The sequence below is a fragment of the Medicago truncatula genome, chromosome 6 (assembly GCF_003473485.1).
Source record: "Medicago truncatula cultivar Jemalong A17 chromosome 6, MtrunA17r5.0-ANR, whole genome shotgun sequence".
NCBI classification, from domain to species: Eukaryota; Viridiplantae; Streptophyta; class Magnoliopsida; order Fabales; family Fabaceae; genus Medicago; species Medicago truncatula.
The window spans coordinates 14,218,040-14,362,218 of NC_053047.1; the positions used below are offsets into that span (position 1 = coordinate 14,218,040).

The window sequence follows — 144,179 nt, forward strand, 5'->3', positions numbered from 1 at the left end:
ATAAAAATAACCAAAAACATACTTCTTCTCCCCCCATTCTTTCACTTAGATTTTTAGGTAATTAATTTTCAAATAAGCAATGAATTTAGCACAAGATAAATTAGGTAAGAGGTTCCTATGGAATACCATAGACGCTTAGGGTGCTAGCACCTTCCCTTCGCGTAACCAACCCCCGAATCCAAAGTCTCGATAAGGGTTTTTTACTCATTTTTTCCCTTCCCACGAATAAAAATCGAGAGTTCAAAGATTAACGATTCAAATCAATTAATGGTTTGATATCCAAAAATCACGAGCACAATTAGAAACATGAAAGGATCCTCAAGCATAAGGTGTGCTCAAGAATCCTCAAAAGTACACAGTACAAAAAATGAGTACACAAAAACAGACTAACCAATGCTTATACAAAGAAAAGGGTTCGAACACCGCATATGAAAATTAGGCTGAATGAAAAAAAATATTAGTGGCCTTCATCACCATAAAGAATGTAATTTGACTTTCTCTACCAACTGATGGATGGTACTCTCCTTGTTTTTGAAGACCCTACTGTTTCTTTCATTTCAAATAACCCACACACAACACATCCAAATAAGATGCATAAAAGATCGACAAGCACGCAATCCACCTGCTGAATGAACAAACTGATAAAAATGAGCTGACACACCAAACGGTTCACCTGTAGATACGCCCAGCCAATATCGAATCTTAAGTACACACAAAGAGTCTAACAACACAATCATCCTGAGAATCTATATTATGATCATTTCTGATGATAAACAAAGAATAACCCTATAAATATCAAATAGGATCACTTTTATAGTCATCAAATAATATTTAGGCTTAAATGCACTTTTCACCCCCTATGATTCAAAAAGTTACGAATTTGGCACCTTATAAAAAAATGGATATTTTGACCCCCTAACTTTTGGCCCTCTTTTGATTAGCTGATTTTGATAGAGATTATGCCAATTTTTCAGTCTCTAATGGTGTAAACTAGCATGCGGATATAAGGATGCTGATAAGTGGAGTCCAAACTGGCATGGTGTCCAAACTGACATGATAAGTGGAGTCCAAACTGATAAGTGGATGATTCTTTAGGGGGGCCAAAGGTTACACCACGTCAGTTTGGACTCCACTTATAAGCATCCTTCTATCCCCATTTCAGTTTACACCATCAGAGACTGAGAAATTGATATAAATAAGCTAATCAAAAGAGGATCAAAAGTTAGGGGGTCAAAATATCCATTTTTTTATAAGGGGGTCAAAATCACAACTTTTTGAAACATAGGAGATGAAAAGTGCATTTAAACTTAATATTTAACTAGTATTATATACTATTTTTGACTAGTAGCACTTGGCTCACCCCTACACATATATTATTTTTCTATGTAACACTAAAAGCTATCGATGTAAAACGAATATTTTTCCCATCTATCATAAGACAAGAAAGCTCATCCTTTCCTTAAGTATCTTCTATTCATCAATGTAAAAATACCTCTTTCCAATCTTGCACAATTTTTTTTAGCTTCGGAGTGCGAAAACATTAGCAAGTTAAATTATGGATAACTCTAACATAAAAAAGGTCAACACAAATAAGTTTGGTAGAATGTTTTTAGAGAATTACATACAATCCCAAACTATTAGATACATAAATTCTTGTTATGATGTCGGAAACCCTAATATGTGTGGGAACCCAATTTGGGCATTAAAAGAACTTACTATATGATTAAATGAATTCAAAATCATCAAATGGAGATATTATGGTTAAGGTAACATACATTTTGAGTAGAAAAAGATCACTACCAAGCTCCTGGTTCAAAATCCTTACTTGTAACAAGATGTCGGCAAGAAAGAAAAGAAAAAATATGGACAAAATCTTGAGAGAGTGGGAACGAATTTGAAAGTGTACCAAATTGAAAAAAAGTAATAAAGTAGTAAATTATCCTCGCCAAAGGGATTGTCATTCAACAAAACGATTAACAAAATTTATTTGATAAGAAAAGCAATTAAAAGAGTTTATGTGTTACATGCTTTGAATTGTCTTGCACAATTCGAGATTATGTTTGATTGATTCAGATGATTAACAACGATCAGAGTTTCATTGAATCTTATATACCTTCTTTCTTGGAATTAATTGGTTTACTATTAGTTAGGACCTAGCCTTCATAAATGAACGTTTTGATATGACCTCGGTTAACATTGGGAAATTTTAGTATGTGCGGGTAGTCAAGGGCTATATATACTTTTGACTTCCCCTAATGATGGATCATAACCATGACAATCTTACGCTTATTTAATTATAGAATTTAATTAGAAATTAACCAGTTTACTAAGTCAGTCTTATACCTTAACATATGGTCTAGGTCAACCACTAGTTGAAAAACATTACAAGTGTTCGGATCATATATACAAATTAAATTAGGAAAAATGAATCATAAACTGAATAGAGACTTTATTATAATTGAATCCAACAAATAAGTAGAGGTTTATAGTAGAACGCTAATGAAGAGATGTTTAGTTACACATGGTAACATACATCATTACAAAATAATAAAAAAAAATCATACCCTAGAGAGAACAAGAGGAAGTGAAAACCCTCTTCCTTGAAGCTCTAATGTTTGACCCTTGCCTTATACCACAAACTTTATGAATGAATAAAAGTGTGTGCAAGGGTCTTTATTTATATTCTTCATTACTTGGTGATTAAGGGATTAGAACTGAGCTTTTTCCTCCGATCCAACTTGGAAAACAAGCTAAAATTGCATAGCCACCACACAAATTTTGCATTTTTTGTCCCTTTTCGAGCGTTTTTTGGTCCTGAAATGCCTTGGAAATTGGGATGAATTTCCCCCAAATTGTATTGTCTTAAAAAAAATTATAAGAAATAAGAACCTTTGATATGAATTCTTAATATCCCTTGTTCATTCATGTGGTGTCTTGGTTTGCCAAATTACAAGAATATTTATCAACAAAAAGACTCAAATCACCTATGGAACTGCATGATTGGGGATGAAAGTGAATTACACTGAATCAAATAAAAACAACACCAAATGTTCCTCAAACGAAGGACAACTCATCTAAATAACCTCTTATTTGTCTTCATATAAAATAAAATAACTTAAAACATGGTGGAAAACATCATATGATACTCCATCATCACAACCTCGAACTTCAACCGTTGCTTCTCCTCCACCAAAAAAAAATAGGAAGAAGTTAAAATTTACAACAATTTCAGAAGCTAAACATACTTTTTGGAGATGGAGCATTGTTGCTCTTCCCAATTTCAGACTGAACTAACTTACAACTTCCATGCAAGTAGGACAAGCTTAGATAAGATACTCATACTTACAACCAATTCAATTCCAAGGAGTTTGCCACATTCCAGTCGTCGTGTGATTGTACCTGGTTTTGAATTTGAAGCAATTATAAACGTTCATTCAAAGTCAATATTACCACACACACATATAGATGTCTTTTCAAAGTTATATCGTGGCTTAACTCAAAGTGAGATATATTTGGTAAAGTAGGCTAACAAACAGTTTGGATTTTGTTACTAAAGATTCCGTAATTGAAATACTTCCTTCTAGCTTAAGATGTTGATAGTTAAAGGACGATGTTTGTTTTTATTTTATTTTGTGAAACATGCATCAGATGTAGGTTGTTATACATACAAGTCAATGTCTTAAATTCATTGAATGGTTTAGGTATCATGGGGTGATTATGACTGAGTACTGAAATCCAAAAGACTCATATTATTCCCCTATTAATGGGGTGTACTTATGAAGCAAGTCAACCCTAACGAGTCACCTACCAATATTGCACAAAAGATAGTGTGCTGTAATGAAATGAAACTAGAAAAGTCTTCTTATTTGACTTATCATTTCTTCTGAGTTTACTTTATTAAATATAAGTTAATGGTACAACATCCATAAGGAGTACAAGTGTAAGAACACTGCATTTGTTATACTTCTCTTCTACTGTTATATCTAAAACTTAGATTGTTTGGTGTTCTTAATGAATGATTGTGAGTTTATTTCCATCCATTTATATTGATATAAAACTTGAAGTCACATGGACCATATCTTACCCCTTCTTTCCTATGTGCTTCTCTTGTATGAATTATCTGATGGCTATCCCAAGGACGGCAATGTGGAGAAGTGGAGAAGTATTCTCATGGTGTTCTTGAATATTTTTTCGATTATACTTGATGTTTAAATTTGATTGTAAGGATTTTATATTTCGACATCAGATCCAAATTTAATAATAAGGTCTTGACTTATTTTGTTTGATTTTGAGAAATAATAGCATATATATTTTACTGTGAATATAATTGTAATCCTCTTTAAGAAGCTAACATTTTAATTTTACATTTAGAACGAAATTTTAAAGTTTCTAAATTAATTTTGGGTATTAATAAGAGGTATATTGATTACCAAAATAGTTTTGTTTTAGTATTTGAGAAGACAAGATGGTAGTTTAGAGACAAAATTATATTCAAGAAAAATCTCAAAGTTCTATTTCAATTTTTTTATGTAAATGAGGAAAATAAAAAGTTGTGGAAAAGGAATCATATTCGAGTTTGTAAGAATCTTGATTTGAGTGTGAGTAAGGTATGATAAAAGCAAGGTAATCAAAACCGGACCGGACATTAAACCGGTGTAGGCATGGGTTTAAGGTTTTGAGGTTCAACCGGGGTTGGACCGGGGGTTCAACCGGATTTAATTAAATAATATTTTTTATTATTTTATTATAGTTTTTTAGTTTTTTTTTTATTACGATGTAGTAAATAATTAAGAAAAACATGTTATAAAATCATTCGCAAAGATCACCTCACGTACACTGGTCAATTTAGTTTTATTTTTCTAGAGACACACATGGTCAACTATAATTCGCATATATTAATTATAATTATTTTTCAAATAAAGTCATTCTTCATGGGCTTTCCTTATAAGCCCAACCCATTAGTAACCCTAAATTGTCACAGTCATATGAAATCCTGATAATCAAATGCAGCCGCCTACTTTGCCTTTTCATCTCTCACTGTCATTGTCCCATGGATCACTATTCTTCTCTCCAATTGTATTTTTTCTTCTCTTAAATCTTCACTTGTGCTTCCATGGAAAATTCAACATAATAAATTTCTTAACTTGCTTGCCCTTCCCTCTCTAATCTTTCTTCTTAACTCTTCGTTTTTACTGATCTTTCTTGTTTTGAGTCTTGTGGCAATTGAAGCAAAATGAGATTAAAAACCTCTGTTATTAATTGTACAAATCTTTAAAAAAATTGTGTGAAAAGGGAACAAATTGATAAGAAATGGAAATTAATCAATAACGAAACGCGTTTCAATTTTTTTTGGAAAAAAATAAAACCTTAACCGGCTAGACCTGTAAAACCGTCTGAATCGGTGGTTCCCCGGTTTTTCCGGCTTTTGACCGGTTTTCCGGTTGTTGACCCGGTTCTTTGAACCAGCGGTTTTGGGAGTCAGTCGGACCGGACATGGGTCCGGTTCTCGGTTCAATCGGTTGAACCGGCCGGTCCGGTCCGTTTTTAACTACCATGGATAAAAGTATTATGTTCTTAAAGAGACTAGGTGTTGAAATTTATGGTTATTCAACAAGTACTTTTGGCAATATTTAGTGATTTTCAATTGCACAAAATTCGTGAGGAAGATGAGTATCTTACTTTCGACATTGATTGAAAAGGTGTATCTGGAATGGTGTCGAGAAATGGTGAATAATACATGGATTTTGTCAGTATGAAAGAGATACCATGATATTTGGATGACCTTAACGATTGAAGTTAAATCAGAAACTTGAAGTGTATGGCATCTACGAATATTATTCATTAGTGAAATAAAATTTAATAGTTTTGTATAGTGATGTAATGTTGTTTGGGATCAGCAAAGTGGATATTTATGTTTGTTCAGACACCAACCCTAAAGAGTTGGTGTCACATTGAATGATTGGTAGCAGCGCATAGATGCTACTAGGGTTTTTATGTGTTTAAATGCATCTTGACGCGTTAATGGTGTGTGTATTAAGATGCAAATGGAAGAAAGCATTTTAGGTTAAGTTCAAGTTTTCTTGAAATGTAACGATTTTTTTTTTTCTAAATATTTAACTCGAAAATTTCCTGTGTTTAAAAGATTTTCTGAAGAAAAAAAATACGTCTTACTCTTTTTCTCCAAATTAGCCATAACAAATCAAGGTTATTACTAACACGAATAGGATTCAATTTCCACAAATTTTTATTTTCCTCCTTTACATGAAAAAATTTGAAATTGAGCTATGAGATTTTTCTTGAAAATAAATATGTCTCTACTACCATCTTGATCTTCTCAAATACTAAAACAAAACTATTTTGATCATCAATTTACCGGATATTAATACCCAAAATTAATTTAGCAACTTTAAAACTTGAAGTTCTAAATGTAAAATAAAAATATTAGCTTCTTAGAGGATTATAATTATACTCATAGTAAAATACATAGGTAATTCTTTCTCAAGATCAAAGAAAATAGGTCAAGACCGAATTATTAAATATGACTATGATGTAGGAATATAAAATCCTAACAATCAAATTTAAACCTAAACTATAAACGAAAAAACATTCAAGAACACCATAACACTCGTGTGAGAATAATACTCCACTTTATTCTGATGAACAAACACCTTGATATTACTCCACAATGTCCTCCTTGGGATCGCCATCATATAATTCATACAAGAGAAAAACATAGGTAAGAAGGGGTGAGATATGGTGCATGTGATTTAAAGTAGTATATCAATATAAATCGATGGACATAAACGCACAATGATACATTAAGAACACAAAACCATCTAAGGTTTGGATATAACAATATAAGGGAAGTATATCAAATGCAGTGTTCTTACACTTATACTCCTTATGCATGTTGTGCCAATAACTTATACTTAATAAAGTAAACTCAGAAGAAATGATAAGTCAAATAATAAGAACACTTCTCTAGTTGAATTTCATTACAACAAACTATCTTTTGTGCAGTATTGGTAGGTGTCTCGCTAGGGTTGTCTAGCTTCATAAGTACACCCCATAAATAGTGGGCTCAACATACACCATGGAACCTAATCAATTCAATGAAATTAAGACATTGACTTGAATGTCTAATAACCTATATGTGATGCATGTCTCACAAAATAAAATAAAAACAAATATCATCCTTTAATTATCAACATCTTAAGCTTGAAGGAAGTATTTCAATTAGGGAATCCTTAGTAACAAAATCCAAACTGTTTGTTAGCCTACTTTACCAAATATATCTCACTTTGAGCTAAGCCACGATATAACCTTGAAAATACCTCTATATGTGTGTGTGGTAATATTGACTTTGAATGAACGTTTATAATTTCTTCAAATTCAACACAAGGTACAATCACATGATGATCGGAATGTGGAAAACGCTTTGACCAATCCATTTGGCTTTAGGAGATATAAATGTGTGCCTTGGAATGTAATGTGGTTGTAAGTACGAGTATCATATCTAAGCTTGACCTACATGCATGGAAGTTGTAAGTTATTTAAGTTTGTAATTGGGAAGAGCAACAATTTGAGAACTATCTCCAAAAAGTATGTTTAGCTTCTGAAATTCTTGTAATTTTTTTTGGTGGAGAGAAACAACATTTTAAGTTCGGGGTTGTGATGATGGATCATCATAAGATGTTTTCAGCTATGTTTTAAGTTATTTTCTTTTCATATGAAGACAAATAAGAAGTCATTAAGAGGAGTTGTCCTTGGTTTGAGGAACATTTGGTGTTGTTTTTATTTGATTCACTATAATTCACTTTCATCCCCAATCATGCAGTTCCATATGTGTTTTAAGTCTTTTTATTGATAAATCTTGTAATTCGGCAAACCTAGAAACCACATGAATGAACAAGAGATATGAAGAACGCATATCAAAGGTTCTTATAAACTTTTGAAGACAATACAATTTAAGGAAATTCATCCCAATTTCCCAGGCATTTCAAGGCCAAAAAACGCTCAAAAAGTAGAACTGTCAAAACGGGACGGGCCGTATAGGCTGACCCGTTTAGCCCGATTAATTATAGGGCTTGGGCCTTAAATATTAAATCCGAATTTTCGTAGGGCTTTTTAGCCCGGCCCTAAAAAGCCCGATACCCGTTAGGGCTAGCCCGGACGGGCCGCAGATAGCCCGTTAGCCCACATAACAAAAAAAACTATAAATTATATATATTTTTCAAATATTTCTTTACTTGGTTGATTATCCAAGTAAAAAGTAAAACTGAAAATTCAATCAATTAAAACAAATATAAATGTAATATAGTATCATATTTACTCGTTTCGTTATTTATAATTTTAAAGATCGAATATATAAATATATATAACCATAACGTATATAATTTATTTAAAATTGTTTTACTCACCGTTTTACTTTACGGCGTTTGTACGAAAATGTTACAATTTATTTTTGTGCTAGATATTATTTTAAAATATTAAAAATATTATTTATAAAAAAATTTATAGGAGTATTTTATAATACTATTTAAAAAAAATATAATTTTTAATACAGGCTGACCCTCTTAGCCCGCGACCCTTGTAGGATAATTTACTATTTTATTACTTTTTTCAATTTGGTACACTTTCCAATTCGTTCTCACTCTCTCAAGATTTTGTCGATATTTTTTCTTTTCTTTCTTGCCGACATCTTGTTACAAGTAACAATTTTGAACCAGGAGCTTGGTAGTGCTCTTTTTCTACTGAAAATGTATGTTACCTTAACCATAATATCTCCATTTGTTGATTTTGAATTCATAATAAACAGATATTTAAACGGATATTTTTTTGTTTATAACCAGGAGTGATCATAATATTGATTTTGAGGATGATTGTGTTGTTAGACTTTTTGTGTGTGTGCTTAAGATTGCAGGAACATGATATTGAAGAAATACTTTTTACCTTAACTAGAGTATGCATTTGCACCAACCATTAATGCACTTAAATGCAACTTCACGAGGACATGAAAATAGTCGATAACACTCGTAGTCATCAGCACATTGTCCTGTAGTGTAAAATAAAATAAATACATATAATTAATTAAAAATGGTAGAATGATTATGTATAAGATAAACAAACGAAAATATATATGAGAATGAGTTTATTATCTCTATGTCCACTATCGTTCCTTTTTTCACCGTCGACTACAACAAGAAAAAGAGAAACAAAAAAGATCACAACATAAACAAACTTGTAATTTTCAGCCATTTTTGTAACCTTTGCGTGTAACAAATATAGAATTAGTTAATCACTTTATATAGTAAAAAAGATCATGGGAAGCTTACGTCAATAAAATATTTAATAATATTGAAGGATAAAATTAGATTAATTATTAAACTTATCTAAAGTGGAATGATGTATAATGTTTGTCTCTTTTGTTCATAGAAGAAACATATCTCACATAAAAATATTACTTGTAATTCGAGATCATTCTTGTTTAATAACCTTTCGTTATTTTTTTTATTTTTTATCTATCCTTTCATGATTGACCAAGAAAAACCATTATTATATTACATTTACACTCGCATATCTTGAACAAACGACGATATCACCATCCTTTCTTCTATCACCAGGAGAATTAACCCTGATATCACCTAACGAAACGACTTTCTTGTCTCTAGATTTCCTAACGGACAGCCTCCCGCTCGTGGACTTCATCATTAGTGGCCTCTCCCCGAATAGCAAAAAAGCTCATATTCAAACTCCGTAGCACTGTTTTTGGGGCCAAGGCCATCCAAATTTAGCGGAATTTGCTAGTTAAAGACACCAATCTATTGCTGAATAATATCAAAAGACTCCGCAAAGAACTACAAAAAAGGCGCATCCATCTCCAATATACAAGCGACAGTTTGCTCGGATATATCCCTCAACTTAACCTTGTGGTTCATCTCATGGGCGGTTCTACCGTATGGCGACCCCGGGCGATCGCTCGGGTTCGATCGATAATTTTTGTACATTAGACTCAACCCAAAAGCACATCAACACATTTACAAAAAGAAAAATTTGGGCAATCTGAAAATTGTCACACGCAAATAGGTCTTGGAATTTTATTTAGCACACTATTGACGGGTTCATGTCTCTTATTTTAACGGGTTAATTGTTCAACTTGACCCTGTAATATACTTTATGTTTGAAAAATAACCTAATAAAATACAAAACATATATTCTAGCATTGTAACTTGAATTTCTTCTTATTTAAATCTGACCACCCTATAATATACGTGTAGTCTAAAAATATGACCTACAAGTTGAATCTTTTTACGTTAAAATATAGCTTTACACAAAATTAAATTTCTTCGACCATGGATAAATTAATTATGAATTTTTATTCCCTCATAATTATGAATTTATTAAACAATTTATAATTAATTTGTATATCGTTTAAAAATTACAAAATTTCATTGTGAAGGTTCTTATCTAGTTCCAGTCATGTCTACAAAATTAGGGAACTAAATTCGATCACTTGTGAGTATACGCTTACGCGGAACAAAATTTCAATTTTGCACGTTTTAGTTGAAAAATCAAAATAAATTTAAACGACTTCGAAATGTTATGAAACTTTACATATCCTTTTTATGTATTTTTATAGATGTCTCTGCAAATAATGAGCTCAAAATTCGATTTATAGATTGAGATTTTCATTGTTTTGTTTTTTGAGCTTTTGACACTTTAAAAATTCATAATTAATTTGTTGTTTGTCGAAAATTTATAATTTTTTTGTTAAAGCCATATTTTAACGTTCTTAACTCGCCTCTAGGAAATCATGAAAAAATTCAATCTCTCGGTTGTTTTTTTGGACTTCGCGTATATTACATGTTATAAATAATAAAAATCTCGAATTACATGGTTAGAATACATGTTATTTAATTACATGGTCAATTTTCAGACTTCACGTATATTACGTGGTCAATTTCAATTAATAACCCTATTTTAAATTGTATTTTTGTTGATAAAATGATAAATCTCTTTTATTTAGATTTTTTTAGAAAGAAAAAAAAAAAATTGATTTATGACAATTTAAGATTAATTCTTTGCCCAGACTTCTTAAATTTCCTGGCTCCGCCACTTGTTCATCTGGTGGGCTTCCAATTAGATAGTACATTTCTCCTCGGATGTCGTAAAAGTAGGTAGGAATGAATGCATCTTCTCAATCAGTTTGCATGATCTAGACTCTTTTTGCAGATCAACTCCGATAATGTGCGCTTGGTTGCCTTTTTCGACTTCTTCCTACGCTCTTTCGATTTATCCCATGAAGTGGAGGTGTTTTTCAATGGCTCTTCTAAGGCATCCTTATCCCTCAGCTCCTTAGCATACCATGGAGTATGAGAAAATGCTTCATAAAGGAAGTGTGGCAGAGAAACTCTCGAGACATTTGAAAGAAAAAGCCTATGGGATTTGATGGACAATTTGGCAAGTGTAACAAATTATACAAGTATTAAAGCATTAAGTAAAAAATCATATCCACATGGATTCTTATTTCTACTAGAAAATTAAACTAAATTTAATTATAAACAATAATTTTAGGGGATTTTAAAAGTTGGGTTGCAGTTGAAAATAAAATAAAGTCTTAAATGCTCTTTTGGTCCCTTAACTATTTAATTGGTATTGCTTTGGTCCCTTAACTAAAAAAAAGATTGTTTGAGGATTTTAAGTTTTTTTTTAGTCTCGTTTTGGTCCCTTCTGTTAGGTTTCCGTTAGGGTTTTAAAAAAAAGTTAACTTCAGGACACGTGTCACCTTGTCATTGGCTCTGAGTTTTTTTTTTTTTTTTTACAAAAAAATTTATTATTTTTTTTAAAATATATTTTATTTTTGTAAAAAAAAAAAAATCTCAGAGCCAATCACAAGGTGACACGTGTCCACACTTAGCGTTTTTTATTAAAACTATCGGAAACCTAACAGAAGGGACCAAAACGAGACTAAAAAAAAACTTAAAATCCTCAAACAATCTTTTTTTAGTTAAGGGACCAAAGCGATACCAATTAAATATTTAAGGGACCAAAAGTGCATTTAAGCCTAAAATAAAATAAAATAAAACTTGATTTAGAATGATGAAAGGCTATTAGGTTTTCCTCAATCCCCTTTATGTACTTATTTGGTAATACTAATTCGTAATTCAATAGAAATTTAAGGTTTATGTTCACAATATTGTTTAACAAAGTAGACCAAGACCTATTGCAATTCGAGATTTTATTCATATAATATAGAAACCTAATGTCCTAGGTGATACTCATATTATCAAAGGCATTATAGAATGTTGAACTAAACCACACTAATTAATTTTCCAATGTCTGGGCCAATTACCTTAGTTAAAAATGTATCTAGTCCAGGTTACAAAACCTAGTGTTAACAATGAGCTATAAGATAGAATCGATTCAAAGTTTATCAAAACTTGAAAAACATTAAGAACAAGATATATATTGAATAAACACACCACACTAGCATAGTGAGATTAGAAGTCACTACTGCTCAGTTCGAATTCAAACCTATTATATTCCAGATGTTGTAGACTATTGGCCAGTACACCAAGCATAGACTTTAGTCAGTACACCAAGCATCTTGATCCACATTTTCCTCAAAGGTTTGTGAAGACTTCCATGGAAAAACAGTACAAGAAGTTCATGGAGATCTTGAAGCAACTCCGCATTAATATTTCTTTGCTAAAAGCTCTCCACTAAATGCCAAATCATAACAAAATTTTTATGAACATTATCACTAAGAGACGAATATTGGGAGACTTTGAGAAAGTAGCAATGACCACTAAAAGATCCAGGTAGCTTCACCATTCCTTATTTTATAGATGAAGTTTATTGTGGGAAGGCGCTTTGTGATTTTGGAGCAAGCATCAATCTAATGCCTAAATAAATTTTCAATCAATTGGGAATTGGTCAAGCCAAGCCTAGTGCTGCGAATCTAAAACTTGTTGATAGGTCTCTTGTTCACCTTGAAAAAAGGATTGATGATGTGCTTATACAAGTGGATAAGTTTGTATTTCATGCAGACTTCATTATACTTGATTTTGAAACTTATGAGAATGTTCCTATCCTTTTGGAGAGACCTTTCTTAGCAACTTGAAGGACTCTTATTGATGTGTATAAGGGAAATCTGATTCTGAGGACAATATGTATGCAGTTATACCAACGGTTGCTTAACTTCCAAGGCACCAGTGCATGATTCTTGAAGGCATTTACCACCAACATAGAGTCTGATTCCAACCAAAGTTGAGTCCAATTATGTTGACTTGCAATCTCTATGGCCCTCATGGTTGCTGATAACTCAACAAAATAAGCATTAGTCTAATGAAAAATTTAAACATGAAACCTTTTAAAAGAAACATTAGTCTACTACCATTCATACCAACATAATATAATGTTGGTCTCATCTCTTTATTTTGAAAGGCTATATAAAAAAAATAGAAAATAATAAAAGATTTAAACATGAAACCTTTTAAAAGAAATATTAGTCTAGTTCCATTTATACCAACATAATATAATGTTGGTCTCATCTCTTTATTATATGAAAGGCTATATAAAAAATAGAAAATAATGAAAGATTTAAACATGAAACCTTTTAAAAGAAATATTAATCTAGTTCCATTCATACCAACATAATATAATGTTGGTCTCATCTCTTTATTATATGAAAGGCTATATAAAAATAGAAAATAACAAAAGGTTGGTAAGCAAGAATGAACTCTAATTATATTTGATATTTGTCCTTAAGATCCATTCTATGAGTTGAAAGGGAATTTAATAATTATTTTAAACGCTTTTTACTAGTAACATAATTGAACTGACATAAACATAGAATAAGGCTTTTTACTATATAAAATCTTCAAACAATGTTATATTACTTATATGCAAAAGTGAAAAAATGGATGAAATTCTTAAGCTTGTATATAGGGTGATATTTTTTGTTTTCTTATATCTTGTTATATCCGATAGTCAAAGTAAGTCATCCTCATATTTTTGTTTTCTTATCTTATCTTATACACAATATTTCATTCACTTTTAATAATATTTGTTTATTTTAATTTTACAATATAGGAACTTGTTCTAATTTCCTTGAGTGTTATAAAATATATGGGATTCCTCTTGATGGGGTTTGGAGGTGCGTCAAAGGTTTTTGTGAATTACTTATAGATTTCAATACATATAAAGTGAGAGAAGTTGCTATTGTGAGAGGTGAGAATATAAATTAGAACATGACATTTAATTGATCGGTTGAGATCTAATTTTCATATAAAAAGTCAATTTCATGCATGTAACTTTTTGTTCAATAGCCATCATCAAACCTCAACACTGATCATGTAAGAATTAGTTGTTGTAGGTTCGACCATCAGCACCTCAAGTGAATAGCCCATATAAAAGATAAAATAATAAAAAAAAATAAAAAATCTTTTGTTCAATTCACAACATCACATATTCTAATTACAGATTGGGTGTAAAATTTCCACCATAATAATCATTTTTTTTGTACAGTTGCTTCCATTTATCTCTCACACATGCCTTTCTCCCTCTGCACCTAATGTTTTCAATCATTCTCCATTTTCAAGTCATAAGTAACATGAATGTATTATGTGACTTTCGATTTAATTGCGACTAGTTAGATTAAAGGAGTATATTATCATTTTCATCAATTTAAAGAAAAAAATTTTATGGATAAATATTATTGGATTTGGATATATATGGGTCTTCATTTTTTCTTTTCGTTGTGGACGAAATAAAAGATAACAAGTTTTTGATTTTAAATGGGTGTTTGGTTCGACAAGGTCGATGGTTGTGAAAATGAGTTCCCAGTGTTCTATGTATGAGTGGTTTTGAGGTTTGTTATTCTATGTATGAGCTTTTTGGCTCCTTCATCATTGAAGGAGAGTAGTAAACTACCATTTACAATCATACAAACCTTTTATCTTTGATGTCCTATGAATGAGAAAAAATTATAACCTAATTTTTTTTCTTAATAATCTCCATAACAAATATGGTGTAACACCTATGATGACACTTCAAAGTTGTAAGGAAAAGTTGTTTAAAGCGGAAAAAAACATTATCGTTTTTTTTTTTTAACAAACTAAAATGAGATATAATATTAACAACAATGATTCACTCCGCACAAGGTGTGTAAGGAGCAAACCACCCAAGAGTATTTACAAGATTCAGGTGGCCAAAACAAGGTAGCACCACCAAAGCAAAACAAATTACAAGTGGACACTCATACAAAGAAGCAGATGTTTCCACCCATACAAGCATCATGGATATTTTCCTGCAAAATAGTGGTGTACAGTAAAACAGAACACTCCCTCTCACTCTCCTCCTACCACGCAAACAAACGACGGCGCCACACCCTCACCCTCTCCCCTCCCCCAACCGCACCTATATCCCTCCTCGCCTCCGCCACCGAACACTCCTTTTTCAAAGCTAGCTCATATAAGCGGGGAAATTTTATTTTCAATGGAATTTCCCCCACCTATATGTCTTGCCAAAATAAAGTATCATTGCCATCTTCCACAACCTGACGAATATTATTATCAAACCGCCGCCCGACACTCTCTCCCAACCCCTGACGAATCCTACACACCGACCGCCACCAAGCCGAGCAATGACTACTACCCTCCTTCAGCCGCCCCCCATCCTCACTGTAATAGGCTTTCAAAACTCAATACCACAACCCCTCCTTCAGAACCCTTTGAATCCTTCCCAAATCCACCAAGAAGATCATCAAACGCACCATTGTTCGATTTCGGCGAGGCAAAAACGTTTTCAAAATTAACTTTCACGGTGCTTTTCAGCTCTGACACAACGTCAAAAACATTGTCGTCGTAAACCGGTGGCGGTGAAGAATTTCCGGCGGATTCAGGAAACATGGTATCCAAATCAAAGGGTGCATCGCGAGGATTGGATTAGGAGTTGGATCCGATGGTGGTGGTGAAGAGATTGTCGAAACTAGAGGAGTCGCGATTGTGACGGTTGATGGAGGATCCGATATGTACGAGCAGATCGGGATTCGAAATCGAAGTTGAGAAAAGTTGAATTTGAATTTGAAGATGAAGATGATGATTTGGGTGGTTGAGACATTGAAGCGGATTTACCTTGAGGTTTGATATCGAAATCGAAAGAAGATAGAAGATTATCGAAATCATTCATGGTGGAGGTTAGGGATTTTGCGATGAAATTGAGGACATTGAAGGGGAAATGAAGAGGGTGAAGGAGAATGGGATCAGGTGGCTTGCTTCAGGTTTTTAATAGGGGATCGACATATCAACTGTTCTGACAGATTTTAGTGTCGTTGCTTCGGGTTGCTGGGAGGGGCTTTATTGTTAGGTTCTGATTTTTTTGGTATTGTTATTGTTTTCTCTGTGTATAGCCGCTGAGCAATTTTAAATCATGCTAAGTTGTAAGCCTATTTGCACATCTTTTGCTGGGCATTTTCTTTATATTTAAGCTGATTTAAAAAAAAAAAAAAAAAAGATTCGGGGAGTTCATCTTCACTTAAGCATGGAGAATTTTGATGATTTAAAAAAAAATTCTGGATTTTTTTATGATGGATGTATGAAAAATGATGATGATGAAGATGAAGATATGAAGAAGAGGACGAGCTTAAAAAAAATTTGGATTTAAAAAAAAATTTATTTTTCTATTATTTTATTTATTATTAACTATTTGACATTTTTTTTAAATCAATAATTACACGTGGCATGCCACATGGGTCAAAATTGGAAAAAAAAAAATGATTATTGCAAACTGGTTAAATTCTTAAGGGACTAAAATTTTCATTTTTTTAGTGGTCGAAATCGCAACATTGATAAACTTTGGTAGTGAAAAGTGTAGTTTAGCCTAACTTAAAAGGACTAAATATATTACAAATCTCAAAGTTAAAGGACCGTGATATAATTTAAGATAATTTTTTTTTTTTTGAAAAAATTAAAGGATTTGTTTCAATTACCTTTGAAAAATGGTGGTTAACTTAACCACTAACAAATGAAAATGAACAATTTATTGATGGAGTCAAAATAGTTCATAAATACCACCTAAAAAGGTGAAAGTTAAGTTCATTTGTTGATGTAAATTATCCACCATTATTTTAAGGTGAGACCTAGGTTGCCTTTGAAAACTCATGGGCAATTTACCCAAACCAATCAAAAGTTTCCATGTGTACTCCATTAAAATAATAACATTTATTATTTTATTTTGCAAAAATATAGCAAGTATTTTATTATTTGCATATTCGCCCCATCTTAAATTAATGATTTTTTACAATTTAAACCTCACAATAATTAAATTTCACCTCTAATCCAATCACTCTCCAAACCTTTTTTTTTTTTTTTTTTTTATCAAATTTGGGTTCATCTTTATGAAACCGCAATTCAGGGAATTTAATGTCAAAGATCATGCATTCGTTCCAATTTAGTTGAACAGCTTGGCAAAAACCATTAAAAATTAAAATTATCACCCCTGGGAATTGAACCTGGGTGCTCTCACCTATTTAAAATGTACTCCATAACCACTTGATCAATACATTTTTATGAAATAATTTGGAATTCAAAATTATGTTATTAGTGAGCAAATTATTTTATTTTTATTTGCAGTGCCTTTATAACCTAGCTTTAGTAAAAAAAAAATCATTTTATATGTGTATAATTATGAAGTAGTAATTTTTTCTTAAGAAAAATGAATTCATTCAATTGATTTTTTATATTTTAAATATCATTCTTTTTTATAAATTCATACTTTTATATAGATTCGATGACCTACAACAATGTTTCATTTGTGATCAACCGAATTATGATTTATTTTAGGTATCATCTTTCATTTGGATCAGATAAATTGTTTAAAGGTAATAATTTTTTTTTGCAAGGTCTTATAAGTTATAACCTAGCTTTAGTAAAAAAATTCATTTTATATGTGTATATTTATGAAATAGTAAATCTTTCTTAAAAAAAATGAATTCATTCAATTGATTTTTTATATTTTAAATATCATTCTTTTATATAAATTTATACTTTTATATATAGATTCGATGAACTACAACATTGTTTCATTTGTGATCAAACGAATTATGATTTATTTTAGGTACTATCTTTCATTTTGATCAGATAAATTGTTTAAAGGTATTAATTTTTATTTTTTTCAGTGTCTTACAAGTTATAAACTAGCTTTAGTAAAAAAAAAAAAATCATTTTTTATGTGTATATTTATGAAATAGTAAATCTTTCTTAAAAAAAAAATGAATTCATTCAATTGATTTTTTATATTTTAAATATCATTCTTTTATATAAATTCATACTTTTAAATAGATTCGATGACTGATGGGATAAAACCGCAAGTGCACAGTTCTATCAGAATTCAGGGCATTACAAAGGCAACATGTGGCATAAAAACATTATTTTATATGTATATACTATACTATATACTATTGATTTTACTGTTCATTTAAAATATTTTATTTACTATTTTATCCTTTATAATATTATATTAAATTTGAATTAGAAAAATGAAATCTCATTAAAATAGGAAATATACCACTAATATATACTCTTTTTTTTTTTTTGACAAAATACTATATATACTGTATATGAAGGGAATAGAGACTTTGGGCTGAATTTTTTATAATTTCAATTATACCTTTAAACAAATTTTCCTATATTAATGTTACATTCTTGGTGGTATTAAAAAAAGATAAGAATTTGTATTATATTTGTTAAACTACTGTGTTGTTGTGGTAAAAGATAAACATGATTATTTTGGGTTTATTACAATTTTAATTTCACAAATATTTGTACTTATAATTTTAATCAAAATAAAAATTTCATACAAAATACCGTTCATAATTTACACATGTCACGTGCTCGTTTTTTCGCTAGTTATATATAGTATCTATATTATATATAAATAAAACTATCTCTTTCAGCACTTTTGGGCAGGATTTTTCTTTCCAAAAATACCCTTAATTTTTAATACAAACACCACATGTAACAAATAAATAAGAATAAATTTAAATATTAAAACAAATGTAACAAACACGATATGTATGTCTGGTTTTTTCCTTTATCATTTAAAAAGTGTAACAAACTATATGAGTATATTTAATACTTGCTTTTTTATTATCCCAATTATACCATTAAAACAAAATCCATAATCATCAATCAACAACAAGAAGATCCAACATTTTAAAAAATAAATAGATAAATTTAAAGGAATTTTTTTTAAGATTCTTATGTTTTTACATAATATTTGGACAAGATTCTAATTCTCATTAATATTTTCTCCCATGTCAAGAATATCTCTTTCCTTCTTCTGATTCATATTCATTCATTCCTTATTATTCCAATTTTTAACCCAATTCATCTTCCTATAGATTTGCATCGTTTTTGCTGAACCAAAAAGTACTGTTAAGCAGAAGAATTCCAGAATCATAGATGTAATCACAATAGTTCTCAATGACAATGCTTAAAAAAAATTGTTTTTTTTTTCCAATCTATCTCTCTCAATCCCGATCTACTCTCTATTCCCTTAAACCCTTTTTTCCTAAACTATTCCTTACCTCTCATGCTCTCTCTTCTCCATCAGATACCATTTCCCCTTCTATCATCTTCATTGCATTCTCCTCCTTCTCTTTCATTTTTGACTTCTCAATAAAAAATCAATCCCAACTTCAATTTTTTATTGTCGAATTCGGATTTGGGGTGCGTGGGTTCGATTGAGAGAGAGAGAGGGATTGAGATGATGGATATATAAACAACGGTGTTGATGGTGGTTTTGAAAAAGAGGTTTTGATGGTGGTTATCTGGATTTTTTTTATGAAGGTGATGAATGAGGGGAAGGAAGAAGATGAAGTATGGGATATAATGCTAGATGTTGTTGGTTCACAGTAAGATACAGTGGACATGCATGATCTAATAATCCTTCTTTATTAAAAAAGATCAAACGGTTTATATTAAAAAAATAATAGGATCTATAGCGGACCAGTGGGTTCACCATAGATATTTGAGGTTAAAGTTAATTAATTTGGCAAACTGTGGGAAAAGTGAAGGACTAAAACGTGAGTTTTATTAATTGTGAGACCAAAATAAAACCAAAGAATTAAATAAACCTTTTTTTTTTTACTAAAGCTAAGTTATAACTTATAAGACATTGCGAAAAAAAATCAATACCTTTAAACAATTTATCTGATCCAAATAAAAGATATTATCTAATATAAATCATAATTTGGTTGATCACAATAAAACATTGTTGTAGTTCATCGAATCTATATAAAAGTATGAATTTATATAAAAGAAAGATATTTAAAATATAAAAAAATCAAATGAATGATATTTTTTTTTTTTTTTAAGAAAGATTTACTATTTCATAATTATACACATAAAATGATTTTTTTTACTAAAGCTAGGTTATAACTTATAAGACTCTGCAAAAAAAAAATTAATACCTTTAAACAATTTATCTTATCCAAATGAAAAATAGTACCTAAAATAAGTCAAAATTCGGTTGATCACAAATGAAACAATATTGTAGTTCATCGAATCTATATAAAAGTATGAATTTATATAAAAGAATGATATTTACAATATAAAAAATCAATTGAATGAATTTATTATTATTTTTTAAGAAAGATTTACTATTTCATAAATATACACATATAAAATGATTATTATTATTTTTACTAAAGCTAGGTTATAATAAGTCACTGCAAAAAAAAAAAATCTCACTAATAACATATTTTTGCATTCCAATTTAATTCATAAAAAATGTATTGGTCAAGTGGTTTGGGAAAACATTTCAAATAAGTGGGTGCATTCAAGTTCAATTCCCACAAGTGATAATTTTAATTTTTAATGATTTTTGCCAAGTCGTTCAACTAAATTGAAATGAATGCATGATTTTCACATTAAATTCTCTGGATTGTGGTTTGATAAACCCAAATTTGATAAAAAAAAAAAAAATGGGGGTGAAAAATCATTAATTTAAGATGGGGTGAAATGCTAAATTTTTGCAAAATAAAATAATAAATGTTATTATTCTAATGGAGTACACATGGAAAATTTTGATTGGTTTGGGTAAATTGCCCATGAGTTTTCAAAGGTAATTTAGAAAAAACCTTATTGTAAAGATAATTAAGTTGTCATCATAATTAAAATTAAGATAATTAAGTTCCTGTGGCCATGGCAAACGTCCAAGTGTCCAAGTATGAGTATGATTAAATCGAAAACGATATACACTGTTCTACTATGATTTATGACCACTCCCTCCCTCAAACCGCAAAACATTTATCACCAAAACAATGTCACAAACTGAACCAATCCGTTTCGGCATTCTCGGTTGCGCCGACATAGCCCGCAAACTCTCACGCGCCATTCTCCTCTCTTCCACCGCCACCATCTCTGCCGTCGGCAGCCGCACTCTCTCCAAAGCAACCACCTTCGCAAAACTCAACAACTTCCCTCCCACCGCCAAAATCTACGGCTCCTATGAAGAAGTTCTTGATGACCCTAATGTTGACGCTGTTTACGTGCCGTTGCCGACTACGTTGCATGTGAAATGGGCGGTGGCTGCTGCGAAGAAGGGGAAGCATGTTTTGTTAGAGAAGCCGGTGGCTGTGAGTGTGAAGGAGTTTGATGAGATTGTGAAGGTGTGTGAGGAGTGTGGGGTGCAGTTTATGGATGGGACTATGTGGATGCATCATCCTAGAACAGAGGTGATGAAGGGGTTTTTGGAGGATGGAGAGAAGTTTGGCAAGGTTAAATCGGTATGTGTTTGTGTTTTGGTTTTGATAATGTTGATGTATGAATTATGAACACTCCTTAGATTAGGCATGTCTCAGTGTCTGACACATGTTGTCTCGAACTCGAACACCACACGACACCGACACACATATAGTTAACATGAATCATGTGATTCTCTCAAATTATTAGAATTGTTGGGTGTTCGTATCCGTGTTTCATAGTGCATGGAATACCGATGCAGACACGAATATACAGATGATGTTTAATAAAGAGGAATGCTAGCCATACTCTTTTTCAAACAAATCCATGTGGATTTCATCCCCTTATGTAGAACCCATATCTAAAATGTGTGGGACCCTCACGAATTTCATGCAATAAGATAGTGAATGTTAGGGAGTTTTGGAAAGAAAATGTTGCTAGCACTCCTCTTTAAGAAAATAGAACCGATTTTGGGTTTCAATTTGTATGTGTTTGTGTTTTGATGACATTGATATATGAATCACTGATGCAGACACTTGACACGAGACTGACATAGTAAGATATTGATGATGATTTAGGAGAATAGAAGTGGTTTAGGGTAATGTTTGTTACCGATTATAAAAAATATATTTTGTCATTTTAGATTAATTTTTAGAGATTTAGGGTTCCTTTGTTACGGATTATAAATAATGTGATTTTGATAATCAATAATTAAGAGATTACATTTTAGAGATTTTTATAAAAGAAGTTGTGTTTGTGTGGAGGATGGGGAGAGGTTTGGGTAGGTTAAATCAGTATGTATTTTGATAATGTTGATGTATGAAATATGAATCACTTATACAGACACCTAACACGATACTGACAGATAGACATGCATGGGCGGATTTAATATGAAACATGGTGTGGCAGTTGCCACACCAGTTTCATGGTTAGCCGAGTGGTTTGAGTCTACTGAATGATGTGCGTGACCTGTGTTCAACTCTTGTTGAGAAGCGCTTTTGAACAATTTATTTTTTATTTTTTTAAGTTATTAGTATTAAAAAGGGTGTTGCAGGGAATCAAACCTGCAACACAATGGTAAAATGCTTCCACCTATACCAATTCACTATATTGTTTAAGGTATCAATTATTTACTTTGTTAATAAATATAGTTGATTTGAATATTTTGCCACACCAATATCAAATGTCTGGATCCGCTCCTGTAGACATGTAGATATTGACGATAATTTAAGAAAATAGAATCGATTCGGGGCTTAAAACGGTGTGTGTTCATGTTTTCTTAACATTGATGTATGAAACTAGAAGTGATTTAGGCTATGTTTTTTTTTTTTTATGGATTTATGAAACATGATTTTGATGTTATGGATTAACTTTTAGAGATTAGAGACTTTGTTACGGATTATAAAAAAGTGATTTTGATACTAAATAAACATATGTAGTCTTTAAAGTATATATAGCATCAAGTACTAATATGACAGATTTGTATAAATTAGGAGAATGTAGGAGAAAGATGATACCTCAGATACTGAAATTTGGATTTCTTCATAAGACTTTGCCTAATTATCTTAAGCTGATAGTCTTTGAAAACTCAAGCATTTCTGAAAACATTCTTCAGCTGAGCATGCTCTTAAGAATGTGAAAACTCAAGCATTTCTGATCTGGTGAGATACAAAGGGACTAAATTGATTTTCTGTTATCAACTTCATTTCGTAAATTTGGAGGATTAAATCGTCCTGCTATAGAATTTAGATAACCAAAATGTTCAGTTACTCTTTTTCAAATTCTGTTTTTGAACAATAGTTACAAGTTTAAGTTGGCTTAGTGTATAGAGAGTGGTTCTGTGCTTAAAGAAAATTATAAAGAGTTAAAAAATTCCTGGTTAATGTCAAATAATGTTTCATTGATAAAATCGAAGTATTGCTCTGTGTTATTCTAGTTGTCTTCTCCTTGATACTTCATTATTGAGTTGAGCTGTTGTTTGTCTGACACTGAAATCCTGCTGCATGCCTGGTCTCGTTTCTGAATCAAATTATGACTTTCTATAAGACATTTAAGAATTAACCTATGAAGCACGGGTTCGGACACGGACATTGAACACGACACGGACACTGACACGTCGACACCGCTAATAATTTGAGAAAATAACGTAATTCAGTGTAATTATATGTGTCGATGTCTGACACGCCTAACCTGAGGAATGTCTATGCTTCATAGTTACTTAACTATAAGCTAGATCCAAAATTAAGAACCAAAACAGAAAGTTATGCCTTTGATGTTAGTCTATCGGGGTCCCTTGCCCTTATGTAAATTTGAAAATTTTAAAGTTGTTGTATATATGTGTGTATATTTCAATCACAAGCTTAGACATCAAGTTTTCAAGCACCAGTTATGATTCTGAATTATGTTCTAATGATTGTTATATCTTTTGCATACATGTTCTGCACTGATATATGGTTTTATTTGACATTGCACAGATTCACACCTGTTTTACATTTGGTGCTGATCCTGACTTTCTTGAGAATGACATCCGCGTGAAGCCGGATCTCGACGCTCTCGGCTCTCTTGGTGACGAAGGATGGTATTGTGTTAGGGCAATTCTGTGGGCTTACAACTACGAATTACCAAAAACGGTATTAGCCACGCGCGAACCAGTGCTTAATAAAGCTGGAGTATTATTATCTTGCGGTGCTTCTTTATACTGGCAAGATGGAAGAGTAGCAACATTCTATTGCTCTTTCTTATCTAACCTAACAATGGATATAACTGCTGTTGGGACAAAAGGAACACTTCATGTTCATGATTTTATCATCCCTTATGAAGAAAAGAAAGCATCATTTTATGCAGCTTCAGAATCAAGCTTTGATGATCTTGTCACTAAATGGGGTTCACAGCCGAGTAAGCACGTAATAGAAAACGATCTACCTCAGGAGGCTCTTATGGTAACTGAATTTTCTCGTTTGGTGGCAGAAATCAAATCAAAAAACGCGAAACCTGAGAAGAAATGGCCAACTATTAGTAGGAAAACACAACTGATATTGGACGCCGTGAAGGCTTCGATTGATAAGGGTTTTGAGCCTGTACAGATTCAGGAATGAAATTGTTTCGAATATATCTTCACCCTGCCTAACTCGGATCTTTGTTCCGTTATTAGTGCGTCGCAATAAGAAAATAATATTTCTGGTGGAAATGAACACTTTGTATGTTCTTCAACTTAAAGGAGGATGGTGATGAATGTAGTGAATAACTATTTCTAAGTTCATTACCAGTTTCAATAAGTGAGTAATTTATTGTGGAAGTTATATTTTGCTATGAAATCAATTGATTAAAGCAATAAAATAATTGGATGAGGTGGCTAGTTTTGATTGGTGTGTGTTAAAAGAGTGTGTTAGGGAGTGTGACCCTAGCATTTCTCTTAACTTAATTACTCCCTCCGTTACTAATTATAAGAAAAATTGACTTTTTAAGTTCATTCAATTAATGATGTATGTGATCCACAATATAAATCACGTACATCAAAAAATTAAGGCAAAATTATATTTTTAGTCCCTTAACTTAATTTCAGGTAACAATTTGGTCATTTATCTTTTTTTCATTTCAATTTGGTCCTTTTTGTCCATTTTTATATACATTTTCAAGCTTCAAATCTAATATTCTTATGCAAACATAGACGAGGATCATATATTTGAAGATTGAAAGACCATAAGAAAATAAAATCATGAATTTTAAGCTTAAAAATTCATATGAAAATTGACAAAAAAGACCAAATTGAAATGAAAAAAAGATAAAAGACCAAACTGTTACCTGAAATTAAGTTAGGGACTAAAAGTGTAATTTTACCTAAAATTAATTGAATGAACTTAAAAAGTCAATTTTATTTATAATTAATAACAGAGGGAGTACATAATAACATTGACAATAAACCCAACAAACATGGTTTAAGTGGACAAACACTTAAAAAACCCATACAATTTTTTATACTCCCTCCGGTCCTATTTATAAGAGAATTTTGGGTCAACAAAAGTTGATGTATCTAGTTAAAAATTCAGTCCAAATACATTCACTTTTGTTGACCTAAATTTCTCTTATAAATAGGACCGAAGGTAGTATTATTTTTCTATGAAAACATTCCTTGAGCTGTGTGCATTTAATTAGGTGTTAGTTATAATTGTAGTCATTAATATAATGATTTGGGAGAGAAGACAATTACTCCCTCCGGTCTCAAATGTAGGGAAAAAAACAAAAAAATTTGTGGTCTCAGATGTAAGAAAAAGTATAGTAAAAGCAACCTAATAAATGCTACTATTCCAATTTTACCCCATCTCTATGAGTTCAAAAGTCACTTTCATTAATTATTACTAAAGCATGACAAGGGCAAAATTGAAAAGTTGTACTTTTTTAACATGACTTCGATGTAATCATTTCATTTTTTTAATTGGTGTTTTTTTTTTTTTTTTTTCCTACATTTGAGACCGGAGGGAGTAGGTGTTAGTTGTAATTGTCATTAATATTAATATGATGATGATATGAGAGGAAACATAAGTAGGTGTTAGTTTTAATTGTCATTAATATGATGATGATTTGAGAGGGAACATAATTAGGTGTTAGTTGTAATTGTCATTAATATGAGGATTTGAGAGGGAAATATGGGACTAGGGTTGCAAAAGTGCTCATCAGATTGCATAGCATTAATATATGATAAATTATAAATAAAACATTAGCAAATTTATGAATTTAAAAATAATATATGAAAGAAAAGAAATAATATATGAAAGACATATTAAATTAATATATTTAAATTATAAATATTTTAAATATCAATTGATATAAATTTATTATGAATTAAGAATACCCTTTGATGTCATTTTATATTTATCAGTTAATTGCACCGTTAATTTTACAAAAACATTTTAAGTATTAGCCATCAGCTATAATTTATTAGCTACCTTGCCCATATCCGCTATTTTTACAAAAAGAGTGTCCGAGTATGAGTTCGAACTTCCTAAAAAAAAAGTATGAATATGAATAGGAAAATGCTGCATCTCGCGAAACAATTTAACGCTACAAAATCACGACACATAAATATGAATGTGGAGCCCCTTTTTTAACTATTGCGGGACCTTTTTTCATCTGCCACCCCATGTTTTCAAGTAAATAACAAATCTCATGGTTGGAAATTATTCACGACAGCTCGTGAATTTTGCTCTCGTGTTTAATAGGTTTTAGTTATAATTTCAAAAAGATAGTTTTTTCAAACAATATAATTAAATATGATAAAAGTTGGTCTTTTTGCTTATAATTTAAGATAAAGAAAATGAATTTTTTTTTCTTATATGAGGGAGGGAGTACAGTGTACTATTATCACCATCATAATGTCACAAACAGAGCCAATTCGTTTCGGCATTCTCGGTTGCGCGGACATAGCCCGCAAACTCTCACGCACCATTCTCCTCTCTTCCACCGCCACAATCTCCGCCGTCGGCAGCCGCACTCTCTCCAAAGCAACCACCTTCGCAAAACTCAACAACTTCCGTCCCACCGCCAAAGTCTACGGCTCTTACGAAGAAGTTCTTGACGACCCTAATGTTGACGCTGTTTACTTGCCGTTACCGACGACGTTACATGTGAAATGGGCGGTGGCTGCTGCGAAGAAGGGGAAGCATGTGTTGCTTGAGAAACCGGTGGCGGTTAGTGTGAAGGAGTTTGATGAGATTGTGAAGGTGTGTGAGGAGTGTGGGGTGCAGTTTATGGATGGGACTATGTGGATGCATCATCCGAGAACGGAGGTGATGAAGGAGTTTTTGGAGGATGGGGAGAAGTTTGGAAAGGTTAAATCGGTATGTGTCTGTGTTTTGTTTTGATAATGTTGATGTATGAATTACTGACATGACACGATAGGGACACTGACACGTAGTTATCGAGGATAATTTTAAGTATACCTATGAAGAACGGATATAGACACCCGTTACTAAACACGACATGGAAACTGACACATCGACACTACTAATAATTTGAGAAAATGTAATTATATGTGTCGATGTCCGACACACCTAACCCGAGGAGTGTTCGTACTTCATAGTTACTTAACTATAAGCTAGATCCAAAATTTAGAACCAAAACAGAAAGTTATGCCATTGATGTTAGTCTGTCATGGTCCCTTGCCCTTATGTAAATTTGAACAATTTTAAAGTTGTTGTATATATGTGTGTATATTTCAATCACAAGTTTAGACATCAAGTTTTCAAGCACCAGTTATGATTCTGAATTATGTTCTAATGATTATGCTGTGTTAGAAATGTTATATCTTTTGCATACATGTTCTGCACTGATAAATGGTTTTATTTGGCATTGAACAGATTCACACCTGTTTTACATTTGGTGCTGATCCTGATTTTCTCGAGAATAACATCCGTGTGAAGCCGGATCTTGATGCTCTTGGCTCACTTGGTGACGAAGGATGGTATTGTGTTAGGGCAATTCTCTGGGCTAATAACTACGAATTACCTAAAACGGCATTAGCCTATCGCGAGCCGGTGCTTAATAAAGCTGGAGTATTATTATCTTGTGGTGCTTCTTTATATTGGGAAGATGGAAGAGTAGCAACATTCTATTGCTCTTTCTTATCTAACTTAACAATGGATATAACTGCTGTTGGGACAAAAGGAACACTTCATGTTCATGATTTTATCATCCCTTATGAAGAAAAGAAAGCATCATTTTATGCAGCTTCAAAATCAAGCTTTGGTGTCACTAGGCAGCCGAGTAAGCATGTAATAGAAAACCATCTCACTCAGGAGGCTCTTATGGTAACTGAATTTTCTCGTTTGGTGGCAGAAATCAAATTAAAAAACGCGAAACCAGAGGAGAAATGGCCGACAATTAGTAGGAAAACACAACTGATATTGGATGCCGTGAAGGCTTCGATTGATAAGGGTTTTGAGCCTGTACAGATTCAGGAATGAAAGTGTTTCGAATATATTATCACCCTGCTGAACTTGGATCTTTGTTTCGTTATTAGTACGTCGCAATAAGAAAAAAATATTTCTGGTATGCACTTTTAAGCAATTTATTGCTGTCATATATGTGGTGGAAATGAACACCTTGTATGTCCTCCAAGTTGAAGGAGGGTGGTGGTGATGAATGTATTGAATAACTATTTCTAAATTCAGTAGCAGTTCCAATAAGTGTTATGTAATTTGTCAATGTGGAAGTTGTATTCTGCTATGAAATCAATAAAAATGGACCAAAGGATTAAAAAAGATTTACCATAATTTGTCACACTTTTTATCATTTGTTCGACTTCAAGTTATATTTTTATTGTCTAATATTTGTTTTAATTTTATTTGTTTCTTTTAGTTTTTAATATGCTATCTAAATATACATGGGTTGGTATGATGATGTTGATTGGGAATATTTGAGTGTGCACCGTTTAAAGTTTGAAGTTTTATTTTCTTTAGTGTTAATTTAGGTTTATTAGTTTAGCTTAAAAAAAAAATATCTCTATCTAAATTTCAATTTTATTCATGATATTTGTTTTAAATTGTAATTTTGAAAAATGACTGGGTTAAGGATAAATTTGTAAATAAATTGTTCAACAAAAATTATTTGTTAAGTATCTTTTAACTATGATTTAGATTAATGGTAGTAAATATGTTGAAAGTTTATCCATAAGGTTTGGTTGTTGTCGGTGATCGAAGTTCGAGTCACACTTTTTAGCCTTTTGTGTGTGACTTTTTAAATGGTTTTTGTCGTCGAAGGTTGCATTTTTTTGTTTCAGGTTGTGTTTTATACTACTGTTGTTTCCTCTTGGGAGAGAAAATTCTTCTTATGATACACGTATAAACACAGTCTTACTTACATGTCATGGTTCCTGCCTCCATTGTGGGGTAGACGTGGCAGTGTCTCTGAATGACACATCACCTCTCTTATGATAAATCACCTTTTTTTTTTTTTCTTGTAGTTACAACAATTTTCTTAAAAAAATAAAATATATAATTTTAGGTAATATAAACTATATAATAATATTATTATAGGCACAGTAATTATTTTTAATATGATATTTTTTTTGTTAAACAATATAATTACTAAGATTTATTTTTTAAAGTAAATAAATAGGACGTTCGGTATTCGAATTCCAACCCTTATCTATTACTATGCATTTTTCTACAAATTGAGATATGCTTACGAAGACTTTAATACTTCATTTAATATAATAATAATCACTTTTTTTTTTTCTTTCCTCAATTGCATGCTTTAATTAATATCAATTTTATCATTCAAAATTTAATATTTTTCATGTATATGTATGGTAAAGGTGAATACATTATATTAGTATAAATACTCCTGTTTGTTTTATCTATAAATATTTTTCTTAATTTGTGTGAATAAAAGATAAGATATTTTGGTGCAGAGGAAGTATTTTATATACCATTTGCACCATAAAGTGTTGACGCATGAATTCATATATAAAAGAAGTTAAAATGAAGGAAATAGAGACCGTAGCAATAGGTTGTGTAATAGGAGTATGTGCTTTGGTATCTGGAGGGTGCAAGTTGGTGAGGTCTATATTATCCAAGTTGAGTGAATTGTGTGGAAACGGTGCTGAAAGGGGTGAACAAAGAGAAGATGAAGATGCAAGTTGAAGATGGTAGCTTATTGGATTAAACTGGGAGAGGCTGAAGGAGACTGAGGATCAAAGTGGACCACACCGAGATGGTCAACGATGACTTTGTCGCGCAGTTTTGGCTGCCGGAGGATGGAAACACCGAGCAGATTCGGAATAGTTTCAAAAATATGTGTGTTGAGGTGGTCAAAACCTACTTCAGGAAGGTATAAATGCAACATAGATGCTTCATATTACTCCTACCATAACAAGGTGAGTATCGGTATATGTATCTGCGATGAAACTTGTAGTTTTGAGCTTGACAAGACTCTTTGGCACTCAAAGATGTGTCTTGTGGAGGTTGAGAAAGCATTTAGACTCTATCATATTATACTTTGGGTGTATGAACTTCAACTAGATAATATGATTTACTCTTAATTCTAATAATTGAACAACTTTCAAGGAGGAAGCAAAAATATATTATTGAATTTTGAAGTATTATGAATGGTTCTAAACAGTTTTATATACTTCATTTTTTAAAACTCATGTTGAGTTTAGCCAAAGATAAACTAATGAAGTTGCTTACGCCTTAGTGAAGGTAGCCTCATATTTAGCTATGTTCTATTAGAGGGTTCAAAATCAAACCAATTCAATCAAAAACCCGCAAGCCGAACCAATTCAAATCGAAACAGCAAAACACCGCATTTAATTTGGATGCATTCAATTCACTATTTTACTCAACCACATTATTTGGTTCGGTTTACAGTTTTTATTTTACCAACCGAACCAAACCGCAAGATAAGAAAAATGCTAATTCAACCTATGTCACATAATCAAGTACTCATAGAAACTTTTAAACAAATGACATTCTTTTTTTAAGTTTCTTCTTTGTTTTTTTATTTCAAATATATATTTATCTACTACTTAAAATTTTACAGAATGATAAAATCTCAGTGTTTTACATTTCTTACGTACTATAATTACTTGTTGACTACGCTTTTAATTTCGTCTATATTGTTTAGTGAAAATACAATTATAATGTTGGATAAATTTAAAATATTGTCGGAAACATTGCTGAAAATATGTTGTGTTATAACCTTTTAACTTGATTTTAGTGTTGGAAATAAAAATTGTATTGTCTCAAAAAACCACATCAACCGATCCAACTGAAACCGCATTGGTTTAGTTTGGTTTGAGTTTTTTTTTAAACGTCAACCAAACCAAATCGAAACACATGCTTTTTTATTTTGCGGTTCGGATAATTTTTAACCTCAAAATCAAACCAAACCGCATCGCAAACACCTCTAAGTTCCATAGTCATGATATATGGTTATGTATTTACGATTTGATATCTAATAAAATGTTATAAACTTATTCCCTACAAACAATTAGAATTGTTTTATATTTTTATATAACGGTAGATAAGTCTAGAATTATTTTTAGGACTTTCTAATTAATACTCATTTCTAATCATTTCACTATTTTTCTTCGATCAAAACATTTCTAGAATTTCACATAAAAATTTCAACTTGAATCTAGATTTCCCTAATTTCAAACTATTAATAATATTGTTTCCCTTTTCTTGAAGCCACACGTTTATGATAGGGGATTAGTCAATGTTAAAGGCGTGGACATATAAATGGTAACAAAAAGTACAACAGTGTCACTCTTTTTTTAACATTTTTTCTAATATTCACTTTTTTATGAGATGAAATTAGTGTATGTTCCACCACTTTAAATGAAACTCATTTTCAATGAGTGACAGTAATTTAAACCATTAATAAAATGTTTAAAAAAGTGTTGAAAAGAGAGCGTTACTGCTAATATTACTCTAAAAAGTATATAGTCAGTGTGAATGATGCTTTTACTTCTCAAACGAAAAAGCATGTACACATGAGAACTTTACACGTGATTTATGGTCTTGTCTTCATCCTAGATTCTTTTTTCTCTCTATTATTCACTTACTAGCCTCATTATCATAACCCGACACAAATAATCAAGGAACAAATGTCGTATTTGTTTCTCTATGAGGTCCACACGCATGTTTATGTTCCGACTTAATTGACATCTCTTTCACATGTTCTTTTGTTTTTCCAATGGTTTTTGGCTACAATATGTTATAAATGCAGCTATTGGCAATGTAAATAAGTACACAAAACCAACAATCAAATACATAACTTGTGATGACCAAAATGTCAATTATGAATCCATTTTCTATTAAATTGATTCAAGCCATATTTCTCATATGTTTGGTGTTGCAAGCTGACCAGCTTGTTTGTTCAAAAGAGTTTGTTAGGTGCATACAAAGTGAGAGGCAGGCGCTTCTACAATTCAAGGCTGGCCTTACTGATGTGTATGACAACATGCTGTCATCTTGGACGACAGAAGATTGCTGCCAATGGAAGGGAATTGGTTGCAGCAACGTAACTGGTCATGTAATTATGCTCGACCTTCATGGTAATTATTATGGTAATTATAATGATGATTATAATTATATTATCAGGGGTGATATCCACAAGTCATTGGTGGAGTTGCAACAATTACAATATTTGAACCTCAGCGGAAATAATTTTAGAAAGAGTATTCTACCAGGTTTCTTTGGATCTTTAAGAAACCTAAGATACCTTGATCTTTCTAATTGTCATTTTGGAGGACAAATTCATATTCAATTTGAGTCTCTTTCGCATTTGAAATACTTGAATCTTTCGTGGAATCATCTAGATGGTTTGATTCCTCATCAACTTGGAGATCTCTCCAACTTGCAATTTCTTGATCTCAGCTACAATTTTTTGGAAGGAAGCATTCCATCTCAACTTGGAAAGCTTGTGAACCTACAAGAGCTTTATCTTGGAAGCGCGTATTATGACATTGCTAATCTGACAATTGACAACATTATTAATCTGACAATTGACAACAGTACAGATCACAGTGGAGGTCAGTGGTTGTCTAATCTTACTTCTTTAACCCATCTTCATCTGATGTCAATATCTAATCTTGATAAATTTAATAGTTGGTTGAAAATGGTTGGTAAGTTACCAAAACTAAGAGAACTAAGTTTAAGAAATTGTGACCTTTCTGATCATTTTATCCATTCATTGAGTCAATCCAAGTTCAACTTTTCCAATTCTCTTTCTATCCTTGATCTCTCTGTGAACAACTTTGTGTCATCCATGATATTCCCGTTGTTGTCAAACATAAGTTCCAATCTTGTTGAGCTTGACCTTTCTTTCAACCACTTGGAGGCTCCTCCATCAATTGACTATGGCATAGTGATGAATTCTCTTGAGAGACTTGGCCTATCAGGTAATAGATTGAAGGGTGGGGTGTTTAAATCCTTCATGAATGTATGCACCTTAAGTTCTTTAGATCTGAGTCGTCAAAACAATTTAACAGAAGACCTTCAAATAATTCTTCAAAATTTGTCTAGTGGTTGTGTTAGAAACTCACTCCAAGTGTTAGATATCAGTTATAATGAAATCGCTGGAACTTTGCCCGACCTTTCTATATTCACATCATTGAAAACATTGGATCTTTCTTCTAATCAACTAAGTGGAAAGATTCCTGAAGGTAGTAGCTTGCCATTTCAGTTGGAATATTTCGACATCAGATCAAACTCTTTAGAAGGGGGCATTCCAAAATCATTTTGGATGAATGCATGTAAGTTGAAATCATTGACCCTGTCCAAAAACAGATTCAGTGGTGAGCTTCAAGTAATAATCGATCACTTACCTAAATGTGCAAGATACTCACTCCGAGAATTAGATCTAAGCTTTAATCAAATCAATGGGACACAACCCGATCTCTCAATATTCTCCCTTTTGGAAATATTTGATATTTCTAAAAATAGGCTAAGCGGGAAGATATATGAAGATATTCGATTTCCAACCAAACTAAGGACACTACGGATGGGTTCGAACTCTATGAATGGTGTGATCTCTGAATTTCATTTTTCTGGTATGTCAATGTTAAAGGATTTAGACTTGTCAGGCAATTCACTAGCATTGAGATTTAACGAAAATTGGGTGCCACCTTTTCAACTGGACACTATAGGATTGGGATCCTGCATACTCGGACCTACATTTCCTAAGTGGATTAAGACTCAAAAGTACTTGCAATTTCTCGATATTTCTAATGCTGAAATTTCAGATAATGTTCCTGAGTGGTTTTGGGATAATCTATCATTGCAAATGTGCAATACAATAAACATTTCAAACAATAATCTTAAAGGATCAATTCCAAATTTAAAAGTAAAAAATCACTGTTCTCTTTTATCTCTTTCATCAAATGATTTTGAAGGGCCCATTCCACCATTTCTACGAGGTTCTGGACTTATTGATCTATCGAAAAATAAATTCTCAGATTCTCGTTCATTCCTATGTGCAAATGTTATAGATGAAATGTTAGCTCAGTTTGATGTTTCAAATAATCAATTATCTGGACGAATTCCAGACTGTTGGAGCAATTTCAAGTCATTAGTTTATGTAGATTTGAGTCACAACAATTTTTCAGGGATGATTCCAACTTCAATGGGATCACTTGTAAAACTGCGAGCATTACTATTGAGGAACAATAGCTTAACAGAGCAGATCCCTTCCTCCTTAATGAACTGCACAAAGTTAGTAATGCTTGATATGAGAGACAACAGACTAGAAGGAGTCATCCCTTATTGGATTGGAAGCGAGTTAAAAGAGCTGCAGGTTTTAAGCTTACATAGGAATCATTTCTTCGGAAGTTTACCAGTAGAACTTTGCTATCTTCGAAATATTCAACTCTTTGATCTCTCATTAAACAATCTTTCTGGACAAGTTCCTAAATGCATTAAAAATTTCACTTCAATGACTCAGAAAGCTTCAACACAAGATTTTACCGATAATACTTTTATTACTACCAGTGACACTTCGCAATTTATCCGTGAATATCAATTGAATGCATTGTTGACATGGAAAGGTGTAGAACAACTGTTCATCAACAATCGATTTGTTCTTCTAAAAAGCATAGATCTATCAAGCAATCACTTTTCGGAAGAGATTCCACCTGAAATAGCAAATTTGATTCAATTGGTCTCACTAAATTTATCAAGAAACAACTTGACAGGGAAAATTCCTTCAAATATCGGAAGGTTAACATCACTTGAATTTCTTGATTTGTCACAAAACAAGTTGTTTGGTTCAATTCCTTCTAGTCTTTCCCAAATAGATCGGCTTGGTGGGTTAGATGTGTCACATAATCAATTATCTGGTGAAATTCCAAAGAGTACACAACTACAAGGTTTCAATGCCTCATTTTACGAAGATAATCTTGATCTTTGTGGCCCACCACTTGTAAAATTGTGTGTTAAAGTGAAACCACTGCATGATCCAAAAGTAGAAGTTCAAGACGATGACGAACGGCTTCTCAATCGTGGGTTTTACATCAGTCTGACATTTGGATTTATTATAGGCTTCTGGGGTGTATTTGGCTCAATCCTAATCAAGCGCTCCTGGAGACATGCTTATTTCAAGTTCTTGAACAATTTAGTGGATGATGTTTACGTGAAGTGCAGATGGTGGCTCAAATATTAAATGGTTTCTCCTCTTTTATGAATGTTTTGTGAATTATTTGCATTGTAACTCTAGTAAGATGATTTCTCCTCTCACTCGACATGTCTCAAAACACTTGATTTGTCTTGATTGTAAAAGATATCCCGTTTTACACGTCCTGATTTTGTAATTTGGACAAATGGTGTATTTTGGGAGATGTTTGGGGGCGAGGAGAAAGTATCCTATCAGATATAGATTGATGGGGTGTATCTCTTATGTAGTAGTCTCTTGTTGAATTGAGTTTGCAACTTGCAAGTTCTTTTCTATTCTGTGTAATTTATTTATGCCATAAACATTGGTGAAGTATTCTACAAGTAGAAAATACATGTGTCATTTTCCTCATGCATTCACCTCACAAAAATACCCTCCTAATAGTTCTCGCAGCAGCGCTGGATATTAACTGTCGGACCAAGTTAGCTGGCAGTTGAAGTAATTACAGCCGGGAGCTCAAATTTACATATATAGTCAGAATCAGAAGTAATGAAGAATATGAAATTGTTTATGACTTAGAACTTGTCTATGTGGGAGAAAATGGTTCAGTTGTTCAGTGGTTTAGATTTACCACAGAAAGCACTTATATCATTTGTGACTTGGATGGTAAGGTATAAACTTTCGACGTACTTCAATGGAGAAACTAAAAAGGAATATGTAATGTGAATCATGTAATATGCATCAATTCTGAGCGCAAGTTCCTTAATTGAGGTTAGTGTAATTAGTTTCCTTTTCCCAACCTTCTCAGAACATATTACTTTGATTTAAGCAAACTTTATGGTAAAATGAGCAAAAAAAACACAGGGAATTCTTATATGTTGATGGCATATTCGGATTTACAACAGTTTCACCGTAGCAGCCAGTCAAAAATACAAGGCAATCGGGTCTGCTGTAGCAACTAAGCACGTTAAACCCATATGACGTCCTCTATTCCCTTTCATGTCATTTTGCTCATAATTTAGCAAAAAATATTAGTAATTTTTTTTTCTCTGTCTTTTATTCTGGTGCATAAGGTAAGTCATTCTGGTGCATATTAAGTATTTTTGCATACCTTTCGTGACATATTGTTTTGATGCATGATTTAAGATAAAAACACGGGAATAGAGACAACATCAATAGGTTGTGTGTGATAAGAATGTGTGCTTTGGTATCTTATTGGATAAGCTGGGAGAGGCTGAAGGAGAATGATGATCAAAATTACAAGCGGCACTGCATCGAGATGGTCTACAATTACTTTGTTGCGCAGTTTTGGCAGTCGGAGGATGGAAACACTCAACAGATTGAGAGTGAATCTTTGTAGCAGAAGCCTTTATGAACAACAAAATATTGAAACTCTATATTATGTCAAAGTGTCGCAGAAATGGAAGCATTTCTTAGAGAGTAACGCAGTTTGTTTATTACAAATCCCAACTACATAAATTATTTGAGAATTATCGGACACTAAATGTGAATATATATATATATATATATCGGACCAAAATAAAATCGATAAAAGTCCATAGTCATCTACAACCGAAATAAAATCGATAAACGTCCATAGTCATCTACAACAGAAAAATACGTGTATGTAAAAATAATTGGACTAAATCAACTCAATATTAATCTGATCATGAGAAAAACTAAAAATTAAAAAATTAAAAAAAATCTTAGGCCTATCCTCCTCCCTTAAATATATAAGAGAAACAACGGTATATTTTCTGTTGCAAATGCCAAAACAACAAGGCATAGAGATGCTGTAGGGTTGACAATAATAGAGATTGACTAATGCTGTATCATGACCAGGGTTGTACCAATTTGGTGAAACTCCTTGCAGCCCACCACGTACAGTTTCTGATAAATCAGTTCAGTTCATACATTCAGAAGTATTATTAAATCAAATACATGAGAAATAAGGAAATGAGAACCTCATTTAGTAACTTAATAACTTAGTAACCTCATTTCATAAAAACACTAATGTTTAAATTATCAAGGTAAATCAACCTAAAACAATAAGTGTGAGTTCGAAATCTACGCCCACTTTAATTATACTTATTTTTATGAATTTTATTAAATTATTTACACCCATTTAATTAATTTACACTCACTTTCATCATTCTAAATATTGTTTCATTAAAAGTTTGTCTTTATTACATGTTTTGTACCTTAAGCATGTCATTGTCTTTTGTTTTTCTTCTTTTTTTAAGGATGTTCCTAAAAATAGTTACAAATCTGCCTTTCTATTTAAATTGGTTTTTTCTATATTACCCTATCTTGTTTAGGGTATTTACCCGTTCAAGATATCAACCAATCAAAATGTAATATACAAATGTAACATTAAATGTCAAATAAATTAGTCAATTTTTTCTATAAAAAAAATCAAGTTTAATAAGGTAACTTTTAATTTTTATCTAATTATATTTAGGTATACAATCTTAATTAATTTACACTATAGCGCTTGTAACAATTAAAATTTTACATCAAACTCAACCCATCATGATTGTGTTTGGTAACATAAAAAAGCTAGCTTATAGCTTGTTGGACTAGCTTATAAACTAGTTTTGATAGAATGAGATGTGTTTGGATTCTCACTAGCTTTTAGCGTTTTTTAAGAAGCTAATCCAAGTAGTTTTTGAGCTTATAGCTTGTAGTTTTTTACATTTTATTCCATTTTTAACCTTTAATATTATATTTTATTAAAAAAACTACCCACGTAAAACGGAAAAACTTCCCACGTAGTGCTTGATTTTTTTTGCAGTTTGCTTTACATTGGTTTCTGAGCAATGCTAAATTCCACGAAGGGATTTCTACGGGAAACACGAAATAGTAGTACTACCTCCGTCCCTAATTATAAGACCCTTTTGGAAGAAAAAAAATTGTCCCTTTTTATAAGACCCATTTGCTATTTCCAACTACATTAATTATTTCTTTACATACATGCCCATATTTATTATACATCTTTTTCTTCAATCAACAATAAATAACATGTTGAAAACATAAACCAACTCTCTCTTAAAGGATAAAATTGTAAAAACAATAGTAATTACAAACATATTTAATACAAATATCCACTATCTTAATTCCCGTTATTTTTTCAAAAGGGTCCTATAATTAGGGACGGAGGTAGTATTTCATATCAATCTCTTTTTTTTTTTTAAACAAAAACAAATTAAATAAGTATTTGGCGGAAAACATATGTGGGTTTGTGATATTCTTGGTTTTCGTTGATTAAGCTTTCGTGGGAACAAGCATAATCCTTCGTTTCTATTTGATTTTTTTTTTGTTCCTGTTGGTTGAAATATTGTTCTAGATTTGATTTTTTTTACACGGTCACTTTCTATTAAATTCATATCTAAATATTTATTTCTTCCTTAAAAAAAATATCTATAAATATTTATCATTATTTTTTTCTTTGAACATATTTACCGATATAAATCAAAGAAATAATTATCCATAAAATTATTTTGAAATAAATTAAAATTATTATGATAATTTCTTAGCTAGATTATTTATGGGTAATAAAATTAATTTTTTTTATAAATTAAACATATATGTACTTTTAAGTCATTTTGTGTTTATTAGTAACTTCAAAAGTTAATTTTACCAAACACTTTAATTAAATCAGCAAGCTTTTTCATACTTTATTTCAACTAGCTTTTGAGCTTATACCTGGTAGTTTTTTTTATATTTCCTTTCAATTTTAACCCTATTAATTTAATTTAATTATTCTTTAATAAAATATGTTCATGGCTTAAAAAATAACGACCAAGTTCATAGCTTATTTTTTAATAAAACAACTGCCACGTTTTCTCCTTTGGAAAAAAATTGTCATGCTTTATCTTATTTTTAATGAACGCTTTATATATATTTCTTAAAATAAATGCTTTATATTTAACTATAACTAGTCTACGGTACGTTGTAAAATTTTATATATTCTTGCTTATATTTTTTTTTTCCACTTTTCTCTTATTTTCGGGATTCATAAAAGTCGAGATCAATGAAATTTTGCCCACTTTTGTACAAAAAAAAAAATAAGCAGAGATCAAAATTATCGGTGAAAATTTATTGGAGACTAAAACCAAAAGTTTGGATATTTATAGGGATCCAAAACATAGTTAACCATAAATTAAAATATTAAAAAATAAATACATTAGAAAAAATATCTTTTTCTCTCGCGCTCTCTATATATATATATATATATATATATATATATATATATATATATATATATATATATATATAAACATGTCCTTTTATGTCATTTTATACTTATCAGCCACTTCAATATCTAATTTTACCTAACACTTCAATTTTAATAAACCATCTTTTCAGCTATAAGCTATCAGTTATAAGACATCAGCTATAAGCTAGTTTTTCAGATTTCAGCTAGCTTGCAGCTTATTTTTACCAAACACACCCCCACATACGTTCATAAATTTTGTTCCATTCCAAAACCTAAAACACACATAACGTGCAATTTCTTCTTCATTCTTCTTCCCATCTTGATTGTTCAATTCTCTGTTCCAGAATTGCCGTCGTTTTCAATTATCGTGAGAATCGTTGTCGTCCTTTTGATTCCAGACATTGTGAGAATCTGTGTTGTTTTCATAATCACATCAGGTATCGTTACTTGATTTTTCATTTTCGTTTCTTTCTGACTACTATCGTGACTTGATTGCAACCGTTTCACACTTATAATGTGACAGTGGTGACTTTCAACTTTGGCATGAATTCCAATGATGCTTCCATTTTTATTTGGGTTTTTAGTTTGATTGAGTTGTTTCATATTATATAAAATTGTATTTTATCACACATATTTTGCGTTTGATTAAGATAAATGGATCTTCAATGCGTTGATTATTAATTTTATATTTTGTACAATATTGATTATTAAATTTACTTTTGAAATTTGTTTTATTCAAATCATTATATTGTGTTGTTATGTTGTTTTTTTTCCTGGTGTTTTTTGTGTTGCCGAAATTAACATTTGTTGATGTTGCGAAGACGGTGTGAGGTCGGTTAAAGCTATGGAAGAGAAGAAAAAGTGAAATAAATAAATAATAAATAATGCTAATACAAACGTGAATTTCATAAGGTGAACATTAATTCGTGGATATAACTTTTGGAAACAATGGCGATCTCACGATGTCTGGAATCTAATGGACGGCAATGATTCTCACAATAATTGGAAACGGCAGCAGTTCTGGAACGAGAGAATTGAACAATCAAGACAAAAAGAAGAATGAAGAAGAAATTGCATGTTATGTGTGTTCTAGGTTTTGGAATGGAACAAAATTTATGAGCGTATATGGTGAGTTGAATTTGATGTGAAATTTTTATTGTTATAAGCCCTATAGTGTAAATTAAGTAAGATTGTATACCTAAATATAATTAAATAAAAAAGGGTTAAATATGTTTTTGGTCCCTATAAATATACCAACTTTTCATTTAGTCCCTCTAAAATTCTCCTTCAACTTTTAGTCCCTATAAAATTTCTAGTCACTAGTTTTAGTCCCTATTTTTAAGTTATTTTTTTGATTTTTTAATGAAATTGTGTAGAAATGTGTAGAATATTGTAAAAAAAATTCACAAAAAAGTTAGAATTTTTTAACAAAACACAAATTTAATATGAATTTTTAACCGTAAAAATTCATATTAAATTCATGTTTTGTTAAATAGTTCTAATTTTTTTAGGGAGAGATTCTTATAATATTATGAATTTTTTCGTGATGACTTGAGGAAGTATATCTAAGGTATCTCTTTAGATTCTGTGTGCTAGTTGTTTCTTCATAGGTATGTGTTCATGATCTTGGAGGAATGGTCTTATGTATCCCTCAGTTTTATAAGTATAATCATTAATTTGTTTTAGCCAAAAATTTGCTAAAGGGGGAGATTGTTGGATATTTGTATGGCTACATTGTTGCTAAAACAAATATCCTTGATGTAAGTTGGAACCAATGTTTCAACATGTGTTTAGGCATCTTTGTAAGATGTTGGATGCAATTTTCCAACATCCTGGCACGGTTCAGTGTGCTTGAGTTCTCGCCTATATGTACGTGCACCCTTTATTGTTTAAGGACACAATATTTCCTTATCTTATTGATCAAGCAACACGCATATCTTCTAAGAATTAGTTGTGGAATATTTCTAAAGTAGATATTATATTTTAGGAAATATTTATTATTGTTTAGAACGATCCTATAAATGTTCCGACATTTTAGGACTTTCAAGATTTGTTTCTGATTCTTGTTTTGCAGATTAGCTGAACCGATGTGCTTTGTGCTGAAGCCCAACAAATTATTTAGCCCGTGCTACTTCAGTATATAAGGAAGACTTCAAGACCCAGTTATTCATTCAAGCTGTCATTCTACAAGTTTAGATTTTTAGGGTTTGAGTCATGTATTCTGCTCTTGTATCGTTTGTGACGCAAGTTTAGAATCAACAGTGTGTTCTTTCTTGTATCGTTTGTGATACTTGTTAGGACTGTGTGTGGGTATTGAATATTATTCTTTGTGCTACGCCGAAGTTGTGAAACAAGCTGTTAGTTGTTTGTGTTGAAAGATAACTTCTACTTTTGTTTTGGTTTAGGTCTGATAGGTCACTAGGGCTGTGACTGACCATTAGGATAGTGAGATGGGACGGGTAGGTCCTCGGTCATATAGTGTAAACAATGAGCTTGATGAGAGCTATTGAATAAGGACTACACTAGTGGATTTCCTTCCTGGCTTGGTAGAATCAACAGTGTGTTCTTTCTTGTTTATCGCGTGATGTTGAAACATTAATCGTAACATTGCAAACGCTGAAACATCATTCAGAACATATTAAAACAAGTGCGCTAGAATTTCATAAGGTGAATCAACCCTCAAACCCAAGTGTTTGTTGCCAAGAGACAAACTTTATATAAACCCTAGTTTTGTTGTTGCCTTTCTAAACCCTTATTTCAGCCCCTCTATCTCAAGGTTTGCTCTGATACAAAGCCTATATTTATATAAAAAGAATCCTCAATAAAACTGGAACAAATCTAGGCCCGAAAATACGTTTCTATTTTATTTCCTGCTGTCAAAATCGGCCACCGAACCCTGAAAATCGACCACCGATTTTCTGCTTCCAAAATTCCAATTTCTTCAATTTTAAGGCACTTTCACAACAAACAACAAAAACCGAATTTCAGCATACGATAGGTCGACTTATGCACGTTTCAGGCCTTTGTGTTAGAACTACCATTGAGAATATTTGCGGTCATTGCTTTCAACTATAATTTTCTTAGAAGGGCTTGTTCAATGCAAAACCTCAATTCAACTATGATAACTTTAACTATGCTTCACCTAAAATTATTAATTGCCTTCACCTGAGAATAAGTTAATGTGAATACTACTACACACAAGTTTCATGAATAATCTTTCAAAATTATTAATTTCTGATTAATCTTTTCTACATGTAGTGGTTATAAGTCATCGATTATTTATTACTTGACGTGTTGATTGCTCCGAGAGTTTCGAAGTCTTTTCTTTTTTACAAAAATAAACAATATTATTCATTCATTCAAATTGATAGTGTACATAAATATAAAATAAATCCAAATTCGCTAAAAACAAAAGGATGAATCTGTGAACAAACTCACAACATCCATGTTAATAGCATAAAACTGGAAAAATACATATGCCTACAAATTTGACTAATATGACTATATTCATGTCTCCGGAATACTCATGTCTCCGGATCTGCAACGTTGACGACGCCAAAGTCATTGATCAGATTTGCACTTGCTCAAAGCAAATCTTCCAACCTGAATCAAATAAACACTGCACTAAGACGGAAAATAAAAAACACACCGCACAAAGACGGAAAATCAAAACAAATAGAGTTCCAATGAGTCTTCAACTATCGTCAATTTTCTAAATATTGTGCAAATCTTTTTAATTGTCATCTTGTTTTTCTCAAATGAGACTTCAACTATTTCTCCCTCTTCACCTCTCATCAGCATTCCAACGAGTCTTACACTTTTTAGTAACCAATGATATTTTTTTTAGTATTTTATTATTCTACATGATACTAACTACATGAAAACCAACTCAAAAAGAAAAGGTACTAATACTTACACATAAATTAAAATGACTCTAAAACTAAACTAAAAATCCTATATAATTCTAGTCATCAGCCTTAAAAATCACATCCCAAACTTAAAAAAAAAAAAAAAAAAAAATTGCTATGGAGGATTTGCATAAATGTCTTCCAAGCAACTGTAGATAGCTTACATATTTTCTCCAGAGTGTCTGAATAGCGTACAATGCTGGGAGCAGGTAAGGTTATTGATAATGAAATGTGACAAACTTTTTCCTATAAGCAGGTAAGGTCTGCCTGTAAAGTCTATTTTTCATTACATATAATAATATTTATTTGCCGCCTTAATTGACTTCTTCTCTAATGAAGCACACATAATAATAAACGAGCAATTGAATTCAAGTGGTCAATAAATTTTCTTAAATGACGAATTATTTGGGAAAACTCAAGTACGATTTTTGGGTGAAACAATTTTTGTCTAGACTATACTTCTCTCACAGCCGAACTTCAGATTACTCAGGCTCTCTTAGCTTGAAACTGGAGGGTTAAAAAAAAAATGCACACAAAAATCAATATAGACTCGTAGCAATTGGCTATATTATATAATATTGGACTCTAAAGACTCGAGTATATTATAAATTCAGCTATTGTGAATGTAACAACACACAACAATCAATCAAATTACAAATATATCTTGATAAATAACTTGTGATCGATGACCACAATGCCAATGATGAATCCATCTTGTTTGAAATTGATACAAACAATATTTCTCATGTGTTTGGCGTTGCAAGCAGACCTTGTTTGTTCAAAAGAGGTTGTTAGGTGCATACAAAGTGAGAGACAGGCACTCCTTAAATTCAAGGCTGGCCTTATTGATGTGAATGGCATGTTGTCATCTTGGACAACGGCAGATTGCTGCCAATGGTATGGAATTCGTTGCAGCAACCTCACTGGCCATGTACTTATGCTCGATCTTCATGGTGATTATAACAAGAATGAAGATCAATTTTATATCGGAGGTGATGTCGACAAGTCAGTGATGGAGTTGAAGCAATTAAAGTATTTGAACTTCAGTGGGAATTATTTTAAAGGCAGTAATAGTTTAGGTTTTTTTGGTTCTCTAAGAAACATAAGATACCTTGACCTTTCACGTTGTCGCTTTGGTGGAAAAATTTCAATTCAATTTGAGTCTCTTCCGCATTTGAAATATTTGAGTCTTTCCTCGAATGATCTCGATGGTTTGATTCCTCATCAACTTGGAAATCTCTCCAATGTTCGATTTATTGATCTAAGCAACAATCATTTAGAAGGAAGCATTCCATCTAAACTCGGAAATCTCTCCAACTTGCAATTTCTTGATCTCAGCTACAATCGTTTGGAAGGAAGCATACCATCCCAACTTGAAAATCTCTCCAACTTGAAATTTCTTCATCTCAAAAACAATGATTTGGAAGGAAGGATTCCATCCCAACTTGGAAATCTCTCCAACTTGCAATTTCTTGATCTCTTTGGAAATTCTTTAAAAGGAAAAATACCATATCAACTTGGAAAGCTTACAAACCTACAAGATCTTTATCTTGGAGGAGGATATGGTGATAGTACTCTGATAATTGACAACGAGGATCACAGTGGAGGTAAGTGGTTGTTGAATCTAACTTCTTTAACCCATCTTCAGATGTTGTCAATATCTAATCTTGATAGATTTAATAGTTGGTTGCAATTGGTTGGTAAGCTACCAAAACTGAAAGAACTAAGTTTAGAAAGTTGTGGTCTTTCTGATCATATTACTCTTTCATCGAGTCCTTTAAATCTTAACTTTTCCAGTTCTCTCTCTATCCTTGACCTCTCTCGGAACAACTTTGTGTCATTCAGTATTTTTGAGTGGGTGTCGAAAATTAGTCCCAATCTTACTCATCTTGACCTTAGGGGTAATCAGTTGGTTAATCCCACACCAAAATATTTTGCCACGAAAATGATTAGCAGGCTTCCAAATTTGAGAGAACTAATATTATATGATAACATGTTCACATCATTCATGGTATTCCAGTGGCTTTCAAACATAAGTTCCAATCTTGTTAAGCTTGACCTTTCCAACAACCTCTTGGAGGATTCTCCATCATATGACTATGACATAGTTATGAGGTCTCTTGAGGAACTTGACCTATCACAAAATAGTTTGAAGGGTGGGATGTTTAAATCCATCAGAAATATATGCACCTTACGTTCTTTAGATCTGAATTTAAACAATTTCACCCAAGGCCTTCAATCAATTATTCATGATTTGTCTAGTGGTTGTGTTAGAAACTCACTTCAATGGTTAAATCTTTATTCTAGTAAAATCACTGGAACTGTACCTGATCTTTCTATGTTCACATCATTAAAATTTTTGGATCTTTCTAATAATCTACTGAGTGGAAAGATTCCTGAAGGTAGTAGCTTGCCATGTCAAATGGAAGATTTTTCCATTGCAGCAAACTCTTTAGATGGAAGAATTCCAAAATCGTTTTGGATGAATGCATGTAAGTTGAAGTCATTGGATCTTACAAGCAATAGTTTCAGTGATGAGCTTCAAGTAATAATCCATCATTTATCTAGATGTGCTAGATACTCACTCCAACAATTATATTTGAGATTTAATCAAATCAATGGAACACTACCTGATCTCTCAATATTCTCATTCTTGGAAATATTTGATATTTCTAAAAATAAGCTAAACGGGGAGATACATGAAGATATTCGGTTTCCAACTAAACTAAGGACACTACGGATGGATTCAAACTCTTTACATGGTGTGATCTCTGAATTCCATTTTTCTGGTATGTCAATGTTAAAGGAATTAGACTTGTCTGACAATTCACTAGTATTGAGATTTACCGAAAACTGGGTCCCGCCTTTTCAGTTGCAAACTATAGGATTGGGATCTTGCAAACTTGGTCTTACATTTCCAAAATGGATTCAGACACAAAATCACTTTCAGGATATTGATATTTCTAATTCTGGAATTTCAGATAATGTTCCCGAGTGGTTTTGGGCTAAACTATCATCACAAGAGTGCAAGACAATCAACATTTCATACAACAATCTCAAAGGATTAATTCCGAATCTTCATGTAAAAAATCATTGTTCTTTTTTATCTCTTGCATCAAATCAATTTGAAGGCTCCATTCCACCATTTCTCAGAGGTTCTGTATCTATTGATTTGTCCAAAAACAAATTCTCTAACTCTATTCAATTTTTATGTGAAAATGGTATAGATGAAGCGTTAGGCCAGTTTGACCTTTCAAATAATCAATTATCTGGAAGAATTCCAGATTGTTGGAGAAATTTCAAATCATTAGCTTATGTAGATTTGAGCCACAACAATTTTTCAGGGAAAATTCCTTCTTCAATGGGATCACTCGTAGAACTGCAAGCATTAATGTTGAGGAACAACAGTTTAATGGAGGATATCCCTTTCTCCTTAATGAACTGCACAAAGTTAGTAATGCTGGATTTGAGAGAAAATGGATTAGAAGGACTGATCCCTTATTGGATTGGAAGTGAATTAAAAGAGTTGCAAGTTTTAAGCTTACAAAGGAATCACTTCTTTGGAAGTTTCCCCCTCGAACTTTGCTACCTACAAAACATCCAACTCTTTGATGTATCATTGAACAATCTATCTGGAGGGATTCCCAAATGCATTCAAAATTTCACTTCAATGAGTGTTAAAGGTTCATCACAAGGTTTTGCCAATCATCGGTATGTTACCAACAAAGGATTTACAGAAATGGATATTCCATATGAATTGAATGCACTCTTAACATGGAAAGGTGTAGAACAAGTGTTCAACAACAATCAATTGTTTCTTCTAAAAAGTGTAGATCTCTCGAGCAATCACTTTTCACAAGAGATTCCACCTGAAATAGCTAATTTGATTCAATTGGTCTCATTGAACTTATCAAGAAATAACTTCACAGGGAAAATTCCTTCAAGAATTGGAAAGCTAACATCACTTGACTTTCTTGATTTGTCTAGAAATAAGTTGATTGGTTCAATTCCTTCTAGTCTTTCTCAAATAGACCGGCTTGGTGTGTTAGATTTGTCACATAACCAATTATCTGGAGAGATTCCAAAGAGTACACAACTACAAAGTTTCAATGCCTCAAATTACGAAGATAATCTTGATCTTTGTGGACCACCACTTGTAAACTTGTGCGTCAAAGGGGAGCCACCACATGAACCAAATGGAAAAATTCAAGACGATGAAGATTTGCTTCTCAATCGTGGATTTTACATAAGCCTGACATTTGGATTTATTATAGGCTTTTGGGGAGTATTTGGTTCAATCCTAATCAAGCGTTCTTGGCGACATGCTTATTTCAAGTTCTTGAACAATTTAGTGGATGATATTTACGTGAAATGCAGATGGTGGCTCAAAGATTAATAGGTAATAATTTTTTAACTCTAGGAAGATGAATGGTTTATCCTCTTTTATGAATGTTTTGCGAATTATTTGCATTGTAACTCTAGTAAGATGATTTCTTCTTACCTCCAACATGTCTCAAAACACTTGATTTGTCTTGATTACAAAATTTGGACTTGCAAAAGACACCCTATTTTACACGTCCGTATTTTGTAATTTGGACAAATTGTGTGTTTTAATAGATGTTAAGGGGCGAGGAGAAACTATCCTATCAGAAATAGATTGATGGGGTGTTTCTCTTATGTAGTAGTCTCTTGTTGAATTGAGTTTGCAACTTGCAATTTCTTTTGTATTCTGTGTAATTTATTTATGCCATAAACATTGGTGAAGTATTCTACAAGTAGAAAATACATGTGTCATTTTTCTCATGTAATCAACTTGCATGATACTAACTACATGAAAACCAACTGAAAATTGAAGGGAAATGATTTATTTTACCGAATCACAAGTTCTCAATGTTTTCCAATTACCTTACTGAGACTGAAAAAAAAAATCAGTTTCTCCTGTACTTCCATATCACAAAAATACCCTCCTAATAGTTCTCGCAGCAGCGCTGGATATTAACAGTCGGACCAAGTAAGCTGGCAGTTGAAGTATTTACAGCCGGGAGCTGAAATTTACATATATAGTCATGCATCAGAAGTCATGAAGAATATGAAAATCTGAAATTGTTTATGACTTAGAACTTATCTATGTTGGAGAAAATGGGTCAGTTGTTCAGTGGTTTAGATTTACCACAGAAAGCACTTATATCATTTGTGACTTGGATGGTAGGGTATAAACTTTCGACGTACTTCAATGGAGAAACTAAAAAGGAATATGTAATGTGAATCATGTAATATGCATCAATTCTGAGCGCAAGTTCCTTAATAGAGGTTAGTGTAATTAGTTTCCTTTTCCCAACCTTCTCAGAACATTTTACTTTGATTTTCATAACAGTGGGATTTTACTTTGTTTTAAAAGAAGTTGGTGACACTTTTTGTATTGGTGTTAACCCTCCGGTTCTTAGGGCGATGGGGTCTTAGTAATCGGAGTTTTCTGGGAGGAAGTGACATATAGTTTCAAATATGAGATATGCTAGCCAAATTAAGCGAATTGTGTGGAAACGGTGCTGAGAGGGGTGAACAAAGAGAAGCTGAAGATGCAAGTTAAAGATGGTAGCTTATTGATAAGCTGGGAGAGGCTGAAGGAGAATAATGATTAAAATTACAAGCGGAACTGCGTCGAGATGGTCTACAGTGACTTTGTGGTGCACTTTTTGCTGCCGGAGGATGGAAACACCAAGCAGATTGGGAGTGAATCTTTGTAGCAGAGACCTTTATGAACAACAAAAATACTGAAACTCCATAATATGTCAAAGTGTCGGAGAAATGGAAGCATTTCTTAGAGAGTAACACAATTTGTTTATTACAAATCCCAACTACATGAATTATTTGAGAATTATCGGACACTAAATGTGAATATCTACGTGTTAGACTCAAATTTTGCTCACTATCTTATTAGAGTTTAGTCCATTCTGCCAAACCTAACCTTTGTTTCTAAATACATTGAGTCATGCTAAATAGGAATGCTCTTAGTTTAACGAGTTTATAATTAATTGGTATTCATCATATATACAGTACATGTGAATTCCATATTTTGACTAAACGAAAATATGTTCGCTTGCGAGTTTACACATCTTTTGAAACATGAATACTGCATTCAAAAGAGATGCTTTTGAGAGCAAATGGAAAATATAGAGCTGCATCGAACTGATAAACCATTCATTGATGAAAAAAGGAAACAGTGCTCAGTGTGTTTTGGTCATGAATAGAAACAGAAATGAAGGAATAAAAGAATTTCTGAGATGATTAAATGAACAATTAAGGTACTGGTCTCAGAATCAGTTGTACAAAAAACATTATCTCAATACTAAGAAGATTTATTTATTACAGAATAGAAATAAGTGCATTGATGATTCAATGAAAATAATGTGCATTAATATTTCAATACACTGAAAACAGTACAAAAGAAAATTAACAGCAAAAAATAAAAAATAATACAAACATACTCAGAGAAATAATAGAAATAAGGCAGGCCACTTGATACCAATTTGTGAGAGTTAACTTAAAATCAGAAATCTGGAGCATCGTGCCATGATGGAGAAGCATCGCGCCACGATGGTTGAAGCAAGATTCCTGGGAAGCTACTGGAAAAATCGTGCCACGATGAAGCAGGGTCGTGCCACGATGGTCGCGCTGAAGATAAAAATAAAACGTATTTTCAGTTAGATTTGTTTCAGTTTTATAAGGGTTTACTTTCCACTATAAATACAGCCTTGTATCAGATGATAAAAGTGTGTAGAAAAACAAGGTTTAGACCAACAAACAAACTAGGGTTTATAGAGAATCTCTCTTGGCAACAACTCTAGGGTTGGGATTGTTTTGATTCACCTTGAACAAAACACTATTAGGATTGAGTCTCTTGGTCACGGGAAGAGGCTGGGACTTGGGTAGAATTAGGTTTGAAGACTGATTCTTGAAACTCATTATCTCTTTGTAAAGAAACTCATTCATTATAGTGGATCGGAGAGCTGCTCTCTCCCCCAGACTAGGTCATCATTAGACCGAACTGGGTAAACAAATATCTTGTGTTCTTTCTCTCTCTCTCTCTCTCTTTTATCTCTTGCTGTTTTTGTTTGGATTATTTGCCACCCGTTTGATTTGATTACTTGGTATTAATTTGCTCCACACATCAAGTTTTTTATTGGTGTGGTTTTCTCAACGAATTCACAACAATTGGCGCCCACCGTGGGGCAAAGGTCAAATCAATAGCCAGGTATCATGGGTTCCAAGTGGGATATTGAAAAGTTCACCGGTAGAAACGACTTCGGGTTGTGGAAGGTGAAGATGAGGGCAATCTTAATTCAACAAAAGTGCGTTGAAGCACTAAAGGGAGAAGCACAGATGTCTGCACATCTGACACCTGCTGAGAAGACGGAGATGAATGATAAGGCGGTCAGCGCTATCATTCTGTGTCTTGGGGATAAGGTGTTGAGAGAAGTATCAAGGGAGGCTACTGCTGTGTCTATGTGGAATAAGCTTGATTCATTATACATGACCAAGTCTTTGGCACATAGACAGTGTCTGAAACAACAACTCTACTTTTATCGTATGGTGGAGTCAAAACCTATAATGGAGCAACTGACGGAGTTCAATAAGATTATTGATGATTTGGCGAACATAGATGTTAATCTGGAAGACGAGGATAAAGCCTTACACCTATTGTGTGCTTTACCTAGGTCCTTTGAGAATTTCAAGGATACTATGCTTTATGGCAAAGAGGGCACTATCACTTTGGAGGAAGTTCAAGCAGCTTTGAGAACCAAAGAGTTAACCAAGTTCAAAGAGTTGAAGGTTGATGATAGTGGAGAAGGCTTGAATATCTCAAGGGGGAGAAGTCACAACAAAGGAAATGGGAAGGGCAAGAATTCCAGGTCAAAGTCTAGGTCGAAGGGTGATGGCAATAAAACACAGTACAAATGTTTTATTTGTCATAATCCAGGTCACTTCAAGAAGGATTGTCCGGAGAGAAAGGACAATGGAGGTGGAGAATCATTCGTTCAGATTGCAAGCAAAGATGAAGGTTATGAGAGTGCTGGAGCACTAACTGTGACAAGTTGGGAACCTGAAAAGAGCTGGGTCTTGGACTCTGGGTGCTCTTATCACATTTGTCCAAGAAAGGAGTACTTTGAAACGTTAGAGCTGAAAGAAGGTGGAGTAGTTCGCCTTGGTAATAATAAGGCTTGTAAAATTCAAGGTATGGGTACTATCCGACTCAAGATATTTGATGATCGTGATTTCCTTTTGAAGAATGTGAGGTATATTCCTGAACTTAGGAGAAATTTAATATCCATAAGCATGTTTGATGGTCTAGGCTATTGCACTAGAATCGAACGTGGTGTGATGAGAATTTCTCATGGTGCATTGGTTATGGCTAAGGGGTCTGAAATACAAGGTCTATATATTTTAGAAGGTTCTACCATAATAGCAAATGCATCGGTTGCTAGTGTTGACACTCGGGACATAACTAAACTTTGGCATTTGAGGTTAGGTCATGTCAGTGAAAGGGGTTTGGTGGAGCTAGCTAAACAAGGTTTGCTAGGGAATGAAAAATTGAACAAGCTAGATTTCTGTGATAACTGCACATTAGGCAAACAACACAAGGTGAAGTTTGAAGTGGGGGTGCATAAATCTAGTAGTCCTTTTGAGTATGTTCATTCGGATCTTTGGGGTCCAGCATCGACGAAGACTCATGGGGGAGGTTCATATTTCATGTCTATCATTGATGATTATTCTAGAAGAGTATGGGTTTACATTCTGAAGAAGAAAAGTGATGCTTTTGAAAAATTTAAGGAATGGAATACACTTGTAGAAAATCAGATTGGTACCAAACTGAAAGTATTAAGAACTGACAATGGCTTGGAGTTTGTTTCAGAACAGTTTAATGAGTTTTGCAGGAAGAAAGGTATCAAGAGGCATAGAACCGTGGCATACACACCTCAACAGAATGGTCTTGCTGAAAGAATGAACAGGACTCTGTTGGAGCGTGTTAGGTGTATGCGGTTGGGAGCTGGATTGTCCAAGAGTTTCCGGGGAGAGGCTGTTAGTACTGCAGCATATTTGATTAACAGATGTCCATCAACAGGGATAGACCTCAAGACACCTATGGAGGTTTGGAGTGGGAGACCGGCAGACTACTCTAACTTGAAAGTCTTCGGAGCTTTAGCGTTTTCCCATGTCAGGCAAGACAAACTTGATGCTAGAGCTGTGAAGTGTATTTTCATGGGTTATCCTGAAGGTGTGAAAGGTTATAGACTGTGGAAGATGGAACCTGGAGAATCAAAATTTATTATAAGCAGGGATGTTACTTTTGATGAGACCCGCATGGGGATGAAGTGCAAAGACCTGGATACAAGCTCAGAAACGGGGACAGAGAAACTTCAGTTTGAGGTGGAGCCTATCACTGATGAAAGGGAAGAGGAGGATCAAACTCCTGTACCTGATGAGGGTGAAGGCCAAGAGATAGTGAATCCTGACTATCAGCTAGCAAGAGATAGGGAGAGGAGACACATTAATCCACCTAAGAGATACGGTTATGCTGACCTTATTTATTATGCTTTGAATGTGGCTGAAGAATTGCAAGACTCGGAACCAAAGAAATTCAGGGAGGCATTAGAAAGCAATGAAAACAAGGACTGGCTGAAGGCAATGAATGAGGAAATGCTTTCATTGGAGAAGAACCAGACTTGGAGACTTGTTTCATTACCTAAGAATCAAAGGGTAGTGGGAAGCAAGTGGGTGTTCAAGAAGAAAGAAGGTATACTAGGGGTCGAAGCACCAAGGTATAAGGCAAGACTTGTAGCAAAGGGTTTTACTCAGGTGGAAGGGATTGATTACAATGAAATCTTTTCACCGGTGGTAAAACATTGTTCTATAAGGGTACTTATGGCGATTGTTAACATGTATGATCTTGAGTTAGAACAAATGGATGTGAAGACCGCATTTCTACATGGAGAGTTGGAAGAAACTATCTATATGCAACAACCAGAAGGTTTTGTAGAAGACAATACAAAAGTGTGTTTGTTGAAGAAATCTTTGTATGGGTTGAAGCAAAGTCCAAGGCAGTGGTATCGTCGGTTTGATGAGTTCCTAGTAAAGGCTGGTTTTGTGAGAAGCAACTATGATAGTTGTGTATACATGATGAGAAGGAATGAGAAAGTCATTCTCTACCTCCTCCTTTATGTAGATGATATTCTTATGGCAAGTTCTGACATGCAAGAGATTCAGAAGCTCAAGGAAAGATTGAATGATGAATTTGAGATGAAGGATCTTGGTAATGCAAAGAAGATTCTTGGTATGGATATCATAAGGGACCGGAACAAAGGTGAGTTGTTCTTATCTCAGCAGGGGTACTTGAGGAAAGTGGTGGAGCGGTTTAGAATGAAAGATTCTAAAGTCGTTAGCACTCCTCTTGGTCACCACACTAAGCTATCTATAAAGCAGTGTCTTCAATCCGATGAAGAGAAAAACAAGATGGAAGGTACTCCCTATGCAAGTGGGGTTGGAAGCATCATGTATGGTATGGTTTGTAGTAGACCGGACTTATCCTACGCAATCAGTGTGATAAGTCGGTTTATGGCAAATCCGGGTCAAGTGCACTGGCAAGCTTTGAAGTGGGTTCTGAGATATTTGAATGGATCTTTGAGGGGTGGTCTAAGGTATACAAAGTCACAACCAGGTAGGGATGCTTTGGAGGGATATGTGGATGCGGACTATGCAGGTAACGTAGACACTAGAAAATCTTTGTCAGGTTTTGTGTTTACATTGTTCGGTACAGCGGTAACTTGGAAGGCAAATCAACAATCAGTTGTAGCACTTTCAACAACTCAAGCAGAGTACATAGCCCTTGTTGAAGGGTTCAAGGAAGCCATATGGTTGAAAGGTATGATTGGAGAAATGGGGATTGGTCAAGGATGTGTGAAGATACATTGTGATAGCCAAAGTGCCATTCACTTGGCAAATCATCAGGTGTATCATGAAAGGACAAAGCACATTGACATTCGTTTGCACTTCGTCAGAGACATGATTGAGACTAAGGAGATCATGGTAGAGAAAGTGGCATCGGAAGACAATCCAGCAGACATGTTCACCAAATCATTACCAAGATCAAGATTCAAGCATTGCTTGGACTTGATAAACTTCATTGAAGCATAGATGAAGGATTGGAGAGAGCAGCAAGGTGATTGATAGTTAAACTGGCATCATCACTGATTTGAAGTCAAGGTGGAGAATTGTGAGAGTTAACTTAAAATCAGAAATCTGGAGCATCGTGCCACGATGGAGAAGCATCGCGCCACGATGGTTGAAGCAAGATTCCTGGGAAGCTACTGGAAAAATCGTGCCACGATGAAGCAGGGTCATGCCACGATGGTCGCGCTGAAGATAAAAATAAAACGTATTTTCAGTTAGATTTGTTTCAGTTTTATAAGGGTTAATTTCCACTATAAATACAGCCTTGTATCAGATGATAAAAGTGTGTAGAAAAACAAGGTTTAGACCAACAAACAAACTAGGGTTTATAGAGAATCTCTCTTGGCAACAACTCTAGGGTTGGGATTGTTTTGATTCACCTTGAACAAAACACTATTAGGATTGAGTCTCTTGGTCACGGGAAGAGGCTGGGACTTGGGTAGAATTAGGTTTGAAGACTGATTCTTGAAATTCATTATCTCTTTGTAAAGAAACTCATTCATTATAGTGGATCGGAGAGCTGCTCTCTCCCCCAGACTAGGTCATCATTAGACCGAACTGGGTAAACAAATATCTTGTGTTCTTTCTCTCTCTCTCTCTTTTATCTCTTGCTGTTTTTGTTTGGATTATTTGCTACCCGTTTGATTTGATTACTTGGTATTAATTTGCTCCACGCATCAAGTTTTTTATTGGTGTGGTTTTCTCAACGAATTCACAACACAATTCTATGACAACATGCCTAAAAAATGCAATAAATTAACCAACGAATTTCGGGCATGCATAGGTTGTCTGAAAAGCTCTATCGGGCATGCATAGGTTGTCTGTGAAAACCTCTATTGCTCAACGATCTATACTTAACTTTCAGTTAATGTGGATTGATGAATCGGATGTTCACCATGTTGATATAATACTATCGTGCCTCGGAAGCAAACTTTTCATTGATAAAATAGAAATGAGGGTGGAAACTTCCACCTATAAATGGTAAAAGAAAATATAGTCCATGATTTTGGTGCTTTTACTAACAAAAATATATATACTTGCGAATTTTATACATCCTTTTGTGTTCTTGTCTTCAATCACAATTTTATTTTTCTTTCTATTTTTCACTTAGTTGCCACAGTTTCATAACCTTACAAACCAAAATAAAATCGATCGAAGTTCACAGCCATCTACAACAGAAAAATGCAAGTATGCAAAAATAGTTGGACTGAAAGACCTCAAAAAATTGAACTGAGAGTACAACAGTTGCAATTCTCAAGTTGATTTTAGGTAAGCACAAAACGAACATGTTGTGAAGTTCATATTCCAAAATTTAGACTGCTTCAAATATTTTCAAATCTAGAGGGTCTCAAAGATGAAGACTACATCCAGAAGAGAGGCTTTTGAGAGCAAATGGAAAACAAAGAGCTGCATCAAACTGATATACCAATCATATCTCAAAAATGGGAAACAATACTCTAAGTGTTTGTGCATGAATAGAACAGAAATATGGGATGAAAATAATGTTTTTGTGACAGAAGAAGAGCTATGATACAATGGACAATTAAGGTTTTAGTCAGAAGAAGGTGCAAACAATATCTTATAACTGAGGAGATTTGCTTATTACAGTTATGATGATAAACCTCTACCTAACTAGCCGCTAACTAATGTATCAGACGTAAATAAGATATAGATATACTACTCCGGTCTAAATGTAAGCAAAAACTAATCAAATTGCATGCATTTGAAATGGAAGGGTATACAATAATGAATACAGTTGTAAATAGTACGACACTGTAGAAAATAAAAAATAAAAAAATAAGATACATCTTGGGCCCATCCTCCTCCATTAAATAACAGATATAACGGTATGTCTTCCGATGCAAATTCGAAAACAACATGCACAAAAAATGAAATTTTTTATGCCAAGGATATCTGGCATGCATAGCATGTCTGTCGATTCCTCGTGGATTGGTGAATCGGATGTCCTCCATGTTGATTCCTGGTTTGAATAAACTGACTCCTATTTTATCAATAAAAAGTTTGTTTTGGAGGCCAGATAATGTACACACCACACAATTCCATTCTTTTTTGAAAATAACATCCGTTAATTTGGATGTAATCTGTTTAATATCGAAAATTATTATATGATCTGCTACTCTGTTGTGCACATGATCATTGTCATTGAGATTTAGCTCAAATACATCTGTTTTTCTTTTCCCATTGATGATAAATCTGGGCTGAATAACTTCTTCAAATGTGCCGGGTCGAACAACAAGACATAGAGATATTGCAGGGATCTTTTTACGAAACCAGAAAGTAATCTATGCATCATTATCATAGACGTGCTCAAACCACACTGGAATACGACTTCCTGGTAGGTGTAACTCCTTGTTACCGCCCTATGTATGCAGTTTCTAATAATAGTAATCGATTTATACATTCAAAAACATATATATTGTAGAGTATTATCAAATTAAATACAAGAATTAAAAAAATCAGTTTCTGGCAGACAAAGTTCTCATGTTGGGTGGAACCCCTCTAACTTCTTCAAGATTAATGAAGTTATCCAAAATCAGTGTCTTTAAAAAACGACATACTTCGACGCATTTAGGAGGACGTTTGAGGTCTAAAACTATCAAGGACGTGCACCATTTTGCAGATAATGTTTCCATGTTTGGTGGAACCCCACGGATTCTTTTGAGATTCTTGCAAACATCCAAATGAATTTTGGTTAGAAAGTAAAATTCTTTGACGCACGCAGGAAGAGTTGTAAATTTATTCTGCGATAGGTACAACTCTTTCACATTTGAAAACAAAGGCAAACCAATTCGAAGGAACTCGTCTGATACGTTGCAACCTGAAAGACCTAAATTTAAGACCATTGAGCTCGATTGGGCTTCAAAATCAACTGATTTTGGTAATAACAACGTACATTCCCCAGCAATCAACTCATGAAGTTCCGGCATCACAAAAATACTACTTGGTAACGGAACAGTTCCACAACTAATCAGTACTACTCTTTCAACCTGGGTGAGATTGTGAATTGTAAATGGAAGTTCTTTTATCGGAGTGTCCAGTAAATCAAGCATTGTTATGTCTTCCATCTTTCCTAATATTTCTGGAAAACTCTTCAGACGGTAACACGATGAAAGCTTGAGTTTTTCAAGAGAGCTCAACTTTAACGATGGAAAAGTCCCAAGCCGGCTACAGCCATCAGCGTTCAACATTTTAAGTTTATTCAAGAATCCAACTGATTCATGAATTTTGATTAAATTTTTGCAATTTCCAAATGATAATTCTTCTAAATTTGGAGCACCAGAAGACATCAGGTATCTCTGTTATAAACTTAGGAATCATCAAAATTCAAAACGCTCATTTTCACAAATGATAGGATAGTTAGAATAAGGAGCACTAATGTGGTGACTCTGCTAGTTCTATAAATTATTATGACTCACCTTAATCTAGAAAGATCTAAAAGGTATATTGTTAAGGGGTAATATTAAGTATGTTAGGGTGCCTCATTATTAGAATCAATGAAAAATATAATGAATTTTCTTTCTCTTTTCTCTAGTTTCTCCCTCTAAATTCTGGAGTGTGATCCCTACTCAAATTGGGTCGTATCATTTGGTGCTTTCATTCTCGATCTCATTCCCGCTATCGATCATGGAACTTTCGCTCTTTGACGGAGAGGAAGATGCATACTGGTGGATCCTGAGTACCGAAAAATATTTTAGGGCTACCGGAAAATCCGAGATTGGAAAGATAATGGTGGTTGATTTAACTATGCGAGGTCGGGCTCTCCAATGGTGGTTATGGTGGTTTTCCTGTCACCCGCGACTAAGTTGGGACACATTCACGACGGCACTTTTATGGCGCTTCAAGCCGGAATGGCGACACCTTCTACCTGTATCAGACGAAGAAATTGAGCCAACTTCTGAATCGTTGAAATCTACAGAATCTTCTTCCTTCCTTGAAGATTCAGTTACTGATCCTATCTCCACAATTTTTGGTGACCCGAGGAACCCGACGTTGGCGCACATCCCTACGCCGGAGAAGATGCAATTGGATTCTTGCTCGCCAGAGAAGCTTCTTTCTTCTCTATTTCTTCTATCTTTCTCTTCTAACAAACAATCCATCAAATCTACTCTATTTCTCACTTATTTCTCTATTTTCTTACTCTCTCTCACCTATTTCTCTCTTCACAACTTCTCTTCACAACCAAACAAAGTGTTAGTTTTTTTTTTTTATGGTTGATGCACACATATATCTTACAAGAAAGTATACTCAATGTTATAATGGATGAGCATTGACAAAAGACAAAACAAAACCTTAAATGAAATAATTAGAGAGGAAGTTGATAACTAACTAGTTTAGAAAAGATAATAGATTCTCGTCGTAGATGAATAGGATTTGTATGGACTGTGGAGAACATGTATAGAAGTAGCATAAGGTGGTGAGACCTAATAATGAGGTAGTGGAAAATTACGGTTCCAATTTTTTTTTCACCTAGGCTCTATATAAATCCTGGCTCCGCCACTTGTCAATGGTACGTCGTGACAAAATTCGACACTGAGGAAGACTTTACTGGTTGAACTAGAACCAGGATCGCCGGTTAATCTTGAAAGGTAAGAAACACCGATGAGTAGAATGGGTGGGCATTTCGTACAGGGTCACCTGGATGGAACCGGGGAGAAATTCTTGAACAAAGACTTTATCATGAAAGGAAATACCCATGAATGTGTTGTGCCCAACAGGTTCCCATACGGAGATCAATCACTCTCAAACGGTACTAAGACATGGTAAAAAAAATAGCGCATTATATTTTTTTACCATGTATTTCGAATAGAGATCGAAATAAATTGTTTTGTATAAATAAGTTGTTTTGAATAAGTTGTTTTTATAAAAGAAGTTGTAATAAATTGTTTTGTATAAATAAGCTGTTTTGAATAAACTGTTTTTTGAATAGAGGTCGTAATAAGTTTTTTTTGTATAAATAAGTTGTTTTGAATAAGCTCATTTTTTAAAAGAGGTCGCAATAAATTGTTTTGTATAAATAAGTTGTTTTCAATAAGCAGTTTTTTATATAGAGGTCGTAATAAGTTATTTTGCATAAATAAGATGTTTTGAATAACTTGTTTTTGAAAAAGAGATTGTAATAAGTTATTGTGTATAAATAAGCTGTTTTGAATAAGCTATTTTTTAAAAAGAGATCCTAATAAGCTGTTTTGTATAAATAAGCTGTTTTGAATAAGCTGTTTTTTGAAAAAGATATCATAATAAGTTGTTTTATATAAATAAGTTGTTTTGAATAAGCTGTTTTTTAAAAAGAGATTGTTATAAGCTTTTTCTTTATAAATAAGTTGTTTTTTAAAAATAGATCGTAATAATTTGTTTTTCATGAGATAAGTTGGGTTAAGATCCTCTCAATATGCTAAAATAAATAGAGTTTTGCAATTTGGAGAGAGATATACACAAAATAATAGATGGTGGTTCCTACCATTAACTGGGTCCCATCATCATTAATTATTTTTTACTAATAAGCTGTCTATATCTCTCCAAATGGTAGAAATGAAGAAGGACATAAATGGAGAGGATTTTGATATTTTGAATAAATTACAAGATAAATTACAAAACTCGCAAGATTATAAAGGTAAAATAGTAAAATTATAACATAAGCCCTCCATCACGTTTCTCCCCCCTCCTTCAATTTCCTTTCCTTCCCCCTCCTTAACCTTTCCTTTCCTTCCCTTAAAATTCTAATGAATGAATAAATGTCGTAATTGTTTGTCGTTAATTTTCTCCATGCAAATTAGAATCTCTCATGTGTTTAAGAGAAGAGACTTTGTTTTATTTGGTGAAAAGTAATGCACAAAGTCAATTTTTTAGTTTTATATAATAAAAGTATTTTTCCATCTTGCAAATAAGGTCCTTCCGCCTGCAAAGTCTATTTTCGTTTTCATTCAATAATATTTAGGTGCCGGCATAATCAACATCTTCTCTATAATATACTATGTTTTGAATTTTCCAACTCACACCCCATTACATTTATTTCTGGTTACACTTAAATTTATATAAAAAGACAATTTTGGTATTATTGTAAAATTTTAAGTAAATTTAGGTGTATACTCGCACCAATTCACTGCATTCAATCAGACTTCTATAGTTAAATGTGTTTGACAAGAGTAGTATTAGGATAGGTAAAAGTTTATGTGTTGCACCTCTTTCATTTTTTTTTTTTGAGTTTTTCTATTTACACCCCATGTTTTTCTAGTTACACCCAAATTTTCTTAAATTTTTTTATAATACCAAAATTGCCCTTTTATATAAATTTTCTTAAAATCCTAATTTTATTCATTGTCAGTGAGTTTCACCCTCTTTCACCCCCACAAAGCGATCGATCAAACAATTTGATGTTCAATATCAATCTCCATGAAAATTAAAGAGTGAATCAAAATATTTTTCATCCATACTCAATTGAATATAAGTAAGTGAATTTCTTCCTCTATTTGCTAGTTTCAATTTTTTTCCTTCAACTGCAATGATGCACTGTACGATTACGGTTTTAATTTACATTGACAAGGTTAACTTAAATTCAGTTTAAGTAGGTTCATGTAAACTAAGTTTACATGAACCTACTTAAACTGAGTTTACATGAACCTACTTAAACTGAGTTTACAAAATCGCAGAACTGTGAATCGCAGAACAAGGAAAACACAAAATCAGAACTGAGAACCCATAACAAGAAAAACACAATCGATTGAAGAACGTGAGAAAGTATGGTTTTGAAAATCTTCGTAGAACACAATCGATCGATTGGAGAATTATGGTTTTGGAAGAAGGGTTTTGGGGTGTAACCAAAAAAGAAGGAATAGGCTTTTTGAAAATCAAATTTTATGAAAGGGTAATCTTGTTATTTTGGGGTGCAACCATGATTAATTAGGGTGCAAGTAGAAAAACTCTTTTTTTTTTTACCAAAAAAACTAGAATATAATTAATGGAGGATTGGGTAAAGAAAAAAGAAATTATTATAAAACTAACTATTAAATTTACAGTAAAAAACTAATTACAAACATTAGTCTATTAAAAAAAACTAGAACATATAAAAAAAAAAAAAGGATGAACCCATGTTTTGTTTAAAAATGTTGACTCAGAATTTCCCAAATCTCCATGTTCTGTTTTTTATTCATGTCTCTAGCCTTCGACGTTATCCTTACTCATTTTGTTTTTTATAAATGGTTGTTAGTTACAATATGTTATAAATTCGGCTATTGGCACTGTAATTAAGTAAACACAACAATCAATCAACTTACACACAATGACAATAATGAACCCATTTTGTTTGAAATTAATTATTCAAACCATATTTTTAACGCTTTTGGTGTTGCAAGCAGACCTTGTTTGTTCAAAAGAGGTTGTTAAATGCATTCAAAGTGAGAGGCATGCACTTCTTCAATTCAAGGCTGGTCTTACCGATGAATATGGCATGTTGTCATCTTGGACGACGGCAGATTGCTGCGAATGGTATGGAATTGGTTGCAGCAACCTCACTGGTCATGTACTTAAGCTCGACCTTCATGGTGACTATAATTATTATAATGATAATGATGGCAATAAATTTTATATCATGGGTGATATCCACAAGTCATTGATGGAGTTGCAACAGTTACAATATTTGAACCTCAACAGAAATAATTTTAGAGGGAGTCATGTCCCAGGTTTCTTTGGATCTTTAAGAAACCTAAGATACCTTGATCTTTCTTATTGCGGTTTTGGAGGACAAATTCCTATTCAATTTGAGTCACTTTACCATTTGAAATACTTGAAAATTTCCGGCAATGATCTGGATGGTTTGATTCCTCAACTTGGAAATCTCTCCAACTTGCAATTTCTTGATCTTAGCCGCAATCTTTTGGAAGGAAGCATTCCATCTCAACTTGGAAATCTCTCCAACTTGCAATTTCTTGATCTCCTTGGAAATTCTTTTAATGGAAAAATACCTTCACAACTTGGAAAGCTTACCAACCTACAAGAGCTTCATTTCGGAGGATATAGTCTTAGTTCTCTAACAATTGACAACGGAGATCACAACGGAGGTCTGGTTATCTAATCTTACTTCTTTAACCCATCTTCACATGTTGTCAATATCTAGTCTTGATAAATCCAATAGTTGGTTGCAAATGGTTGGTAAGCTACTAAAACTGAGAGAACTAGAGTTAATAAGTTGTGGCCTTTCTGATCATTTTATCCATTCTTTGAGTAAATCGAAGTTCAATTTTTCCACATCTCTTTCTATCCTTGATCTCTCTTCGAACAACTTCGCATCATCTTTGATATTCCAGTGGGTGTCAAACATTAGTCCCAATCTTGTAAGGCTTGACCTTAGTAATAATCATATGGTTGATTTCCCATCAAATCATTTTTCCTATAGGCTTCCAAGATTGAGAGAACTAAGATTATCTAGTAACATGTTCACATCATTCATGATACTCCAGTCGTTGTCAAACATAAGTTCCAATCTTGTTAAACTTGACCTTTCTTTAAACTTCTTGGAGGCTCCTCCATCCAATGTCTATGGCTTAGTGATGAAGTCTCTTGAGGTACTTGACCTGTCAGAAAATAGATTGAAGGGTGGGGTGTTTAAATTCTTCATGAATGTATGTACCATACAATCTTTAGGTTTGAGTCAAAACAATTTAACAGAAGACCTTCAATCAATTATTCACAATTTGTCTGGTGGATGTGTTAGAAACTCACTTCAAGTGTTAGACCTTGGTTGGAATGGAATCACTGGAGGACTACCCGACCTTTCTGCATTCACATCATTGAAAACATTGGATCTTACTTTAAATCAATTGAGTGGAAAAATTCTTGAAGGAAGTAGCTTGCCATTTCAGTTGGAGAATTTATCCATCAAATCAAACTCTTTAGAAGGGGGAATTCCAAAATCATTTTGGATGAATGCATGTAAGTTGAAATCATTGGATATGTCCAATAACAGATTCAGTGGTGAGCTTCAAGTAACAATCCATCACTTATCTATATGTGCTAGATACTCACTCCAACAATTAGATCTAAGCGGTAATCAAATCAATGGCACACTACCTGATCTCTCGATATTCTCATCTTTGGAAATATTTGATATTTCTGAAAATAGACTAAACGGAAAGATATTTGAAGATATTCGATTTCCAACTACACTAAGGACACTGAGCATGGATTCGAACTCTTTAAGTGGTGTGATCTCTGACTTCCATTTTTCTGGTATGTCAATGTTAGAGGAATTATCCTTGTCAAGCAATTCACTAGCAATGAGATTTCCCCAAAATTGGGTCCCTCCTTTTCAATTGGACACTATAGGATTGAGATCCTGCAAACTTGGTCCTACATTTCCTAACTGGATTCAGACACAAAAACACATTCAAAATCTTGATATTTCTAATGCTGGAATTTCAGATAATGTTCCAGAGTGGTTTTGGGCTAAATTATCATTAAAAGAGTGCAGAAGCATCAACATTTCAAACAATAATCTCAAAGGATTAATTCCAAATCTTCAAGTCAAAAATTATTGTTCTATTTTATCTCTTTCATCAAATGAATTTGAAGGGCCTATTCCACCATTTCTAAAAGGTTCTACACTTATTGACTTGTCCAAAAACAAATTCTCCGATTCTCTTCCATTCCTATGTACAAATGGTATAGATTCAATGTTAGGCCAGTTTGACCTTTCAAATAATCAATTATCTGGACGAGTTCCAGACTGTTGGAACAATTTCAAGGCATTAGTTTATCTCGATTTGAGCCACAACAATTTTTTAGGGAAGATTCCTACTTCAATGGGATCACTTGTAGAACTGCAAGCATTACTATTGAGGAACAACAGCTTAACAGAGGAGATCCCTTTCTCCTTAATGAACTGCAGAAAGTTAGTAATGCTTGATTTGAGAGAAAATAGATTAGAAGGACCCGTCCCTTATTGGATTGGAAGCAAATTAAAAGAGCTGCAAGTTTTAAGCTTAAAAAGTAATCACTTCTTTGGAAGTTTACCATTCAAACTTTGTTATCTACAAAACATTCAGCTCTTTGATTTCTCATTGAACAATCTATCTGGAGGGATTCCAAAATGCATTAAAAATTTCACTTCAATGACTCAAAAAGCTTCATCACAAGGTTTTACAGATCATTATTTTATTGCCAGCCAAGGAACTGTTTATTATAGAAGAGACTATCAATTGAATGCATTCTTGATGTGGAAAGGTGTAGAACAATTTTTCAACAACAATGGATTGCTTCTTCTAAAAAGTATAGATCTCTCAAGCAATCACTTTTCACACGAGATTCCACCTGAAATAGCAACTTTGGTTCAATTAGTCTCACTAAATTTATCAAGAAACAACTTGACAGGGAAAATTCCTTCAAATATCGGAAAATTAACATCACTTGACTTTCTTGATTTGTCACAAAATAAGTTGCTTGGTTCAATTCCTTCTAGTCTTTCCAAAATAGATCGGATTGGTGTGTTAGATCTGTCACATAATCAATTGTCTGGAGAAATTCCAACGAGTACACAACTACAAAGTTTCAATGCCTCAAGTTACGAAGATAATCTTGATCTTTGTGGAGCACCACTTGTAAAACTGTGCGCTGAAGATGGGCCACCGCATGAACCAAATGGAAAAATTCAAGACGATGAAGATTTGCTTCTCAATCGAGGATTTTACATAAGCCTGACATTTGGATTTATTATAGGCTTTTGGGGAGTATTTGGTTCAATCCTAATCAAGCGTTCTTGGCGACATGCTTATTTCAAGTTCTTGAACAATTTAGTGGATAATATTTACGTCAAATGCAGATGGTGGCTCAAAGATTAATAGGTAATAGTTCTTTAACTTTAGTGGATAATATATACGTGCATTTAATATCAAATAGTCGTCATAATATATCATTATAGTATCTATTTTTTCTTTTTTTAAAAATCCATTAAAATAATGTTCAGTTTTAGTCTCTACAACTTCTTAGAACATGTTCTAAGTAATTTGAAGGAGTTTAAAGGATATATTTTTATTCCATTAAAAACCATGTATTGTTAGTTATCTCTTTGAAAGTTTGTTACCTAATCTTCTGTTTCAAGTTTCAACATTTTTTATAATTCATATTTTAGACTTTATAATCTAAAGTGGTTAAGAATTAAACTGATATTGTGTGTTGGTGATGGATCAGATTAAGGTGTGCAAGCTTGAAAAGGATTTTGGGCACTGTCAAAGTCCTACTCTAGGAGGATGAATGTTTTCTCCTCTTTTATGAATGTTTTATGAATTATTTGCATTGTAACTCTAGTAAGATGACTTCTCATCGTCTCCAACATGTCTTAAAACACTATTTTTCTTGATTACAAAATTCGGACTTGCAAAAGACAATCCATTTTACACGTCCGGATTGAGTAATTCGGACAAATTGTGTGTTTTGAGAGATGTTGAGGGGCGAGGAGAAACTATCCTATAATAAATAGATTGATGGGGTGCATATTTTTAATATATGGTCATGTCATTTCTCTTTTATGTACTAGTCTCTTGTTGAATGGAGTTTGCAACTTGCAATTCCTTTTGTATTCTCTGTAATTTATTTATGCAATAAACATTGGTGAAGTATTCTACAAGTACAAAATACATGTGTCATTTTCCTCATGCATTCAACTCACAAAAATACCCTCCTAATAGTTCTTGCAGCAGCGCTGGATATTAACTGTCGGACCAAGTTAGCTTGCAGTTGAAGTAATTGCTGCTGGGAGCTGAAATTTACATATGTAGTCATGCATCAGAAGTAATGAATTATATGAAAATGTGAAATTGTTTATGACTTATAACTTGTCTATGTTAGAGAATATGGTCTAGTGATTTAGATTTACCTCAGGAATGGCAGAAAGAACGGGAAGAATGTCTTGATTCTGGTCAGGACTAGCCTTTGTGTTTACAAAGTATTTATATTAGTGACTTGGATAGTAGGGTATATGCATCAATTCTGAGTGCAAGTTCCTTAATAGAGTTTAGTGTAATTAGTTTCCTTTTTCCAACATTCTCATAACATTTTACTTTGTTTTAAAAGAAGGAAGTGACATTTTTTTGTTGGTGTTAACCATCCGGTTCCTAAGGCAACGGGGTCTTAGTAATCCGTAGTTGTCCACGAGGAAGTGACATATAGCTTCAAACATGAGATATGCTAGTTAAATGCTCTTTTGAACATACTCTTCAAATTGATCTTTGAAATATTTAAGCAAATTTTATGGTAAAATGACCAAATAGCAACCGATAAAAAAACACAGGGAATTCTTACATGTTGATGGCATATTCGGATGTACAACAGTTTCACCGTAGCAGCCACTATTTGTCCACTACAGCCGGTCGAAAACACAATGCAATCAGGTCTGTTGTAGTAACTAAGCACGTCAAAACCATATGACATTCTCTATTCTCTTTCATGTCATTTTGCTATTAATTTAGCAAAAATATAAGTAAAATTATTTGTGAGGTCTATACTCTATATTATCCAAATTAAGCGAATTGTATGGAAACGGTGCTGAAAGGGGTGAACAAAGAGAAGCTGAAGATGCAAGTTGAAGATGGTAGCTTATTGGATAAGCTGGGAGAGGCTGAAGGAGAATGATGATCAAAATTACAAGCGGCACTGCGTTGAGAGGGTCTACAGTGACTTTGTCGCGCAGTTTTGGCTGCCGGAGGATGGAAACACCGAGCAGATTGGGAGTGAATCTTTGTACCAGAAGCCTTTATGAACAACTAAAATACTGAAACTCCATAACATGTCAAAGTGTTGGAGAAATGGAAGCATTTCTTAGAGAGTAACACAATTTATTTATTACAAATCCCAACTACATGAATTATTTGAGAATTATAAAATTTATTTATTAATTCGAACAATTTTTTCGTGAAAAACTGTGTTTATATTTGGATTTTATAATAAAAAACACGAGGAAAACGTCTATTTTTTTAGGTTTTCGGATTATAAAATTTGAATTGGTGAAAAACTCTTTTTTTTCACCGCACAACAAAGGAAAAACTCAATTCGAATTATAAGATTCGAAAATCACATGGGCCTTTTCGTAAAAATAAAATAAAATAGGGCACACGAGAAATGGTTAGAGTGGAAAAAGTAAGTAATTTTTTTGGGTCAAATGTGTGTTTCTATCTGAGCCTTGTAATGCCTGCTCTTTGGGACTTGTATGGTTTTTACTTGTTAGTGATCTTTCGTTTTCCACACTGCCATTTTTGCTATTACACCTCGGCCACCATGTTTTCTCCTAATTTTAGCCCTCTCTTTATATGTAAATGCTGACAAAATGCGTTTGAATAGACATCCGAACGGTTCGGATGCATACTTACTAGGGCATAGATGACAATTGATAGGGTTTGAGTATGGTATTGTATGTACTACACATTCCTATGTTTTGCGAAAATACCCATACTTCGAACCGTACCTGCATAAATATCAACTTCGATATCCATATCTCTAGATATGTTAGTTCTTGTAACTGTAGTCATTACCTACATTTTAAATATAAATAACAAAATATTAATGTATTGTTACCGAATATAAAAACCACTTAGAGATCTTTTAAAATGAATTCATAAAACATTAAAAACAAATATGTTAACTAATCCAAAATTCAAAACATATACCAAATGTAAGAAAATATTAAAATAGCAGATGCATAAATTTTCTTTGAAAAAAAAAGTGATACATAACTTGTACCAAAAAAAAAAGAAAGTGATACTTAACAACGCAAATATTGGTTATTTTACTTGATTATCATAATTGGAATCTTTAAAATAGTTCATGAAAACATTAGGTTTCATTTATTTATTAAAAAAAATATATTTTCATTTGCAAGATTATGGATCATTTTAACTTGCTAATAGATTGTGAGACTCTTGACGTGAACCATTGTGATGTAGATCAGATGAATTGCTAGCTAGAAAAATGTATTTCAGGAAACTTTCGTTGTTTTTATTGGTTAACAACCTGAATGGGAACAATATCTGTTTGATAAAGTTGGACGCCATGAAGATGGTTCTTGCACCTCTCAAAACAATCGATATTCTTCCTCAGGGATCTTGATGGATATCTCAATATCCTTCACTCAAGGCCAAGGTGGTTGGCTATAGGGTATGATGCATGATCTCTCAATGCATGTTTGAAGGACTCTGTGGAGTTTGATTAGGCATGTCGAAGGGGAAGCGACACAACACGGAGAAGGACAGGAGGCGGGTAGAAAACTCCAAGGTCAGATGGAGGGAAAACACGCTATGCAAAGACACCGAAAAACCTAGAGGCTAGGCAAAACCCTAAAAAAGTGTGGCATTACTCAATTCTTAATATTAACATAATAACATCATATACAAAACTGGAATATAATAACCATAAATGGCATAACTTTACTAGGGATGATTTCTATTGTTTATTACTTCTTTGTAGAAACAGGGAATACTTTTATTATATTTACTGTTCTAGAGAATCCTAATAACACGAAAACCAACTGAAAAAGCAAAGGTACAAAGACTTACACTTATATTTAACTTAAGAAAATCAATCATTGTGACATATGCTATGCAAATTCAAGTCACAATTCCTCAATGTTTTGCAATCACCTTAGTGAGAAGCAAAAAAATGATATCAGCTGCTCCAGTACTTCCGTATCACAAAAACACCCTTTTGATAGTTCTCGCAGCAGCACGGGATATTAACTGTTGAACCAAGTTAGCTGGCAATTGAAGTAATTGCTGCTGGGATTCTGGTGATAGCTGAAATTTACATATATAGTCATGCATCAGCAGTAATAAATAATGTCAAGATGTGAAATTGCTTATGAATTAGAACTCGTCTTGTCTGTGTTAGCAAACATGGTTCAGCGGCCACATATCTTAAATAATACACAAATGCTTAAATTTACCTCAGGAATGACAGAAAGAACAGGAAGAATGTCTTGAATGGAGTCAAATTGATTGAAAACTAGTGACAGCTCCTCCGAATACAGTATTTGATTCTGGTCGGGACTAGCCTTTGTCTCTCCCTATATGACATTGACGGAAAGTACTTGCAATTAGTCATAAACAAGTTCAATAATAAATCCAATTATCGTTTCATATTATATATTCACTGTAGCAGTCACTATTAGACTACTACAGCCGATACTGATAAACACACTGCAATGGGGTTTTGCGTAGCACCTATGCACGCTACGCAATGTAGCAATGTAGTCCGTGGAAACTCATTCATCAACGAAAACATGACTTCCCTGAAGTTTTTACTGCCTTTCCTAGAAGCTTTAGAAGTCTACATTATGATTATAGTGGAAGAGTGTATTCAAAATTTTAATTTGAAACAGTTTTAGGATTTTTCCTTTGTTTTGGGTAAAAGTTAGTTTCTGTATAATATATGACGCTCAGTGGGAATTCACAAGCACTTAAATCATGTAAGTACCATATTTCTGGGGCCTAAAAGAAAAATCAATAAAAAATGATAAAAAAATATAACAATGCAAAGATATAGTTTTTGCATAAACTACAAAACTTACAATATTGAAGTCTTCTTTTCTTCTGGCCCCTGATAGTAATAGCATAAGGCGTTGGAAGGTCCTTAAATTGACTTTATCTTCTTCGGTCATTAAAGGTGAAAAGAAGAAATTACTGAAAGGAACTCTTGCAGCAGCTGTTTCCAAGGAAGCTAGCCCAAGTGCATCTAAACCCTATATTTGGATCGAAAGCAAATTTTAACACTCAGAGGGGGTGAAAACTAGAAATGAAGAAAGAAGTATATAATGAAGGTGAAAAGGTTAAACTAATATCTTATAAAAAACAAAATGATATTAAAATAAATACCTTGGCAAATTCTTGAACAATTATTTTCCTCACAAATCCACCCTGCAACAATTATGATGTAAGGCATGTTAGAAAGGAGAAGTTAAATGCAGTTGCAAAAAAGCATCTAAATTGTTAATGGCAAACAATATGTACCTTTTCTGTTAGTGTAAAAGAAAGGACTTCCTTCATAACCATTTTCGAATCTGCGCCTTCAGATGGTATCTTTACTAAGGTCTTATCTGTTTTGGCACGGAGAGACTGTCATGAAACCTTATTAGGACAGGATTTTAAAGAAGATCTGCTAAAAACTGGATTTACTGAGTAGGAAATCAAAAAGATTAATTAATGCTATATTGCACAAAGTAATTTAAAGAATTTCAATGAAGCTTAAATTGCTCATTTCAAACAGATGGTTGGCTTTACAATTGGCAATTCTTTAGCATATTACTAGAAAATACCAACGACATCAACCAGTCTGAGGATGAGAACTCATAGTACTTTGATAAAAAGACAAAAGAAGAAAGAATAGGGGGAAAAATATTAAGTAAAAAGAAGAGAAATAAAATTATAAAATTTTACCTCTGTCAGCAAAGACTCAAGTCGGTCTATATCGAAAACACCGTCCTAACGAAAGAGTTATGTTGTCAAACTTAAGTGAAAATATTTCAAAAATGTTACAACATAATTTGATTTGAGAATGAGGAAAATTAGAAACAAAAGATATATGGCTACAAGAATCAAGATTTCATGCACTGGTATGCAGGGTTTCCTATGTTTACCTTATAAAGAAGATTCTCCAAAGAAGATCTAAGCTGAGGGGAGCTGTCAGTTAGCACTTTTCTGGCAATCCATGGATAAGTACTACCCAATACTTTGTAGTCCGGGTTAAAGCCAATTGCAATTCCTTCCAATACCGCAAGGCTACAAACAGAATATTTTGTTTAGGATTTTATAAATAATAGACATTAAATTAAGCCTTGTATGGAAAGCTCTACCTTCGGATAACAAGTGAGAAGTATGAAGGTATCCTAAATTTGAATTTATACCTAAAAAAAATAAGAAAAAAAGATTATACAAAGCATGTCAAAGCAAAATAAAATAAAAACAATGAGACTACTAACATGAGGAAGACAAAACAGAGAAGAAAGAATATGCTACTCCACTCGAACAATCCTTATCTTTGGTCCATTAAGGTTTGTGCAGACATATTAAGAAATAATAAATTTAGGCAGGTTTATATGGCGGATTTTTGGCAGAGCGTGATAATCTATCAACCATCCACCATTGATAAAATCAAACTATCATTTACATCATGTGACTAGGAAAATCAGGAGAGATATAATTTTATTCTCCTTGATTTTGTTTTATCTTGTTCAGTCTTACTTGATTTTTATAGGATTTGATTTCATTTGTAATTATTTCAGTCCATTAGCAGTGTTAATTATTGGGACAACATTTACTGTAATTTCCTCTATATAATTAGTCCTAGACATAAAAAAAAAGTTCTAGACAGTATAAAAGCATACTCATCTGTTGTCAATATATGAATATAATAAATAAGCAATATGCCTTTGGTGTTTTGCCCACGGCTTTTTTCAGAATTACTTAACTAATAATCAAAGAGGTTGGACTGCTATGTAGGATAAACTATAGACCTTACTGTATTTCACATACTGCTCTTTTCATTACCAAACAGATAGAACTTTCAAATATTTTGTAGGTTCTAAAATTATATATTTTATGTATTAGCGAAGAACTTACATCGTTGTTCCTAAGTCTCCCAGAAGGTCTCCAAAGCTGATATTACGAACTCCTTTGGAAACAGCATTTTGGAAGACACCTACAAAGTTCAATGCAGGCGAGAGAATTAACAAATTAACCTCAAGAAAGGAAAGGAATGGTAACTGCAGCATATAGTTCTAAGTATAAAATTGGAAGATGTATTCCAAAAACAGTATTTTAGAATTCACCTAAACACAATAAAGTAATCACCTGTCAAAGCCTGTGTAACAGCTTCTTTCTCTGCAGTTGGTGGAAGAAGCCTGAGAAAATTACAAGCAGGCAAATCTTATAGCATCGAAAATGTTAAATTTGATAACTTAAAATGGAACAAAAACAAATATAAATACCCAAGAGTGACAAAGTCCGTAGCCAATGCACTAAAATCCCGATTTACAAGATGTAGACAAGCTTCAATGAATCCATCGCGCAGTTCTTGTTTGAATTCACCTGTCATGCCAAAATCTAGCCAAAACGTAGGGGAAATTGTTTTAAAAAAGTATATATATATATATATATACCTCCTTAGATATATCTTCTTGAGTCTAGACATACACATAACAGTAAATAAACTAATATAGAACAAACCAGACATAAATTAGGCTATGAGATAAATTTTACGATGTGGAGTACCACAAGGAAATCATGGAGATGTCATGCACAGAATCCTATTTCATAATGTGAGCATTCCACTCCAACTATTTTCCCCAAACAAATGCATAAATTGTGTAATTTGCAACAAAATCTTAGCCCCCTTACCCAAGTCATTACCAAACAAAAAGAAAACTTCAAAACACCGGGAGACACACCCAATGCACTTTTAAATCATTTAATAGTTGTTAAGAAAAGTTGTCACTTTACAGGATACAAACAGGGGTTCATTTGTGTCCAAACTAGAGCAATGCGTGATACTACCTCCGTCCCTAATTATAAGACCCTTTTGAGAATTTTGTGTCTCTTTTTACAAGACCCCTTTGGTATTTCCAATTATATTAATTATTTCTTTACCAACATACCCATATTTATTTTACATATTTTTCTTCAATCAACAAGAAATATCATTTCGAAAACATAAACTAACTCTTTCTCTTAAAGGATAAAAATGTAAAAACAATAGTATAGCATACAAATTTAATAGTAATACCAACTTTTTTAATTCCCGTGATTTGGTAAAAAGGGTCCTATATTTAAGGACGGAGTTAGTACTATTAATTATTAAAGTCATGAGAAATGTAAGTGTGAAAGGTCAAAAAATTGTAAACAATCATCTGTTTTAATGATATTGAGTACTCCATCCGTTTTTAAATATAAGCAAAATTGACTTTTTAGGTTCATTAATTTAATGATGTATGTGGTCCATATTATGAACCACATACATCAATAATGAATGAACCTAAAAAGTCAATTTTGTTTATATTTAAAGACGGGGGGAGTACCACATATCAAGAAATGATCAAGCTATTCCTAGAGTGTAACTTAATCTCAATCATTAAATTCTCAAAACAAGGCAAATTGGTGAAAACATCAAATACAAAGCAAAATGAATAAATGACAACGAAAATAAGATAAAATATGAATTAGCAAACATCAAGGATTTGGAATATCAAATTTTAATTCGTCAATTACCTAAATAAGCTAATTTGCCATCAGATGTCCTAAGAAGATTTCCAGGGTGTGGGTCTGCATGATAGAACCCACACTCAAGTAGTTGATTGAATGAGCAGTAAACTCCAACCTAGTCATTATCGGGTAATATAGAAAATAAGAGCAGGCACCATTATGCAAAAACTAAGAATTGTACAGATTAAATTAGAATAAATTGTTTGCATTTAGTTTTGTAGATGACCTCAATAAGGTAGAGATCCTTTACTTCTGACAACTTTCTCCCCTACAATAGCAATAGTAAACTTGTGTCAGCAGAAGCCATGGTTTTTTTCAACAAGCGGCAGAAATAAAATATAAGATATAATGGTCCTATGTAGGATATAGAACGAAAAGGCACACCATATCAATTTGGAAGATTGTTTTCTGGTGACATATTACACAGCTATTTCTCTAGTTAGGTAACATATGTTCTTTCTCACATCATTACAGAATAGGATATTTGTGATATCTTCTAATAATTACAGGGCCGTCCATCACATGTACTGACACTGGAATATACACTGAGTTTATCTAGGGTATTGAATCTATGTGGCCATTGAACCATGATTGAAAAAATACAGTAATCAAATGGTAAATGGTATGATACCTCAATCCATTCCATAACAAGGACCTTGCGAGTTGTGTACTCCGTGTACATCAGAGGAACGACCACATCTTGTATAGAACCATATAAGTTCCTGGCCACAGATAACAAATAATAATGTATTTAAAACAAATTGTTTCTTATTTCTTACTAAATGAAAGCATGATACATCATATTTGAATCTCTAGGTAAGGGTTTTTATGAGTTACAACCTCCGTCCTTAAATATAAGAGTCTTGAGAATTTTTTTAGCCTCTTTTTATAGGACCTATTTCACATTTCCAACTGTATTTGTTATTTCTGTACCAAAATATCTATAACTAGTGTACATCCTTTTCTGTAATTAGTAATGAACACTGACCAAAATATAAATTAATTCTCTCTCCTAAAGGATAAATTTGGAAAAACAAGAAAAATTGTTAACAAATTGAATACTACAAAATGTATTAAGTCTTGTGATTTAATCAATGACATCCTATAGTTAGGCACGGAGGTAGTATGATGTTATAACATTCAATGGCTGGCATTAAGTCATATCCCTAGATTAAACTCCAAGAATGAAGGCATACTTCCATCGTAATTTTGTTCTTTTCTTCTCCAAAAGTCTATGGAGTAAAATGAAAAGAAATTATCAACCTTCGACACAAAAGTAGTTGCTGCCATAACAATTCCACTCAGTCTCGAAGTACTAAAACTTGTATCAAATATGTTCTAAATTATATAACTAGTTACTCCCTCTATCCGCAATGTCTTTTAGCCTTTGTATTTTTGTCTCCAAACTTTGGTTGATTTAGGAAACTATGATATAATTAAACATGGTTTTTCCTTTGTACTTTTATGAAAACCAAAAACATGCGTTAATTGAATTTTATTTTCACTAAATGAATTAAGGAAAAAATAAGCCTATATACTTGTCTAAATTTATTGTTTCTTAATATGTGTCTCCAAATCTTAAAGGATCAAAGAGCAGGGACGGACAGAGTAACTACAAGCAAATCAAACCATTTGCACACACTTTCACACCATACATGGAACAACTTTGAAAATTAGTTCAACCGTTCATGGACAGACCTACAAATTCAAAACCTTTAATAGCATGCACTTACCTGAACTTGATACCATTGCTTGCTTCATTATTGTAGTCCATCTCCTGCATTCAAGCCTGTATTCAATTTCAGTTTCTAAGATTTTTAATGCTGAAAGATTGTATATAAAACTAATTTGTTGAAGATCTTATAATCTCAAAAAGAAATATTTTATAAGTGTTCAGTAGTGTAAAAGCAAGAAACTGGTGAAGAAAAAGAGACGAGAGAGAGGGGGAGAGATTTTGTGAGTAAAAACTGATTCGGTCATTTGTGAATCAATTAACAGACTAATTTGCATCAATGGTAAATTTTAATGAAAAAAAAATCAAGAATGGGATGTCAATAAAATGTTGTACTATGACTCCTAATCAAATAAAAATAGAATTGTTATTGCACAAAAAATGGACTTCAATCCTGAGAGAAGCACAACTACACCAAGCAATCATGTAAACACTAGAACATAATTTTGATGAAAATACAAGAAAACCAATGCATACCCGAAAAAGGCTTGATGCCCACTCATCGACAACTGCCTGCATAAATACAAGAACACACTCAACAAAGTGATGTGATATGGAACTGTAGAACATAAATACACATGTATATAGGCCCAACCACAATTTCTAAGACAATTAAATCACACAAATATGTCACTTTGTTATTTCAGTTCCTAAAACATCACAAATATCTACATGATGTTAATAATAGATACTGATACATTATTTTACACAACGAAAATATCTATACGATGGGATATAGTTGAACACGTGTGTAAAAAAATATACACAATGACAATGCATACAAATTAAATCCTATGAACTATGCCCCCTAATTTCTGTAAGCTTAAACTTAAACATCAACTGGTCATCCAGTTGAAAGACATTGGTACAACTATTAGAAAGGAAAAAAACGGGAGGGGGGGGCAGCCCGGTGCACAAAGCTCCGTGATACGCAGGGTTCGGGAAAGGGTCCACCATTTGGTGAATTGTATGCAGCCTTACCCTGTTTTTTACACAAGAGGTCGTTTTCAGGACTTGAGCCCGTGACCTTTCAGTCACATGACAACAACTTTACCGTTGCGCCAAGGTTCCCCCTTCGGTGGCAACTATTAGAATATAAGAAACTATAATATTTGACATTATATGTGAATATATAATAGCTAATCTCCTTCTTTTATCCAAAAATCCCTAACTTCAACAGCAATGATAACCATTTTGGTGTTAACACACTCTGAATTCTAAAAGCAATCTTATTCACATTGCAAGCTGCAACATTACCTGAAGATCAGTATTCAATTTTCCTGCTCTCCTAGCCAGCCCAGCCATAAAACGTAAGATCAAAATGTCAAGGGAAATTGCAGCTTGAACACCGGGTCTTTGCACTTTAACAGCAACAACCTGTCCTGTTCTGCGAAGCCTGGCTTGATAAACCTATGATCCAGAGACAGAAGTTGTAATTTCAATTAATAAAATTTAAAATTGAAGATAGATACATGACATCTCAAAACTCTGCAAACATCAGCTAGAAAAATACACCAATCGGGCCAAAAGTATGAACCTGGCCAAGAGAAGCAGCAGCAACAGGCTCGGGTGAAATCTCTGAAAAAATTTCAGCCAAGGATAAACCAAGCTCTTGTTCAATCATGTTGAAGGCAACTTCTGTGGAAAATGGACTTATTCGATCTTGCAGCTGTGAAAGCTCATCTAGATACGATGGTGGTATCAAATCCTGCAACAAAAAAAAATTGGAATCGTATAGCTTAATTAAATTAGTCACCGAAAATTAAATTGCTATATGTTCTTAACAGAAAATTCGTATGAAGTTACATTTGAGCATAACATATACAGGCATGCCGAACCACCTGCTAGCCCTTAACAGCATATGAACATTTAAAACTCAATTGGTAAAAGATTTGGAATTTCATATTCAAATAAATGAGAAAGGAAAAACTGAACGAATAACAAACCCTAATATCAACCAGATTCAATTAACTACCAGATCAGATAAAAAAAATTACAAATATTTTTAGGTATATTTGTTTAGGACATTTGATTCAAGATGTAGAAGATTTGAAATACAAATATTTGGAAATATGGCAGTCGAACTCTAAATGCTTAAAATTAACTTTCAGCTTGTTTTTCGCTTGCTCCCCTTCTTAAAGTGTGCTCCAAAGGAAAACTGATAATGATAGGCACATGAAGTAGTACGTGAGACGCTTGGTGAGGTTGGTTAGATGGTTGGGGTGAGGGAGTAAGTAGGTTCAGGGTTCGATCGCCACCGCCAGAATAATACTAACTAGACTAACATTTGTAATAATAAACATGGTACTTCAGTAGTTTGGTTCTTCCCTCTTCATAACTTGGGTTTTTATCAAATGGAATTATATTCAGTGGCTGATATCTCAGAATGGGGTTCCTATGGAATCACTGACAAATAATGAAATGAAAACCATACAGGAAGAATCACAAATGACCAGAAACAAAGAAAAGAAATAGAGATAACGTTTAAATATTGTTACAAATAAATCAAAACTTACAGAACGAGACGATATAGCCTGAGCAATTTTGATATATGCCTGCAATAAAGTAGTATGCATCAGTAATGAAAAAAACATATTTTAGTTTGCGGGCATGATGATATAACAAAACCACTAAGAAACTAAACTATTATATACACAATCCAGTATCTATAATGTTCTTAGTAATATTAAAGACACTTGAATTTTCAACGTCAAAATCCTCACTAAACCAAACAAGGATAGTGAAAATAACTCGTACGAAAATTACAGGAACCTAAAAGGGAAATTTGCAGGGAAGGAACTATGGTGAGGTTCAATTTGGTATCCCTTCAAAGCTGCGAGTGAAACGTATTTCTGAAATTTTGGCTCCTAGTTAAATGTAACAAATTCAAATGACATATTTAAAATTTGGGCAACAAAGTTAACATTATATAAAAAAAAATTATCAATACATTCTGTGACATATCTGATATGGAATAACATCAATGGCCCTATCAATTACCATAACTCAATTCTAAGATATAAAATAGCACCTAGTTTGAGGATAGAGTGCATAATAAACTAGAGTTCCGACATTTATAAAATAACCAGAATGACATACCGGACCAAGTTCCACCAATATTTTCCTTAGCTCTGCAGCTCTAACCTGCAAAACCGAAGAGTAAAAAGGTGCGTGAATCGGTTCTTTTCATTGCAAACGGAAAATCAAATGCCTGAAATCTCTGCACTCTAATACTAACAAATCACTGTTTTCAAAGTTCTGTAAATCCTCTCTATGCTGACAGAAACAAATCATTTCCATCAAATGCCTAAAAAATTCTTATTTCCATATAATTTGTAAGTTGTTTTCATAAGCTATCCTAAAGAGCTTATGAACATGTCATAAGTTTGTTTCTTAAGTTCTCCCAATGTTTGGATAAACAGCTTATTTGCAGCTTATAGAAAAACACTTAAATATAATCTATTTCTATATCCAATAAAGTTAATTTACTTTCGTATAACCTATAAGTTGTTTTCATAAGCCATCTTGGAGAAATTATGAAAATAAACTGAAAATAACTTGTGAACAATGTCAGAAGCTGTTTTCATAAATTCTCTCAAACCGTCTCAAAACTTATGCCACTAGATAAACTCAAATAAGCGAATCCAAATAGTTGTTTAGATAAACAGCTTAATTTGCAGCTTATAGTTTAAGCTCTAATCATAAAAATGCTTATGAATAGGTTATTTTCTATAACACAAAGTCAAACTGTTTTTGTAAAATCTGTAAGTTGTTTTCAAAAGCTATCTTGAAGAGCTTATGAAAATAAACGGAAAACAGTTTATCAAATATGTCATAAGTTGTTTCTAGTTGTTTTCCTATATTATCACAAACAGTATAAAAACTCACAAGTGCTTATGTTAGTAGAAAAGTTCAAATAAGTCAATTCAAACACACTAAATTAAATGAAAAAGCTATTAAATTCAACCAAAAAACTAGAGTAGCAGAAAACAAGAAGAGATATCAACAGATCATGAAAACGTGCATTGAAGTCAGTCACTATATAGATAAAAACCTTATCTTGTAGCCTATTGTATAAGTGCTTATCATAAAAGTGCTTACAAATAAGCTATTTCTACAACATAAGATAAAATAAAATCAAAAGGTTTTTGTATACTATATAAGCTTTTTTTTTCATAAGCTATCCTGAAAAGCTTAGCAAAATATGCTCAAAACAGTTTATGAACATTAGCTAATACCATAAGTTCTCCTAAAGAGTGTCACAAGTGTTTATGTCAGTAGATAAGTTCAAATAAGTCAATTCAAACAACGAAAAAGATGTTCAACTCAAACTCCACCACAAAAACTCAAGAATCAACGAAAGAACAAAAGCTCCAATAATACCTGAAACATCTCAAGCTATCATGAAGAGCTTATGAAAATAAGCTGAAAACAGCTTACGAACATGTCATAAGCTTTCTTATTAAGTTCTCTCAAACAAAGTGATAAGTTCAAATAAGCTGAAATTCACTACAAAAGACGCTGAACTCAAATTCCACTGCAAAACTCGAAAAATCAAAGAAAATCGAAGAGTTTCTCTACCTCAAACATCTCATCCGCTCGATCAAATCGCTTATCAAGAAACCTCAAACCAAACCACTTCCCAAACGCGATTCCAGTTTGAACCAATCTCCTCGCAACAACAATCGGTTTTCTATAATAAATCGTCGCAATTTTCGATATACTGTAATCTTCTAACGTTTCCGCTTCCGAAGCGCTTAGATCGAACAAGTACCCTGACTTTGCCGTAAACGAATCATCGCCACCGGAGATGGATGCGGAGGTGGTGGTGCATTTGACGGAGTAGCAACGACGGCGTCGACCACGACGGTTAGAGGAATTGGAGAGAGAAGAGTTAGTTGGGATGAAAAAAGAGGGAAATGAGAGAGAAGTTGGTGTTGTTGAAATAAGGAGTCGCATTTTATAGAGTTCTGTTTGGGTTTAAGGAAGTTTTTGAAAAAATATGAATGAGATGAAGAAGGTGGGTATAGTTGGATTGAAGAAATGGAAGTTATTATGGTTATGTTATGGTTTGGGTTGTTTGTGTCCTTACAATTTTTATTATTTTTTATTTTTATTTTTTGTGTTTGGGTTTATCTTGTATGTTATGGTGTTATTAAATTTTGATAATTTCCCTAAAAAAAAAATTATAATTATATTGAGACACAATAAGAACACCATGCTACTCCATCTGTCTTATAGTTATGGTCTCTTTAGTATATTTTTTCTTTTTTTTTTAAATAATTGTAATTTTACGATATCAATACAACATTTATTATTTTTTTCTCATTATTATACTCTTATTTATTCAATTTCATCTAACTTAATTACTCCACTAACTACAATTAATAAGGGTATTTTAGTAAATGTCACTAATTTTACCATTGAAATCAACACATTTAATCATTTCCTTAATAATCGTGCACAAACTTTAAAAACATATACGTTATCTGATCTCTATTATAAGCAAAAATTTACATTTTAGGTTCATAAAATTAATAATATAAATGGTCTTTATTATAGACCGTATACATCATTTAAGCAAAAATTTATCACAAAAATTTGTCACAAATTATAGACCGTATAGATTCATTAAATATTTATTTTGTTTTACTATGTCATTGAAAAATTAATGTTACTTTTCTTTTATTCCCTTAACTATTTAATACTCGTTTTTCATTCAATTCTTTGGTTTATCTTTTCCATACCTTAAATAAGTTTGTTAAACAATTTATAATATCTTTTTTCATACAAAATTAATTACATTTTTTAATATTTGTGAAATAGCCTAAGCCTGGCCTACTTCAAAAATTATAGGCCTGAACCTAACCTATTACCCGTCATAGGCTCATTTTCGAGGCCTGACTTGACCTATTTAAAGGCCTGATGAAGGTTTAACAAATGTAATAAATTAACAAAATGTAATAAATTAACAAATGAAGGTTTAATTTTGAAAATTCAAATTATTAGTTTTAATTGCTTTCTGTAGAAGAAAAAACTTGTTAATAGACTGCAGGAGAAAACAGCGTCTATTTTTTTTACTTGTAGAATACTTCACCAATGTTTATTGTATGCTTGAATTATAGAGAATACAAAAGGTATCGCAAGTTACAACTCAATTCAACATGAGACTGATACATGAGAGATAAATAACATAATCATATATTATATTACAAAGAGAAAGCCCACCATTCTATTCCCTAGAGGAAACTTTCTCCTCCAACCTCAACTCGTTCAAAACACTTAATTTTTACCGATTACAAAATCCAGACGTGTAAATCAGGGTTTCTGTTGCACGTCCGGATCGCATAATCAAGACAAATCGAGTGTTTTGATATATTTTGGCCGGGGAAGAGGAGTAGCCATCTTCCTAGAACTACAATGCAAATAATTCACAAACCATTGACAAAAGAGGAGAAACCATTCATCTTCCAAGGGTAGGACATTCACTGCACACCTCAATCTGATCCATCACCAACACACTATTCCCTGTATCATAGTTTAAGTGTTAACCACTTTAGATATAAAGTCTAAAATATAATTTTTTTACAACTTTCAAACATGAAATACTATATCACAAAAATTAACTTTTGAACCTATATAAAGCTTACACTATCATATGTGTAAAAACATATGCTTATTTTCAAGGAAATGAGAATAAAAAATCCTTCAAACTCTTCCAAATGCATGCCAAGAACAAATTATTTAATAAACTAGAGACTAAAAATGAACAATATTTTAATAGATATTATATGTAAAAAAATATACTTTTAGATACTACAATGATATATTATGGTGACTGTTTGATATGAAATATAATTATATATGAGAGGTTAAAAGTAAAGTATTATCACCGGTTAATCCTTGAGCCACCATCTGCATTTCATGTAAATACTATCCCCTAAATTGTTCATGAATCTGAAATAAGCATGTCTCCATGAACGCTTGATTAGGATTGAGCCAAATACTCCCCAGAAGCCTATAATAAATCCGAATGTCAGACTGATGTAAAATCCACGATTGAGAAGCAAATCTTCATCGTCCTGAATTTCAACTTTCAGTTTATGTTGTGGCTCCTCTTGAGCACACAATTTTACAAGTGGTGGACCACAAAGATCAAGATTATCTTCGTAACTTGTGGCGTTGAAACTTTGTAGTTGTGTACTTGTTGGAATCTCTCCAGATAATTGATTATGTGACAAATCTAACACACTAAGACGGTCTATGTGAGAGAGACTAGGAGGAATTGAACCAAGCAAGTTATTTCGTGACAAATCAAGAAAGTCAAGTGATGTTAACTTTCCGAAATTTGAAGGAATTTTCCCTGTAAAGTTGCTATTTCAGGTGGAATCTCTTGTGAAAAGTGATTGCTTGAGAGATCTATACTTTTTAGAAGAAGCAATCCTTGTTGTTGAACAATTGTTCTACACCTTTCCACATCAAGAATGCACTCAATTGATAGCCTCTCTTATAATAGAAAGTTCCTTGGTTGGCAAAGAAATAATATGATCTGTAAAACCTTGTGAGGAACCTTTTTGAGTCATTGAAGTGAAATTTTTAATGCATTTTGGAATCCGTCTGGATAGATTGTTCAATGAGAGATCAAAGAGTTGAATGTTTTGTAGATGGCAGAGTTCGAATGGTAAATTTCCAAAGAAGTGATTCCTCTGTAAGCTTAAAACTTGCAACTCTTTTAATTCCCTTCCAATCCAATAAGGGATAAGCCCATCTAATCTATTTTCTTTCAAATCTAGCATTATCAACTTTGTGCAGTTCATTAAGGAGAAAGGGATCTCCCCTGTTAAGCTATTGTTCCTCAATAGTAATGCTTGCAGTTCTACAAGTGATCCCATTGAAGTTGGAATCTTCCCTGAAAAATTGTTCTGGCTCAAATCTAGATAAGCTAATGACTTGAAATTGCTCCAGCAATCTGGAATTTGTCCAGATAATTGATTATTCGGAAGGTCAAACTGGCCTAACACTGCATCTATACCATTTGCACAGAGGAATGGAAGAGAATCAGAGAACTTGTTTTTGGACAAATCAATAACTGTAGAACCTTTGAGAAATGGTGGAATGGGCCCTTCAAATTCATTTGATGAAAGTGATAAAACAGAACAAAGATTTTTTACTTGAAGATTTGGAATTAAGCCTTTGAGATTATTGTTTGAAACATTTGAAGGTGTGAAAAAACACAAGAGGGGGGGGGGGGGGGGGGGGCGGGGGGTTGAATTGTGTTTTCTTCTTCTCTAAAAATTCTTCTTCTGATAATACTTCAGAAGCAGTTTAGGAATGCTTCTGATGTAATGACCAGAATCAGATATGCAGCGGAAAAGATCAAAGCAGAGAAAAGAAAAGCGAGACACAAGCAGTTATCCTGGTTCCTTCCACAAATCGGAAGTAGTCCAATCCCCCTTGCACTTCCAAGGAGATTTCACTAATAATCACAAAGATTACAAATGCTCAATACTCTCTAAGTATGAGACTTCTCAAAATGCTCAAGCACGCAGGCAAGAGTCTTCCAATGCTCAAGCACTAAGCAAGAGTCTACTAATGCTCAAGCACGCAGGCGAGAGGCTTCTGTTCAAACAAAAATACAGAGAAATATGTTTGACTTGAACACTTGATATACAATCAGTGATGTTCACAATACAATGCAATAAAGACTCTAGACTTGTGAATTTCTAAGATGTATCAAATCAGTGCAGAAATTAAATGTGCTTTGTAGATTCAAATTGACAGAGTTTTGGCGCTTTTTTAACTTGTATATCTCTATCTACAATCTTCAAGTCTTCACTCCTTTATATAGAGGCGTGAAAGAGACGTTGAGATGATTAGCACGTCTAAAGAGTTGTTGAGTTCCTTTGATCATCCACCAGTAATCCTTTGCCTGATTTGGGTGTAGTCCTTTGAAGAATTATCTTCAAATTCATTCCCATCTTGAAGGAACATTTCTGCAGGCAGAGTTGTTGTCTTGTCTTGTAGCGTGGACAAGAACAAAGTAGTGGAGGTAGTGGTTGTACACTTGTACTTTGTCAACTCTGTTATCGAAGGACAAGTACTCAGTGCTCTTCAAATGACCGTTGATACCTCCCTTTCAATTCTTCGTTCTTCTTAGACGAGGTTGAAACGAGAAACAGCTACTTTGAATCTCCAGTTTAAATTTACTGATCAATTGTAGCTTCTGGTGATGATATCGCTTCTGATGAAACCTTGCTTCTGATGGTCTTCTGCTTCTGATGACGTCATTACTTCAGAAGCACTCTAGCTTCAGACGCAGTTTTCTTCAGATGCTTCGGATTCCTTTGCTCTCCATTGTTCTTCCAAGACCTATTTTAATTGAATGACTTGCCTATGGTCCTGTACACTTGAACAATTATTAGCAATAACCAATTGACAATTTTTAATACCTTGTTATCATCAAAACTCATTAAGGTTTATTGTGAAACACGTTTTGTTCCAACAATCTCCCCCTTTTTGATGATGACAAACAATAGTATTTAAAATGTTCAATTGTTGTTGATCTAATTAACAAGTTGACTACGGGGATTGAGGTTTGTAAGCTCCCCCTAAGTCTAATAGATCTTTAAGGTGAGGTTTGTAAGCTCCCCCTGAGTTCTATACTCGTTAATTAAATTTCAATAAAATGCGCACAAGATAATGAAATTTCAGAAGTATTACAAAAAAAAAAAATCAAGTTTAGAAAAATGGTTCAGAGCAAAAAGTTAACTTAATCAAGTTAATTTAATGGGGCTCAGAGCCTAAAAATACTGTACAACTACTCCCCCTTTTGTCATCAACAAAAAGTAAATAAAACAAAAGAAAGAGTTTGTGAAACAATGAGAAAGAGTTTGTGAAACAATGAGAAAAACTGTAATTAACATACGTATCAGAGCAAAATTAAAATACAGTAATCATAATCAGAGCAAAATTGTAATTAGCATAAGTGATTAACAGCAATTGTTTCAGAAGCAATGAAAGATACAAGCAATGAAAAACTCAAAGCATGTTAATACTAAAACAAAATCTAAACAAGCAAAAATTGGTGTGCAACTATGATTTGGCTAGTTTAGAGACTTGTTCCATTAAGTACTTGATCTGCTCAGATTGATTCTTGAGTTCTTCTGCTTGCTTGTTCACCACTTCTTCCAAAGTATTAGACTTCTGCTTGGCCTTATGAGCTTCTTCATTCTTAGCTATAAGTCTTCTTTTCAGCCCTTGACGAATTCTGTCATCTCTTGAGATATAATCACTTTCTGGAAAGAAATGAGCATTGGCTAACAGAAGCACAGAGTCTTGCTCTTTCTCCTCTTCAGCAGAGTGAAGTTCTTCCAATCTCTTCTTCAGCAAATCAGCATGAGTTGTGATGCATTTTTCACTAAGTAGTTCCAGCAACTCATTAAAATCACTCTTCAAATCAGCTTTCAGATTCATCCATTGGTCAATGTAGTGAATTGAAGGTGAAGGAACTTTTCTGAGAAGAACAAGTCCTTGAATTTCCTCACTCATCCTTTGAAGCTCTTCATCAATATATTCAGACTCAAGGATGATATCTAGGATGGGTATAGGTTCTGGAATGGTTGTTGAATGAGATGAAGAAGGTTTGTCAGAGGCAGTGTGTTGCTCAGGGATAGTTTGATTTTGAGTTGGTGAGTGGTTAAGATTTTCTGGTTGTTGTTCTGTGTTAGGTTGAGGTAGGTCAGAGGCAGTTTGTTGTTGGTCAGAAACAATGTGTTCAGGAACAGGTTGTTCTGGAACACTTTGCTCTTGGTCAGAAGCAACTTGTTCAGGAACAGTAAGTTCAGGAACAATTTGCTCAGGGACGGTTTGAGTTTCAGTTTGGGGGTTTGTTTGTTGATTTTCCAAAATAGTCTTTTTAGGGACTGTTTTAGAGGCCTTTGTGGGGGGTTGGTTGCATTTCACCTCCTAAATGTTTTTCTAGGTTATGGAGAGTTGAGGTTTTATGTTGTTGGGGGTCTTCTGAAGTAGCTGCTTCTGGAGCAACTTCAGAGGCTTTCTGTGGAGTTTGGTTGATTTCTAGGTTGGTTTCTTGGTTGGTTTCTGGGTATTGTACACTTACGGGTTCGATCATGGGTGGTTGAAAGAAATGATCAGCAGGCAAATTCAAATTCTCACAGATTTTTATCCTCTGCTCAGAGAAATTGATTTGCATCTGTTCATAATCATCCTGAAAGGTTGAAGTTGAAGGTTTGTAGTTTGGTAGGCATTGTTTGATGTGCTGACTCAGAGGAATGTCATCTGAGTCAGTGGAAGATGATGAGGGTGAAGATGGAAGGTTAGGAGTCTGAATATTGACTTTAGCTTTAGTACCTGAAGGATGAGCTTCTGGTCTAGCAGCTTCTGATGCTGGTTCTGAAGATTTTGATCCTGAAACGTTCTTAGCTTTCAGAGCCTGCTTTAACAAAGCAGCTCCTTCCTTAACAGTTTGCTCTTCCAATTCAGCAGCTAAAGAGGCAATTACAGCAGCTTTCTCAGAATCCAGCTCATACCCTACTGCTTTAAGTTGTTCATCTCTTTTCTTCTTGTAGTCTTCAGCCATTTTCTTTCTTCTTGCTATCTCAATAGCAACAATTTCTCTGGCCATTTGTTCTTGTTCAGGAGTGACTCTGAAACAAGGTATCTCTTTTGATACAGGCTTCTGAGTCTCCTTCAGGCTAGGATCCTCTTTTTCCCTTCTTAGCCGTTCAGCAGCTTCCTTAATACGCTCCTGAAAACTTTTCTCTCCCTTTCCTCTTTTGCTTCTGATAGCTTGAAGAGCAGCTTCCCTTCTGGTGGCATCTTCACGAAGAGCAGCTTCCCTAGCAGCATCTTTACGAAGAGCAGCTTCCTTAGCAGCATCTTGAACATCTGGCTCTCTGTTTCTCTTCTTCTGAATAACTTTCTCAGAAGTAGAAACAGTTGAACCTTCTGTCTTGACAGTCTTAGCTTTCTTGGGTTTAGGTGCTGCAACTTCATCCTGATCAGCTTTCTTGGACCTCTTGGAAGGTTTTCTTGGAGCTTCTACTACCAAGTACTCTTCTTTTGATAAGGATTTGCTTTTTGTCTTCCTGTTCTTGGCAACAGGAAGAGTTCCTCCATACATCTGTTCAGGCACTTCCTTCAAGCTGATTTTGACCTTAGTCCTTTCAAAGTGCTCTTTGATGTAGTGCATCTGAACATCCAGAGGGTCTTGTTTGCAGATAGGAGGGAAGTCAGTCATCAAGGCTGATTTAGCATCAGATTCTGTCATATCTATGCTTAGCTTCTTAAGATCCTTTACATCAATCAGACGCATGGACCTCAGAGTTTCTCCATTGATGATTTTTCCTCTAACAGTTCCCAGCTGTTCATCAGTAAAGAAGTCTACTTCCTTCAGAAGTTTGAGAATACCTCCTTGGTGAAAGATTTCAGATAGAAGCCTCCCATAGGGCACCCAGCACCTATTCTTCAGCTGGCTCTCTCTGAGCTGTTGTACCATGTGCCTGAAAATGTATCTAGTCACATTTGCCTTTACACCAGTAATGAAGAAGTGAAGGAGGATCTTGTGCTCTAGTGAAGGCTGATCACTACCACCACCTTTTGGTAGCAGATTTTCGTTCTGAATCTTCAGCATCACTTTGGTGTGAGGTGACATATCAGAATAAGTTCCCTTGATTGGGTTGTTGTAGACGGTCTGATTTACAACTCCATTCCACGGGCTCTCCTTGACTTTCGTAATACCAGCTTTGTATTCTCCTGTAACTGGCCTTCTGAGAACGAAAGCAATGACGTCCTCAGAAATGCAAACTGGAATCCCCATGATGCTTGACCTAATCTCTATCTGAGAGAACGGTTCCAATCCCATTTCCTTTCTGGATTTTCCTTCCAGTTCTGGATTGAGAAGTACTTTCTCAGCTTCTTCAACTTTTGAAGCTTCTCGATCATGGATGCTGGCCCTGACCCAGAAGTGTCGCACCAGTGTTTGATAAGTTGGACCATTTAAAAAGTTGAAGTAGCTTCCAAAGCCTTGAGCGTCGTTGAATTTGCCAATGTCACAATTATGAGCAGCCAAAGAGTTGAAATCCACCGGACATTTAGACTGGATTTTCAAGTCTCATTCCTCCAAGGACATGGTTCTTCCTTTAATCTCATAAGCAGGAGTTTCTTGTTGCTGCTTGTTAGATGATGATCCAGGAGCAGAACTAGATGAAGACATTTGATTGATTGAAGAAGAAATGGGTTTCTAGGGTTTTTGGAGTACTTCGCAGAGAAGGTTGGAGACGAAAAAGAAAGTGTGATTTGTGAAGTAAGTAGTGTGTGTTTGTCTAAGTGTTTTTAGTAAAAACGTTTGCAATTCAAAGGGGACAAACAAACATAGCATTAATGACAAATTGGGGGCGCGTGTTAGTACATTTAAAAGCATATAAGTCATCATTGCCCTTTTTTTGTTATACTCCAATACAAATAGACCACGTCAGAAACTTTTCAAACTAATAACCTTGGTTAATGGGACAGGTGTTACTAAAACAGAATTGGCAACGATCCCACTAACCTTGCTATTCAGAAGTAAAGAATACAGCTTCTGAAGTTTTAGTGCTGACTTCATCTTCAGAAGCACATTTTCCTCAGAACCTCAGTTAAGAGCTTCTGATGGACCAAAGCTTCTGAATAAACTTCAGAACCAAACTTCTTATTCAGAGGCAAGCAAATCTTAATCAGACACAAAGTGCATGTTCAAATTTTTCTTGATAAAATCAAATCATTCAACAGTTAAAGGCTTTGTAAATATATCAGCCCATTGATGCTCAGTATCAATGAATTGTATATCTAAAATTCCTTTTTGAACATAGTCTCTGATAAAATGGTGTTTGATCTCAATATGCTTGGCTCTAGAATGTAGAATTGGATTCTTTGACAAACAAATAGCAGCAGTATTATCACAAAAGATGGGAATACTGTTAGCATTAATCTGATAATCCTCCAACTGATGTTTCATCCAAAGTAGTTGTGTACAACAACTTGCAGCTGAAATGTATTCTGCTTCTGCTGTAGACATAGCAATTGTTGCTTGTCATTTGCTTGCCCAGGATATCAGATTCTCTCCCAGGAATTGACAATTTCCACTAGTTGATTTTCTTTCAATCCTGTCACCAGCATAATCAGCATCACAGAATCCAACCAACTGATAATCTAAGGATTTCCTATACAGGAGTCCAAGATTAGTTGTTCCCTTCAGAAACCTGAAGATTCTCTTAACAGCAGTTAAATGAGATTCTCTAGGATCTGATTGAAATCTTGCACACAAGCATACTCTGAATAAAATATCAGGTCTAGATGTAGTGAGGTATAACAGAGAACCAATCTTCTATAGTTCTAGTATCTTCTTTGCTTAAGGTGCAGGTTGGATGCATTGGAGTGTTCATCACTTTATAATCTTCTAGCTTGAACTTCTTCAGAAGCTCCTTTGTATATTTTGTTTGATGAACATATACTCCTTCTTTGCTTTGATTAATTTGAATTCCAAGAAAGAACTTTAATTCTCCCATCATGCTCATTTCAAATTCATCCTGCATTAACTTAGAAAATTCCTTGCAAAGAGATGCATTAGTAGAACCAAATATTATATCATCAACATATATCTGCACAATCAGAATGTCTTTCTCAAGAGTCCTTCTGAAGAGTGTTGTGTCAACTTGACCTCTTTTAAAATCATTTTTAATTAATAAATTAGTTAGTCTATCATACCAAGCTCTGGGAGCTTGTTTCAAGTCATATAGTGATTTCTTAAGTTTGTAAACATGTTTAGGATGCTTAAGATCCACAAACCCAGGAGGTTGTTTGACATACACTTCTTCTTCAATGACACCATTAAGCAAAACACTCTTGACATCCATTTGATATAATATTATGTCATGATTAACTGCATAGGATAGAAGTAACCTGATTGCTTCCAATCTTGCAACTGGAGCAAATGTTTCAGTGTAATCAATGTCTTCTTGTTGACTGTAACCTTGTGCAACAAGTCTAGCTTTGTTTCTGGTTACCTCTCCTTGTTCATTCAGCTTGTTTCTGAATACCCATTTTGTTTCAATAATGTTCTTCTGATTAGGTTTGGGCACCAGGTCCCGCACATCATTCCTTTGAAACTGATTTAGCTCTTCTTGCATAGCTAATATCCATTCATCATCTGAGAGAGCTTCTTCAACAGTTTTTGGCTCAATTATTGAAAGCAATCCTATCAAAGATTATTTTTGTCTGAAGTGAGATCTTGTTCTTCTAGGACTGTCTTTGCTTCCAATGATTAGCTCCTCAGGATGTGAAGATTTGTGCTTGAATTTCGGTTGAACCACATGCTGAGTGTTATCTTGAATATCCTCAGAAGCATTTTCATTCTGTGCTTCTGGATTAGGTTCAGCTTCTGAACTTGACTCAGCTTCTGGATTAGGTTCAGCTTCTGGACTTGATTCAGCTTCTGAATTCTTTTCACTATCAGAAGGTTGATCAGATTCTAATGCATCTTCAGAATCATTTGTACCTGCATTACTTTCACTTTGCTCTGGAGTTTTACTTCCATGCTCTCTATCATCAAATTTAACGTGCATAGATTCTTCAACACAATGTGTTTCTGAATTATACACTTTGTACGCCTTTGACCTTTCAGAGTAATCTAAAAAGATTCCTCTTTGAGCCTTGGCATCAAATTTCTTCAGATAGTCTTTAGTGTTTAGAATGTAACAAGTACATCCAAACTGATGAAAGTAAGAGATATTGGGTCTTCTTCCTTTGAAGAGTTCATATGCAGTTTTCTCCAACATAGGTCTGATATAGATCCTATTTTGAATATAACATGAAGTATTAACTGCTTCTGCCCATAAATGTTTAGCTAAATTATTTTCATGGATCATGGTTCTGGCCATTTCTTGTAAAGTTCTGTTCTTTCTCTCTACAATCTCATTTTGTTGTGGAGTTCTAGGAGAAGAGAATTCATGGAGAATCCCATGTTTTTCGCAAAAAGATTCAAATGGATCGTTTTCAAATTCTCCACCATGATCACTTCTGACTTTCAAAATATTCAATTCTTTTTCAGACTGTATTTGAGTGCAGAAGCTGCTAAACACTTCACATGCATAATCCTTATTTTTAATGAATTTTACCCAAGTCCATCTGCTGTAATCATCAACAATGACTAATCCATATTTACTTCCATATAAGGATGCAGTGTTAACTGGTCCAAAAAGATCAATATGGAGTAATTCTAAGGGTCTGGAGGTTGATACAATGTCTTTGGATTTGAAAGAACTTTTCACAATTTTCCCTTTCTGACATGCACCACAAAGTGCATCTGAATGATAATCAATGTTAGACAAACCTTTGACAAGTTGTAACTTGCTGATTTTAGAAATTAATCTCCAATTAGCATGTCCCAACCTTCTATGCCATACCCACTTTTTATCATTAATTGACAGAAGGCAAACTACCTTCTGATCAGCCAGATCAGAGAAATTAATCTTATAGACATTCTCAACTCTCTTTCCCTTAAATGTAATGGATTTGTCATCCTTGTTGACTAGTGTGCAGTTGGTCTTACTGAACATGACATCATACCCATTGTCACAAAATTGACTAATGCTCAATAGGTTATGCTTCAGACCATCTACTAGCCAAACATTATTTATTGAAATGGAGGAATTACCAATAGTACCTGTACCAATGATTTTTCCAGTTTGGTTGCCACCAAACTTCACTTCTCCTCCATCTTTCATGGTAAGGGTAAGGAACAAAGCTTTCTCTTCTGTCATATGCCTTGAACACCCGTTGTCTAGGTACCATGACCTTTGTTTCTCTCTTGCCCTTAGGCATACCTGCAGTTTTAATCAATTCAGATTTAGGTACCCATATCTTCATGGGTCCTTTTGGGTTAGTTCTGGAGGTTTTACTTTTCCCTTGTACCTTGGGGTGAGTGCTAAGTAGCTTCTGATCATTCAATACTTTGGGTTTAACACCTTTGGGTATTGTTTTCTCAGAAGCAGTAACTGTTTTGTTCTTCTGATCCTTTGACTTTAGGATTCTGGGTTCTGGTTTAATCAAACTCTGAGGAACAGGTTCTGATCGTTTCAGAATTTTGATCTTTGCAATCTTAGGATCAGATTTTGTCATAACCTTAGACTTGAGGTTTTCTGGCTTTGATGTAATCTTAGCCTTAGAACCAGAAGCTTCAGGTTCTGACTGAACAGTAGTTACATCATCAGTACCTTCAGGCACAAAGATGGATTTCAATCCATCCTTAATACAATCACAATAGCTCTTGAGACTGTACTATTTGGATTTCTCCTCAGAATATCTAATCCCTTTGCCATTGTTTTTGTATATGCTGTAGATCATAGAAGCTACTTTGCTTCTGTCTATGCCAGCCATAATAAAATCATCTAAGGCAATTTCATGTTTATTGCCAGAACCTTTATCACATTTTTCTTGTAGCTTCTGACAAAGAATCTTGAGTCTGTCTTCATATGTGGTTTATATAAAGTTAAACCCTCTGAGTTCTTCTTCAGAAGCTTTCAGTTCCAATAGAGTTGTTTCTTGTTGTTTCATTAAATCAACATATTTTTCTTTTAAATCAAACAACTCATTGGTTCTGTGTTCAAATAGTGATAATAGTTCTTTAAGAGAATCAACAAGTTCTTGTCTGGGAATTTTGGAACATACCTCATTTTCATCTTCTGAATCTGATTCAGCTTCTGATGATACTGTTGCCACTAACTCCATGGCTGCTTTTGCATCATCATCTGCTTCTTCTTTATCAGAACCAGATTCACTATCCAGATCTTCCCAGGTCGCCATCAAACTCTTTTTGATTTGCTTTCTGAATTTGCTAGAGCTGAAGCTTGGTTTCTTAGGTCTGCTCTTAGACTTCTCCTTCTGAAGATCAGGGCAATCAGAAATGAAATGTCCAGGCTTCTTACAGTTGAAGCATCCCTTCTGATCTTCTTTCTTGGAGTTCTTATAGCCACCCCTCTTGCTCAAAAACTTCTTCTGCTTCCTTGCCAGATATTCAAGCTTGTTAGACAACATAGCCATCTTCACAGATTGATCTTCATCAGAATCTCCATCTGGTGATTCTTCTTCAGATTCACTGGCCTTGTAAGATTTGGAAGACTTTCCTTTAGATGGTAGAGCAATAGATTTACTCTTCTTAGAGGATTCATGCTCATTCAGACTCATTTCATGTACCTTGAGGGAACTGACAAGATCTTCAACACTCAAAGTGTTTAGATCCTTAGCTTCCTCAATGGCAGTTACTTTGGGTCTCCATCTAGAAGGCAAGCTTCTCAGAATCTTGCTAACATGATCAGAAGTAACATAGCTCTTCTTCAGTATTTGCAGTCCAGATACTAAAGTGTGAAATCTTGAGTACATCTCTGTTATACCCTGATTTTGGACCTAAAAATACTCGTTCAAATTTCTTTTTCTAACACTGATACTTGTCAGTTCTCTGTTATTTTACTCTGAATCTTTACTCTCTTTTTAAACATATTTTATTGCCTCTGTCTGTCTTTTCTTGCATTACAAGTCATTTAAGAACTCTCTGAAACGTCGCATTACTTTTCTCACATTTTATTTCAAAAAAATCATACAAAAGGGTATTTTGGTCATTTCCTGTAGTGGAACCCATTTTTAGTCCCTGTGTTTGCCTCTGAGTCTTTTCAACTTGTTTGTACGAATTATTGTTGAGTCTTTGTTTAAAAATCATTTCAAAAATTGCATCTGAGTCAGTTTGAGTCAGTTTAGTCCCTAGGGGCATTTTGGTCTTTTCCTGTCAAAATTTCGGCAGGGAGGTATTTTAAAATACCTCATGTCAGTAATTGGTTCGTTTTAGTCCTTTTGTTGATTTGATTTTTGGTTTCAATTTACGTTTTGTCCAATTTACCAATTTTAGTCCAATTTTATTTTTTATTGCATTTTAGTCCCTGAGACAGTTTCTAAAATTGCATTATAGTCCAAAACATTTAAAAATTTCATTTCAGTCCATTTTTTATTATTACAGTTTAGTCCTTCAATTTTTCTTTTTTGCAGAAAGGTCCCTAAGTCAAAACTTCAGTCCAAGGCCGAGCCATTTTCGTACAAGTCCAGGTGTCACCATTTCATTGGGTCTCAAGCACACTTGTCAGATTATAAATAGTGCACAGTGCCACACAGATCCATTAATCACACGCCACATCACAAACACTTTCCAACTTTCTCTTTCTGCTCTCAAAGATCAAAACTCAACAGTTTCCAGAAATCACGAAGAACACCAAGAACACTCAAACCCTAACCGTTTCCAAATTCCACCAGAATCATCACAAATCAACACAAATCATCACAAATCAACACAAACATCACAAATCAGTGCAAATCAACAAAGAATCAACAAGATCTCTCGCGATTCTCAGAGATCCAATACGGAATCCTCATCACCGAATCAGCCTCTTCGCAATACAAGTGCGAATCCATCACTATTAGGTGACGGACTCAAGCACGATCACGAAGGATCCGAAAGCTTGAGAAGAAGAGGAAAAGAAGCAGATTCGAACCAGCGAAGAAGATGAAGAAAGAAAACCAGTGAAATAACCGGTTTATTTTCGGTTCTCAAGCCAAATCAACAACAAAAGCCAGATCAAATTTCCAGAAAAATCTTCATCAAGAACCTCCGAATCAAAAAACTCAGGTAAAACCTAAATCTCTTTTTTCTTTCTCAAAAACCATCAATAAGGACGAATCAATGTAGATCTTCAAAGTTTAAAAGAGTTTCTCTAAAAAAAAAACAAAAAAATTAAAAGTACTTTCAAAACCGTAACACAAAAATGTAGATCTACATCGACTCAAAGCTTGTATGCAATTTCTGGTGTTAGATTCATGTTTAGAATGAAGAGACGAATGGAAAGGAACAAAAATTTTTGAGTTCTGGAAACTAGGTCACCGGAATGTTCTTAGTCTCGCCAGAGAAGATGAAGTTTCCGGCGGACCTTCAAGGTCTCCGCCGTCACTTCATCCTCACCGGTGGTGAGTTCTAGAGAGAGGTGAGAAGGTTAGAGAGAGAACGAGCTAGAGAGAGAAAGGGGAGTGTAAAATGAAAAAACCGGCGCTGTCATGCTTATATAAGCCAGTGAACCGGACCGGTCCAAGACCGGTCCAATCCCCTTCGTTCCTGGCCGTTGGATCTAGGGTTTCCTTCCCTAGATCAATCCAACGCTCCTTGTGAATCCGGATCCTTTGGTTTTGGGTTGGGCCTATTTCCTGCACGTTTTTGATTTTTTTCTGCTATCTGCACCCTGCTTTTTTGCTAATTGAACCTCTGCATGCTCAATCTTTTCTCTAAAAATTCCTAAAAAAAATTGTTATATGTTTCTTAATACATTTTAACACTTTTGTGATATTTTCCAGTGGTTTAAAAAAATGATAAAAATGTGTGTGTTATTTCTTCTTGATTAATTTTGTGTTTGATCTAAGTTTGTGTATTTTTGTGGTATATTTTCTCATAAAATGTTGGCATGTGATGTGGATGATTGGTGTGTAATTCCATGATGAATATGTTGCTGATCACATGTATGTTTTGCTGATTGTGGATGTGGATTTTCATTTCTTTCTTGTTTTGCAAGCAATGTGTGTTTTTTTTATCAAGAAATAAAGTGCAAAATATTTAAAAAAAATGTGTCATGATTTTTGGCTTGAATGTGTCCTATTCGTTCCCACATTATAGCTCAAAATCAAACCCCTTTAACATTGCTATAATGAGAGGATTATAGGTCATGTGCATGTCTAAGTGTCATAACCAATTTTAGGTATATTTTGCCACTTTATTTCATTTCATTACTTTTTTTCTCTCTTGCTATTCTATTCAATTTTGTTTACCTTTCTACTACTTTTATGCCTTATGATACTAACCATTTCATCTCACATTTCATTCATCCCATAGTTTTGGCATCATTTCTCTATTCATTTCTACATCAATTGGGTTTGTAATAATTTTAGATAGATTAGTTCTTTTTTTAAATTCCTTGCAAGACCATAGCATGTGTTTAGGACTCAATGTAAAGGACTATGGACATTATAAGTAATGTACACCGACACAAGCACCGACACGCACACACGTTGCATGATTACCGTTTAGATGTATGCTTAGGAAACGCGATTTTTAGACAAATGTCAATTTTCAAAAAAAATAATAAACCAATTCCATCACTCAAATTTTTCCAAACAAACCTTGGAGTCAAAACTCCATTGAATTTTTTCCTTTATTTTCTTAAACAAATCCAAATGAATCCTAATCCCTACTTAGACTTTTTTAATAACAATTGAACCAATCATTCACCATTTTCTTCTCTTATGCCTTTAAGGCCTCTTTCTTTTCTTCAAAACCATTTTCCAACAAAAAAAAAAACTAAAATCAACCAAACACACAAAAAAACATTTTTTGAGAACGAACTACGTTTGGTTTTGATCCCTTAAAAGGGTACGTAGGCAATGAGTTAAAACTCCTCCAAGGCAAGTAAAATAAAACCTCAAACACTTTCTCCCCCCCATTCTTAACATAAGCAAATTTCTTTTTAATAAGTAGGCAATAAAAATAAAGCGTAGAAATAAACTTAGGAGAACGGTTCTTATGGAATACCATAATCGTTCCGGGTGCCTAACACCTTCCCGTAGCGAAAACGACTCCCGAACTTAGAATCTAAGGGTTTTTTCTCAATTTTGCCCTTCCCAAGAAAAAATAGAGAATATCAAAGATTGAAAGGTTCAAGCCTAATTAATGACTTGACACCCGAAAATCGCGATAACAATCTCCTCTATACTCTCATCATCCTTCATCTTGAACAGCTCATACTGATGAACTAGCATTAGAGCCTTTGCTTCTCTAACCTTCTTGCTACCTTCGTAGTTAGCACAGAGTGATGCAAACATTGCCTTAGTAGTGGATTTATCACTCATCTTCATATATTCAGTGCGAGGTATAGAAGCAACAATGATCCCTCTGATCTTGTGATGCTTTTTGTAAAGCTTCTTCTTCATCCAAATCCAAATCATCAACTCCATCTTCAAGAATGTCCCATAGCTCTTCATCCAATCCCATGATATAGCTGTACATGTTGGATTTCCACCATGAAAACTCTTCTGGATCTCCATTGAACTTTGGAGCTTTTCCAGAATATGTTTTCCTGTCAGCAGTATCATAGTCATGTTTGACACTATTGTATTTTGTAGATGTAGCGGATTCCTCTTCAGTAGACATGTTTTTCTTGGATCTTGACCTGTCACACGGTTAAGTGCTTTGATAACAGAGCAAGCTCTGATACCAATTGAAGGTGTGAAAAAACACAAGAACGGAGGGGGGGGGGGTTTGAATTGTGTTTTCTTCTTCTCTAAAAATCCTTCTTCTGATAATACTTCAGAAGCAGTTTAGGAATGCTTCTGATGTAATGACCAGAATCAGATATGCAGCGGAAAAGATCAAAGCAGAGAAAAGAAAAGCGAGACACAAGCAGTTATCCTGGTTCCTTCCACAAATCGGAAGTAGTCCAATCCCCCTTGCACTTCCAAGGAGATTTCACTAATAATCACAAAGATTACAAATGCTCAATACTCTCTAAGTATGAGACTTCTCAAAATGCTCAAGCACGCAGGCAAGAGTCTTCCAATGCTCAAGCACTAAGCAAGAGTCTACTAATGCTCAAGCACGCAGGCGAGAGGCTTCTGTTCAAACAAAAATACAGAGAAATATGTTTGACTTGAACACTTGATATACAATCAGTGATGTTCACAATACAATGCAATAAAGACTCTAGACTTGTGAATTTCTAAGATGTATCAAATCAGTGCAGAAATTCAATGTGCTTTGTAGATCCAAATTGACAGAGTTTTGGCGCTTTCTTAACTTGTATATCTCTATCTACAATCTTCAAGTCTTCACTCCTTTATATAGAGGCGTGAAAGAGACGTTGAGATGATTAGCACGTCTAAAGAGTTGTTGAGTTCCTTTGATCATCCACCAGTAATCCTTTGCCTGATTTGGGTGTAGTCCTTTGAAGAATTATCTTCAAATTCATTCCCATCTTGAAGGAACATTTCTGCAGGCAGAGCTGTTGTCTTGTCTTGTAGCGTGGACAAGAACAAAGTAGTGGAGGTAGTGGTTGTACACTTGTACTTTGTCAACTCTGTTATCGAAGGACAAGTACTCAGTGCTCTTCAAATGACCGTTGATACCTCCCTTTCAATTCTTCGTTCTTCTTAGACGAGGTTGAAACGAGAAACAACTACTTTGAATCTCCAGTTTAAATTTACTGATCAATTGTAGCTTCTAGTGATGATATCGCTTCTGATGAAACCTTGCTTCTGATGGTCTTCTGCTTCTGATGACGTCATTACTTCAGAAGCACTTTAGCTTCAGACGCAGTTTTCTTCAGATGCTTCAGATTCCTTTGCTCTCCATTGTTCTTCCAAGACCTATTGAAATTGATTGACTTGCCTATGGTCCTGTACACTTGAACAATTATTAGCAATAACCAATTGACAATTTTTAATACCTTGTTATCATCAAAACTCATTAAGGTTTATTGTGAAACACATTTTGTTCCAACAACATTGATGCTGCTGCACTCTTGTGATGATAGTTTAGCCCAAAACCACTCGGGAACATTATCTGAAATTCCAGCATTAGAAATATCAAGATTCAGAATGTGTTTTTGTGTCTGAATCCATTTAGGAAATGTAAGACCAAGTTTGCAGGATCTCAATTCCATAGTGTCCAGTTGAAAAGGCGGGACCCAATCTTCGGTAAATCTCAATGCTAGAACTTCTTGATATTATTGCAGGGTGGATTTGTGAGGAAAATAATTGTTCAAGAATTTGTCAAGGTATTTGCTTTCATGATAGTCTTTGTTTAAGAATTTCTCCCCCGTGCCATCCATGTGACCCTGTACGAAATGTCCACCCGTTTGACTAATCTGTGTTACTTCCCTTTCAAGAACCGTCTTTGCCTCGACCTGTAAGTTGAAACTGCCGTCTGAGGCCACTCCAAGTTGCTAGACGGTACCCATTGGATGGGACAGTATTACTGCTAAATTTGAATGACGGTAACCATGTACACAATAAACTAGCAGATCATACAACAATTTTTTATATAAAACCGATAACATTCAAATTAACGGATGTTATTTTCGAACAAACAAATTGAATTGTGTCGGGGGTTCACTATCAGGTCTCCGAAACAAACATTTATTGACAAAATAGGAATCGGTGTATTCAAACAAGGAATCAACGTGGAGGGCATCCGATTCACCACTCCACATTATCTGAAAGATAATAATAGATCGATGAACAATAGAGGTTTACTCAGATAGCCTATGCATGTATCAACGTGGAGGGCATCCGATAAACTATTGCATTTTTTGCCCTGCCACTATTTCTGTTATTTAGCGAGGTATGGGCACGGCATTTTTTTTTGTAGTTTATTTTCATATATCCGGTCCGATTTGCGAATGATTTGAATATTTTAGGTATATTATAATAATTTCGTCAGGAAGATTTGTTACCTACATTTAGTTAAGAAGAGATATATCTTCATAAATTCATAACTATAATCAGAAAATCTCCTCAGTTATGAGATAATGTTTATTGTACAACTATGTAGAGCAATCCAAACATGGATAGTCGTCCACATTTTGGGCCAAAATATATCCTTCCCACTATACTATGTTCAAAATACGGGCCTAACTGCCAATGATGGGCCTCCGGCTCAACAGGCGGATAAAGCCGCTGGAGGCGGAGGAGGATACGGATAGGGTTGCGGCGATCGATAAAAGTTATATTCATAATTACATCCTCCGATCGACAGATACGAAACAGACGGAGGCGGCGGCGCCACACAAATAGTTCGTCACATAGCGGTGGATAATAAGACAGTCTGTCACAAACTAAATTAAGCAGATTTTGAAATAAGTCAATTGAGAGATATGATAAAATGGAAGAAAAGCATATTTTTTGCAATCGGAAGTTACACTATGATAAATGGATAAACTTTTGAGCAAAACTGATGGACCGTAGAGCAATTCTCTTTGGTTTTTAAGTAGGAAGCACATATTATATTGTAATTTATTCGAGGAAATTTTCTTTTACTAATCTGCAATGAATGAGCTCTTAATCTTCCACTAACAGAGAGTGAAAAAATGCAAAGTTGCAAACAGAGTGCAAAACAAATTCTACATTAACGATAGGTTCTTACATGTTGTGTTAAGTTTTACTCTCATGTATATGCTGTTTAATTATAAGTACTTTCTGTCAATGACTACTATGCATTTAAGACAAATTCACTAACACAGACAAGTTCTAAGTCATAAACAATTTCACATTTTGAAATTCTTCATTATTGCTGATGCATGATTATATAAGCAAAATTCAGCCTCCACCAGAATCCCAGAAGCAATAACTTCAACAGCAAGCTAACTTGGTTCGACAGTTAATATCCCGCAATACTGTGAGAACTAAGAACTATTATAAAGAGAGTACAAAAGGTAACTTTTACTCGTTGAATACTTCACAAATGTTTATTGCATAAATAAATGACAGAGAATACAAAAGGTAGTGCAAGTTACAACTCAATTCAACAAGAGACTAATACATAAGAGAAAAATGACATAACCACATATTACAAAGATACACCCCAACAATCTATTTCCTAGTGGATTGTTTCTCCTCTCCCCTCAACGTCTCTCAAAACACTAAATTTGTCCGGATTACACAATCCGGATGTGTAAAACAGGGTGTCGTTTGCACGTCCAGATTGTATATTAAAGAAAAATAGTGTTTTGAGACATGTTGGGAGCAAGGAGAAATCATCTCCGAATAGTTACAATGCAAATAAATCATAAACCATTCATCTTTCTAGAGTAGGACTTTTACTGCACAGACCTTAATCTGATCCACCACCAACGAACTATCGAGTACCCTTCAGTAAAGATGCACAGTATTCTGCCACCCTATATAATAGATTAAGTGTTAACACAATATGACGAAGAATAATTTTTGAACATATATGGCTTACACTATCATCAAAGATAGAAGTACAGTATAAAAACATATGCTTATTGCAATGGAAGAAAGAAAAAAAAATCCCTTAAACTCTTCCAAATTACTAAGAACACATTAGATGCTACACTGATATACTTTTAGATACTACAATGATGTATTCTGATGACTACTTGATGTTAAATGTAAGTATATATGAGAGGTTAACAGTTAAAGTATTATTACCAGTTAATCATTGAGCCATCATCTGCATTTGACGTAAATATTATCCACTAAATTGTTCATGAACTTGAAATAAGCATGTCTCCAAGAACGCTTGATTAGGATTGAACCAAAAACGCCCCAGAAGCCTATAATAAATCCAAATGTCAGACTGATGTAAAATCCACGATTGAGAAGCAAATCTTCATCATCTTGAACTTCTTTTGGATCATGTGGTGGCTCCCCCTGAGTACACAATTTTACAAGTGGTGGACCACAAAGATCAAGATTATCTTCGTAACTTGTGGCGTTGAAACTTTGTAGTTGTGTACTCGTTGGAATCTCTCCAGATAATTGATTATGTGACAGATCTAACACACTAAGCCAGTCTATTTGAGAGAGACTAGGAGGAATTGAACCAAGCAACTTATTTCGAGACAAATCAAGAGAGTCAAGTGAAGTTAGATTTCCAATATTTGATGGAATTTTCCCTGTGAAGTTGTTTCTTGATAAATTCAATGAGACCAATTGAATCAAATCTGCTATTTCAGGTGGAATCTCTTCTGAAAAATGATTACTTGAGAGATCTATGACTTTTAAAAGAACCAATCCATTGTTGTTGAAGACATGTTCTACACCTTTCCATGTCAACAATGCATTCAATTCATATGCATATTCTGATCTTATAAAATAAAAATGATAGGTAAAACCATCTGAAGAATCTTTTTGAGTCATTGAAGTGAGATTTTTAATGCATTTGGGAATTCGTCCAGATAGACTGTTTAATGAGAGATCAAAAAATTGAATGAATTGTAGATGGCAGAGTTCCAATGGTAAACTTCCAAAGAAGTAATTCCCTTTTAAGCTTAAAACTTGCAACTCTTTTAATTCGCTTCCAATCCAATAAGGGATGTGTCCTTCTAATCTATTGTCTCTCATGTCAAGCATTACTAACTGTGTGCAGTTCATTAAGGAGAAAGGGATCTCCCCTGTCAAGTTGTTGTTCCTCAATAGTAATGCTCGCAGTATTACAAGTGATCCCATTGAAGTTGGAATCTTCCCTGAAAAATTGTTGTGGCTCAAATCTACATAAACTAATGACTTGAAATTGCTCCAACAGTCTGGAATTCGTCCAGATAATTGATTATTTGAAACATCAAACTGAGCTAAGATTTCATTTATACCATTTGCACAAAGGAATGGGCGAGAATCTGAAAATTTGTTTTTGGACAAATCAATAAGTGCAGAACCTTGTAAAAATGCTGGAATAGGCCCTTCAAATTCATTTGATGAAAGAGATAAAAGAGAACAGTGATTTTTGACTTGAAGATTTGGAATTGAACCTTTGAGATTATTGTTTGAAATATTGATGCTGTTGCATTCTTGTGATGATAGTTTAGCCCAAAACCACTCTGGAACATTATCTGAAATTCCAGCCTTCGAAATATCAAGATCCAGCAGGTACTTTTGTGTCTGAATCCATTTAGGAAATGTAAGACCAAGTTTGCTTGATCTCAATCCTATACTGTTCAGTTGAAAAGGTGGGACCCAATTTTCAGTAAATCTCAATGCTAGTGAATTGTCTGACAAGTCTAATTCCTTTAACATTGACATACCAGAAAAATGAAATTCAGAGATCACACCATTCATAGAGTTTGAACTCATTTGTAGTGTCCTTAGTTTGGTTGGAAATCGAATATCTTCAGATATCTTCCCGTTTAGGCTATTTTCAGAAATATCGAATATTTCCAAAAATGAGAATATTGAGAGATCAGGTAGTGTGCCATTGATTTTATTACTGCTTAGATCTAATTCTTGGAGTGAGTATCTAGCACATCTAGATAAGTGATGGATTATTACTTGAAGCTCACCACTGAAACTGTTATTGGACATTTTCAATGATTTCAACTTACATGCATTCATCCAAAATGATTTAGGAATTACCCCTTCTAAAGTGTTTGATGTGATGGATAAATGTTCCAACTGATATGGCAGGCTACTACCCCCAGGGATCTCTCCACTTAGTTGATTGGAAGAAAGATCCAATGTTTTCAATGATGTGAATGCAGAAAGGTCAGGTAGTGTTCCAGTGATTCTGTTATCACTGAGGTCTAACACTTGAAGTGAGTTTCTAACACAACCGCTAGACAAATTGCGAAGAATTGTTTGAAGACCAGGGATCTCTCCAGTTAGTTGATTGGAAGAAAGATACAATGTTTTCAATGATGTGAATGCAGAAAGGTCAGGTAGTGTTCCAGTGATTCTGTTATCACTGAGGTCTAACACTTGAAGTGAGTTTCTAACACAACCGCTAGACAAATTGCGAAGAATTGTTTGAAGACCAGGGATCTCTCCAGTTAGTTGATTGGAAGAAAGATCCAATGTTTTCAATGATGTGAATGCAGAAAGGTCAGGTAGTGTTCCAATGATTCCATTAGAACTGAGGTCTAACACTTGAAGTGAGTTTCTAACACAACCGCTAGACAAATTGCGAAGAATTGTTTGAAGACCAGGGATCTCTCCAGTTAGTTGATTGGAAGAAAGATCCAATGTTTTCAATGATGTGAATGCAGAAAGGTCAGGTAGTGTTCCAATGATTCCATTAGAACTGAGGTCTAACACTTGAAGTGAGTTTCTAACACAACCGCTAGACAAATTGCGAAGAATTGTTTGAAGACCAGGGATCTCTCCAGTTAGTTGATTGGAAGAAAGATCCAATGTTTTCAATGATGTGAATGCAGAAAGGTCAGGTAGTGTTCCAATGATTCCATTAGAACTGAGGTCTAACACTTGAAGTGAGTTTCTAACACAACCGCTAGACAAATTGCGAAGAATTGTTTGAAGGTCTTCTGTGAAATTGTTTTGAATCAGATTTAAAGAACGTAAGGTGCATACATTCATGAAGGATTTAAATGCCACACCCTTCAATTTATTGTATGATAGGTCAATCTCCTGAAGCGAGTTCATCACTGTGCCATAACCATATGATGGAGGATCCTCCAAACGGTTCTGAGAAAGGTCAAGCTCAACAAGATTGGAACTTATGTTTGACAATGAATGGAGTATCATGAATGATGTGAACTTGTTCCAAGATAATCTTAGTTCTCTCAATTTTGGAAGACTACAGGAAAAACTATTTGATGGGAGATCCACCATGTCATTAACACTAAGGTCAAGCTCAACAAGATTAGAACTTATGTTTGACACCCATTGGAATATCAAGGATGATGCAAAGTTGTTCCAAGAGAGATCAAGGATAGAAAGAGAAGTTGAAAAGTTGAACTTGGATTGACTCAATGAATGGATAAAATGATCAGAAAGGTCACAATATCTTAAACTTAGTTCTCTTAGATTTGGTAACTTACCAACCATTTTCAACCAACTATTAGATTTATTAAGATTAGATATCGACCACATGTGAAGATGGGTTAAAGAAGTAAGATTAGACAACCACTGACCTCCATTGTGATCTTCGTTGTCAATAGTCAGACCACTAAGATAAAGCTCTTGTAGGTTTGTAAGCTTTCCAAGTTGAGATGGAATGCTTCCTTCCAAATAATTGTTGCTGAGATCAAGAAATTGCAAGTTGGAGAGATCTCCAAGTCGATGAGGAATCAAACCATCTAGAAGATTGTAGGAAAGATTCAAGTATTTCAAATGTGAAAGAGACTCCAATTGAATAGGAATTTGTCCTCGAAAATAACAATATGAAAGATCAAGGTATCTTAGGTTTCTTAAAGATCCAAAGAAACCTGGTATAGAATTGCCTTCAAAATTATTTCTACTGAAGTTCAAATATTGTAACTGTTGCAACTCCATCAGTGACTTGTGGATATCACCGCTGATATGGTAATTATAATCATAATTATAATGATCATAATTACCATGAAGGTCGAGCATAATTACATGACCAGTGACGTTGCTGCAACCAATTCCCTTCCATTGGCAGCAATCTTCTGTCGTCCAAGATGACAGCATGTTGTCATATTCATCAATAAGGCCAGCTTTGAATTGTAGAAGTGCTTGCCTCTCACTTTGTATGCACCTAACAACCTCTTTTGAACAAACAAGTTGGTATGCTTGAAACAACAAACACATGAGAAATATGATTTGAATCAATTTAAAACAAAGTTGATTCATAATTGACATTGTGGTCATCACAAGTTATGTGTCAAGATATGTTTGTAATTTGATTGAATGTTGTGTGTACATAATTGCATTGCCAATAGCTGAATTTATAATAATTACGTTGTGGTCATGAATGGTTGTTGATGTTGATGTTGATGTATTTGGAAGGAAAAAAAAGGATAGGAGTAAAATTAACGTAAAAGACTTTAAAGTCTTTCATAAATAACAAAACATGGAGACTTGAAAAATTATCATGTATTTTTTTATGAATAGTGCTCTTTGCCCTATCGGTTTTAATCATTCCCAAAATAAATAATCAACATATCTTTACGCATATTAACTCACGCTAGTGTAAATGTCGACGTAAGTTAACATACACCGCGTGAATTAAGACATGCCGCGTAAATTAACTCACGCTAGTGTTAATCTCTACGTGATTAACTCACGCAGGAATTAACACATGGATTCATTTTTTGCTGTACGTGCATATATGTGTGTGTGTGTGTGGGGTTAAGTCATAAATAAAATAGTATGATGTATGCGCCTACCATGATTGACTTGATTTTAGTAAAATAAAGTGATGGAGTCACGTGCATCATGTACTCCTATATGTAAAAAAGTGAAAGAAATCATGACTTTACTAACAAGTGAAATCATGTATGGTATGTGTTCATATGGGAAAGATTAATCATTTCCCATCATGGGAAAGTTGAATTCAATGATTAGATTAAATGAAGAACATATTCTTAACATGATCTCTCAACACTAGATTTTTCTTCACACTATCTTCCAACAATTTAAAAATTCTGAAAATTAATTTTCAAAAATATAAAAAAATTCAGATAATTTTTTTTTTAAATTCTGTAATTCATTTATTGAATGTTAGGATTTTTTTTTATTTCAATAAAAATAAAATTTTGGAAACTAAGATAAGCTTTTATTTTTCTAAAAATAATATATTTTTTAATTTCATAATAAAATAAGATATTCTGAAAAATAAAATAAAAATCTTAAAAAAAATATTTTGAAATTAAATTTTTTAATTTTTCTAGGAAAATAAAATTCTGGAAAATAAGATTTTTGAACAATTTTTTTTTTCATTTTTTCAAAAAAAAAAATTCTAACATTCAATAAATGAATTACAGAATTAAAAAAAAATCTGAATTTTTTTTATATTTTTTCGATTTCTTTAATTTCTGAAAATTAATTTTCAGAATTTTTAAATTGTTGGAAGATATTGTGAAGAAAAATCTAGTGTTGAGAGAGCATGTTAAGAATATGTTCTTTACTTAATCTAATCATTGACTCTAACTTTCCCATGGTGGGAAAGGATTAACCTTTCCCATGTGAAATGGCACCATCATGTATATGTGCGAGAAAGTGAAAAAAAAATAAAAATGAATGGTTAGTTATTAACGTGAGGTAATTCAAGTTGTGTGACTTAAGTTTCGCTACATTTATAACTAGCGTGAGTTAACTCACGTTATATAAGTTAATGTGTGTAAGATTATTTTGGACATTTATTTTAAGAATGAGCGAAACTATTTGGGTAAAAAGCAGTGTTCTTTTTTTATGGTCCTAATAATTAATTAGAAAATGATTTTTCTGGTTCTAATAATTTTTTTTGAAGGATTATGATCCTAATAATTATCACACAAATTATACCGTATATATTTTTGTTCCTAATTACTTAAATATCAATGTATATTGTACCAAAAAAAAATATCAACTTATTGTTTATGGTCCTAATTACTTTTTTTTTTTTTTTGACGAATGTGGTCCTAATTACTTGGAAAGTTTTTTTTTTTAACAAAAAAATATGGAATAAATTAACACCAAATCGTAATTGCTGCAGCATAAGATGTGCCATAACAATCACGGAGAGAAATACAAACTAGTCAATGATACAAGACAGTTAGTCGATACCCATACAAATGAGCGGGTTCGACCACCAATTATGAATACCAAAACTAAAAACTACATTACTAGCTTTCATCCACCACAAGGAACATGATTTTACTTTATCTAACAAATGCAGTAAAGAGCTATATTTATTTTGGAAAACTCTATCATTCCGCTCATTCCACAATATCCAAACACACAAAAGCCAAATTAGATGGAAAAAAGAACGTCGTGCTCTCATACCACCTGCATAATTAATAAATTGCAAAAAATGGTCTGTTATGAACTGAGTTTCGACCCTAGCAACACTAAGCCAAGCTTGCACCATCGGCCACAACGCATCAAAGTATGGACAAGACCAAAATAGATGATTCAGGTCCTCGACATGCCCACACCCATTTATGCATGACCGCTCCTCCAAAGATAAGACCCCACGACTTGCCAAATTTTGTTTAGTAGGTAACCGGTCCCTCAGCAAACGCCAAGCAAAAATAGACACTTTCAAAGGCACCTGTTTGTGCCAAATCAACTCCATATTTTGATGTAACATGGGTTGTTCCTGCGAAGTCAACATATCATACACACCATTAACCGTATACCCACCAGTCTGATCTGGTAACCAAAGCCACCTGTCAAAAGAGGAATCCTGCAAAGTAACTGTAAGTAATAATTCCCTACACTCCTCTACCAACTCTTCCTCCCAAACCCACAAGCGGCGACGCCACTGCCACGACCCCCCCCCCCCCACCACCACCAACCTCCAACCTCCAATCCCAACTGGAACATGTTCCTAACCGTGACAACTTTGTTGACTGTGAAATCAAAACGCTGTCTAAATCGCACACAAAACGGAACATTTCCACACCAACAATCACGACAAAAGTCAGTCTCAGCACCATCTCCCACCTCTCTCCTAACACCTGATGCAAACCAACCCTCTCCTCCCTCTCCTATCCCATCTCTAATCCTCACTATCTCCTGCCACCAAGATGAACAACTCCGGCCCCCATCCTCCAAACCACCATCCGCCGCACCATACCTAGCCACTAACACCCTACGCCACAACCATCTCTCTCTACTAACAACCTCCAACACCATTTTCTTAACAAAGCAATGTTAAACTCTCTCAATCTCCTAACACCCATCCCTCCGTACTCCTTCCTCAAACATAAAGAATTCCAACTAATCCACGATATTTTTCTTTTATCCTCACTTCCCCCCCCAAAAAATTTATTTAACAAAGATTCAATGGAAGAGATTATACCTGACGGAGCTTTGAAAAAGGAAAGAGCATAGATAGGAAGTGCAGTCAGGACAGATTTGAGAAGGATCAATCGGCCACCAAAAGAAAGGAACCGACTATGCCGACCAGACAATCTAGCTTTAATTCGTTTAACAACTGGCTCCCAAAACAATAACCGGCGTGGATCGCCCCCAATCGAAAGACCCAAATAGAGGAACGGTACTTTACCCACTTTGCAACCTAACACAGGAGCCGCTTCAGCCAACCAAGAAGCATTGATATTGACACCAACCAGAGAGCTTTTATGGAAATTTACTTTCAAACCAGACATAGCCTCAAACAGAACCAAACCAGCCCTCATTGCACGAACATTGGCCCAACTTTTAATACCAATTAACAGTGTATCATCATGGAATTGTAAGTGAGACACCACCACAGAGTTAGCGCCACCCACATTGTAACATGTAAAAGTACCTATTTCAACCAAAGCTTTCATCAATACATTCAGGCCTTCTGCTGCCAATAAAAACAGAAAAGGCGATAGAGGATCGCCTTGACGTAAACCCCGTTCAAGAGGGAACTCGTCTGTAGGACTTCCATTCACTAACACTGAAGCAGTAGCGGTACAAACACATTCCTTAATCCATTTTCTCCATAAGGTCGAAAAAGACATACTACCCATAACCTCATCAAGATACGTCCAATCTGCGGAGTCATACGCCTTTCAAAATCTACTTTAAACATTAAAAGCTCTTTCTTCGATTTTCGGGCCTCATCAACCACCTCATTTGCTATCAAGATTCCATCAATAATTTGTCTATTTTTAACGAAAGCTGATTGAACTTCAAACACAACACTGCCAATAACCTGTCTCAACCTGTTCGCCAGAAAATTTGCCAGAATTTTATAGAGGCATCCCACCAACGAAAAGGGTCGAAAATCATTCAATGTCTGAGGATTGTCTACTTTAGGAATAAGAGCAATAAACGTAAAATTTATACCTTTTGACAATTTTCCATTCCTATGAAACTCTGAAGTGAACCGCAAAATGTCATCTTTCATCTCATGCCAAAAATTCTTGATAAACCCAAAGTTGATGCCATCTGGACTCAGGCTCTTAAAACTATCACAATCCCACACTGCTGCCTTAACTTCATCCATGGAAAAAGGTTTTGTCAACGTCCCCATTTCCCTGAATGAAAGCTTTCGGAACTGCATATTACCCAATGAAGGCCGCTGATGACTGTAACACCCCGAAATCCCAAATATATTAAATATAAAATAATCATCAGAGTTAAGCACCAAACGGGCATGCTACACTACATTTTCAAAATTTCTTAAATAGCATATGAAACTATTTAATTAAACAACTTTCAAAACATCATTAATCTTGCAGCGGAATATATGCATTTTAAACAACAACGACAACGGTTAAATTCTCCATCAAATTATTCTGGCATAAAAGCCTCATCAAAGAAATCTAAACAGTCATAGGGCCACATCATCATGTTCCAAAAATTGATACATAGGAAAGAAATCAATAAGAAATCCCATCCCACGTATCAGAGCCCTAGACACGACACTTGAGCCACCACCGACTACTCAGGATCACCTGCAAGTTACCCATAGGAAGGGCAACATTTTCAAGCAGAAGGGGTGAGATTCACAACAATAAAATATAGATATTAAAATCATCAATTGAATCTAACACCCTATTAAACCTCGATACGTCATCTTGTAAATATAAATATATATATCTCACAAGCAACAACATCATCTTCAAATCAATTCATCATAGTATATGTATAAATATATATTCATCAACAACATCATCATCATCATCAATATGGCAATTACGAACAACAACAAAGACTCATGGATGACATGACTACACCACTAAGACCCCTCAATAGATGCAATTATGCATGTGGTACCAAAACAGGACCGAAGTCCTCACCGCTTTTGAATGGTTAAAACATTCATCAGGACCGAAGCCCTCACCGCTGTGAACAACTAGTGCTCCATGACATGAGTCCTCCCGTTGTTTATGCATATGTTATGGACCCAATTGTGTATATCTACATACAACATGACCATGCAAACATTCTCATATGACTCCGGAATTAAACAACATATATGGTTTAGCAAATACAACATACACCACAATCATTATCAATATCAACAATCAGCAATCCAACACTCCAGAAAAAGGTGCACAATTAAAGATAACAATGCTCAACATCAACATCATTCAACAATATTCAAAACAGAATAAACCATCAGGTTTTGGGTTACTCGCCTCGCGAGCACATCTGCTCGCTATGGCGAACTCACAAAAACCGATTGCTCGCCATGGCGAGTTCAAGGCGAACTCGAGGCGAGTGAAAATAAGGTGCTCTCGGGAGTTTTGACATTTTCTCACTAAATCTTCATTTTTAAGTTCCCTATTCATCTTTTTAATCTGAAAATTGTCCCAGACCTCTCTAAAATCATCTAGGCACCTAAAACTATCCATATTACAGCTTATAACAACACTTCAAAAATTATGTTTTCAACTGGGTTGCTCGTTATGGCGAGTTGGTCTGCTCGCGAGGCGAGCTATGAAGTTGCTCACTCGCCTTGGCGAGCAAGGCTACTCGCGAGGCGAGCGATGAACTTCTGTACGGGCAGAAAACAGGTTTTTCCCCAAAATCTCATTTTCCTCCAATTCACTCCCCAAATTAGTTTACAGATAAGCAATAAAGTGTTCTATGCAACCAGAACCTAATTCTAACGTCATAACAGCAATATCTACCCCAAAAACCATTAATTCATCTTAGACCCAATTTCTCAATTTCCACCAAAAACCTGTTAAACTCCAATTCAGAATTTCATATCTATACTACTGAAGTAAAACTCACCCTTACCTTAATTCAATTGAAAGAAATGCACAACAATATGGTTCCTTGGCCTAACTTGCTCTTCGCTCCCTTTTCTCCCAACTTGACAGTTTTCACGTAAAATGCTACTGACCTCAATTTCCCTAACTTCCCATTTACGTAACTCCCCTTATTTTCATTTAGCTCCCCCGTAATTCTATTAAATATTAATTAACTCCCCAAACTCTAAAATAATAGTAATTTCTCACTTAGTCTAATTATTATAAAATAAACTATATAATAAAATACAACACATCACATAAATCACCAAATTTATTTAAAATCACATACAAGACTCTAAATAAATTAAAATAAATTAAAATAAATAAAACAACGACTAGAGCGTTACAATGACATCTCATCATTACGTAACTTTTATATGTATTTTGATCACAAAGTGGAGTTCACAAGGCAACTTATGCAGCAAAAAGAGTAGAAAAATGAATAAAATACAAAGAAAGAAATCGTGTCACGATTTGGAATAAATGTGACATGATTCTGGAAGACCAAAACTTGCTTCGACATTGAGGAAATCGTGGCACGATGACTAAATCGTGACACGATTTGAGGAAACCCTTATTTAGTAATTTGCGATTCAAAGGAAAATCGTGTCACGATTTACTAAAAACGTGACACGATTTTGGGCGAAATTATGTGCCTATTTAAGCTGAAGTCTATTCCAAAGACAAAGGTGACGATTTTGAGAGAGCAAAGTGCGATTTTGAGACTACAAGACGGCGAGAAGGGCGATTTCTTCACTCTTTTACTAGTTCATGTATGTATTGATTCCTCTAATGATTATGTTATTTGTAAACACCATTATGAGTAGCTAAATCCATTAGAGGTTAGGTCTGAGATGATTCTTTGTAACCCTAATTGATTCATGTTGCTGTGAAACTCTATTATTTGTGAATGACAATCTAGTTTTTATTCAATTCAATTGTTCTTAATGCTTTTTATATCCTGATCAAATATAAATATGATTTAGTGAGAACAAATGACTACTGACCATAACTTTCGACTTAGACCTAATTGAATTGTTCTAATAAACATGGTTAGTCTAGGAATGGATAATCCTTTATTAGTGATATTAGATTAACGTGCTTAAACCTTCAAAGGTTATTAAACCACCTAAGGAATTAGGGGTTGTAACCCTCGAAGAGGGTCATAACTCAAGGGATTAATTAGGACTATTTTGTTAACTATCGTAAAACTAGGGACTCATTCACAAGAATAGGTGCAGTATACCAATTAGGGGAACATAGATGATTCGAAAGACCTAAACTCATCTATCTCTTATTCTTTAAACCAATCTTTATTTTCTGTTATTGCTTATGCAAACAAACCAATCAACTGCCTAGCGGCAAATTAAAAGAACTTTTATCTTAAGTTACAACGTAATTGAATTATTGAGATTAAAATCAGTCCTTGTGGAACGATATTTTTACTACTTCGATAGTATTTGGTACACTTGCCAAAAATCTATCAGCCACGCCCCCCTATCTGACAAAAAATGATTTTTAAAATGCGTAAAAACAGCTTGACGAACAGGATTAACGCCCTCTACCTCCTCCCCGTTTACCATAATCGAAGATAAAGAATTAAAACGTCTTCTATGTTGGTGTAAGCCCTAGAGGCCAATAGTTTATGTTAAACCTATCTTATGTATCATGACTTTTATTATTGTAATAATATATGGCACTCTTTATTATATTTAGATAATGTTAATAAAGTCCTTAGAATAGATAGTTCGTGTAATAATATATTAAGTGTGACTTAATCATGAGATTACATTATCTTATAGAACGCTATTCTTAAATATATATATCCATAGTCAAAGCTTTAATATGAATAAAGGGTAATAATAAAGCATCGAGACTATTATGTATGTAGACTGATGACCGCATCTCATGGATCATAGATATGAGATATCAAGTCTATACATAGATATAAATATTAGGAGTAATATTTGTATTGGATTGACCCACTGTGAGAATACTACATAGTGTTATCGCGATTTTCGGGTGTCAAGTCATTAATTAGGCCTGAACCTTTCAATCTTTGATATTCTCTATTTTTTCTTGGGAAGGGCAAAATTGAGAAAAAAACCCTTAGATTCTAAGTTCGGGGGTCGTTTTCACTACGGGAAGGTGTTAGGCACCCGCGGTGACTATAGTACTCTATAGGAGCCGTTTTCTTAGTTTTATGTCTACGCTTTATTTTTAATGCTATTTATGAAAAAGGAAATTTATTTATGTTAAGAATGGGGGGAGAAAGTGTTTGAGGTTTTATTTTAGTGGACTTGGAGAGGTTTTGACCTCATGCCTACATACCCATTTAAGGGATCAAACTCCATGTAGTTCTCTTTCAAAAAAAATGTTTTTTGTGTGTTTGGTTGATTTTAGTTTTTGTTGGAAAATGGTTTTGAAGAAGAGAAAGAGGCCTTAAAGGCATAAGAGAAGAAAATGGTGAATGGTTGGTTCAATTGTTATTTAAAAAAGTCTAAGTAGGAATTAGGATTCATTTGGATTTGGTTAAGAAAATAAAGGAAAAAAAAAATCAATGGAGTTTTGACTCCAAGGTTTGTTTGGAAAAAAAATTGAATGATGGAATTTATTATTATTTTTTGGAAAATTGGCATTTGTCTAAAAATCGCGTTTCCTAAGCATACATCTAAACGGTAAACATGCAACGTGTGTGCGTGTCGGTGCTTGTGTCGGTGTACATCACTTATAGTGTCCATAGTCCTTTACATTGAGTCCTAAATACATGCTATGGTCTTGCAAGGAATTAAAAAGGGAACTAATCTACCTAAAATTATTACAAACCCATTTGATATAGAAATGAATAGAAAAAAAAATAATGCCTAAACTATGAGATGGATGAAATATGAAATGAAATGATTAGTATCATAAGGCATAAAATAGTAAAAAGGACACAATATTGAAATAAGATAACAAAAAGAAAAGAACAATGAAATGAAATAAAATGACAAAATATGCCTAGAATTAGGTATAACACTTAGACATGCATATGGCTTATAATTCCCTCATCATAGCCATTTTTAAAAGAGATTTGATTTTAAGCTACAATGTGAGGATTATAAGAACACACACAAGCAAAGCATCATACCATATTCCTAGAGATATTTTTACACATTATTTAACATGTAAAAAAAAAAAAAATATCACAAAATGTCAAAAAAATGCACAAGAACAAATAGGAATTTAATGAGCAAGAATTGAAAAGAACAAATGAAGAAAATAAATGCAAAAATAAGCAAGTAAATTCTAACATTTAGAGAAAAAATTAAAATGATAGGGAAGAATTTTTTTAGAAAATTTTTAGTAGCATAAAATGCCAAGAAAGTGTAAAAAAGTATTTAAAACACAATAAAAAAGCAATTAAAAAAAAAACTCAGCCGGATATAATCTGGACCGTTGGATGAATCCAGAGGTCCAGATCTAACTCCCAAGATCTCATCACAGCCACTGGATCAAAGATCCAAGGGTTTAAAAAAACACAAAAAGATAGTGTAAAATTGCAGGAAGCACAATGACCGTTAGATCAAAGATCTAACGGTTCAAACAGAAGATATACCATATTTCACACAGAAGATCACGCACATGATTCAAGATCAAAACACACTGCAGCCATCAGATCTTGGAACAATCCAGATCTGATGGTTCACAACACGAGGGAGCACAACAAGAGCACGCACGCGCGCGTGGGAACGGAGGAGCTATATAAGGAAAACTCACACAAAAAACTCACAAAAACAAAACTCCTTCTCTCTCTAAGTCACACTTAGAGAGAGAAGCTCTCCCCTCTCTCTAAAGCAGTTCGCCGGAGAAGAAGGAGGAAGAAGCTCCGGCGCGGCGGCCGGCCGGTTTCCGGCGGCGGCGCCACCGCGCCGGAAAAATCAAACTACTTTTTTTTTCAAAATTTTTATACCAAAAGCTTCGTCTCCTCCTCCTCTACACAAATCCGGCACTAGTTTTAGAAAGGGCTGAGAGATTTGAGCTAGATCTACACTTGAACTTCGAAAAAAATTTCACACTTTTTTGAATAATAACTACGGATCTAGATATCCTTTTCTCTCTAGAGTCCGAATCCGGCCTCAAAATTCTCAAAATCCGAACACAAAAGCCTAGATTTACAAATCTTTATCCGTAACAAACTTTTTCACATGCAATTTCAAGCAAGAAACGCGCGGAAATGGCTTAGAAAGGAAGGAGAAACGCGTTACCTCTGTCGTAGAACGGAGAAAAAAGATATTCGAAAAACTTCGAATCTCTCCTCTTCTCTTCCGCGCGCGCTATAGCCTCCGTTGGTGTTGTTTTTGCTCGAAAATCCGGTACGATTTTGGTGTTGATGTGATGATTCGAGGTGGTTTTGAGTGAATCCGGTTCGGATTCGTTGATTTGGTGATGATTCGGAGTTGGTTTTGAGCAGATCTGGTTCGGATCTGTTGATTTGGTGATGATTTGTTCTTGGTGTTCTTCCCTCTTTTCTAAGATTTTTTGTGTTTGATTCTGTTAGGATGAGAGAGAAAACGAAATTCTGTTTGTGAGTTGGCACTGATTTTTTTTTGTTGATCTGACACCTTTACTATTTATAGCCTGCCATGTGTATCTGAGAACCAATGAAAAAATGACATCTGTTTTGGGACTGATGTGGATCGAAAATCTGGACTAAAATGCCCCTGGGACCTTTCTGCAAAATAAAAAAACTTGAAGGACTGGACAGCAATAAAAAATGGACTAAAATGAAATTTTTAAAAGTTTTGGACCAAAACGTGATTAAAAATAAAATTGGACTAAAAAGTAAATTTGACGAAACGTAAAGCGAAACCAAAAATAAAATTAACAAAAGGACTAAAACGAACCAATTACTGACATGAGGTATTTTAAAATACCTCCCTGCCGAAATTTTGACAGGAAAAGACCAAAATGCCCCTAGGGACTAAACTGACTCAAACTGACTCAGATGCAATTTTTGAAATGATTTTTAAACAAAGACTCAACAATGATTCGTACAGACAGGTTGAAAAGACTCAGAGGCAAACACAGGGACTAAAATGGGTTCCACTGCAGGAAATGACCAAAATACCCTTTTGTATGATTTTTGAAATAAAATGCAAGAAAAGTAACGCGACGTTTCAGAGAGTTCTTAAATGACTTGTAATGTCAGAAAAGACAGAGGCAGTAAAATACGTTTAAAAAGAGAGTAAAGATTCAGAGTAAAATTACAGAGAATTGACAAATATCAGTGTTAAAAAAAGAAATTTGAACGAATATTTTTAGGTCCAAAATCAGGGTATAACAGCTGCTCCTATTTAAGTTTCTTTGTCTGGAGGGTCAAGAGACGGAGTCTTTGACTTGACGGGACGAAGATACTTAAATATTAACATTTGCACTGTGTTTAGACGTAAAAATACGCTTGTACATTTTCAAATATCATGAATGCCATGCAACATTTGGATTATGAGTGCGAGACAAACGAAAGCTGGAATTAACAAAAGATGTCGTATCCATTGCGGGATTGGTAGACATTAACAAGATAACAGATAACAGGGTAGATAGGAGACTAGGAACAAATTGACGGGTACAAGCTGCTCTTGGATTGAGTTGGGCACTTGACCGGGAATAAAAGCAGACAAACAGGTGCGAGTTGTCCTTGGATTCGAACTGGTCACTCGACCGGGGACATGGAAAAGATGGACAGGTACGAGTTGTTCTTGATTCAAACTAGTCACTCGACTGAAAGCAAGGCAAATAGACAGGTGCGAGCTTGTTCTTGGATGCGAACTGGTTACTCCACCGGAGACAAAGACAAATAGACAGGTGCAAGCTGCTCTTGGATGGAGCTAGCCACTTGACCGAACAGAAACAGATAGACAGGTACAAGCTGTTCTTGGACTTGAACTAGCCACTTGACCAAAATCAAAGACACATAGACAGGTACGAGCTGTTCTTGGATTTGAACTGGTAACTCGACCGATAACATTGAAAAGTAAACGGGTGCAAGTCGTTCTTGGATGCGAACTGGTAACTCGACCGGAAACATAAACAAATAGGTAGGTTCAAGCTGCTCTTGGATTGAGCTAGCCACTTGACCAAACAGAAACAGATTCACTGGGGATTGTTTTTTTTGACAAAATATAGATTGAGATTGACTTAACGTCGATTTGATTTGAAAGGTAGAAATTGACCGATATTATTGGCTCACAAGGTTTTGACAGAGAACCCGACATGAGTATTGAGTTGAGACTGATATTGACATTGGAAATGCAATATGCATGAATGATATAACAGTTTCATTAAATGCATGGGCACGTAATATGCATGTATGAATGCTTGTAATGCACGACTGTTGGCGATTTGTAGACACAGTTCCGCAGAGACAGACAAGACACTGGAGTATTGGGCACGTAATGGCTCGTGCTATATTACACATTCCTGGAAATCCTCTTTGGAGATGACGTCGTTGGGAGACGTATCGGAACCATGGCTGAGGGCAGGTAGCTATGCAACTCGCAGGGGATAGAATCTCGGAAGACTCTACTGGGAATAATGCCGTCATTGCCGGGCGTTTCAGTGCCGGATGTACCGTGGATGTCGCATCTGTGGTCAATGCTTTTTGCATGTTACTTTCTCAATTTTCATTCATTCATTTTTTTGCATCCCATTTTTGCCTGGATCGCCCTTTCGGGTTTTCGATCCACCGGGGAAATAAATTCTTTTCGATGCCCCATTTTTGCCTGAACTGCCCTTTCGGGTTGTCAATCCAGCGGGGTGCTCATTTTTGCCTAAGCCGCCCTTCCGGGTTTTCAACTTAGCGAGCCTATTCATTTTCATGCATTTTTATTCTGTTTTTTCATTCTTGCCATTGACCACAGACTATCCTGGAGGAGAACCTGCTTGTAACATATATTGAAATAGACACCAACACACACTTGCTCATGCATGTTTCGTTTGAATGTACCCTGTTGCTCAGGTTTGCTTTCAAAAAAACTTTTCAATTTTCAAGATGTTTGTTTCAAGCATTTGTCATTATTAAAAATAGAAGGAAAATGTTTTTGTACATAACTTCGAAAGTAAAAAGAAAGCAGAGTTTCAAACAAAAGCACAGGCTCAAATTGATGTATAAGCGTGGTGGTCAGCCGAAGGCGTGACTCCACGGATTCACAAAGCTTGGAAAATGGTAATTTTATTGGTTGGTGGTACATTGAACACAGCAATCATTACATTCCCAAAAAACTTTGAATTCGCCATCATAGGAGCTTTTGGTGAAGATGGTCATTAACAGCTGCAGATGCCCCAAGGGGGACGGTGGTTGGCCAGATATAGTTACTTGCCTTTTGTTTCAATCTCATTTTTGCATGAACCGCCCTTCTGGGTTTTCGGTTCATCGAGACGCTCATTCTTGCCTGAGTTGCGTGCAATCTCAGCGAGCTTTTCCATATATTTTTTTTTGTCCCTTATTTTTGCCTGGACCGCCCTTTCGGGTTTTCGATCCACCGGGAAGCGCATTTTTGCCTAGGCCGCCCTTTCGGGTTTTCGACCTACCACGCTGTTCTTTTCATATTTCTAGGCAAAGTATTTCTTGACTATATCGGCATTCACTGGATTTGGAAGTTCTACACCATCCATGTGTGTAAGGATTAAAGCACCACCGGAGAAGGCCTTCTTGACAACATAAGGACCTTCATAGTTAGGCGTCCACTTGCCCCTTGGGTCGGGTTGCTGGCTTATCCTCCTTTTCAAAACAAGTTCTCCTACCTTGAATTCTCGAGGATGGACTTTCTTGTCAAAGGCAGTCTTCATTCTTGCTTGATATGACTGTCCACGAGCCATGGCATCCATACGTTTTTCCTCAATCAAATTCAACTGATCATACCGGCTCTGGCACCATTCAGCCTCAGATAACTTTTCTTCCATGATCACACGGAGAGATGGGATCTCCACTTCCAAAGGAAGAACTGCTTCCATACCATATACAAGAGAGAAAGGGGTTGCCCCGGTTGAACTGCGCACAGTAGTACGGTAGCCATGCAGAGCATAGGGTAACATCTCATGCCAGTCCTTGTAAGTGGTTACCATCTTCTGGACAATCCTCTTGATATTCTTGTTGGCCTCAACTGCACCATTCATCTGAGGTCTATAAGGAGAAGAGTTATGATGCTCAATTTTGAATTCTTCACAAAGAGCTTGCACCACATTGTTGTTCAGGTTTGTACCATTGTCGGTAATGATCTTGCTGGGAACACCATATCGACAGATGATGTTGTTCTTGATGAACTTAGCTACCACTTGCTTGGTCACATTGGTATAAGATGCTGCTTCAACCCACTTGGTGAAGTAGTCAATTGCCACTAAGATGAAACGATGACCATTTGAAGCCTTCGGTTCAATTCTCCCAATCATGTCGATGCCCCACATTGAAAACGGCCATGGGGATGAAATAACATTGAGAGCGTGCGGAGGCACATGAATCTTATCAGCATAGATTTGACATTTGTGGCACTTTCTGGCGTGCTGGTAGCAATCATGCTCCATGGTCATCCAGTAGTAACCTGCCCGTAACAACTTCCTTGACATAGTATGCCCTGTAGCATGGGTCCCGAAGGTACCGTCATGTACATCATGCATTAACTGCTCTGCTTCATGTTCATCAACACATCTTAACAATACCATGTCATAGTTTCTCTTGTACAGAATATCTCCATCTAACAGGAATCTACTGGCCAATCTTCTCAGGGTCTTCTTATCTTGGTTGGAAGCACCCGGCGGATACTCACGGCTCAGCAAGAACTGTTTGATGTCGTAGTACCAGGGTTTATAGTCAACCATATTTTCACCAGCCTGATCGATCACATCCCCAATAGCAAACACATGTGAAGGTCTTTCAAGGCGTTGCACTTTGATTATTGGCACATCATTCCAATGGTTCACTCGAAACATGGAAGATAGAGTAGCAAGAGCATCAGCCATTTGGTTCTCATCACGAGGAATATGGTGCAGCTCAACCTTTGTAAAATATGTCAGCAAACGTCTCGCATAATCACGATAAGGAATCAACTTAGCATGGTGGGTCTCCCATTCACCCTTTATCTGATTGATGACGAGCGCAGAATCTCCATAGATGTCGAGGTGTTTGATTCTCATGTCATTTGCTTCCTCGATCCCAAAGATACATGCTTCATACTCAGCCATATTGTTTGTACATTCGAACAGAATTCTGGCGGTAAAAGGGATGTGATGCCCCTGTGGGGATACAATGACTGCCCCAATTCCTTTACCATAAGCATTGATAGCACCATCAAAGACTAAACCCCACTTGCTATTAGGATCTGGACCTTCACCAACCAACGGTTCTTCGCAGTCTTTTGATTTCAAATACATGATCTCTTCATCGGGGAAATCGAACTCAATTGGTTGATAATCATCATGAGGTTGGTAAGCAAGATGATCGGCAAGAATGCTTGTTATCATGGTTTTTGGGTACCAAGCCATTAATTGGACTTGAACCTTTTGACCGTTGATATCTCTCTTTTTTCTTGGGAAGGGTAAAAGTAGAAAAACCCTTAAAAGTTCTAGATTCGGGGGTCGTTTTCACTACGGGAAGGTGTTAAGCACCCGGAGCGATTATGGTATTCCATAAGAACCGCTCTCCTAAGTTGATTTCTACGCTTTATTTTTATTGCCTACTTATTGAAAGAAAAGAAGTTTTATTTGAGTGAAGAATGGGGGTGAGAAGAAGTAGAATTTGATTTTATTTCGGCTTGGAGGGGTTAAAGTCCCTTGCCTACGTACCGTTTTACGGGATCAAAACCGGCGTAGTTCTTGCTAAAAAGACTTGTTGCTTTTTGTTTTAATTGTTTGATTTTAAATTTAAAAATGATTTTGAAGAAGGGGATTGAGAGGCTTCATGAGCATTAGAGTATGAAAAAGTGAGGGTTTGTTTAGTGATTTTGCAAAAAAGTCTTAATGATTAGGTTTATTTGAGAATTTAATTAAGAAAATAAAAGGGAAAGATTGTTGGAGTTTTGACTCCATTTTTTATGAAAAATATTTGAAGTGAATTTGTTTGCATATTTTTTGGAAAAAATTGGATTTTCTCTAAGTGTTTAAACCTAAGCATTCATCTAACCATACAATCCTAGGCATACATCTAGGGTGAGTGTGTGCGTGCCGGTGCGTCATAGTGTCCATAGTCCATATTACAAAAATTGCCTAAATACATTCTATGGCCCCTTTGCCAAGCTACAAACCAATGATAACAAATTACACCACCAAATGAATTAAAACTTGCAAAAATAAATGCTAAGCTAAAGAAGTGGAGGAAATAGTGGTGAAATGGAGAAATACTCATGAAATGAATGGAACAAAAGAAATGAGATGATTAGTAAAATAAAGCATAGTGTAAAAAAAATGCACAAAAAATATTAAGATGAAAGACATAAAAGAAACTAATAAAGTGACAAAATGTGCATGAAAATGGTCACAAGGCTCTAGCATATGTATGACCCATAATCCCTTCATTATGGCATTTTTAGAAGTCTTGCTTTGTGTCATAATGTGAAAAAAAAATGGGACATATTTGATGCTAAAGCTTATGGCACACTTCCAAACTATTTTGGCACTTTATTTACTAGTAAAAAATGCATACTAATTGCAAACCAAGAAGGAAGATGAAATTGAGATGCGCAAGCAGCAAATTAAACATGTAACCAGCAATAAATTTATCACAAAATTGCATTCCAAAAATTCACATCACATGCCAACATTTCATGAGGAATACACTACCAAAAATGCACAAATTTATGTCCAAATGCACTAATTAACCAAGAAATATCACATGCTCTTCTTTTTTTTTTTTTTTTTATCATTTTAAAACCATTGAGAAATATAAAAAAAAGATATGAAATTACATCAAGAAACATGTGATAATTTTTGGAGATTTTTAGGGAAAATTTAAGCATGCAGAAGTTCAAACAGCAAAGCACTATGGTGCAGATAGCAGGAAAATAAGCAAAATGCACAAGAAACCTAAGCCCAACCCAAAGCCCAACACACAAAACTCAGATTGCACAGGAGACGTTGGATTGATCTAGAGGCTGAGAAAGAAAGGGAAGAACCGAAAATAAACCGGACCGGTTCAATGTTCTATATATATGCTTCAAATCCGGTTTTTTTTCATTTCTTTCTTTTCCTTCTCTCTCTTCTCCCCTCTAGTGAGAGAAGCTCTCACTTCTCTCTAAGATTCCGGTCGTCTTCTCCGGCTAACTCCTCTGTTCCGGCGCGGCGGATGGCGGCGGCGCCACCGTGCCGGAAAATCAAACTGCTCCGATTCGAGAAATTTTTACATTTTTAGATATCCTTTTTTATATACTTCTCGAATCCGAACTTAGATTTTTCGAAAAAAGCTTGAATCGGAGTAGATCTGAGTTTGAATCTTGATGAAATTTTTGTAAAAGAAACGGAAGATAAAGGAAAGGAACAAACGAAGAAGATGCTTACCTCTTCTTGCTTGCTGTTACGGTCCTTGCTGCTTGTGCTTCGCGTGCTTGCTCGCGTGTTTGCTTGCTCGCGCGTTTGCTTGCTCGCGTTTGCTTGCTCGCGCTTGCTTGCTCACGTTTGCTTGCTGTTTTGCTTGCTGTTTTGCTTGCTGTTTTGCTTGTTGTTTTGCTTGCTGTTTTTTCGGTTTCTTCTTCTTCCTTGCAGATTCGGTTCCTTCTTCTTCTCCCACCGTGATCGGTGCTTGAGTTCTTCACTTCCGGTGAGGAATTCGCACCTTGTATTGCGGTGGAATCGATTCGATGATGAAGATTCGTACACGAATCTCTGAGAATTGATGATGAATTTCGGTTAGGGTTCTTTGTGTTCTTGAGAAATTTCTGTTTTTGATCTAACAGAAAAGAGAGAGAAAGTGGGAATTTGTTTTTGGTGATGTGTATTGTAATGAATGGATCTGGATTATGTGGCACTGTGAACAGTATTTATAGCTGACATGTGTGAGTGATTGGACCATTAGAAAGCTGACATGTGGCATTGGACTGAAAAAGGGGGCGCTGCCCTGTAATTTTGACTTGAAGGACCTATTTGCAATTTTGAAAAAAAATAGGGACTGGACTGAAAAAATGAAAGTAAGGACTGAAATGAAATTAAAAACTTTTTGGACAAAAATGCAATTTTGGGACCTCAATTGAGGGGCCAAAATGCAATTAAAATAAAATTGAATAAAAAACGCAATTTGACCAAACGTAAAGCGAAACAAAAATAAAATTGACAAAACGGACTAAAACGAACCAATGGCCTAAATGAGGTACTTCAAAGTAACCTCTCTATGCCGAAATTTTGTGTGAAATGACCAAAATGCCCCTAGGGCTAAAAATGACCTAAACAGATTCAAATTGACTTGACACTGACTCAGATGCAAGTTTGAAATGAATTTAACAAGGTTTACTGATGAAATGTTAAAAATCAATCTGAAAAGACTCAGAGACAGTCACAAGGATGAAAATGGGTCCCACTGCAGGAAATGACCAAAATACCCTTCTGTACGACTTTCTGCAAATTTTGAAATAAACTGTGGAAAAAAAGCAATGTAATGATTCAGAGACACTTTTGAATGACTTACAAGACAAGTAAATACATTTCGAAAGGTTTTATGCAAGAAAAACATAGGTAAAATTGTGATTGAAAATACTGCGAGGCAGAGACAATTTGAACTGTGCAGTTGAAATTTGATAATTGACAAAGTTTGAAATGAAATTGGGCCCAGTATTTATAGGTCCAAAAACAGGGTATAACAATGCTACCTTTGATTGCCTTTTGAGTTTTGAACACAATATCATATTCAGACAAAAGCATCTGCCATTGTGCAATCTTCCCAGTATTTTTAGGTCCAAAAACAGGGTATAACAGCTGCCCCTATTTAAGTTTCTTTGTCTGGAGAGTCAAGAGACGGAGTCTTTGGCTTGACAGGACGAAGATACTTAAATATTAGCATTTGCACTGTGTTTGGACGTAAAAATACGCCTACCCATTTTCAAATAATATGCATGCCATGCATCATTTGGATTATGAATGCAAGACCTCATGGGGATTGGAATTAACAAAATATGTCGTATCCATTGCGGGATTGGTAGACATTGGCAAAGATAGTGAATAGCAGAGTAACGGGAAACTAGAAACAAGTTGGACAGGTACAAGCTGTTCTTGGATTCAAACTAGCCACTTGACCGGGAATGAAACAAACAGACAACTGCGAGTTGTTCTTATGGATTCGAACTAGTCACTTCACAGGGGATATAGGTTACTGGACAAACATGAGTTGTTCTTATGGATTCGAACTGGTAACTCACTTGGGGATATTGGAAAGTGCGAGTTGTTCTTATGGATTCGAACTGGTGACTCGACTGGGAAAAAGAGAAAATTGGCAAGTACGAGTTGTTCTTACGGATTCGAACTGGTGACTCGACTGAAAACATGTAAAATTGGCAGGTACGAGTTGTTCTTGGATGCGAACTGGTTACTCCACCGGAGACAAAGGCAAAATAGACAGGCGCAAGCTGCTCTCGGATCGAGCTAGCCACTTGAGCGAACAGAAACAGATAGACGGGTACAAGCTGCTCTTGGATTGAGCTGGGCACTCGACCGCTAACATAAGCAAATTGATAGGTACAAGCTGTTCTTGGACTTGAACTAGCCACTTGACCAAACAGAAACATATTCACTGGGGATTAGTTTTTTGACAAAATATAGATTGAGATTGACTTGACGTCGATTTGATTTGAAAGGTAGAAATTGACCGATATTATTGGCTCACAAGGTCTTGACAGAGAACCTGACATGAGTATTGAATTGAGACTGATGTTGACATTGGAAATGCGATATGCATGGATGATATAACAGTTTCATTAAAGGCATGGGCACGTAATATGCATGATTATGCATGTATGAATGCTTGTAATGCATGACTGTTGGCAGTTTGTAGGCACGACCTCACGGGGAAGACAAGACATTAGAGTATTGGGCACGTAGTGGCTCGTGCTATATTACACATTCCTGGAAATCCTCTTTGGAGATGACGTCGTTGGGAGACGTATCGGGACCATGGCTGAGGGCAGGTAGGCATGCAACTTGCTGGGGATAGAATTTCGGAAGACTCTACTGGGAATAATGCCGGATGTATCGTGGACGTCGCATCTGTGGTCAATGCTTTTTGCATGTTATTTTCTCAATTTTCATTCATCATTTTTTCATCCCACTTTTGCCTGGATCGCCCTTTCGGGTTTTCGATCCACCGGGGAAATAAATTCTTTTCAATGCCCCATTTTTGCCTGAACTGCCCTTTCGGGTTGTCAATCCAGCGAGGTGCTCATTTTTGCCTAAGCCGCCCTTTCGGGTTTTCAACTTAGCGAGCCTATTCATTTTCATGCATTTTCATTCTGTTTTTTCATTCTTGCCATTGACCACAGACTATCCTGGAGGAGAACCTGCTTGTAACACATATTGAAATAGACATCAACGTACTCTCGCTCATGCATGTCTCATTTGAATGTACCCTGTTGCTCAGGTTTGCTTTTCAAAAAAAAAAAAAAAAAAAAAAACTTTTTTAATTTTCAAAATGTTTGTTTCGAGCATTATCATTATCAAAATAGAAAGAAAATGTTTTGTATATAGCTTTGAAAGTAGAAGAAAAATAGAGTTTCAAACAAAAGCACAAGCTCAAATTGACGTATAAGAGTGGTGGTCAGCCGAAGGCGTGACTCCACGGATTTACAAAGCTTGGAAAATGGTAATTTTATTGGTTGGTGGTACATTGAACACAGTAATCATGACATTTCCTAGAAACTTTGAATTCGCAAGCATAAGAGCTTTTGATGAAGATGGTCATTAACAGCTGCAGATGCCCCAAGGGGGACGGTGGTTGGCTAGATATAGTTACTTGCCTTTTGTTTCAATCTCATTTTTGCATGAACCGCCCTTCCGGGTTTTCGGCTCATCGAGACGCTCATTCTTGCCTGAGTTGTGTACAATCTCAGCGAGCTTTTCATATATATTTTTTTTGTCCCTTATTTTTGCCTGGACCGCCCTTTCGGGTTTTCGATCCACCGGGAAGCGCATTTTTGCCTAGGCCGCCCTTTCGGGTTTTCGACCTACCACGCTGTTCTTTTCATATTTTTAGGCAAAGTATTTCTTGACTATATCGGCATTCACTGGATTTGGAAGCTCTACACCATCCATGTGTGTAAGGATTAAAGCACCACCGGAGAAGGCCTTCTTGACAACATAAGGACCTTCATAGTTAGGCGTCCACTTGCCCCTTGGGTCGGGTTGCTGGCTTATCCTCCTTTTCAATACAAGTTCCCCTACCTTGAATTCTCGAGGATGGACTTTCTTGTCAAAAGCAGTCTTCATTCTTGCTTGATATGACTGTCCACGAGCCATGGCATCCATACGTTTTTCCTCAATCAAATTCAACTGATCATACCGGCTTTGGCACCATTCAGCCTCAGATAACTTTGCTTCCATGATCACACGGAGAGACGGGATCTCCACTTCCAAAGGAAGAACTGCTTCCATACCATATACAAGAGAGAAAGGGGTTGCCCCGGTTGAACTGCGCACGGTAGTACGGTAGCCATGCAGAGCATAGGGTAACATCTCATGCCAGTCCTTGTAAGTGGTTACCATCTTCTGGACAATTCTCTTGATATTCTTGTTGGCGGCCTCAACTGCACCATTCATCTGAGGTCTATAGGGAGAAGAGTTATGATGCTCAATTTTGAATTCTTCACAAAGAGCTTGCACCACATTGTTGTTCAGGTTGGTACCATTGTCGGTAATAATCTTGCTGGGAACACCATATCGACAGATGATGTTATTCTTGATGAACTTAGCTACCACTTGCTTGGTCGCATTGGTATAAGATGCTGCTTCAACCCACTTGGTAAAGTAGTCAATCGCCACTAAGATGAAACGATGACCATTTGAAGCCTTCGGTTCAATTCTTCCAATCATGTCGATGCCCCACATTGAGAACGGCCATGGGGATGAAATAACATTGAGAGCGTGCGGAGGCACATGAATCTTATCAGCATAGATTTGACATTTGTGGCATTTTCTGGCGTACTGGTAGCAATCATGCTCCATGGCCATCCAGTAGTAACCTGCTCGTAACAACTTCCTTGACATAGTATGCCCTGTAGCATGGGTCCCGAAGGTACCGTCATGTACATCATGCATTAACTGCTCCGCTTCATGTTCATCAACACATCTTAACAATACCATGTCATAGTTTCTCTTGTACAGAATATCTCCATCTAACAGGAATTTACTGGCCAATCTTCTCAGGGTCTTCTTATCTTGTTTGGAAGCACCCGGCGGATACTCACGGCTCAGCAAGAACTGCTTGATGTCGTAGTACCAGGGTTTATAGTCAACCACATTTTCGCCAGCCTGATCGATCACATCCCCAATAGCAAACACATGCGAAGGTCTTTCAAGGCGTTGCACTTTGATTATTGGCACATCATTCCAATGGTTTACTCGAAACATGGAGGATAGAGTAGCAAGAGCATCAGCCATTTGGTTCTCATCACGAGGGATATGGTGCAACTCAACCTTTGTAAAATATGTCAGCAAACGTCTCGCATAATCACGATAAGGAATCAACTTAGCATGGTGGGTCTCCCATTCACCCTTTATCTGATTGATGACGAGCGCAGAATCTCCATAGATGTCGAGGTGTTTGATTCTCATGTCAATTGCTTCCTCGATCCCAAAGATACATGCTTCATACTCAGCCATATTGTTGGTACATTCGAACAAAATTCGGGCGGTAAAAGGAATGTGATGCCCCTGCGGGGATACAATGACTGCCCCAATTCCTTTACCATAAGCATTGACAGCACCATCAAAGACTAAACCCCACCTGCTATTGGGATCTGGACCTCCATTAATCAACGGTTCTTCGCAATCTTTTGATTTCAAATACATGATTTCTTCATCGGGGAAGTCGAATTCAATTGGTTGATAATCGTCAAGAGGTTGGTAAGCAAGGTGATCGGCAAGAATGCTACCTTTGATTGCCTTTTGAGTTTTGAACACAATATCATATTCAGACAAAAGCATCTGCCAGCGTGCAATCTTCCCAGTAACGGCCGCTTTCTCAAAGATATACTTTATCGGATCCATTCTGGATATCAGCCAAGTTGTATGATTCACCAAATAATGACGCAGGCGTTTAGCGGCCCAGGCCAAAGCACAACAAGTCTTCTCAAGCATTGTATACCGAGTTTCACAATCGGTGAACTTCTTGCTCAGATAGTAGATAGCATGTTCTTTCTTTCCAGTCTCATCTTGTTGACCAAGTACGCATCCCATGGATTCATCAAATACTGCCAAATACATAATCAAAGGCCTTCCTTCCACGGGTGGGACAAGGATAGGTGGTTCCAGCAGGTAATTCTTGATGCTATCAAAAGCTTCTTGGCATTCATCATTCCATACAATAGGCTGATTCTTTCTGAGTAGCTTGAAGATCGGCCCGCAGGTTGCGGTCATGTGAGATATGAATCGGGAGATGTAATTCAAACGTCCGAGGAAACCTCTGACTTGCTTCTCAGTCTGTGGAGCTGGCATTTCTCGGATGGCCCGGACTTTATCAGGATCGACTTCAATGCCCTTTTGGCTGACAATGAAGCCTAATAACTTCCCGGATCTGACGCCGAATGTACATTTGTTGGGATTCAATCGAAGCTTGTATTTTCTCAACCTTTCAAACATCTTCGTCAAATATTCAACATGTTGCTCCTCGTCTGTTGACTTCACAATCATATCATCCACATATACTTCGACTTCTTTGTGAATCATGTCATGAAACAGAGTAGTCATTCCTCTTTGGTAGGTAGCACCAGCATTTATTAGGCTGAATGGCATCACTTTGTAGCAGAAAGTACCCCATGGAGTGATAAAAGACGTCTTTTCTCTATCTTCAGGAGACATTTTGATCTGATTGTAACCGGAGAAACCATCCATGAAGGAGAATACCTTAGACTGAGCAGTATTATCAACAAGCACATCAATATGAGGTAACGGAAAGTTGTCTTTTGGACTGGCTTTGTTCAGGTCTCTGAAGTCAACACACATCCGGACTTTACCATCCTTCTTTGGCACAGGCACAATATTGGCAACCCATTCAGGATACTCAACTGTCATGAGGAAACCCGCATCAATCTGTTTTTGAACCTCGCTCTTAATCTTGAGAGCCATATCAGGATGAGTCCTTCTCAATTTCTGCCTGACGGGAGGACATTCAAGCTTGGTGGGGATCCGATGCTCTACAATCATAGGATCTAGACCTGGCATATCTTCATACGACCATGCAAAAATATCCGGATATTCCCGGAGGAGTTGGATGATCTTCTTTTTAACCCCTTCCTCTAGAGCAGCACCGATCTTGATTTCTCGCTTGTTCTCCTCGGTACCTATGTTGATAAGCTCAATCTCTTCCTGGTGAGGCTGAATGGCTTTCTTTTCTTGCTCAAGTAACCGAGTGATCTCATATGGTATGTCATCACCTTCCTCATCTTCGGCCTCATACACTGGGAACTCAAAATTCGGAGGAAAAGCAGGGTTACTGTGCCCAACGGGTTCATTATAGTTCAATCTGCGTAAAATGGTTGGATGATTTTAGAAAGAGGGTTTTTATGCAGATTTTTGAAATTAATAAGAAAAATACAGATATTTTGGTTTTTTCTGGCATTACCATTGTTTCTAAGGGAAAAAAGGCACTAAAAAAAGAAACAGTCGTGAAGGAAACGACAATTTTTTATTAATCAACGGCAATGCCGAAACAAACATGCCCTTACAGAAAATATCACTCTCGCTTTGGGCAGAGCGAGAGGATTGTTATTTTGAAAAAACAAGATACTTAAGCAACAAGGTATATTACTCAGAAACATGCATGATTGAGGGAATGTCAATGGCATCCCAATCTCTCGCAAAGCCTCCTGGTGTAACAAATGCAGGCCTCGGGCCAAATCCAGTTGCTTCTTCTGTGATTGCGTTGACAAACCCAGCACTACAGAATGCCCCGGTGGAAACTCCTGAAGTCGGGGAGAAGCCAAGACCTTCCTTATGCTTGTTCTCACGAAGCTGTATTAACTTGCCCCAGCCGGCAGCTTGACCCTCTTGGACGGCTCTCTGTGCATCCTTCAAAGAAGCCATTGCAGTTCCATCCCTCTTGGGCTCCGTACCTTCGACAGTTAATCCTTGAAAAGCGGTCCCCTCTGCAGACCCTGCTTCTATGCAAGAGAAAGATGATAGCTGGCTAACCAAGTATGCTTCCTCTCGATGAATGGTAACAAGCTTTCCACTTCTTATGAACTTCAACTTCTGATGTAAGGTGGAGGTTACCGCACCCGCATCGTGTATCCACGGTCTTCCCAGCAGACAACTGTAGGATGCATTAATGTCCATCACTTGGAAGGTAATCAAGAAATTCTCAGGGCCAATGGTTATCGGCAAGTCTATCTCCCCCAGCACATTCTTTCGAGATCCGTCAAAAGCTTTGACCAAGAAAGTACTCCTCCTCAAAGGGGTCCCTCGGTAGCTCAACTGATCTAGAGTTGTCTTGGGCATTACATTGAGGGAGGAACCCGTATCCACCAACACATTTGATATCATGTCTGATTTACAATTCACTGAGATGTGCAAAGCCAGATTGTGACTCTTTCCCACTTTCGGCAACTCTTCTTCACTAAACCAGAGGTTATTACAAGCAGTAATATTTCCCACTATGCCACCGAAACGATCTACCGTGACTTCGTGGTCAACATAAGCCTGCTCCAGCACTTTCAACAAGGTATTCCTGTGAGCCTCGGAGCTCAGGAGTAATGATAAGACAGATATCTTCGAAGGAGTCTGCAACAATTGATCAACGATCTTGTAGTCGCTTCTCTTTATTATCCTCAGAATCTCATCTAAATTCGAATCCTCTATAGATTTGCCTGGCTGGTTCACATCTGTAGCAATGGGTGAAACCACGGTTGGAGTTGCTTCTTCAACTGGTGGAATGGTCGGTGTAGCTACCTTCTTCTGAAATAACGGCGGACGAACTTTCCCGCTTCTTAGCGCTGCAGAAGTCCCTTCGGCAATATTGCTTACTGTGGCAAAGGAGGCTAGAGGCACCTCTACTCCATTTTCTATCATAGTAGCATTGTATTTGTACGGGATAGCCCTATCTGAAGTATACGGTACCGGTTCGGGCAACCTTATCACCAAAGGCTCAGCATTCTTCTTCAAAGGTACACTCTTGACAGGCGGATCGTGAAAAACTGGCACAATCACGCAAACATCACTGACAGTCAGAAAATTATCATTCATCAAGCTTTGGATGTCGTCTTGAACAGCATGGCAACCCAAAGGATTACGAAGGCATCCTAGACACTTGGCATGATCATGGCTGAACAGAGAAGCTTTGCACAGCTTGATGTGTAGAGGCACCAGAGGAGTTGCGACGTTGCGGACATCAAGTCTAGGAGCTTCCTCACACACTTCGATCATATTCACAGCGGCATGATTTGGGAGAGGATTGTCGAGGACATGTGGGACATTATTCTCAAAAGTCAGCTTTCCCTGATCAACGAGCTTCTTCACGATATACTTCAAAGCATAACACCCCTCGACATCATGACCTAGGGCACCTTGATGAAAATCACATTTGAGATCAGACCTGAACCTTGGAGGCAACGGATCAGGTGGGGGCTTACCCTGTCTAGTTGTACAATGCCCTCTCTGGAGTAGAGTTGGAAGAAGCTCTGCATACAACATTGGTATAGGAGGAAAAGTTGGTCTAGCGTATTGCTGCTGCTGTTGTTGAACTGGCGGTTGATGTTGCACCTGTTGAGCGATGGCATTGACAGGAACCTGAGGTTGGCCCGGTGGCAAAGGGTACTGATGATAAAACGGTGGGAAGAACGGATGCTGAGAGTACGGCACATATGGGTATGACGGAGGCATTTGAGTTGCATTGATAGGAGCAACAGTAGCCATTGATTGACCGGCTCCAGCTGACACCATCCCCACTTCCGTTTCTTTCTTCTTGTGGTGTCCATTACCATACCTCTTTGACGTATTCACAGAGGATTCAGCTTTCTCGAACACAATGATTCCATCCCTGACGGCTTCCTCAAGACGGGTTCCCATGGTGACCATCTCCGAAAAGTTGTTCGGGGCAGCGATGATCATTCTCTCAACATAATCTTTCTTCAAGGTCTTTAAGAATGTCTGGGTCATTTCTTCTTCATCTAAAGCAGGAGTGATACGGGCAGCTGCCCCTCTCCACCTTTGCGCATATTCACGGAAACTTTCCTCCTTTTTCTGAGATAGGGACCTGAGAAACTCCCTATTCGGCTTCAATCGAGTGTTAAACCCGTAGTGGCTCTTGAAAGCAGCGGCTAGCTCGTCAAAAGTGTGGACATCATCTTTGCTCAGACTAGTATACCACTCTGCAGCATCTTCCATCAGACTGTCTTGGAAGTAATGGATCATAAGGGAATCATTGTCCTTGTAGTTGCCCATCTTCCGGACATATTTGACAATATGATTTTGAGGACAAGTCAGCCCGTTATACTTGTCGAACTCCGGGACTTTGAACTTTTTTGGAACATCTACCTTCGATACTAAGCAGAGATCCTGGGTTTTAATGGAGTCTCCGTTTCCCCTGTTGGCTTTAATTTCCCGTCGGAGCTCTTTGGCAAGTTCTTCCATTCTCTCTTCCATAGTTCCGGTTGTGGTAATACTCCCGCGGTGCGCATTAACATGGACAAATTGAGGCACCGTATTCACAATGGGCTCGGTAACAGTTGTTGCGGCTTGAGTCAAGGCGGTACTAACAGGAGTTAAGTTTGCCCCTGAGATTGGGCCATTGTTGGTAGTACCAGAGGTACCTGCCCCTGTATTAGCAGTATAGTACGGCGGAAGTCCGTAAGGATACCCGGATGGCATGATAAAGCGGGGATCAGTTGTTACGGTAGGAGTCACATTTGCAGCTGCAGAAACTATAGGAACTGGTTGTTCCTGAGCAGCCAACAGAGCAGTCATAGCATCATGAGCTTTGGCCAATTCCTCCTTTAGAGATGCCAATTCGGTACGGAGCTGCGTGTTCTCTTCTTCCATAGCCCTTTTCTTTCTTCTGTATTCTCTGGTTCGATCGATTCTATCAGGTTCGTAGACCCTCTGAGCACGAGCCACTTTTCACACTGCGGCAGGGGAACCAGGAGATAGTGAGCACTTGGAAGCCTTTGTGACCGATGCGTGATGCATATGATGCATGATATGCAAATGTAAATGCAAAAGACTTCCTTTTTCATCGAAGGATTTTTAAACAAATTAGAAACCTTGCAAATAATCAAAACTACATAGTATTTTCAAAAGGAAGACTTTGAAATTTCAACAAGATAAACAAATGAAGCCCTCAAGCATAGGAAGTAGCCGGAGAATCATCGGACTCGGAATCTGAACCACAGTATCTGGCAAAGAAGTCTCGTCGTCCTCTGGCTCTCTTGGAATCCCTCATAAACAGCTCGTCTTTCTCTTCCAATTCCCTCCGGACCTTAGTTAGCTCCTTCTTCAACATCAGGTTCTCATGAGTCTTCTGCTCATCTCTACCATCCAAAGTCATGATTAGATTCTCAGCTTGATTGTACCGAGCTTTCCACACTTGCTTCTCACGACTCTCCATAGCTAGATGCTCCTGATACATATCCTGAGTCGTGGGGAGTAGAGGTAGAGGCATAGATGGAGTGGATGAAGACACGTATCTCATAGCTGGATAAGGCATACCAATCTCCTCAGCTCGATCTATCACCCACTGAGTATAAGCCTCATGAGCAACACCGGATCTCACACCTAGATGCTTCACACTCTTCCTTCGAACCTTGGACCAAGCATCCATGAAAGCTTTCCTTTGTCCTGTAGGGGCATTCGTGTAGAAGAAGAACTCTGGAGATGTAGCAAGATTGATGGGCTTCGACTTCATAGGGAAACCAAACTGTCTCATAGCAAGCTCGGGGTTGTAGTTAATTCCTCCACGAGTACCAAGAAGAGGTACGTTGAGAAAGTCTCCACAACCCATGATAATTTCCTTGGCTTGAGCGGCGGGAGTGATCCAGACGACCTCATTAGGAGTGAGGGCCATGATCCGCTGCGAGTAGGACCAATTCTCCGAGTTGTCATGGAAGGAACTCGGAAGGTGCGAAATAAACCACCTATACAAAAGAGATATGCAGCAAAGAATATACCCACGGCCCTTGAGAGTCCTGTCATGAATGGCGTGGTAGGTATCTGCTAGCAAAGTAGGAACCGGGTTCTTGGAATGGAAGACCTCGATAGCATTCATGTCCACGAAGTTGTCGAGGTTCGGAAAGAGAATGAGCCCGTAGATAAGCAAAGCAAGAATAGCCTCGAGTGTATCCTGACAAGTAGTACTGAGATTAGCCTGCTCAAGAAGATACTTCGAAGTGAACCCCCGGATGTGAGACTTGGTAATAAGATGGTTGGAGACGTCGGAAGTCTTGAGGTAGAGATCCTTAGCAATAACCAGAGGAGTAAGAGAAGTCCCGGGACCGGTGAAAGGCGTCTTCTCGGCTATAGGTAAACCCACTAGATTGGAGTAAGCCTCGAGGGTAGGAACCAACTGGAAGTCCGGGAAAGTGAAGCAACGGAAGCTTGGATCATAAAATTGCACTAGAGTGTGCACTAGCTTCTCGTCCACATTGGTTCGGAGCAAAGTAAGCAATCCCCCATACCGGAGTCGGAACCCTGTTTGACTCTTGACCTTGAGTGCCAACTCTCTTAAACTGACCAAATCCACTTCCTTGAACTTGTAGCACTTAGTCTTCTTCATACCTGTGATTATTTACAAAAATTTCCATTTGTTTAAGCCCTTCGATGAATGCATGAAAAAATGTTTATGCATGAATGTATGTATGCATGATTGTGTTGTTTAGTTTACAAAGAACGAGGTGGGTTGAGATTCAAAGTAACAGGGCCACGGATGGACACGGCGTCCGGTGAACTAAGGCTTTGGATAGTAGTAACCAAGGTTCTAACACAGTTCCCAAACTGCAACCTCTCTCACATATATCATGGTAGTACAGGACGACACCCGTTCCATGATTATTTGTGAGAAGGTCTAGTTTGAGTGTAGTATCGCGTGACGACTAAAGTTTGAGACAACACTCAATTTAGCCACCGCACTACGTCCTAAAAAGGCTAGGATGGGTTTGGTAACTACGGTTCATAGCTTCGTCGAACAATTGAAAGTGAAGTGCCTAAGCATGACAACACACGCCGACAATATCACCTTCAAAATGCCTCAGCTATGTGAGATTGATCGCATAATCCAATACACGAGGCAACCCCCGGATCGAATTGTCGATTATATCTCTACCTAAACATAAGTTCACTCAGCCCGGGTATAGGACTTTTGATATTCTCACCCCACACGTCAAATGAAAGTAAACAAGTATTTACATATGTAAGCAATAAAACAAAGCGTAAATATAAACTAAGGAAAACTAGGCGCGACCCGCTAAAAAATATCCCCAGTGAAGTCGCCATTTCTGTTATCATGGTTTTTGGGTGCCAAGCCATTAATTGGACTTGAACCTTTTGACCGTTGATATCTCTCTTTTTTCTTGGGAAGGGTAAAAGGAGAAAAACCCTTAAAAGTTCTAGATTCGGGGGTCGTTTTCACTACGGGAAGGTGTTAAGCACCCGGAGCGATTATGGTATTCCATAAGAACCGCTCTCCTAAGTTGATTTCTACGCTTTATTTTTATTGCCTACTTATTGAAAGAAAAGAAGTTTTATTTGAGTGAAGAATGGGGGTGAGAAGAAGTAGAATTTGATTTTATTTCGGCTTGGAGGGGTTAAAGTCCCTTGCCTACGTACCGTTTTACGGGATCAAAACCGGCGTAGTTCTTGCTAAAAATACTTGTTGCTTTTTGTTTTAATTGTTTGATTTTAAATTTAAAAATGATTTTGAAGAAGGGGATTGAGAGGCTTCATGAGCATTAGAGTATGAAAAAGTGAGGGTTTGTTTAGTGATTTTGCAAAAAAGTCTTAATGATTAGGTTTATTTGAGAATTTAATTAAGAAAATAAAAGGGAAAGATTGTTGGAGTTTTGACTCCATTTTTTATGAAAAATATTTGAAGTGAATTTGTTTGCATATTTTTTGGAAAAAATTGGATTTTCTCTAAGTGTTTAAACCTAAGCATTCATCTAACCATACAATCCTAGGCATACATCTAGGGTGAGTGTGTGCGTGCCGGTGCGTCATAGTGTCCATAGTCCATATTACAAAAATTGCCTAAATACATTCTATGGCCCCTTTGCCAAGCTACAAACCAATGATAACAAATTACACCACCAAATGAATTAAAACTTGCAAAAATAAATGCTAAGCTAAAGAAGTGGAGGAAATAGTGGTGAAATGGAGAAATACTCATGAAATGAATGGAACAAAAGAAATGAGATGATTAGTAAAATAAAGCATAGTGTAAAAAAAATGCACAAAAAATATTAAGATGAAAGACATAAAAGAAACTAATAAAGTGACAAAATGTGCATGAAAATGGTCACAAGGCTCTAGCATATGTATGACCCATAATCCCTTCATTATGGCATTTTTAGAAGTCTTGCTTTGTGTCATAATGTGAAAAAAAATGGGACATATTTGATGCTAAAGCTTATGGCACACTTCCAAACTATTTTGGCACTTTATTTACTAGTAAAAAATGCATACTAATTGCAAACCAAGAAGGAAGATGAAATTGAGATGCGCAAGCAGCAAATTAAACATGTAACCAGCAATAAATTTATCACAAAATTGCATTCCAAAAATTCACATCACATGCCAACATTTCATGAGGAATACACTACCAAAAATGCACAAATTTATGTCTAAATGCACTAATTAACCAAGAAATATCACATGCTCTTCTTTTTTTTTTTTATCATTTTAAAACCATTGAGAAATATAAAAAAAAGATATGAAATTACATCAAGAAACATGTGATAATTTTTGGAGATTTTTAGGGAAAATTTAAGCATGCAGAAGTTCAAACAGCAAAGCACTATGGTGCAGATAGCAGGAAAATAAGCAAAACGCACAAGAAACCTAAGCCCAACCCAAAGCCCAACACACAAAACTCAGATTGCACAGGAGACGTTGGATTGATCTAGAGGCTGAGAAAGAAAGGGAAGAACCGAAAATAAACCGGACCGGTTCAATGTTCTATATATATGCTTCAAATCCGGTTTTTTTTCATTTCTTTCTTTTCCTTCTCTCTCTTCTCCCCTCTAGTGAGAGAAGCTCTCACTTCTCTCTAAGATTCCGGTCGTCTTCTCCGGCTAACTCCTCCGTTCCGGCGCGGCGGATGGCGGCGGCGCCACCGTGCCGGAAAATCAAACTGCTCCGATTCGAGAAATTTTTACATTTTTAGATATCCTTTTTTATATACTTCTCGAATCCGAACTTAGATTTTTCGAAAAAAGCTTGAATCGGAGTAGATCTGAGTTTGAATCTTGATGAAATTTTTGTAAAAGAAACGGAAGATAAAGGAAAGGAACAAACGAAGAAGATGCTTACCTCTTCTTGCTTGCTGTTACGGTCCTTGCTGCTTGTGCTTCGCGTGCTTGCTCGCGTGTTTGCTTGCTCGCGCGTTTGCTTGCTCGCGTTTGCTTGCTCGCGCTTGCTTGCTCACGTTTGCTTGCTGTTTTGCTTGCTGTTTTGCTTGCTGTTTTGCTTGTTGTTTTGCTTGCTGTTTTTTCGGTTTCTTCTTCTTCCTTGCAGATTCGGTTCCTTCTTCTTTTCCCACCGTGATCGGTGCTTGAGTTCTTCACTTCCGGTGAGGAATTCGCACCTTGTATTGCGGTGGAATCGATTCGATGATGAAGATTCGTACACGAATCTCTGAGAATTGATGATGAATTTCGGTTAGGGTTCTTTGTGTTCTTGAGAAATTTCTGTTTTTGATCTAACAGAAAAGAGAGAGAAAGTGGGAATTTGTTTTTGGTGATGTGTATTGTAATGAATGGATCTGGATTATGTGGCACTGTGAACAGTATTTATAGCTGACATGTGTGAGTGATTGGACCATTAGAAAGCTGACATGTGGCATTGGACTGAAAAAGGGGCGCTGCCCTGTAATTTTGACTTGAAGGACCTATTTGCAATTTTGAAAAAAAATAGGGACTGGACTGAAAAAATGAAAGTAAGGACTGAAATGAAATTAAAAACTTTTTGGACAAAAATGCAATTTTGGGACCTCAATTGAGGGGCCAAAATGCAATTAAAATAAAATTGAATAAAAAACGCAATTTGACCAAACGTAAAGCGAAACAAAAATAAAATTGAAAAAACGGACTAAAACGAACCAATGGCCTAAATGAGGTACTTCAAAGTAACCTCTCTATGCCGAAATTTTGTGTGAAATGACCAAAATGCCCCTAGGGCTAAAAATGACCTAAACAGATTCAAATTGACTTGACACTGACTCAGATGCAAGTTTGAAATGAATTTAACAAGGTTTACTGATGAAATGTTAAAAATCAATCTGAAAAGACTCAGAGACAGTCACAAGGATGAAAATGGGTCCCACTGCAGGAAATGACCAAAATACCCTTCTGTACGACTTTCTGCAAATTTTGAAATAAACTGTGGAAAAAAAGCAATGTAATGATTCAGAGACACTTTTGAATGACTTATAAGACAAGTAAATACATTTCGAAAGGTTTTATGCAAGAAAAACATAGGTAAAATTGTGATTGAAAATACTGCGAGGCAGAGACAATTTGAACTGTGCAGTTGAAATTTGATAATTGACAAAGTTTGAAATGAAATTGGGCCCAGTATTTTTAGGTCCAAAAACAGGGTATAACAGCTGCCCCTATTTAAGTTTCTTTGTCTGGAGAGTCAAGAGACGGAGTCTTTGGCTTGACAGGACGAAGATACTTAAATATTAGCATTTGCACTGTGTTTGGACGTAAAAATACGCCTACCCATTTTCAAATAATATGCATGCCATGCATCATTTGGATTATGAATGCAAGACCTCATGGGGATTGGAATTAACAAAATATGTCGTATCCATTGCGGGATTGGTAGACATTGGCAAAGATAGTGAATAGCAGAGTAACGGGAAACTAGAAACAAGTTGGACAGGTACAAGCTGTTCTTGGATTCAAACTAGCCACTTGACCGGGAATGAAACAAACAGACAACTGCGAGTTGTTCTTATGGATTCGAACTGGTCACTTCACAGGGGATAGAGGTTACTGGACAAACATGAGTTGTTCTTATGGATTCGAACTGGTAACTCACTTGGGGATATTGGAAAGTGCGAGTTGTTCTTATGGATTCGAACTGGTGACTCGACTGGGAAAAAGAGAAAATTGGCAAGTACGAGTTGTTCTTACGGATTCGAACTGGTGACTCGACTGAAAACATGTAAAATTGGCAGGTACGAGTTGTTCTTGGATGCGAACTGGTTACTCCACCGGAGACAAAGGCAAAATAGACAGGCGCAAGCTGCTCTCGGATCGAGCTAGCCACTTGAGCGAACAGAAACAGATAGACGGGTACAAGCTGCTCTTGGATTGAGCTGGGCACTCGACCGCTAACATAAGCAAATTGATAGGTACAAGTTGTTCTTGGACTTGAACTAGCCACTTGACAAAACAGAAACATATTCACTGGGGATTAGTTTTTTGACAAAATATAGATTGAGATTGACTTGACGTCGATTTGATTTGAAAGGTAGAAATTGACCGATATTATTGGCTCACAAGGTCTTGACAGAGAACCTGACATGAGTATTGAATTGAGACTGATGTTGACATTGGAAATGCGATATGCATGGATGATATAACAGTTTCATTAAAGGCATGGGCACGTAATATGCATGATTATGCATGTATGAATGCTTGTAATGCATGACTGTTGGCAGTTTGTAGGCACGACCTCACGGGGAAGACAAGACATTAGAGTATTGGGCACGTAGTGGCTCGTGCTATATTACACATTCCTGGAAATCCTCTTTGGAGATGACGTCGTTGGGAGACGTATCAGGACCATGGCTGAGGGCAGGTAGGCATGCAACTTGCTGGGGATAGAATCTCGGAAGACTCTACTGGGAATAATGCCGGATGTATCGTGGACGTCGCATCTGTGGTCAATGCTTTTTGCATGTTATTTTCTCAATTTTCATTCATCATTTTTTCATCCCACTTTTGCCTGGATCGCCCTTTCGGGTTTTCGATCCACCGGGGAAATAAATTCTTTTCAATGCCCCATTTTTGCCTGAACTGCCCTTTCGGGTTGTCAATCCAGCGGGGTGCTCATTTTTGCCTAAGCCGCCCTTTCGGGTTTTCAACTTAGCGAGCCTATTCATTTTCATGCATTTTCATTCTGTTTTTTCATTCTTGCCATTGACCACAGACTATCCTGGAGGAGAACCTGCGTGTAACACATATTGAAATAGACATCAACGTACTCTCGCTCATGCATGTCTCATTTGAATGTACCCTGTTGCTCAGGTTTGCTTTTCAAAAAAAAAAAAAAAAAAAAAAAAACTTTTTTAATTTTCAAAATGTTTGTTTCGAGCATTATCATTATCAAAATAGAAAGAAAATGTTTTGTATATAGCTTTGAAAGTAGAAGAAAAATAGAGTTTCAAACAAAAGCACAAGCTCAAATTGACGTATAAGAGTGGTGGTCAGCCGAAGGCGTGACTCCACGGATTTACAAAGCTTGGAAAATGGTAATTTTATTGGTTGGTGGTACATTGAACACAGTAATCATGACATTTCCTAGAAACTTTGAATTCGCAAGCATAAGAGCTTTTGATGAAGATGGTCATTAACAGCTGCAGATGCCCCAAGGGGACGGTGGTTGGCTAGATATAGTTACTTGCCTTTTGTTTCAATCTCATTTTTGCATGAACCGCCCTTCCGGGTTTTCGGCTCATCGAGACGCTCATTCTTGCCTGAGTTGTGTACAATCTCAGCGAGCTTTTCATATATATTTTTTTTGTCCCTTATTTTTGCCTGGACCGCCCTTTCGGGTTTTCGATCCACCGGGAAGCGCATTTTTGCCTAGGCCGCCCTTTCGGGTTTTCGACCTACCACGTTGTTCTTTTCATATTTTTAGGCAAAGTATTTCTTGACTATATCGGCATTCACTGGATTTGGAAGCTCTACACCATCCATGTGTGTAAGGATTAAAGCACCACCGGAGAAGGCCTTCTTGACAACATAAGGACCTTCATAGTTAGGCGTCCACTTGCCCCTTGGGTCGGGTTGCTGGCTTATCCTCCTTTTCAATACAAGTTCCCCTACCTTGAATTCTCGAGGATGGACTTTCTTGTCAAAAGCAGTCTTCATTCTTGCTTGATATGACTGTCCACGAGCCATGGCATCCATACGTTTTTCCTCAATCAAATTCAACTGATCATACCGGCTTTGGCACCATTCAGCCTCAGATAACTTTGCTTCCATGATCACACGGAGAGACGGGATCTCCACTTCCAAAGGAAGAACTGCTTCCATACCATATACAAGAGAGAAAGGGGTTGCCCCGGTTGAACTGCGCACGGTAGTACGGTAGCCATGCAGAGCATAGGGTAACATCTCATGCCAGTCCTTGTAAGTGGTTACCATCTTCTGGACAATTCTCTTGATATTCTTGTTGGCGGCCTCAACTGCACCATTCATCTGAGGTCTATAGGGAGAAGAGTTATGATGCTCAATTTTGAATTCTTCACAAAGAGCTTGCACCACATTGTTGTTCAGGTTGGTACCATTGTCGGTAATAATCTTGCTGGGAACACCATATCGACAGATGATGTTATTCTTGATGAACTTAGCTACCACTTGCTTGGTCGCATTGGTATAAGATGCTGCTTCAACCCACTTGGTAAAGTAGTCAATCGCCACTAAGATGAAACGATGACCATTTGAAGCCTTCGGTTCAATTCTTCCAATCATGTCGATGCCCCACATTGAGAACGGTCATGGGGATGAAATAACATTGAGAGCGTGCGGAGGCACATGAATCTTATCAGCATAGATTTGACATTTGTGGCATTTTCTGGCGTACTGGTAGCAATCATGCTCCATGGCCATCCAGTAGTAACCTGCTCGTAACAACTTCCTTGACATAGTATGCCCTGTAGCATGGGTCCCGAAGGTACCGTCATGTACATCATGCATTAACTGCTCCGCTTCATGTTCATCAACACATCTTAACAATACCATGTCATAGTTTCTCTTGTACAGAATATCTCCATCTAACAGGAATTTACTGGCCAATCTTCTCAGGGTCTTCTTATCTTGTTTGGAAGCACCCGGCGGATACTCACGGCTCAGCAAGAACTGCTTGATGTCGTAGTACCAGGGTTTATAGTCAACCACATTTTCGCCAGCCTGATCGA

General features: G+C 35.4%; 8 protein-coding genes and 2 long non-coding RNA genes across 13 annotated transcripts; 7 read left to right on the forward strand and 3 right to left on the reverse strand.

Annotated features, from left to right (window-relative positions):
• Positions 1–6,419: 6,419 nt before the first annotated feature.
• On the reverse strand, positions 6,420–9,268 carry LOC112422553 (uncharacterized). Of its 2 annotated transcripts, XR_003012952.2 has the most exons (3): positions 8,953–9,268; positions 7,335–7,527; positions 6,420–6,693 (listed from the first exon to the last, which is right to left on the reverse strand). It is a non-coding gene; the product is annotated as an uncharacterized lncRNA (long non-coding RNA). The 2 variants fall into 2 exon arrangements; XR_003012950.2 differs by lacking the exon at positions 7,335–7,527.
• A 4,608-nt stretch (positions 9,269–13,876) lies between these two features.
• On the forward strand, positions 13,877–14,528 carry LOC25496218 (uncharacterized). Its single transcript, XR_003013099.2, has 2 exons — positions 13,877–13,997; positions 14,095–14,528. It is a non-coding gene; the product is annotated as an uncharacterized lncRNA (long non-coding RNA).
• Positions 14,529–21,248: 6,720 nt separating this feature from the next.
• LOC25496220 (uncharacterized oxidoreductase At4g09670) lies at positions 21,249–25,093 on the forward strand. Its single transcript, XM_013596493.3, has 2 exons — positions 21,249–21,790; positions 24,221–25,093. The coding sequence occupies exons 1-2, from the start codon at positions 21,326–21,328 to the stop codon at positions 24,839–24,841; spliced, it is 1,086 nt and encodes a 361-aa protein (XP_013451947.1). The 5' UTR covers positions 21,249–21,325; the 3' UTR covers positions 24,842–25,093.
• Positions 25,094–27,079: 1,986 nt separating this feature from the next.
• LOC25496221 (uncharacterized oxidoreductase At4g09670) lies at positions 27,080–29,004 on the forward strand. The gene is made up of 2 exons (XM_013596494.3): positions 27,080–27,580; positions 28,100–29,004. Exons 1-2 carry the CDS (start codon positions 27,116–27,118, stop codon positions 28,703–28,705), a joined length of 1,071 nt encoding a protein of 356 aa, XP_013451948.1. The 5' UTR covers positions 27,080–27,115; the 3' UTR covers positions 28,706–29,004.
• A 3,533-nt stretch (positions 29,005–32,537) lies between these two features.
• Positions 32,538–35,906, forward strand: LOC25496222 (receptor-like protein EIX2). Its single transcript, XM_013596495.2, has one exon. The coding sequence runs from the start codon at positions 32,538–32,540 to the stop codon at positions 35,904–35,906; it is 3,369 nt and encodes a 1,122-aa protein (XP_013451949.1).
• An 8,770-nt stretch (positions 35,907–44,676) lies between these two features.
• Positions 44,677–48,378, forward strand: LOC25496224 (receptor-like protein EIX1). The gene has a single exon (XM_013596497.3). The coding sequence runs from the start codon at positions 44,677–44,679 to the stop codon at positions 48,376–48,378; it is 3,702 nt and encodes a 1,233-aa protein (XP_013451951.2).
• A 14,112-nt stretch (positions 48,379–62,490) lies between these two features.
• Positions 62,491–63,330, forward strand: LOC25496226 (receptor-like protein 35). The gene has a single exon (XM_024785781.2). The coding sequence runs from the start codon at positions 62,506–62,508 to the stop codon at positions 63,295–63,297; it is 792 nt and encodes a 263-aa protein (XP_024641549.1). The 5' UTR covers positions 62,491–62,505; the 3' UTR covers positions 63,298–63,330.
• LOC112416078 (receptor-like protein EIX2) lies at positions 62,515–66,832 on the forward strand. The gene is made up of 2 exons (XM_024785780.2): positions 62,515–66,061; positions 66,408–66,832. Exon 1 carries the CDS (start codon positions 63,323–63,325, stop codon positions 66,056–66,058), a length of 2,736 nt encoding a protein of 911 aa, XP_024641548.1. The 5' UTR covers positions 62,515–63,322; the 3' UTR covers positions 66,059–66,061; positions 66,408–66,832.
• A 2,728-nt stretch (positions 66,833–69,560) lies between these two features.
• On the reverse strand, positions 69,561–81,274 carry LOC25496228 (uncharacterized aarF domain-containing protein kinase At1g71810, chloroplastic). The gene is made up of 21 exons (XM_013596501.3): positions 80,772–81,274; positions 79,290–79,334; positions 78,707–78,745; positions 77,728–77,898; positions 77,448–77,600; positions 76,668–76,703; positions 76,192–76,235; positions 75,090–75,180; positions 74,685–74,726; positions 74,465–74,573; positions 73,189–73,303; positions 73,052–73,101; positions 72,821–72,899; positions 72,055–72,105; positions 71,839–71,980; positions 71,639–71,683; positions 71,213–71,317; positions 71,078–71,119; positions 70,774–70,944; positions 70,150–70,269; positions 69,561–70,000 (listed from the first exon to the last, which is right to left on the reverse strand). The coding sequence occupies exons 1-21, from the start codon at positions 81,147–81,149 to the stop codon at positions 69,896–69,898; spliced, it is 2,133 nt and encodes a 710-aa protein (XP_013451955.1). The 5' UTR covers positions 81,150–81,274; the 3' UTR covers positions 69,561–69,895.
• A 20,486-nt stretch (positions 81,275–101,760) lies between these two features.
• LOC25496236 (receptor-like protein EIX1) lies at positions 101,761–106,700 on the reverse strand. 3 transcript variants are annotated; one of them, XM_039826647.1, is made up of 3 exons: positions 105,247–106,700; positions 102,495–105,078; positions 101,761–102,220 (listed from the first exon to the last, which is right to left on the reverse strand). In XM_039826647.1, the coding sequence occupies exons 1-2, from the start codon at positions 106,626–106,628 to the stop codon at positions 102,513–102,515; spliced, it is 3,948 nt and encodes a 1,315-aa protein (XP_039682581.1). In that variant the 5' UTR covers positions 106,629–106,700; the 3' UTR covers positions 101,761–102,220; positions 102,495–102,512. The 3 variants fall into 3 exon arrangements, with proteins under 3 accessions (XP_039682581.1, XP_039682580.1, XP_039682579.1); XM_039826646.1 differs by having other exon boundaries at positions 102,495–104,517; positions 104,686–106,699; XM_039826645.1 differs by having other exon boundaries at positions 102,495–106,699.
• Between the last annotated feature and the right edge of the window lie 37,479 nt (positions 106,701–144,179).

Excerpts from the sequence above, each read along its gene's own strand:
- LOC25496220 (XM_013596493.3), top strand. The coding sequence starts at position 21,326 with ATGTCACAAACTGAACCAATCCGTTTCGGCATTCTCGGTTGCGCCGAC. Across the intron at positions 21,791-24,220 it reads AGTTTGGCAAGGTTAAATCG|ATTCACACCTGTTTTACATT; the intron begins GTATGTGTTTGT and ends GACATTGCACAG.
- LOC25496221 (XM_013596494.3), top strand. The coding sequence starts at position 27,116 with ATGTCACAAACAGAGCCAATTCGTTTCGGCATTCTCGGTTGCGCGGAC. Across the intron at positions 27,581-28,099 it reads AGTTTGGAAAGGTTAAATCG|ATTCACACCTGTTTTACATT; the intron begins GTATGTGTCTGT and ends GGCATTGAACAG.
- LOC25496222 (XM_013596495.2), top strand. The coding sequence starts at position 32,538 with ATGTCAATTATGAATCCATTTTCTATTAAATTGATTCAAGCCATATTT.
- LOC25496224 (XM_013596497.3), top strand. The coding sequence starts at position 44,677 with ATGCCAATGATGAATCCATCTTGTTTGAAATTGATACAAACAATATTT.
- LOC25496226 (XM_024785781.2), top strand. The coding sequence starts at position 62,506 with ATGACAATAATGAACCCATTTTGTTTGAAATTAATTATTCAAACCATA.
- LOC112416078 (XM_024785780.2), top strand. The coding sequence starts at position 63,323 with ATGTTGTCAATATCTAGTCTTGATAAATCCAATAGTTGGTTGCAAATG.
- LOC25496228 (XM_013596501.3), bottom strand. The coding sequence starts at position 81,149 with ATGCGACTCCTTATTTCAACAACACCAACTTCTCTCTCATTTCCCTCT. Across the intron at positions 72,900-73,051 it reads TGTTACACAGGCTTTGACAG|GTGTCTTCCAAAATGCTGTT; the intron begins GTGATTACTTTA and ends TGAACTTTGTAG. Across the intron at positions 71,318-71,638 it reads TTGAGTCTTTGCTGACAGAG|TCTCTCCGTGCCAAAACAGA; the intron begins GTAAAATTTTAT and ends GTTTCATGACAG.
- LOC25496236 (XM_039826645.1), bottom strand. The coding sequence starts at position 106,628 with ATGACCACAATGTCAATTATGAATCAACTTTGTTTTAAATTGATTCAA.